At 34.1% G+C, this 140171-nt stretch overlaps 17 protein-coding genes, 1 long non-coding RNA gene and 1 pseudogene across 67 annotated transcripts; 7 read left to right on the forward strand and 12 right to left on the reverse strand.

Annotated features, from left to right (window-relative positions):
* Positions 1-1085: 1085 nt before the first annotated feature.
* Positions 1086-6993, reverse strand: LOC107408947 (metal transporter Nramp1). Of its 7 annotated transcripts, XM_060818170.1 has the most exons (15): positions 6698-6993; positions 6493-6616; positions 5932-6080; positions 4475-4553; positions 4300-4340; positions 3996-4074; positions 3807-3911; positions 3474-3583; positions 3157-3338; positions 2984-3053; positions 2536-2709; positions 2313-2417; positions 2049-2180; positions 1769-1864; positions 1086-1581 (listed from the first exon to the last, which is right to left on the reverse strand). In XM_060818170.1, exons 3-15 carry the CDS (start codon positions 6055-6057, stop codon positions 1243-1245), a joined length of 1638 nt encoding a protein of 545 aa, XP_060674153.1. In that variant the 5' UTR covers positions 6058-6080; positions 6493-6616; positions 6698-6993; the 3' UTR covers positions 1086-1242. The 7 variants fall into 7 exon arrangements, with proteins under 7 accessions (XP_060674153.1, XP_048332302.2, XP_060674142.1 ...); XM_048476345.2 differs by lacking the exon at positions 6493-6616; XM_060818159.1 differs by having other exon boundaries at positions 5932-6616; positions 6698-6992.
* An 8023-nt stretch (positions 6994-15016) lies between these two features.
* On the reverse strand, positions 15017-17293 carry LOC107408981 (CBL-interacting serine/threonine-protein kinase 25). Its single transcript, XM_016016421.4, has one exon. It carries the CDS (start codon positions 16602-16604, stop codon positions 15264-15266), a length of 1341 nt encoding a protein of 446 aa, XP_015871907.2. The 5' UTR covers positions 16605-17293; the 3' UTR covers positions 15017-15263.
* Positions 17294-20163: 2870 nt separating this feature from the next.
* LOC112493140 (dehydrogenase/reductase SDR family member FEY-like) lies at positions 20164-21646 on the reverse strand (annotated as a pseudogene).
* Positions 21647-21760: 114 nt separating this feature from the next.
* On the reverse strand, positions 21761-28960 carry LOC107409030 (uncharacterized). Its single transcript, XM_016016466.4, has 9 exons — positions 28679-28960; positions 28493-28551; positions 28301-28394; positions 26571-27916; positions 24362-25767; positions 23955-24085; positions 23030-23841; positions 22594-22706; positions 21761-22305 (listed from the first exon to the last, which is right to left on the reverse strand). Exons 2-9 carry the CDS (start codon positions 28541-28543, stop codon positions 21999-22001), a joined length of 4260 nt encoding a protein of 1419 aa, XP_015871952.3. The 5' UTR covers positions 28544-28551; positions 28679-28960; the 3' UTR covers positions 21761-21998.
* Positions 28961-38267: 9307 nt separating this feature from the next.
* LOC107407304 (probable WRKY transcription factor 40) lies at positions 38268-40799 on the forward strand. Its single transcript, XM_016014566.4, has 5 exons — positions 38268-38748; positions 38878-38937; positions 39271-39606; positions 39735-39851; positions 40000-40799. The coding sequence occupies exons 1-5, from the start codon at positions 38674-38676 to the stop codon at positions 40360-40362; spliced, it is 951 nt and encodes a 316-aa protein (XP_015870052.1). The 5' UTR covers positions 38268-38673; the 3' UTR covers positions 40363-40799.
* A 392-nt stretch (positions 40800-41191) lies between these two features.
* Positions 41192-44700, reverse strand: LOC107407231 (uncharacterized). Its single transcript, XM_016014489.4, has 5 exons — positions 43779-44700; positions 42520-42577; positions 42343-42426; positions 42036-42177; positions 41192-41751 (listed from the first exon to the last, which is right to left on the reverse strand). Exons 1-5 carry the CDS (start codon positions 44308-44310, stop codon positions 41413-41415), a joined length of 1155 nt encoding a protein of 384 aa, XP_015869975.2. The 5' UTR covers positions 44311-44700; the 3' UTR covers positions 41192-41412.
* A 139-nt stretch (positions 44701-44839) lies between these two features.
* On the forward strand, positions 44840-47108 carry LOC107408844 (photosynthetic NDH subunit of subcomplex B 1, chloroplastic). Its single transcript, XM_016016268.4, has 6 exons — positions 44840-45548; positions 45669-45859; positions 45984-46241; positions 46442-46547; positions 46683-46768; positions 46879-47108. Exons 1-6 carry the CDS (start codon positions 44961-44963, stop codon positions 47042-47044), a joined length of 1395 nt encoding a protein of 464 aa, XP_015871754.2. The 5' UTR covers positions 44840-44960; the 3' UTR covers positions 47045-47108.
* Positions 47109-47663: 555 nt separating this feature from the next.
* Positions 47664-51236, reverse strand: LOC107407229 (phosphatidyl-N-methylethanolamine N-methyltransferase). Its single transcript, XM_016014487.4, has 2 exons — positions 50872-51236; positions 47664-48137 (listed from the first exon to the last, which is right to left on the reverse strand). The coding sequence occupies exons 1-2, from the start codon at positions 51114-51116 to the stop codon at positions 47888-47890; spliced, it is 495 nt and encodes a 164-aa protein (XP_015869973.1). The 5' UTR covers positions 51117-51236; the 3' UTR covers positions 47664-47887.
* A 4328-nt stretch (positions 51237-55564) lies between these two features.
* On the forward strand, positions 55565-58210 carry LOC125419072 (probable N-acetyltransferase HLS1-like). Its single transcript, XM_048464148.2, has 3 exons — positions 55565-55933; positions 56211-56341; positions 57218-58210. The coding sequence occupies exons 1-3, from the start codon at positions 55730-55732 to the stop codon at positions 58092-58094; spliced, it is 1212 nt and encodes a 403-aa protein (XP_048320105.2). The 5' UTR covers positions 55565-55729; the 3' UTR covers positions 58095-58210.
* Positions 58211-61152: 2942 nt separating this feature from the next.
* Positions 61153-72270, reverse strand: LOC107406596 (ABC transporter C family member 13). 5 transcript variants are annotated; one of them, XM_016013740.4, is made up of 36 exons: positions 72117-72269; positions 71477-71517; positions 71288-71375; positions 70967-71122; positions 70743-70871; positions 70299-70399; positions 70113-70176; positions 69602-69853; positions 69261-69330; positions 69110-69170; positions 68356-68443; positions 68143-68261; positions 67715-67812; positions 67527-67593; positions 67237-67354; positions 67021-67137; positions 66792-66872; positions 66463-66699; positions 66239-66340; positions 66082-66149; positions 65794-65925; positions 65554-65701; positions 65180-65463; positions 64927-65083; positions 64606-64781; positions 64402-64513; positions 64271-64324; positions 63963-64085; positions 63297-63395; positions 63129-63221; positions 62918-63028; positions 62676-62837; positions 62412-62599; positions 62070-62259; positions 61817-61984; positions 61153-61441 (listed from the first exon to the last, which is right to left on the reverse strand). In XM_016013740.4, exons 1-36 carry the CDS (start codon positions 72156-72158, stop codon positions 61361-61363), a joined length of 4377 nt encoding a protein of 1458 aa, XP_015869226.3. In that variant the 5' UTR covers positions 72159-72269; the 3' UTR covers positions 61153-61360. The 5 variants fall into 5 exon arrangements, 3 of the variants coding, with proteins under 3 accessions (XP_015869226.3, XP_060667308.1, XP_060667309.1); XM_060811325.1 differs by lacking the exon at positions 62676-62837; XM_060811326.1 differs by lacking the exons at positions 61153-61441; positions 61817-61984 and having other exon boundaries at positions 62116-62296.
* A 902-nt stretch (positions 72271-73172) lies between these two features.
* Positions 73173-77342, forward strand: LOC107406109 (protein LPA3). Of its 3 annotated transcripts, XM_048466782.2 has the most exons (13): positions 73177-73464; positions 73630-74071; positions 74438-74468; positions 74786-74878; positions 74963-75025; positions 75290-75401; positions 75595-75680; positions 75815-75873; positions 75969-76071; positions 76163-76223; positions 76500-76582; positions 76687-76767; positions 76854-77342. In XM_048466782.2, the coding sequence occupies exons 2-13, from the start codon at positions 74022-74024 to the stop codon at positions 76911-76913; spliced, it is 882 nt and encodes a 293-aa protein (XP_048322739.2). In that variant the 5' UTR covers positions 73177-73464; positions 73630-74021; the 3' UTR covers positions 76914-77342. The 3 variants fall into 3 exon arrangements, 2 of the variants coding, with proteins under 2 accessions (XP_048322739.2, XP_048322736.2); XR_007238746.2 differs by having other exon boundaries at positions 73173-73807; positions 76675-76767; positions 76854-76899; XM_048466779.2 differs by having other exon boundaries at positions 73184-73807.
* LOC107405533 (putative cyclic nucleotide-gated ion channel 8) lies at positions 76961-81813 on the reverse strand. The gene is made up of 8 exons (XM_048466777.2): positions 81581-81813; positions 80792-80910; positions 80038-80623; positions 79717-79929; positions 79267-79571; positions 78989-79100; positions 78323-78559; positions 76961-78206 (listed from the first exon to the last, which is right to left on the reverse strand). Exons 2-8 carry the CDS (start codon positions 80848-80850, stop codon positions 77487-77489), a joined length of 2232 nt encoding a protein of 743 aa, XP_048322734.2. The 5' UTR covers positions 80851-80910; positions 81581-81813; the 3' UTR covers positions 76961-77486.
* Positions 81814-87151: 5338 nt separating this feature from the next.
* LOC125422990 (putative receptor-like protein kinase At1g80870) lies at positions 87152-89919 on the forward strand. The gene has a single exon (XM_048475824.2). The coding sequence runs from the start codon at positions 87413-87415 to the stop codon at positions 89558-89560; it is 2148 nt and encodes a 715-aa protein (XP_048331781.2). The 5' UTR covers positions 87152-87412; the 3' UTR covers positions 89561-89919.
* A 5093-nt stretch (positions 89920-95012) lies between these two features.
* On the reverse strand, positions 95013-100359 carry LOC125419127 (wall-associated receptor kinase-like 2). The gene is made up of 3 exons (XM_060813929.1): positions 99333-100359; positions 97281-97436; positions 95013-96354 (listed from the first exon to the last, which is right to left on the reverse strand). Exon 3 carries the CDS (start codon positions 96242-96244, stop codon positions 95324-95326), a length of 921 nt encoding a protein of 306 aa, XP_060669912.1. The 5' UTR covers positions 96245-96354; positions 97281-97436; positions 99333-100359; the 3' UTR covers positions 95013-95323.
* A 137-nt stretch (positions 100360-100496) lies between these two features.
* On the reverse strand, positions 100497-101497 carry LOC125423003 (early nodulin-like protein 19). Its single transcript, XM_016013230.4, has 2 exons — positions 101248-101497; positions 100497-100954 (listed from the first exon to the last, which is right to left on the reverse strand). The coding sequence occupies exons 1-2, from the start codon at positions 101417-101419 to the stop codon at positions 100617-100619; spliced, it is 510 nt and encodes a 169-aa protein (XP_015868716.3). The 5' UTR covers positions 101420-101497; the 3' UTR covers positions 100497-100616.
* Positions 101498-102195: 698 nt separating this feature from the next.
* Positions 102196-104819, reverse strand: LOC125422994 (pentatricopeptide repeat-containing protein At1g80880, mitochondrial). The gene is made up of 2 exons (XM_048475842.2): positions 104062-104819; positions 102196-103813 (listed from the first exon to the last, which is right to left on the reverse strand). Exons 1-2 carry the CDS (start codon positions 104667-104669, stop codon positions 102745-102747), a joined length of 1677 nt encoding a protein of 558 aa, XP_048331799.2. The 5' UTR covers positions 104670-104819; the 3' UTR covers positions 102196-102744.
* A 64-nt stretch (positions 104820-104883) lies between these two features.
* On the forward strand, positions 104884-106271 carry LOC107405511 (uncharacterized). Its single transcript, XM_016012582.4, has 2 exons — positions 104884-105190; positions 106028-106271. The coding sequence occupies exons 1-2, from the start codon at positions 105013-105015 to the stop codon at positions 106117-106119; spliced, it is 270 nt and encodes an 89-aa protein (XP_015868068.2). The 5' UTR covers positions 104884-105012; the 3' UTR covers positions 106120-106271.
* Positions 106272-107016: 745 nt separating this feature from the next.
* On the reverse strand, positions 107017-110563 carry LOC107406606 (magnesium transporter MRS2-1). Of its 2 annotated transcripts, XM_016014154.4 has the most exons (6): positions 110125-110562; positions 108730-109335; positions 108403-108531; positions 107952-108284; positions 107796-107843; positions 107017-107464 (listed from the first exon to the last, which is right to left on the reverse strand). In XM_016014154.4, the coding sequence occupies exons 2-6, from the start codon at positions 109321-109323 to the stop codon at positions 107234-107236; spliced, it is 1335 nt and encodes a 444-aa protein (XP_015869640.2). In that variant the 5' UTR covers positions 109324-109335; positions 110125-110562; the 3' UTR covers positions 107017-107233. The 2 variants fall into 2 exon arrangements, with proteins under 2 accessions (XP_015869640.2, XP_048329226.1); XM_048473269.2 differs by having other exon boundaries at positions 108730-110563.
* A 13737-nt stretch (positions 110564-124300) lies between these two features.
* LOC107406209 (uncharacterized) lies at positions 124301-139807 on the forward strand. 37 transcript variants are annotated; one of them, XR_009640320.1, is made up of 7 exons: positions 124301-124519; positions 125273-125326; positions 126320-126976; positions 127937-131294; positions 131438-131562; positions 131723-138148; positions 138411-138742. It is a non-coding gene; the product is annotated as an uncharacterized LOC107406209 (long non-coding RNA). The 37 variants fall into 37 exon arrangements; XR_009640316.1 differs by having other exon boundaries at positions 127937-130835; positions 131212-131294; positions 131438-138148; XR_009640328.1 differs by lacking the exon at positions 131438-131562 and having other exon boundaries at positions 127937-130835; positions 131212-131294.
* Positions 139808-140171: the final 364 nt, after the last annotated feature.

The raw sequence follows: 140171 nt of genomic DNA on the forward strand, positions 1-140171 counted from the left end.
CCACAACATATATATATATATATATATATATATATATATGATAATTTCAGAGAATTAAACAACCAAGTACAATTCAAAATTTTCATTTTCACTTACCATAATACCTACCATTAAGAATTAAGATCCAATCTTTGAATGTGGGTTCGTGCACACGTGATATTTAGAGGGCTCTTTCATTTGACTCGACGTAAACCATACAAATATTCACCATAAGAAAGTAAACCATACAAAAAAAAAAATAAATAAATATAAGGCTTTAAATTTCAAATGAGGGTCCCAAACACTGAGAAAGGATTAAATACAGATGTAAACTGAGAAATAATTAACCTGCCATTCAAGGAATAAACTACTTCTATTAACCCAAGAAGGAATAATGAATAAACTATATCAGGTTTCCGAGAAATAAATTTTAAAAAAGTAAATAAAAAATTATATGTTTTCCACTTGGTTCCAGACGGAAAAAAAGAAAAAGACTATGAGTCACTTTTTTATCTTTTTTTATTTTCTAAGTTTATGATACAGAGTTGGTAGTTGAGACTAGGACTTATCTTGAATGAAAAGCCGACTTTTCAAAGCAAATAAACCACATATTCATTGAGAGACTCAGTGAGTTCACAAGGACCAATGAGCATCAACCCAGTTAAGTTGCTTGAGGAAATTCATAGGTAAACTATATTATTCTTCAGATTGACTTGTTTGGCGTGTTGGGGTAGGTATTAGGTAAGATATGTTGTGTACACTGCGTGTCTGTGTGTCAAGGTTAATTAGCCAAGGCCTCACGGAAGATGCACAACTTTTTCCTCATATAATCATCTTTTAATTAACTTCCCACTTTTGGCAAAATAAATAAACTAAACTGAATATATGGTATTAATATTGCTACAATCCTACAACTAGTTCATTTTAATAACTTTGAAAAGAGTATACAATGTCCTTTTATCTTATCATAGTTACTTGTGAGTATCAATTGACGTTACCTAAATAATATTTCATGATAAAGTACCATAATATTAAAGCAACCAATAACAAGCTTTCATATTATATTTTCTTCACTAAATGGAAAATAAGGAAACTGCAAAAGTTGCTCATGAAAAAGACTAAAACGCTAAACACCAATTACCAGAATATTGGAATTAACTTAATTTATTCTGAGTTAATTAGCAGAGCATAATTTATTCTGAGTTAATTAGCAGAGCATCTACTTTCTACCTAAAAAGTTATTTGTCTCATCTTATCTAATTATCAGTCAACATCTTCAGTAGACCTTTGGGGCAACTGCATGCTAACAATATCCTCTCTTGGGAGAGAATACACGGATGCATTACCTTGCTCGCTGGCCATTTGTGTGTTTTCAGATGTAGTTAATGCCAGAAGGTGGGTTACCTCCTTGTTTTTGCGGAAAACCAGATATGCGATCCCAGCCAAATACACAGCCATAGCTGAGAATCCAGCTATTCCAAGAAACACAACAGCCACAATCTTTAAGTGGTTATGCAGAAGCAAGTCGATAAATCCAGTCATCAAGTAGTATATATTTATGGCCATTATTAGGGAACCGATGATCCATGTGATGGCTGAAATCTGCAGATGATTATGAACATATTATAATAACTCAGTGCCTAACAAACACAGAAACATAGGATTCAAAGGAATAATTCATTAATTTTTTACCCACATAATTACACCTATTTGTAAGTTATGGAACAAATTAAAGAGCTGGAGATTCAAATTTAGGATTAAAAACGGCATAAGTCAAAATAAGTTTTACCGTAATAGAGTTGGCATAGATTCCCATCTTGGTTTTACAACTGGTAAACTTGAGAAGTGGAATGAGAGCAAAAGGGAGCTCGAATGATAAGATCATCTGCAAGACAATAACTGACCATGTAAAGATACTACAATTGCTGATCTTGGAGACTCCTTTCATGTTTTGACATGGATATATTATATATTAAACATCTTAGGCATGTTTTTCAAAAGTTCGAAAAACAAGTGTTAAAAAACAAACTCCGCAAGCAAAGTAGAAAATGCAGGCAAGTATATCTTACCGATGCAACAATGATTAGCCTTCCAGCCCCAGCAGAGCCACCGATGACTGCTACAATTAAACTAGGGACTATTGCCAAGCATCGAGTTAACAAGTTCCTAAGCCATGGTTTCAACCTTAAATCAAGAAAGCCCTTAAAAAGAGAAATTCAGTGACAAACATGTTAAAAGAACTTATTCCCGAGAACAAAATACATAATTAACTTCATAGTTATTCTATTTTATCAGAAAGAGAGGGAAATAACAATATAAGTCTGGAACAGTACATGCATAACATATTGGCCTGCATATGTCCCTGTAATTGTAGAACTCTGACCTGATGCTAGCAAAGCAATTGCAAAAAGTTTTGAACTCCAACTCCCCAAAACATTCTGCAGAAATAGATGCAAACCATCATAGTAGACCATCAAGATTGTGAAACCACACGATAGACCAAAAACCAAGTAAAAAATGCTTAAAAGTACTAGTAAATTTTGCGGTTGAACATACTCTTAGTAAAAAGGAAGCCTTATTCAAGTCCAAGTCCTGGCAGCTCTTTTGATCTTCTGCATTAATATTTGGAGAACCGCAGACAGCACCACTTACAGAAATAACGGAAACATTGATTATGAAGGCAAACATGAGGGCAAAGGCACTCTCAATCATATAAAATCTGCAAGCCTCCTGCAAGCAATATATTTCTTCATATTTAGATACCCTTAAAAGAGAGCTAAAACAACAGAAATTATTTATGCTCATTAATGGATATTTAACTCATCACAATGAATTTCCTCCAAGAAGGGACATTCTCTTGCTGCTATACTCTTTGTAAAGGTGAACTCCAAAAAGCAAACTCAGAACCATGGACAAGGCAAAATTTCCAAAACATTTTTAGTTCTTTACATAAAGTGAAATTTTGAAAGAAGTTCAAAACTAGTCTACTTAAGATAAACCTTACTTTGATACCACCAACAGATCGTGGTATTTTCCTAGAAAGCACCAGTGCAGAGTGGAGGAAAAGGTTATGCCTGTAGCAAGTATTGATTGCTAACAACAATGAGAAAAGAAAAAATTAATAATTATTACTAAAGTAGGAACCATGAAGGTTATGAGAAGACATTAGGAACCTACGGCATAACCATGGCACCGAGAAGTGAAATTGCAAGACCAGTAGCTCCACTTCCTTTGAGTTGAGGAACGAAAAGCCCATGGAGAACTTCTTTGGGATCAGGCTTTGCATAGCCAAGCTCCACAAAGAAGCATGCAGCAATTGTAAACACCAGAAATGCAATAAAGAATTCAAGTTTCCGAACCTATCAAAAGGAAATATCTTAAACAAAATCAATAAATATTTACAGGCATGTATCCATGAAGAGCAGAAAAAAGAAAAAATCAAACATGTTAACTCATAAAACGAAAACCAAAGATCAAGCAGAATTCTTGGATACCCCATATTGCTGCAATGCAAGCAGAACCAATGTACTGAAACCTGTCAGAAGAACGCCACACCATATAGGAATCTTGAAGAGCATGTTCAAAGCAAATGCAGTTCCAATTACTGTAAACAAAGAAGCAATAATGGTCAACACATAACACTGAAACGAAGCTATAGTTATAATACCTATTACCCTGCCCATCTCTGCTTACAGATACAAATAAATGTACATATTATTCCACCCATAACCAATATAAAAGAAGAAGTAAAAGCTCTTAACCATTATATTCTTCTGTCTGCATTGAACAGTGCTCTAGATTGACATCATATTGATTAATAAGCTTACCTTCAGGAATGTCACATGCAACAATAGCAATCTCAGCGAGAACCCACAGGATGAAGTTTGGAATCCTAGGATATTCCTTTCTACAGTGCTCTGCTAAATGTTTTCCTACAATTTAGAACAAATTTGATAAGGATCAAGATAATCTCAGAAGAATCTCTAGTAACCAGTAGTTGATGACACATCAAATACCTGTGACAACCCCGAGATTGGCAGCCAGAGATTGAATTATCAGAGCAGCACATGAAGCCACTAATATTATCCAAAGTAGCTGCACAATGAAAGATTGATTTCTCAGGAAGTGTGACAAACCAAAGAATCTAGCTAATCCCTAACAATGTTGAACCTTTAAAGTAATGCAAATGTATAACCTCCTAGATTCTATTCGATAACCTATTTTTCTCACTTCAGTTTAGTAAAGAAAACATAGAGACCAATAAGCCGATGACATGATGACTTTTATGAAATACTAATGTAGTTATTGGATATTACGCACCCCATACTTGTATTTTGCTCCTGACTGCAAATCCGTTTCAACTGTTAAGTCAACCATAATTTATAAAGAGGTTATGTATTGAATTGATGAAACATTATCTGAAGCAAAAAAAGAAAAGAAAAAAAAAAAAAAGGAAAAAGAGAAAAGAAAAGAAAAAGAGAGATTGTCATCTTACAATTTCCAGGATCAATATATGCAATGGAAACAAGAAATCCAGGGCCCATGTAAGCAAATAAGTTTTTCCAGCTCTTCTTCTGCATAAACAAAATGTAAATCGCCATCAATCAAGAAATCAGTACTCAATATTTAACATCTAATTAAGAGAATTGTGGCCCTATATCCTACCCATAAAGAATCAGCAGAGGTATTTAGTCTAACTTATTACTCAACTTTATAGCCAATGGATTAGTGAACTCTCTCATAATAATATATATGTAGATATATATCAAATATTTGGAGGTGGTTTCAGTTAAGAGGTCTAACTTTTATTCAACTTCATAGCAAATATAAAGTTACAAATCCATATTCAACTCTTAACTCAGTTAATTTATGCAAATGTTTCATCTTCTAAGCTAAACGTTTTTCTTATATTTCTTTATTTGATTCAGCAAAATATAAATGTTTTTTTTTTTTTAATATTGACCAAATAGACGAAACAAATAAGTAGAATATACATATATATATATATATATATATAAATACACACACGGTTTTGCTATGGAGGGAACCAGGTTCACTCCATAAAGTAAGAACCTAATAACGAATATCATTTCGGAAGGATTAATTTTGCTCTAGAGCAAACATCTATCATGTAATATGTCTTTTAGCAAAAAGTTGCCTTCCAAAATGATATTTGGCATTATGAAGTGAATTCGATCCTCTCTATAACAAAACTATATATATATATATATATATATATACATACACTCTTTTCTTGTCTCGAACACACGAAAAGATATCACATTCTGAAGATATCATTGGATTGCCTATGTGGCCACATACAACATGCAAAATAAGTGTCCCAAATACACGACACCGCGCTCATTAAAAAGGAAGCTTTTTTCTTCAGTTTTTTTTTTTTTTTTTTTTTTTTTTTCACGTTGACAGGCACCAGATTAGGTATTAACATCATAGTCTCTCTGCTGATGCAATCAATCTAATACCGTCTTACAAAAGACAGCCACCGATTTTGACAAAGATTTTCTTAAGATTAGTTTTTACGGTCATGACCAATTCTTTTTTATAAGTTAGGACTCATTTTCATGCCACCAATCACGCTTTTGCACGCTCTTGCTTTATGGAACTTTTCGTTCCACCAAGCTAGATACAGATTAGTTCTAACTACTTTCACAACACGACTTTTTCAACTTAAACAAATTCCCAAAAACACTAGTACCAAGATCATCTTGCTCTCTAGAATTTTGTCGACCATTGCCAATTAATCATCCATTCGCATAATTTGACAACAGACAACATATGTTCAATCACCATTAAATTCGAAGATGCACAAACTACACACACACACACACACACACATGAAAAAAAAAAAAAAAAAAAGACAGTAACATGGCTTTCACGGCAATTCAGAATGAATTAACTTTATAATTGGAAAATGAGAAATCCAAAACTTACATCCGGCACGACAATCTGATTGGCATCAGTATCAGAGTTCTCTATCAATGGAGCATTTGAATAACTCCGGTTTCCAGTGCTTGCAATGAACTGAGGCTGCGCAGAAGTTGAACCAATCGCAGACATCTTTTTTGTCCCTTCACTTTCCTCTGCCGTAACAAATAAGGCGGAGGCTTCAATTAATGACACTTAATCCCACGTTTCAGTTCGACCACTCTTATCTCTACTCTCTATAAAACTTCATCTACCTTCCAACGTAAATCACCGAGGACAAAGAAAAAAAAAAAAAAATTGCAAACAATAAACTACGCGAAAAGCTGGATAGTTAACCTCTCTATTTGATCACAAGAAAAAAACAGGGAAATATTTTCTAGTCCAGAAACTTATTGCAATTCAAAACCAAAAACACAGATACAAAAAAATAAAATAAAAAAGCTTCACTTCTGGAGAATGGGAACAAGAAATCTTGAAGTTTGCCACGCAGTCTCAGTGAAGAATGAGAACACCCCAGCGATTAGCTCAGAGAGACTCTCTTCCTCCCTCTCTCACTCACTGTTTTACATTTCTGGGTACCGCTAAACAGGGTCTCTCTGCTTGTTTAAATATTGAAAGAAACAAACACAACTGCTTGGAGAAAAACTTGTATACAACGCTGGTGTACCAGGTCAGCTGTTGCTAGTGCCACCTTTCGAAAAACATTTTGCCAACTTAATTTATTTTATTTTTTATTTAAAAAAAAAAAAAGTAAACCTGCAAATTGCAATACCTGTTTTTTTTTTCAAGCCGCCTTTTTTTTTTTTTTCTTTCCCTTTATTTTCATTTTTATCCAAGTCATGGTGGCTACAGCTTCAGCCAAAGATGCGTCCCAACGTTCGGTCATCTTTGCGGGCGAGATAACCGAAGAAAATCCAAATCACCGCCAAACAGATCCTCCAGAGCCTGAGCGAATCAGGAGGAGGCCCGAACCCGACCTGTTAGAGAAAAAGAATAAACAAAATGATGGAGCCCCATCTCATCCCTGCCTCAGGCAGCGGTATGGGTCTGCAAAAGAAGTCGTCTTTTTTTTGGAAATAAATAAATAAATAAAAACATTAATTGAAAGACGCGTCAAATTTGTTACACGTAGCACTAAATTACTTGGAGTAATACCAGCTAGGCTGGTGCTACAGTCTCATAAAGATGATTCCTTTTAACTTTCTCTTTGGAAATCCAAAAAGTCAAATGAGAGAGAAAGTATATTTAAAATGAGAGAAATTTACTTTTCCATCATCATGCCATTACCACATTTTTATACTATCATTGGTGGAATTATACTGATGTTGTTAATTATTACTAAGTTTATACTGAGTGTTCATTTTTCCATATACAATTTTTGTTTATTAAAATGTCAAAAAAAATAAAAAATAAAAAATAAATTAAATGCTTCTAGTTAGATATGAATATGTGAGCGTACATAATGAATGAATGCAATTGCCAAATATATATACCATCGTTTAAGAGCATGGGACCCACGATTTCAACAGTCGAGATCTGGTAGGGACGGCAGCAAGTGGCACGTGTAGTCAGTAGAGTAGGATATATAACCCCAAGCACGGATGAGAAGGAGGCCGAACTTATGGACGTCGTGAGTGTTACGCACAGCAAATATGCTGCCACGTCATAAAAAGATTGTGGATGGGCCCCACCGAAGCGAAAACGACACCTACGTTGTACGTGCTGGTTCCTGTCTCTTTCGCCATGGATTCGCTCCCACAAAGCCAAAAAGGGAATAGACTCACTTTGTATCAGTCTGACTGGTTGGTTACGATAGCTTTAAAGCTTTGCGGGGTCTATTTAGAGTTTAGCATTGCACTTTGATGAGTGGCTTGGATTCTACGAAAAGACCACTCGCACGATTCTGCCATATAACGGATGGTTTCTAACTTATGGATGCTATTTCATCGTACGGCTGGTGTTATTTCTGTTATAATATTGTTCTAATGCACTACAAGCTCAATCTATTTGTTTTGACTCAATATGTTAATTTAACTAATATTTCGGTCTATCAATTTATGATTAAGATTAATTATTGAATATTTGTAATTTAATTAGATGTATGGGCTCGTGCATAGGAATTCCAAAGTTTTTTTAAGTTTTCAAAAAGAAAGAATTAATTCTAAAAACTATCTTCTTATATTCTACACAACATGAAAATTAAGAAATAATATTATTAAAGACATTTGCATCGCTTAGATGAAGCTTTAATTGTTTATATACCATACTCTTCAAATTTAAGTCCAGGGTGTTGAGGGTCACTGTGGCTAGATCTCATATGACATCGCATACTTTGGCTTTCGCTTTGGAAAGTTGCAAGAGGTGGTTGGTAAAGAGTAAGTAGAGATTTCATTTGAGTCTCTAAAAAAGGCTATAAAGAAGAGAATGGAGGATTGAGATTTGAGAATTAGCAACCAAATTCAAAAACTTTAGGCTGATGGCTCACACCTTTTTTGTCCCCCAACTTTTTCTTTTTTTTTATTATTATTTTTTTCTATCTTTTGGTTGCTTTACAGTAACAAACTCCCACCTCATCCTCATCCTCAAGTATTTGTATGGTAACCAGTAGTTAAAAGTAGAACAGGATTACTATTGTTAATTTTGATTGCTCTCCACTTTAAACATTTACAGCCCCATTTATGAATCATCCAACCAAACTCAACCAACACAACAGTACACTTCCCAGTTGAAAGTCACAAATTTTTTTTTTCCCTCCTTTTATAGGTCTTTGCACTCAACCTACTGATGTGATTCTGTCCGTCCCCACACATCCATTCATGTCTCAGATGACATTCATACCTCGGAGGGCAACCATACCTCGGTTACCTCGAAGGGCATCCATACGTCGGAGGACATCCACACCTCGGGGAGCATTTTACCTTGAACAACATCAGTCCATCCATGTCTCGGACAACACTGGTGTCATCCATGTCTCAGACAACATCAGTTCCTTTAGACATCAACAGCACATTCATACCTCGGATAACATTCTAACTCGGCTATCAACTATCTCGGACATCTGACTCTTGTTCAACTATTTCGGACATCTTACTCTTGTCCAACTATCTCAAACATCTAACTCTTAGACAACATCAGCTATCTCAGCCAGTTGACACTATATAGTTCGGACACAAGCTAACTCGGATGAAAGGCATGTTCGGACACAAGCTAACTTGGATGGAAGACAAGCTCGATCATGCATTAGCTTGGTTGAAGACATAATTCAGCCTAGATGTCAAAGTCAACTCGTTACCTAATTTGCGATTGACTTTCTTTTTTTTTTCTTTCTTTTTTGGGTTTTTATTTATTTATTTGCTGGACAAATAAGTTTAGGAAAGTTTTTATTTTATTATTTTGTTTGTAAATTAATTAATTCCTAATTGAAAATAAGGAAATTAATTAATTAGATTAGGAAAAGGAAAGATTCGATCAAGTTAGAACTCTTCATTGTGTGGCCGGTTTTTCCTAAGGTTTTTAGGGTTTATTTTGTTTCTTTCACAGTCTATTTAAAGGCTTATTTTTCAATAATAATACAATTTTAATTTAATTGAGAAAATACTTGTGAGATTAATTATCTATTTATTCTTTAAGAACACCTAAAATACCATTAGAGAATTGGTTGTTTTAGCTTGACTTATCAATAGGTTTTCCATCCCCTATTGCGGCGTCTACATTATACCAAGGTTTCTAACCATAGGTTAGTTAGGGTTTGAGGTCATTTCCATTAGAACTTGAACTTAATTAAAATTCAGGCTAACATAATACCGATTTAGGAGCAGATCGTCCTAGGTTCGTATCATTTGGTATCAGAGCTAAATTTTGTTCAGGTTTGATCTATCTTTATTTGCTTTATTTATTTTTGTGTTGATCTGCAATTTTAGCATTAGGCTAAGGTTGCTTCTATCATCATACACGTTCTGCATCATTAAAAAAAAAAAAAATTCATTCCTAGTTGAATTAGGATTTCTTAGTTTTATCGTATTTTTATTTTCTAGTTTGTTGGTTGTTTTTCATCATTGTTCTTGATAATTTTGATTTTTGTTGATTTTCCTTTGCTATTTTAGTCTTAAATATTTGCATTCATATATTCAAAAAAAAAAAAAAAGAAGGGTTTGCAGCAACATATAATAATAATAAAAAAAAATCACACAATTTAAATTTTTGATTGGGAGGTCATGGGTTTGGTGTTTGTTTTGGAGTTGCAATTGCAATTTTGGTAATTATTCTTGCTACTGCAGTTGTTTATGTTTTATGAGTGAAAAAAAAAAAGAAAAAAAGAAGAGGTAAAGCTGAATAAAAAAAAAAAATTTCGGGTTTGTTGAATTTGGTGTTGAAATTTGAGTTTGGGAACTTGTTTGATTTGGAGATTTGATTTGTGGTATTTTGAGTTTCTGGAGAATTATTTTGTTGGATATTTGAATTTTGGGTGCTTAAATTATTTGGATTAAAATTAGTTAAAGGATTTGATACAAAAACCTGAATTACAAAGAACAACAACCAACAACTATTCTATATTTTTGTTCAATTTGATTCTTGTTCGTATTTGAATTTCTTTTTCTAGAATTTTATTCTTGAACTCATAATCTATTACCATCTAGTCCAGTTCTTCAAAATTCCAAAGTCTTCTTATTAATTTGCTTTATTTTGCCTAAAAAAGCCGAAACTAGGTTTTGTTGAATTCTTTCGGTAATGCCTACTTTTAGCTACTGTTTTATTGATAAGTTTAATTAAAACATATTTGTGATCTAATTGTTGTGTTGAGAGTGTTTTAATTAGAACTTTGAGATAATTCTTTGAGTGAAAAAAGGCAAGAGAGTGTGAGCTTAAAAGAGGGTAAAAGCCGAAACTAATGTGCAAACACGAGTGTTGAGACCTTATTTGAGTGAAACACGTGAGGGAGTGAATATTGTGAGAATTTATTTTATTTTTGCAGTATTTTACCAACATGGCAAATTCTAGAATAAGAAGAGGAGACACAGTACTGAGAATTAATGAAGAGGAGTTCGTAGGATTTCATGATGATCCACGAGCTACCAGGAGTGGTGAGCTAATGGAATTGAAAGCTATTTTGGAACAATTATAGCGGGTGAGTGCTCAAGTTGAGCACATGAATCAAAGGATGGGAAGGCTAGAAGTTTCCCAAGGAATGCCGAACATAAGAAATAGGCAAGAATTCCATGAAGGTCGAGGTCGAAGACGAGGAGGCCATGAGAGATTCGAGAGAGGAATTTGAGGAGGAGAATTTCGGTGGAGACTTTGAGGAAGACATGGACGAAACCTTTGCTGTCCGAGAGAAAGCTGGCCGTGGAAGTTATAGGAAGGAAGAAACAGATGACAATCTTAGCAATATGAAGATCAACATCCCACCAGTCATGGGAAAAAGTGATCCCGAGACATATTTAGAGTGGGAAGAAAAGATGGAGATGATATTCGACTGCCATAATTATTCGAAGAGTAAGAAGGTGAAGTTGGCAGCAATGGAGTTTGGCCATTATGCACTCCAATGGTGGACAAATGAGCCAGACACCCGGAGGAGAGTTGGTGATAACTTGATCACAACATGGCGACAAATGAAGGGAGCCATGAGAAAAAGATTTGTGCCGAGCCATTACCGTAGATTGCTACATCAAAGGTTACAATCTTTATCTCAATGAAATAGGTCCGTGGAGGATTACTACAAGGAGATGGAGATGCTCATGATGAGATTGAGCATGAATGAGGATCGTGAGTCAACCATGGCAAGGTTTTTGGGTGGATTGAATCGTGATATAGCCAACCAAGTGGAACTTCAACAATATCTCAAATTGGAGGAGATGCTTCATGTGGCAATAAAAATTGAAAACCAATTCAAGAGGAGGGGTACAAGTTCACTGTTTGAAAGGGTTTCATACAGCGAGTGGACGAATCCAACTAATTAGAGGAACAATCCAATGTTCAAGCCAAAGATAAAACCGAATCAAGATGAAGGAAGTGTTACTCAGCCAAAGAAAGATAATCAAGCCGACCTTGTTCAAGCACACAAATCTGAAGGTAAATTTTATCTTAAGCCTTCAAGGGCTAGAGATATTGCTTGCTTTAAGTGCCAGAGTCGAGGACATATTGCCAACCAATGCCCAAATCATAGAATCATGGTGTTGAAGGATAATAGAGAGTTGGAATCCGATAGTGATGAAGCTGAACTTGAGGCCGAGCATGAAAAAGAAGAACTTGAAGAAGAAGCCGAGACACTACATGCAACCAATGCCGAATTAAACTTGGTTTCTAAGAGAATGCTGGATACATACGAAGATAAGGATGAAATTCAAAGAGACAACATCTTCCACACCCAATGTGAAATTCAAGGTAACATATGTAGTATGATCATAGATAGTGGGAGTTGTGCAAATGTAACTAGTAGCATGGTAGTTGAAAAATTAGACTTAAAAACTATTATACATCCAGAGCCTTATAGATTACAATAGCTTAATGATAGTGGTGAGATGAAAGTTAATAAACAAGCCAAAGTAAAATTCAGTATAGATAAATATGTGGATGATGTGTTATGTGATGTTGTGTCTATGCATGCTGGTCATATATTGTTGGGGAGGTCATGGCAATTTGATAAAGATGCCATACATTATGGGAGAGAGAACTCTATTGTTTTTAAGATTAATGGCAAGTAGGTTAAGCTGGAGCCATTGACCCCGAAGGAGGTTTTTAGAGACCAATTACAATTACAACAAATGAGGGAAGAGGAGAAGTTCAAGGAGAAGGCAAGTATGGTACCAACGGTTCCACCATCCAATCAAGAGGGAAAAGATGAGCTTGCTGTCCAAGGTAAGTCTTCTAATACCCAGGTTGTGTGGAAAAATTTTAATAAAACCAAGAGTGAGAAATTTGGTGCAAAAGCCGAAAGTGCGGAAGGTGAGATGGCCGTAAGTGAAAAAGGAAAATGAAGAAAAGAAAAGAAAAGAAAAATTAAAATTTTTATCTTAGCTTTGGTGATGTTAATAAAGTAATTATGAATACGAAATCATTGCTGGCCATGAATTTTAAAGATACTTATTTAAATATGTCTTTATTACATAGAACTTTATCTGTATTGTTGAAAGCTTTACTTAGTGGAAATTCGAAAATTTGGAAAAGATTATTTGCTAACTTTAAAGAAAGTAATTTTTGTTATAATGAGCATGTATTTTTAGTTGTTGTTGTGATAGTGTTTGATCCAAGAGATTTGCACCTAAGAAAGGAAAGGTTTCCCGAGTAAAGGAAGTCCAAGCTTATGCTGCATCGAGATGAAAATTTGATTTGGTTTGCTGGGTGAGTATAATGTTCGTACTACATTTAATGTTGGTGACTTATCTCTTTTTGCTATAGATGATGCTCTTGATTTGAGGACAAATCCTTTTCAAAAGGAGAGGAATGATGTGATTCTACCCATGCCCACACATCCATTCATATCTCGGAGGACATCCATACTTCGGAAGGCAACCATACCTCGGATACCTCAGAGGGCATCCATACGTCGGAGGACATCCACACCTCGGGAAGCATTTTACCCGGACAACATCAGTCCATCCATGTCTCTGACAACACTGGTGTCATCCATGTCTCAGACAACATCAGTTCCTTTGGACATCAACTGCACATTCATACCTCGGACAACATTCCAACTCGGCTATCAACTATCTCGGACATCTGACTCTTGTTCAACTATTTCGGACATCTTACTCTTGTCCAACTATCTCGAACATCTGACTCTATTGGACAACATCAGCTATCTCGGCCAGTTGACACTATATAGTTCGGACACAAGCTAACTCGAATGAAAGGCATGTTCGGACACAAGCTCACTTGGATGGAAAACAAGCTCGATCATGCGTTAGCTCGGTTGAAGACATAATTCAGTCTAGAGGTCAAAGTCAACTCGTTATCTAATTTGCGATTGACTTTCTTTTTTTTTCTTTTTTGGGTTTTTATTTATTTATTTGCTGGACAAATAAGTTTAGGAAAGTTTTTATTTTATTATTCTGTTCGTAAATTAATTAATTCCTAATTGAAAATAAGAAAATTAATTAATTAGATTAGGAAAAGGAAAGATTCGATCAAGCTAGAACTCTTCATTGTGTGATCGGTTTTTCCTAAGATTTTTAGGGTTTATTTTGTTTCTTTCAAAATCTATTTAAAGACTTATTTTTCAATAAGAATACAACTTTGATTTGATTGAGAAAATACTTGTGAGATTAATTATCTCTTTGTTCTTTGAGAACAACTAAAACATCATTAGAGAATTGGTTGTTTTAGCTTGACTTATCAATAGGTTTTCCATCCCCTATTGTGGCGTCTACATTATACCAAGGTTTCTAACCACAGGTTGGTTAGGGGTTGAGATCAATTCTATTAGAACTTGAACTTAATTAAGATCCGGACTAATATAATATAGGTTTAAAAACAGATCGTCCTAGGTTCGTATCACTCAACCTATCTTCCTTCAATCAAAATCAAATCCCTAGCCACTAGCTTCTGTAGCCTCCCCTTGCAGATTCGTCATTAATTTATCACCAAATTTTAATCTCATTTCTCATATCTACAATTTCGGTTCCTACCAAAACTGAACGATTCTCTTTAGAACTTACATATTGTATTTGTATCTATACCATCTTGGGATCAACATGTGTTTTTCTGTAGATGAGCCCAACCCATTTTATTTCTTCTAATCAATTACTGGCTTCTGGGTTGACTCCCAAACTAAAACCAATTTAGGGTAGTCATGGCCTCAGGCCCACTCCTACAAGGCTTTCATTTCATGTAGTAGAGTCCACCTAATACCAATTCAAGATGGTCACGGACGATGGACTCACGACTAGCTATCCCATTTTCCATAATTTTTTTAAGCCCGCAAGAAACAAACAGAAGACGTGGTTGACACTCAACAGATGGGTCGGTGTCTGAGTCTGACATAAGGCCCCTCATTCTGGGACCGGCTAACCACTGCCTGACACTGCCAACACCGCACAAGTTGGATGACATGCCCTTTCATAGTCACAAATATGGAAAAGAAACAAGCAGACACTAGCCAAATTGTCTCACCCCCTATCAATCATGAAGTAATATTGTACAAGAAAAAAATCCCTAGATTTCATCCTTCCAGTCTACTTTCACCAATTGCTTCATTCCACATCCATTCTACACATACATTCCACATTACCCAAATGTCAAATGTTTGCAAATACTAGCAAGCAATCCAATAAACTACAGTAAAAATAAAAATCGGACTACTAACAACTAAAGTACTCAAGGCCTTTGTTTGCCATTTAGCATCACTGACAATTGTTCTCACCTTGCCAGCTCCAAACAATGTCTTTAAGGGCAGCCCTCACGTCCTGTTCACAAAACTTAGTATACTCGAGCGTGTCTCCAGCAGACTTGGCCAACTCCACCACTACCAATTCTGGAGCCACCTCAAAAACCTCCATGGTCACCCCCAGTTTCCCTTTCCTTCCTTCTGATTTCCCCTGCAACTTCACCTTGAATTCCTTCTCACAGAACACTCTAAAATTCAGACTCTTAGCCACGGATCCAAGCTTAGCCATGATGGCTGAGGCTGAGCACTTGGAAGTGAATATAGAACCACGCCTCCTCTTGGTCTCAAACAAGTTGGACAAGTCGAAACCAGAAGACATGGAGGAAATGAACTCGAAGGCATTGAAAAATGGTGGTGATGACTGTGTCCTTCTCTGCTCCAATTCTACATCGTGATTACTCTCATCTTTCTCATTGATTTCTTCAACTGAAAACGCAACTGGTCTGGTGAATCCCAATTGAAACCAAGGATTTTCCAGTATATCAGCAATCGAGATCCTCTTATGTGGGTCAACAACCAAGAGCTTGGATATCAACGTCTTTGCGTTCCCAGAAAACCATGGAGGGAATTCATACTCACACTTGAAAACCTTCCTATACATCTTCATAACATTCTCATCTTGAAATGGTAAAGACCCAGCAAGCAAAACAAACAGAACAACACCACAGGACCAAATATCAGCCTTAGCTCCATCATACCCTTTCTTTCTCAAAACCTCTGGTGCCACATAAGCCGGAGTCCCACACCGCGTGTGCAGCAGACCGTCGTTCCAGACCTGCTCCGGCAACGCCGACAAGCCAAAGTCGGAAACTTTTAGATCCCCATTTTCGTCCAGAAGAAGGTTTTCGGGTTTTAGGTCTCGGTGAGAGACTCCTCGGCTGTGACAAAAATCGACGGCGCTAACCAGCTGCCGAAAATATTTTCTAGCAATATCCTCCTTGAGCTTCCCTTTGACAACTTTGGCGAACAATTCTCCACCTTTAACGTACTCCATTACGAAGAAGATCTTGGCTTTGTTTGCCATGACTTCTTTCAGCGCAACGATATTTGGGTGGTGAACCAACCGCATGACCGAGATTTCTCGCTTTATCTGCTCCATAAACCCGTCTTTCTTCAGCTTGTCTTTGTTCAGAACTTTAATGGCTACGCTCTCACCGGTGATTAGATTTTTGCCATAATAGACCTTAGCGAAAGTACCTTTACCCAGCAGCCGACCCGTCTCGTATTTTCCGAACAGAATGTTTCTCGGCGTGATGGAACTGTTGTTCTGCGGCGGCTCTACTACTAGCTCATCCATGACTCAAAATATTTTTGAAAGTCTGGATTAAGAGAAACCAGTTGTTGTTGGGATTCAATTCAGGCCGAGAAACATATTGAATATGTAGAGATTGGCAAATGACCCAGATGGGAAAAACTGGAAATTTTCCCGAGAAAAGGTGGGCATTGACATCTAGAAATGAAAACAAATTTTGATGAAAAATCGTTTTTTTACCAGAAGAGGGTGGTGACCCAGATGAGAAAAATATGTGACTTTGAACAGAAGACTGTCTTAAAAGGCTGGCAAGTCTGACATAATAGTAACCAAAATAATAGACAGAGAGAGAGAGAGAGAGAGAGAGAGAGTTCAGGGGCTAATAGTAAAGATGGAGTTTTTCGCTTTTCAGGACAATTTTGCAAGATGGACTAAAACGCTTTCTATGAGTGGCGCTTCGATGAAAACAAAGATGTAAAGTGGGAATTTGGAGTTAAAAAAATGGAAATAGGTGGGGAAGAAGAAAACAGAGTAAGGCAGTAGCAGCGGGGAGTGTCGTGGGATTTGTCCTACTAACCACTGGAGGACATGGTTTTGGCTTTAAGGAATCTGGAAGAAGCACATAGAATAGAATTGAACTGTTTTACTAGAAATATCTAAGTTATCTAATAATTGTAGAAACTGTGCTAATTGGAGTGGCGAGACGTGGAAAGGTGGTGGGTCTAATCCATTTATAACATTTTGGATTTTTTTTTTTTTTTTGGGGGTTTTTGTTAGATAAGGTGAAGCTTTGTTTCAAATGCAGTACTATTTCTGAGGAGAAAATATTGCAATGAGTCGATGACACGGTGGTACCAGCTCAGCTGGTATCTGCTTTGGCACATCCTCTACACAAAACTAAAAACCTTATCCATCTTTTTACAATCAGGCGTGACAAAAAATTATTTTGAAAAATAAAATCCTGGTGTTATATTCAATGTAAAGTCCACTGATTTTAAACAAGTTTAAAAATTAAAAAGTGTTTGATTCAAATTTAAAATGAATCTTAAGAATATTTCATTTAGATTTTAACGAATTCTATAAAAATTTATTAAAAATTTTTTGTACTCAATTAGAATTTTAAAAAAAATGAATTATAATTTATTTAAAGAGATTTTTAGAATAAAATTATGAAAAACAGATTAATGTGAAATTCTACTTCTATTTTAGAAACTTATTGAATTTTACAAAATACATAATAATTTATTAAAATTTTTAAAAATTATATTTTCTTTTAAACCTATTCAATTCCAAATTAAACACTAGCATTTGAATTTCAAATTTAAAGCAATCTATTTCAATTTTAAGCGTCTAATTAAATACAAGTTACATGTAACTTCCAAAGCATCTTCATGTATATACACACACACATGTTCAAATTGATACAAAATTTAGCTGTTTTGTATGCTTTCAATCATCCATCTTTTCATATTTACCAAAAAAAAATCATCCATCTTGTCATTAAATACACAGAAGAAATAAAGCTTGGAGATAATTTACATTCCAGCCAACAGGACCCCCAGAAGGCACAATTGAATACATAGAAGAAATAAAGCTCGGAGATAATTTACATGGAATATTCCAGCCACCAGGCCACCCAGAGAGCACAATTGGATTTTTATATTATTATCATCTTTCTTGAAAAAAAGTATTTTCTTTTTAAATAATATCTATATATATATATATATATATTTTTGAAAAATATGTGTATTCTTGAATGATGTGATCCAGTCCAGATAATGCTGACAATTAGTTTGTTGACTGTTTTGTTTTGGTTTAATCCTTTACGCTTTCTTTGGCAACACTTCAACCAGTTGAAAAACTTAGCCATTTTTAAATTATGGAGTGTTTGGTAAAAAAAAATATATATTAAAAAATTCTTAAAAATTAGTTTTTTGGAATTCACGGTATGTTTGGATAGAGATAAAGTTAGTAGAAATCTAATTTTTTTAGAAAAGTGATAATTTTTTTTTGTTTGAATGTTTATTGTAAGATGAAAAAATATGGATCCAGAAAATTAGATTTTCACTAATGTAGAAAAATATGTGAGAAAATTGTTCCCACATATATAAGTATCATTTTGAGAATTTCAGAAAAATTAGTTTTAAAATTTTTTTAAAATACATATTTACCTTTAATTTATTATATAATCTTAAATTTAATTATTTTTAAATCCCAATTTTCCTATTACTTACCAAACAAACCAAGAGAAAAATTAATTTTCATGAAACTGAATCCCAGACAACTAAATTCCGAGACTCATTTTCCCTATCAACTTTGACATTTTCCAAACGGACCCTCAGTTTCTTGAAAATAAGTTTTTTTGGAATTCTTTTTATAGTGTTTAATTAATTATAGAGGAAAATATGACTTATAAATAATTTAAAAAAATTATATATTAAAATTAAAAGATAAAATTGTATTTAAAAAATACGTAATTTTAGAATGATATGTGGATCCACTTTCCCTGTCAATTTTCTATATTAAGAGATTTATTTTCCATTGGGACCCATAAATTTCTTCTCTTAAAAATTATCCAAACAGGAAAAAATTTTACTTTCCTAAGGAATTTTAAATTTCCACTAACTTTACAACTATCTAAACACCCCATTAGTATTAATCATATTATATCATTATGAGATGTTGCGTAATAATAAAATTAGTGGAAATCTAAATTTTTTTTTAAAAATAAAATTTTTTCTTATTTAGATAATTTTTAAAAAGAAGAATTTGTAGCTCAGTAGAAAATAAATATCATAATATGGAAAACTGAAATAGAAAGTGAATTCTCCTAAAAAGATATCATTTTAAAATTTTCTGAAAAATTAATTTTACATATTTTTTCAAATATAATTTTACTATTTAATTTTAATATACAAATTTATTTAAAATTACTTTTAAGTTCTATTTTCTTTTATAATCAACTATACTATAAAAAAAATATCTATAAGAAAATTCATTCTTGCTAAACTGAATTTGAAAACTAATTAAAATTAATTTCCTTTAATACTTTTTATTTTACCAAATAGATCATTAATGTTTTTTTAATCCTATTACCCAAAGATCAACATTTACTCCAAAAACTGTTAAAAAAGAAAAAGAAAAAAAAACACACACACACACACACACACACACAAAAAGAAAAATGAAAAACTAACCAGGAAAATCAACATTCATACTTGATCCTGATCCTATCATGAGGCAAAAAAAAAAAATAATAATAATAATAATAATAATTCAGCCTCAAAGTGGACCCCTTTACAAAAGTTATGTGAGGTAGATGGAGTGGCAAATTGAAATGGTGGTTACGTTCTAGTCTAAAATTCTAATGCTTTAAGATAAAGCTAAGACGACAAATTAGGACCAAACATTTATCACCACTACTCTGGAAACACACGGGCAAAGAAAAGAAAAAATAATCAACACTACTAATCAATCATGTAAAATTTGGATAAGCACCAAGAAAATAATATCTTTTGCTTCATTGATCATTCTTCATTCATTTGAATTCGGTGTCATTTTTTCTCCTAAAAAGGAAAAAAAAAAAAAATCCGGGGTCAAGGTGTCATTGATTGTTACTTTTATTAACATTTGAGGTAGACTAACAGCGTATATAGAAGACTGGGAATGTAAAACATATATAATGTCCTTTCTGTGCATTTCTTTGAAATTTATAAGCATCTTTGCGACTGAATTTCTTCAACATTTGAGACATTTCTCCAAGCATCAAGAGGGAGGCCAGCAAAATCTAATGTCTTATTCCACGGCAGTACTCAATTTGTATGCTTGTTTTGAAGCACTCATGGGACGGCAAGCATGTGATATGTAAGCACAAACAGGCTTCAAACTTCAAACTTCTGCAGTGGTCTGGAATTTGAAGGTCAGTGGCTGCAAATAGTGCACTACTTGAACCTTCTTGTAGAGTAAACAGAAATGGTATCAAATTGAAAGCAAGTCGAACAATTTTCAGAAAATCTCTTGCCACATTCGTCCGAACACTTCCAGGCGATACACAAATTACGCTAATTCCTGCTTCAGCGGGCAATTTCTTATGGAGGATGCTGCAAAACATGACTTGTGCTAGCTTGCTAACAGAGTAAGCTTTTGAACTTGTAAATTCTTCTTCTTTCCGAGAAACGAAATTCATGTTGCTTGTGTCGATGGAGAAAAGAAATGCATGGTTGAATTCACATCGACGATTCTTCTTGGAGAGCCTTTAACAAGGGAAGGAAGAAGCAATGCAGGAGCAAGATGGTCAACCTGGAGGTGTGTTTCATATCCATATTAGGAAAACATAAGCGGCTCTCCGATTGAGAATATCCCTGCATTGTTGGTAAGGACTTGCAGTGGTCTTGAACTTGAATTCCAGGCTTCAGCAAATTCAAAAACAGAGTTTAGGGAGAGAAGATGGAGCTCCATGACCTCGATATCGAGCAGGGCTGTTCCGGTCCATTCGTTCTGCCATTTCTTGATTAAAGTATGAGCTGCAGATTGGTTTCTTATAGCCATTACAACATTTGCTCCTGACTCTGCTAGCTGCTTTGCTATTTCAAGTCCAATTCTACTGGTCTATGCAGGTGAAACAGTTCAGTGGAGGCAAAGGCAATGGATTTTTCAGATGCATTGCTGTGAGCTTTTGAGAAAGTATTTCGTAAACCAGAAAAAACCACCCTTTCAACCATTCTGTCCAGCCCAGTTGTTGTTGTTTTCTTTCCCCGCATGAAGAAGATGATGGAGAAGAAATCATTACTAAAGTAGGATTGAAAAGTCAGCTTTTTATCCCTTGTGTTTTGAAAATTTTCATGGCCGCTGATAAGATCTCTTTTAACTACTTGCCAAACCTATCGCCCAAATGCAACATCATTTTTGAACGAGTCTTTGTGTTTGTGTAAAAATCTATCTCATTTATCCTATCATTTTGCTATCCATTTAACACGTAGCATTAAGTTTATTAAAAGGAAAAACCTTTTGGAGTTGCATTAGAAATTACCATATGCGATTTTTTTTTCTTTTTTCCCCTTATCTTGGACTCTTCCATTATTTTTAGTCTTCAAGAGCAATGAAGAAAATAAGATGACATACTAAAAAGTCCTCGGCTGTTTTATGCTTTCAGAAGAAAAAAGAAATTATATAATAAATAAAATTTTGAAATAAAACTAAAGTAAACAAAATACAATTTTCAATAATCAATATTGTTTGGTGTTGGATCCTCCTCTTTATGGGGCCTAGCTCGTAGGCCTTCTGCAGCAGCCGTCTCTACATCCTCAAGTTCTTCCATGTCTAACATTCCTAGAAAAGGGGAAAAGGATGACCAAAATTTCCTACAATTTACACAATAACTTCCATCCAAAGCACCGTTGCAGATCTACTACATCCAATTTTTCAACAACGAAAAGTATCTCAGTTCCTATTTACACCACCGGTTTGTAAAAGGTTAAGCGACAAGTCTTGTTGCTTTCCACTCAGCGAAGAAAACCATTTCTTTATCGAATCAGCAGCAAAAGATTGACTTGAATTTGCCAAAAACTTCACGGTATCCTGTATTATTGTCTCAAAATCAAGAGAAAGGAGGCCTAGCAAAGCAGTAACCGTCGCAATTTGCACAAGCAGACCTTTCTTGGTACAACCACCACAAAGGAATGTAACAAGTTTACACCTCAATTGTTGAACACCTTTATCTTCATATCCAAATGCATCAACTCCGAGCCTGAAAATTAAAACACATTGTTTAGTAATTTTCTCATAATAAATTATTGAAGACATGGTATAAAAGAAATCCGTATGCCGGGAGAATGCATGAACAATAATGTAACATGTCGCCTGCATCTCGTTCTCCTTCTCTTGTAAACAGTATTGAATAAACAGTATAATATACCTCATAGGTTAACTTATTGTAAACTATTTTGGTAAGACGAAATGATAGATAACAAACAAACAAAATCACACAATTAAATTTGAAAATCAACTCAGGCAAAAAAATTAAACATGGATATACCTTCCAAGTTGACCGAGGAGAATAATAATACCAGAAGTAAAGTTTTCAATTGCACATGATTCCAACAGTTTCAGCAATGAAGGAACAACTTCAACATATGCCCACTCCCAGCCCTGCATTTGAGGACAACAGTCAGAAATTAAGTGACCCAAAAATTTGGTACGATAAAGTTGTAAACAAAATAAGAAAGATAAGGAAAGACCAAATTTCCAATAATTTTATGCAGAAAATTAAACGAGAAGTAAATGCATTCTCGGTGTTATATTCTGAATGTAATTTCAACGTAGAAATGATATTTCAATCCTAAGAAGTGTCAATAAGTCAAGTCTCATTTCAGGGCTTAGCATCATCAATTACCCATTAACCATTAGCACAAAAGAGCAAAAATTTCCTTAAAAAGAGTATGAATAAAAAGGTAAAATGTAGTTGCACATACCATGAGGCATGCAACCAGCTCCACCAATGACAGGAGATCATTAAAGTCATTTAAAGTCACACTGGTGATTGCATCTGATTGATTAGCAGATACATCAGCTTTATTTTCAATGTCAAAATGATTCCTTTCATCACTTAAACTCTCTTCAGCCTTATATTTGTCCAACAGTACCATGGACTTTAACAAATGAACAGGTTTTATCGCATCTTCATGCCCTAAGAGAGCATTAATCTTGAGCTTCTCTAAAAGCAACGACGTAACAGCATCCACAGAAATGTAATCCTTCGAAAATGGGCATTCGTCCGAAAGGCAGAACTTGGTATGAGCATCGCTTATAGATGGAATACAACAAGCAGTATCTGATGAATTTTTTCCCTCAAGATATCTAACTATAGATTTCAAGACAGTCATCATTAAATCATAGTTGCTCAAGCTGAAAAACTTTTCTCCACCCAAATGAGCGAAGATATGAAGAATAGTCAGCACCAATGAATTATTGAATCTGCAAATCCTTAAAATGTTGTAGGATGTCTCACAGATAAAACCAACGCGATCAATTGCTGCACATATTGATGCCAATATAACACTCCCTGCCACCAACTGTTCTGTCGATGCTGGTAGAGAGGACAATCTTATATTTGAGCCATCAAGAGGCATGTGAACTCTTGAATCGCACTCCATCAACGAGTTAGGAGAAACATCTTCATAGACCATTACACTTCCATCTACGAGAAAATCCTCAACTAGACTTAGCAAGTCATCCAAACAACACAGTTTTACAAACTTGCTACTTATCTCCATATCAGACATCACTGTAAAATGAAAAGAATTCATTCAATGAACAAAACTATTGGTTAAAAACCAGATCATGCAAGAATCACATAGAAACATATAAAATAATAAGCCAATCAAGAAATGAACAGACCTGAATGCACATGGCCAGCAAAAGAGTCCAAGCAGGGGATAGACGCCCAATTTATAGAGTTACCAAATTTGGCAAAAGCAGCTGAAGAGAAGTTGAGCAGCAACAGCGAAAAAAATACAGAGACCTTCTCCCTGAAATAAGTCAACCAAACTAATTAATCAACCTCAAATTCAATCATTGACCCCAAAAAACATAATTCCATCATCTGCAGATGGAAAAATAATACAAAAAGTATAAAAACAAAAACTTTATATGATGTCTAATTTCAGGCTAGTAGAAAAATACAAAAAATGATGACTAAGTAATACTTTCAACAGGAAAAACAAAGTGAGAGAGAGAGAGAGAGAGAGAGAGCTAAACAATAAAAAAATTTCAATTCCAAATACCTATGCAATTAATTCACTTACTTTGCTAAAAGTTGTTCTTCTCTCTCAAGAGCAAGCAGAATCTCTCGTACAATCCACTCTGGTTGAGCAACCAAAGCGCAATGTGCCATACAAGTCCTAATTGCAAAATATATCCTAGAAATGCTGCTTCTATCCTCAATATTCTTAGAAATAACAGAGTGTACTAGAATACTCTCACTTGCAGATCTAAGTCCATTTTGAAATGGAAACTTACCCTCCTTATCTCCTGAAATAGGTGCATTAGACATGTCCAATTCCCCACCCAGGCAATCGGATGCTCTCTCCACTTTAGTGGTGTTTCCATTGTGCCCTGGTATGTCTAAAGAACTACTGCAGCATACATACTCATGCATTAATGAACATGATGCTCCAGAGCCACTATAGTTTGATTTATTGGAACCAATTTCCATATTGATCACATCAAGTCCGCACAAGGGTAACACTTTTCCTTCTTTATTTGACAACACTTCACAGAAGGTTTCATTAACTAAAGGTCTACTATTATCCACATTGAACATTTCAACATGCTGAACATCAATCTCAGGAAGCGTAGGGGACAGGGGCATTTCTATTGCTGCCCTGTAAGATTCCTCATCAGCATCGTTATCCAAGCTTAGCAGTTTCATGTAATCACCATCTGCTAGTTCCTTAAAACCTGTCATAGTTTCAAAGTCGCTTGTAACAGAATCACTCATGCCTTCTCTGTTTGCTTCAGCAGTCCCTATCAGATCAATGCCAGTTGGAGAATCCGCATATCCACATATTTCGGTTTCTACTTTATCTCTCCTCTTCTGCCCATTACTGTCACAATCATTCTGCATTAGTAGTTTCTTGGGAAGAGATGCCTTGCCCTTCTTATAAAGCATATCATGCTCAATAGATTCCACTGCATCAAGCATCCTTTTCCTCTTTCTGCCATGCTCAGAGACTCTTCCAACATCACCAGTGCTAACAGGACTTCTAACACTACTTTCATCAACAACAGCCAGATTTTCAGAGCACCTCACTTTGGTATCCTCACCAGACAAGTTGGAAATTGCTGGTTGGAAATTCTCTCCAACCAATTTTGCTGATGTCGTAACAGAAAAGGCACCCTTGTCCTGTGAGCCCACCAACTGTCCATCAGAAAAAGATGCCATACTGGAATTTATTGCATTACTCGTTAACATTGTTCTGGTAGAGCCTCCAAGTAGAGACTCCAATTTAGAATCAATACCTGTAATAGATTCAATACAATTTTCTCCAGACACTTGACTCATTGGTGCAGCATGTTGAAAGGTTTGCCTCAAGTTATCAGAGGGATCAATAGTTGGATGCATAAGCATTAGAAGTTCGTCACGACTTTGTAGGTGCATCAGTAAAGATTCTGAACCATATAGATTATTCATTCTGAACCTTGATAGAGGCTGCAAAGTGCATTACAGAATTCAGTAAACAAACAGGGATGAGTATCAATAATGTTAAATAAATCAGACTGTATAAACAAACCATTCACTTAAAATAAACAAGACAAATTATACTACTGATAAATAATAGGAGTTCCTCATCTTTTACGATTAAAAGGTTGTGCATCTAAACCGATATTATGGAAACATGGGTAACTAAGCAAGTAACAGCAGGCAATAAAAGGTAAAGAAGCAACTCCCAACCCAATATGGCAACCACACTCAGCAGCATTGACGTAATCAAAAAGATAAGATGCTTGCTCTGTGATCCAGAAGATATAATTCAATATAAACAGACCAGGTTATCAAGACAACTAAAGAGAGGGATAAAGGACTTCTTTCTCCCTTATGTGATTGTTTCCTTTTTTGATTGATGAGAAGAAATGTAAATGGGAACTTCAAGCAACTGATTATGGGAACTTCAAACAACTGATTAACAAATATAATACAACTGGTTAACATAAACCTGTTGATGTTTTTCTGCTAATTATTTTAAGACATTCCACGCTTTCAAAATCATATTAAGAGCAGCACAGTGCTCTAGCCACCAGAGTATTATATTAAAATTTATCCAACCAATAAGGTTCAACTTTCATTCACCAAACGTGAGATAAATCAACCAGAAGCACAGTAACCAAATGCCAAAACCTGCATGCCATTTTTAAAGACTAAATTTATAACCGCATAATCAAAACACAAGTAACATTTTTCAAACTGCACATTTAAATAAGGCACTTAAAAAGATTACGAGTGAGGAAACCAACCTTCTCCAGGCCATATGTACCTTCTGTGCTAGGAGATAGAGATTTCTTTAGCATCTCCAGTTGATGAAGAAATTGATCAAATTCGAGCTTCAAGCAACCTAAATTATGTTGTAGGATACTGTTTCTACTTTTTTCCAGCTTTATTACTTGTTTTGCAATCTTTTTCTGCATTTTCTCGAGCTTAAGTTCTTTCTTCAACAGTTTCACTTTCATACTATCAGCATCCATAGCTTTGTCCAGTGAAAGAGCAGATGACTCGACCAATTTTCTAACGGACAAAAATTCATGCATCTTGTTAGATAATTCATCAATCTTCTGCTTGTTTTCTTCTAACTGCCAGGATAAACTATCAGCACGAGACTTCTCTTCCATTGCTTTCTTCCAATTCATTTCAGCAAGCCTTTTCTGTTCTTCTGTTTTCACCATCTCTGCATGTGCTCGTGCTTTTTCCTTAATTGCCTTCTGATTCTCGAGTTGAAACCTTTTGTTTGCTTCCTCCAATTTTGAAGAAAGCTCCAAGACTATCTTTGATTTCTCTGCTTCTCTGCCTACCTCCTTCATAGTTACAGACTTTGCTGTATCATCAGGTTTGGCACCAGAAGCCTCACAGAAACTTCTAGAAGACCTAAGTTTATGTACTTCTTTCTTCAATTCATCAATTTCTTTTTTGTACTCTTCCAATTGAAGAGACAAATTTTCAGCATAGTGTTTTTCTTCGACAGCCTTGTTTTTGTTAGCTTCTGCGAGCTTCCTTTGCTTCTCTGCTTTAGCTTTCTCCGAAGTTGCATGCTTTTTCTCCTTGACTACTTTTAATTTTTCGGCTTCAAGCTTTTTGTTTGCCTCTTCAAGTTTTACTTTTTCAGAACCTAACAACAATTTTGCTTCATCAGCCTCTTTCTTACATATCTCCAACTGATGCCTATATTCCTCAGCTCTCTCTTTTTCAAACTGGACAAGTTTCTTTTCTTCATCAGCCTCACGTTTTTTGTCTTTCATTATTTTTTGTGCTTCAGCGTTTTTTTTCTTCTCCAGTTCAGTCTTTTTCTTTTCTGAATCTGCCCTTTTAGTTTCTTTTTCGATAAGCTTCTTGAGACGGTTGATTTCATTTTCTTTTTCAGAAACACATGCTTGAAGAAGATTCACTTTCCCATTTTGATCCTCAGTATTTGTGTCTTCTTTTGGTTTTATAGACAAAATCTCAGACTTCAAGGAAGATAGTTCTTTCTCCAAAGACACTCTAGCAGACTTCAAGGAAGATAGTTCTTTCTCCAAAGACACTCTAGCAGCCAATTCTTTCTCTTTCTTCTCTTTCTCGATATCTGCCTTTGACCGCTCCTCCTGGCATTCTGCAGTCACAAGATTTTCAGTTGTACAATCACTATTCACACAACACATCAAAAACATAAACACCCATTGGACTCTAATTATACAAGAGACTGAGAAGCACAAAATGTGACTTGTCTTAGAAAATCAAAATTCAAAATATATTCAAAATAAACATATACTGAAACGGACCTTCACAGAACAAAGCAAACTATCTGGTCTACATTCCTGAGAAATCTGGACTAATACAGCAATTAGGATATACTTGAGCTACCAATTGCTATTTCCATCTCTGCCAATGTTTTTAATTCCAAACAATCATTTTGGAAAAAAAATAAATAAATAATTTACAATCTATTAGATTTATTTTTTTATTTTTTTGCAAAAGGAAAAAAAGAAAAAATTACCTTTTTGCTTCTTATCAAGCTGATCTTCGAGGATCCTCACAGCTTCCCGCAGATAATTTCGCTTCTGTTCTAACTTGGAATAGCTGTGCTTCCACTGAAAGCGAAAAAATAGAGATGGTAAATTTGAGACAAAATGCAACTTGAATCAAATAAAATCAAATTTCCAAAAGCACAAAAAAAGAAACAGCGTACCGCTGCACAGCATGGATTGGACGAAGACTGCACTGGTACATCTGCCGCCATTGCTGCGACTTCAGAAAGGAAAAAAGCAAGAGATTTTCGAAATCAGTTTCTCAGCAACCAAACGGATAACACAGAACAGATATACTTAAAACATAAGCAGCTCAGCAAAAGAAAGAGAAAGAGAAAGAGATTTACTAATTTCTATGGGACTTGGAGGAAGTTGTTATAGTTGAAGTGCTTCATCAAAAGAAGCTGAAACTGAAGCTTTAAGATTCCAATCTATAAGACATCAGAAACGAGAAACAGCACGTAAATCACCTCCGTCTACCGCCTAGTTTTTGAATGCTCATGAGAGAGACTGATAAACCCTAGAACTACAAGACTCTCACTGAGTCGACCCGACCCTGATTTTAACCCAAAACTCTTCGTCTTTGGGTTCGCCGGTTAGCCTTTGAAAGCTGATTAGACAGAGAAGAAGAATGCGAGCCAGCCAAATCACCATCCGTTTTGAGTGGGTTGGATTCCAATTTCGTTATGGGCTCAAGGTGACCGAAACTGACTTTGTGGAAGATAGGGCTTGGATCGGTGTACCATATAATGATGTTGTGGAGAACGGTCAAACAACAATGGGCTAGAATATGCCAGGATGCAACTACACTTCCATGAGCCCAAGATGGGCCTAACATAATTGGGCCCTGAACTTGTTAAAATGGGCCTCTGGTACGTTAATTCATCCGATTAAGAAAAAGATGGGCCTATAGTGCATTAATTCAGCCCGCTAGTATAAAATGTATTTCCTAATTCCACTTCCCTTTTTCTCTTTCTCATTTACTACTCATAAAAATATACACGAGAATTAACACAGTATACCCATGATTTTCATATCTCATGTTGGATGGAAATGTCTTAATTATATATTAAACTTTGTGCATGGGCCTTTACGTAATCCACTATTTTATTCTCTTAATTGGGGTCAAAATTTATGAAATGTAATACCCATTCGGTAGTTTTCAAAAAATAAAAAATACCCATTCGGTTAACGTGCAAGTACAGCAAGCACTTCAAACAACATTTCATATTCTTTTTCTTATACATTTGGGTTTGACAAGAAATCTAAAGAAACACATCTCTATGTATAAAGCAAGTTGTATAGTTCCAACAATTAAAAGATGATTTGGATTCAAATTCTAATCATAAATTGATAAAACAAATACTGCATGACAATGAAATTTTAAATGATATATTATCCGAATCTAATCCAAATTCCATTTCTAAGATAAGCGAGCCTACCAATTTGGTCATTCAAATTGAAACTAATCAAGATTGATTATGTTGGAAATGGAGACTGAGTTGAACATAGACTAACTTTGCGATATGGGATTTTAGGTGGTTAGGTCAACCACAAAATTTTGTGAGGTAAGAACTAGTGTGTGTGAGAGACAGAGAGAGAGAGAGAGAGAGAGAATAAGACAAAACACATCCTATTCACTCCTTAAAGCGGACATAACAAGTTGACAAGATCCATTACCCAGTCGTTTCGAAGTCATATTTGGTATTCCATATTCTCTAATTAGTTCACACTTTTGTGTTTACTTTTTCTTTCGGGTAGAAATAGAAGTCCTTGCGTAACCAAACAAGGGAATTTTTGTCGGCTTCAGGATAGATTAGTTCGAGATGGTTAACAAGAAAGAATATCTGATCAAAGTCTCGAATCTCAAAACATGTGGGTAAGAACTTCATTTTTAAATTTGAGAGTTGCTAAATTTGGGTCAGACATTAATTGGATATAGACATAATGGAAAACAGTTCATGTATGAGATCAATAGGGGATAACTTTTTACAGGTTCAATGGATTGACTACTATTTGGACAGTACTTAATTGGTCATGGTCCATACATGTACGGGTTTTGGGTTTGCTCAAGACTTAATTAGGTTTACGTGTGAAAGGTTCATGACCATGCAATTTTGTGGCAAAACCATACTTCTAGAATATATATATATATATATATATATATATATATATATATCTATTTATATGTATATATGAAAGCAATTAATGTCATATATATTCAACATTAATTATTTTGAACAACGCATTCAATATGACTTTTGCAGCAATGAATTCTTCCTTTTTTAAAAAGAAAAAATAAATTTTGGTTTAAAAAGGGGGGAAAAAAAACATTTGGTTTAATTCTTTTAATTTATTTTAGTAAATTAGAATTATTAGTTATTGATACGATTTCAACAACATGACAATTTGTGTGACACAAAAGCCAGTAAAATACATACTGTAATGATTATATATATATATGTAATCTATGTATAAGCTGTGGTATTGGGCTTATTTGGTTGAATTTAGTGTGGTTATAGTTGATTTCTCTTCACCAAGAGAGAAAGGAAGGCTCTATGAGGTGCCTTGTGAAATTGGATTTGATAACGTATACATATGATCTTATAGTAACGTTTACTTGACGTAGAAGGGGTTTTGAAATTTGAATATTGACTAATAATATACATATTTGATGATGGTTCTATTATTTTAAGAAAAAAAAAGACAGTGAGAATTGCGCTTGCTTATCACGGTTAAATTTAATTTATCAATTGTTTTGGTTGGTTTTACATGGATTAAAAAAAAAAATTCTGAATATTATTGAGTTCGTGATAAATTTGGTAAATATATATAAAAATATTACGTTAATAAAATGCATTGCATCTGTCCGTATTTCATATATCTACCTTAATTGATTTTGTCATAAATTGGTTATACTGTCTAAAAAAGAAAGAACTATAAAACTTTGTTTCGAGGAGCAAGAAGGAAAAGAAGATAAAAAGTATGTATATTATAAGACAAAAAGAACGTGAAAAATATATAAAAGGTCTAATTCTGTGCAATTGTTTTTCTTCAGGTTAATAATTAATTAGCTAGGCACTCTGAAAAAACGAGCCGCTGGATAAGAACTACCCCAGTAGTGAAGCAAATTCCAGAGAAGACGTGTAATAAACATGTGATTTAATTTCATGGGGATTTTCAAAACGTGTGACCTGGGGCTCACGTTGCGGTGGAAGTGCGTGTGCATACTGTGTTTGTCACCCCCCCTACAAGACCATAACCATTATTTTTCAAAAAAAAAAATATATATATATATATATATATTATTTTTATTTAAGTAAATTGCAGGCCTTTTCTTTTTCTTTTCTTTTTTTTTTTTTTTTGTTGTTGTAAGTATTCGAACTGTTCCTTTTTCGGCAGTGGATAAAAGAATAGCATACCCACCACATAATTCCCTCAGATATTTGGCAATTCAAATGCTTGGAAATTGGAATTTCTTCTTTCAGAAAAGAATTAAATTGAACGAAAAATATTATTTTTGAGTTAAGAAAGAAGAAAGGCGTTATTTAATATTTTTAATTAGATACAATGAATTAAACTGAAAGAAAAACATTATATTTGGGTTAAGAAAGAAGAAAGGCTTTCTTTAATATTTTTAATTAGATATAATTTATATATATATATATATATAATACAAGTCTGCGCTTGTTGGTTAATTAATCACATTTGCAATTTTCTTATGAATCGCGTGGAATGTGCATATCAGCATATGTCATGCATGGCATCATTTTGTTTGAACTTTTAGTACATGTGTGCTATATACCGACTCATAAAGGTTTTTAATTTTTTATTTATATATATTGGTTCATTTTATCTTTTTCCTGCTAGATTGCAAATGGGATCCACTTAATAAATAAAATAAATCCATGCAAAACAATAAATAAATACCAAGTGGGATCCATTTTTATATACAGTAAAATGTGGTATAAGAATATGTGCAAGAGCCTACCATGGAATCAATAATTTATAGATGAAGAAGGGGGTTAACAATATAAAATGGATTTCTTTTTTTTTCTTTTTTTCTTTTATAATTTTTACGGTAAAGGGAAATGAAGAAAAGAAGAGTTTGTTGAGGGGCCAAATTTTTAGATATTATTTATTCTTTAAATACTTAAGAAATTTATTTTATTTTATTTATTAAATTATTATAGTAAATTAAATAATATTTTAAAACATTAATTATTTTTTAAAAAAACATACTCACGTACGAATTTTATTATGTTTTAGAAAAAAAAATATATGGTAGGGCAAGTCTTACAGCCGAGGTGGTATACTTGTCCAATTAAAAATTGCCAACTCATTAAGATTTAACACATAATTTATATACATCCACTTAATCAATTTAAAATTGATACTTTTTGACTAACAAATCAGTTTGTTTAAGTTTACTATATTTAACATATTCAATTTCCTCATAAAGCATTCTCACCCGAAAAAATATTTTCTTGTAAGGAATACTTTTATTTTGATCTAAACATTTCGTTGTAAAAAAATAATTATAATAAATAAATAAAAACAAACCCTTAACATTTAACAACAAACAATTAAAAAAAAAAAAAAGGAGAGAAGGATTAAAAAAAATATCAAATTGTATTTGACATGCATAAAATACATTTTTTTGTTTTTTTTGTGTATAATACTTGTGCATGATTTTAATACCTACATGTAATACATACATGTATATTATATATAGTGCCCAAGTTAATTTTATTTTGCACAAGCTACAAAAATACATATGTATACTAGTTTTTGTTATGCAGAATAACTTTTCTAATATAATTTTATCTGTTTTTTATTTTTATTTTTGTTTTTAATTTTTTTGACATCTTTCTGCTTTCAATGTAACTGTTTTTTTAAAATATTTAAATTAAGAATATTGGTTAAAAGGAAATTGAATATGGTAAGCATATCAGAATTAAGCAAATTGATTTATTAGTTAAAAAATTATCAATTTTAAGATGATTATATAGATGTATATAGATAATATTTTAAATCCTAATGAGCTAGCAAATTTTAATACGATGGATCTATAGTTGAAGTCGTAGCTTCTTCTATCGAATAATCTTTCTTCTTTTTGTTTTTTACTTTCAATTATAACAAGAATATATTTGTAAATTAATCCAATAATAAAAATAACTGAAAATATATTTTCAAATATTAAATTCAATCAATAGTAAGAAAAATAATTTTTTTTCTTAAAGTATTGTAACCTATCCCCCCCCAAAAAAAAAAAAAAAAAAAAAACAAAATTCGAACGGGAATGGTAAACTCTAGAGTATTCATGAAATATATATATATATATGTGAGTTGATTTTTTGGGTCCACCAAAATAAATGGATTAGGTTTAATTAAAGAGTAGATATAATCGAGTTAGGGTAAAGAATTATTGCAAAGTGGGAATTGTGAGTGAGGATAAAAAGCGGGTCGACTGGACAATTGAAAAGGAATCTCCAGTCAATGCAGAGTCAAATCCCGCGTTTGCTTCTTTTGTCTTTTTGTTCCTACACTTTCTCATTTATTCTACACATTTTTGATAATACTCATTTCTCCTATATTAATATAAAACTTTTTTCTTTTCTTTTTTTTTCTCTTAAGCATGTGTGCAATTAATCCCACAAGGTAAATTATTTAATTAATTAGGCCACACTTTGTTGTCTTTTAGATCCTGTACTTTTATTTATTTATTTATTTATTTACTTTTAATTTGGAACCAAAAGCTTGAAAGTTTTAAATCAAGTTTAACAATTCTCCAACATGTGCTTAGAAGTAAGACCACTTCCCATTTGAATTCTCCTCCAAAAAATATAAAAATATGAAAATAAAACATACTTTTTCGTAATCTTCCTTGACTAAAAAAATTCGTAGTCTACAGAAATATTAATTGGACATGGACATTAAAAACCCGTTTATGATTCATGAATAAGAACGGAGTGGACAATTTTTTAAGGATTCTATTCAATGGACTGACCATTCACAAAATAAATAAATAAATAGAATTGAAAAAAAAAAAAAAAGGTACCATCTAGTGTTCAATTTGGTCAGGGTCTACGGTTGAGTCTTTTGTAGTACCCTTTGTTTTTTTTTTTTTTTTTTTTTAATAAAAAAAGAAAGGATTAGGTATATTGACTTCTGATGCATTTTATTTTGGATCCATGATCTATTCCATGACTTCATTACAGTGACGCACCCACCATCTCATTAAATTTTAACTTTATAATCTAATAATTTATTTATTTTCAAATCTAAAAAACGTGAAAAAAATTTTGTATGTCTATATATATATATATTTTGAAACACTGATATATATAATTAAGGTGTGCTGTGTTTATACAGTATCAAAATTTATTAAAATTATCTCATTCTTTTAACCCATCACTTGACCTAATACCTATATATATATATATATGTGATATAGGTGTACAAAACCATACTTAAAACTTAATAATTTAGTTCCATATTATCTTCATAACTATGAACGACTATTTTCTATGACCACACTTTATACCAAATTTATTATATTCACCTGTATTTACAATTCTAAAAATTACTCATAAAGGTAAAAGAAATTCTGCATAAGTCAATTTTTGCAAAAATAGTAACCAAAATTTTATATTCTTTTACTCTACCAAACACAGTGTCAGCAATTAATTCAAAAACAAAAGTTGTAATGTTTATGTTTTTGTGATTAATTTCCTTCCCGGTCTTCCAATGTGAAAAGACTTTAAATTTTGAATTTTATAATAATATATGTATATATTTATTTTATTTTAAATTTCCACTAGGAAGCGTGCACCGCCAGCTGACTGCTCTATCTTCCTAAGGCACACGTGGGCAACCCCATACATTAATTCCCATTCATTTCGCAATTTGCAAAGTCATTGAAATCTTTAATTTTAATCTGACAGCAATGTTGACAGTGAGAGATGGAACCTGCAGAGAAGGGACCCACATTTTTTTTGTCTCTTGTTTCCAAAAAGTCCAGAATGGCTGACTCTTTCATTTCATGTATCCATTATCTGTTTTTATTTTATTTTGGTAAAATTATGATTAATTAACTGGCCGTTCACTCCGAAGTTAGTTCCTCATAATCAAAATTATAACTATTGTTTTTACTAATTTGATTGAGCAAATGTATAATTCATGGTATCGCTGATTTTTTTAAGCAATTTTATAATTGGAAAATAAATATATTAAATAATGTGATGATTAAAATAAAATTGTAGTACGAAAAGTTAATTTCTGATCAAAGAAGTTGTAATCAGTTTCACAAGGTAGTTGAGTGTAACTTTAGCCAAAAAAAAAAAAAAAAAAGTGGTTGAGCGCAAGAGGAATAGCATAAGGTCAAGTCTTTTAACAAAAGGTGCAAGCGTTTCAACATTCTTAACCTTTTAGAACTTTACAATGGTCACTTGAAACAGCTATTAGAAAACAAAGACCATGACTTTCTAAAATTCCAGGAAACAAAAATTAAAAATTAAAAAAAAAATAAATAAAAAAACAAGTGGATTTGGTTCGTGGATTGAAATAGTCAATTGGCTTCTAGTTCAAGTGTTGGATCAGGTGTGCTTGGCCACATGTAAAGTTGGTGGGTATACACTTCCCTGGCTTGCTTGTTCACATTTCACAAACAAGCCAGCCAATTTTGACATTTAATTTTTATTTATTTATTTGTTCTTTTGGAAGGAGAAGAATTGAAGGACTGTAGAAGATGCATGCATGCTGAAAGAAAAGGATAAAAAATTTGAATTTGCAATGAATTTCTTCACCTTCAATTACCATATTCATTACCCATTTACTTAAAAAAAAAAACTAATATAAAGAAAAATAAAGCTTTTCTTTTTCTTTGTCATTGTCTTTGTGGTACATATTTCATACAAAAAATTATTTTTTTCAGTAAACAGAGAAATAGATAAATTTTGGGCAAAAAGAAAAAGAAAAATAAGTGGATAAGAAAATAACGTCTTTTTTTTTTTTTTTGGGTAAGTGGATTAAAAAATAACTTAGTTAACATGCTCTCGACAGTACATTTTACACTACGCAAAATAGGGTATTAGTCACAATCTTTGCTCTAGCTAAAAATCTACATGTTATAGCTAATGGGTTCTAGCCACAAAAAATGTTATTTTTATGTTATGGCCAGTAACCTGTGATTATAAAATTTTAATCATAATATGTTGTGGCTAAAATTATTTTCAGCTAGAGCTACTTTTGTAGTTGAAATTAATTATTGTATTTGTTGTGGCCAAAGCTGTTTTAGTCATAATAATTCATTGTAGCTAAAAAGTTTTGCCTAATTGATGCTCATTTTTTTCATGGTGTTACTTATGATACAATAGAAATAATAATAATAAACTTTGGCCATAATAATTCATTGTAGCTAAAAAGTTTTGCCTAATTGATGCTCATTTTTTTCATGGTGTTACTGATGATACAATAGAAATAATAATAATAATAATAAAAAAACATCAATTTTTAGAATTACAAATTAACTTACGAATACCTAAAATTTATAATATGTTATACTCAAATTGTCAAATTAATTTTCGTATAAAAGGAGACTATAAAATGAAAAAATATCAATAAATTACCATGAAATTATCTCATTTTTAAAGTTAATAAATTAAAGATAAATATATGCCTTTGATCATTTATAACAAATATTTCCCTTTTCATATCGCATTTTAAAGTGATAATTTTTAAATTATGAATGTGAATGAAATATTAACTGAAACAGTCTAATTTATATAAATTATAAAAAATTATTAAATTTGAATTCATAGTTAATAGTAAAATATAGAAAAAAAATAATATAGAAAGATGCATATGTAGTGTTTATAACTTTAAGAAAAATATTACTTTAAGATCATCTTCAAAGAATTTTTTAAAATAAAAAAATATATTATTTATAATATAGAGTATTTTTTAAAATAACTAATAAAATTTAAAAATGCTTTCTAATAAAATTATTTATTATTTTTATTTTTTCTATAAATATTTATTATTTTGCTTGTAAATTTTATATTTTATATGAGTTATTAATCTCTTAAATATTATAATAGTAGTATAGAAATATATGCTATATTCAATTAAATTTATATAATATTAAAATAAATAATAATTTTACCTTTTTATATTTGGAAAGCCAAACCAATATTTTATATCAAAAAATCAAAATAAAAATTTATTAAAATTATTTTTTAAATATTATTTTTTTAAAATAAAAAATATAACACATTTAAAAAATCCATTGAAATTGTTCTAAATGGATATGCATGGAAATCATTGTTTACTTATGTAGTAACAGGTTTTATATTTGTAATATATATATATATATATATATATAACATAACACCCATTATATAAACTGCCAATGGAAGTTTAAGGATACCCAAAAAAAGAAAAAAGAAAAAATGCCTAAGGGTAATATATAAGAGAAGTGAGAATTGTAAGTTAACGCGTTAGGAACAGCTTGCAATAAAAAAAAAAAAAAAAAAATTATACGGGAAGCTTTTAGGTTATATTTTTTTTTTAAAGAAGTGACAAACTCTTTACCGAATAGAATGGAACGTGGAAAATGCAGGGAAACGTGACAGAAAAGCAAGAACCCCACATACACACAAAGACAACGCCCATTAAATAAAAAGTAGACCATGAAAAAGACACAAGCGGGTCAATATGAAACTTCTTTCTTTCGTTATTCTGATTATACATTATTAATTATAATATTTATTAGGATATTATATTGTTATACTTTTTTATGGTGAGGCGCTTGACTTTGAATTTTGTACCGAGAATTTCAAACCTGACCGACATCACTCACCAATTTGCATTGTTTTTTTATTTTTTATTTTTAAAGTCTTTATAATAACACCTCTACAACGCACACCAAAAAACCGAAATATCAAAAAACAAAAACCAGAGCCAAAAACCATCCACCCGTATACGTAGATTATTAAATTAAATAGGGACCCAAAGTTCATGCCAGCTCGTCTTCTGACGACATTTTCTTTATCTTATTTCTCTCTCTCTTTCGACCAAGTTTCCTAAGTTTCCTACCCTCTTTGGCTGCTGGTGTCTATATATATTATCTTCATCCTTTTTGGTTCACTTGGAAGTAGTGTTTTGCTGGAAAACTTGAACTGGGTTTTCTTTTTTCTTTTAAGAATTATCGATCAAGGACTTGGAAGTTTTCTTTCAGTCAAATTGAGGAAGGTTTTGCTTTGTAGATAAGAAGGAAGAAAACCAAGACAGCTGCCGATCATATATTTATATATATCTCTTTCTAGCTAGCTCGACGGCTATGGATTTTTCTTCATATGTAGATACTTCTTTGGACCTTAATGCCAAGCCTCTTCGACTCCTAGATGATAATCTGGTATGTGGAAGTTAAATTTATGGCTAATATATTTGCCAATGCCCATAAATAAGTTCTTTTTATAAATGACTTTGGTTGACTAAAATATATTTACTGAATTTAGAGGTTTATTTGCCTTTTTCCTTTCAGAATAAAGAGGTTCAGAGCAAATTTATTGATTTTGAGAAGAAGCTCTCAGCAAGAGAAGAGGTTGGTTTAATTTCCCTTCCACATCTCTCTTTTTTCTTTTCCAATGAAGCCTCGAGATATGCTAATTAAACGACTTCAATATCATAAATATACTTCTTTTCCTTCTCTCTTCTATTTTTCCCTTCTTCTATATTAAGATCTGAGAATTCAAGGCTATCCCAATCCCAATTAGAACTCCAAAGAGGCATCAAATTAATATGTTCATATATATATATATATATATATATAGATAGACAAGAAGCATTAATATGTTTATTAGACAAATTAACTAGATCCAAGAGGCATAAAAAGGGAGCTTTACTTTTTCTAAATTGTGGCTTTAAATTTTCTCAGAGTGGAGCTCTAGTAGAGGAGTTGAACCGTGTAAATGCAGAAAACAAGAAGCTAACAGAGACGCTAACGGTGATGTGTGAGAACTACAATGTTTTGAGGAGCCAGCTGATGGAATATATGAGCAAGAACTTAGCTGAAAAGGAGCTAACTCCATCCAGGAAAAGAAAATCTGAGAGCAGCAACAATAACAGCACTGCCAATATCCTTGCAATGAATAATGGGACCTCCGAAAGCAGCTCTACTGATGAGGAATCGTGCAAGAAACCTAAAGAAGAACCCACCAAGGCAAAGATCTCAAGGGCTTATGTCAAGACTGAAGCATCAGATTCAAGCCTTGTAAGTGTACAATATTTATTTATTCATTAATGCATTTCATGTATATATAATATGGTCCAGCTTATGATGATTTAATTAATATTGAATTGAGGATTAATCAATCTCCAATCTTATATGTGTTTGTGTAGATTGTAAAAGATGGATACCAATGGAGGAAATATGGGCAAAAGGTCACAAGGGATAATCCTTGCCCTAGAGCTTACTTCAAATGCTCATTTGCTCCAAGCTGCCCTGTCAAAAAGAAGGTAAATTTTCCTAGCCCAAAATCAAAACCTTCCCTTTCCCTTATCCTATTTGACAATTAGACAAACTTTTTTTCTTTTTTTTTTTTGGGTGTTTTTAAAGTGGCTTTTTAATTAATGTATTTGGTTCCAATTTCCCATTTTTTTTCAGGTGCAAAGAAGTGTTGAGGACCAATCTATACTGGTTGCAACTTATGAAGGAGAACACAACCATCCTCACCCCTCACAAATTGAAGCCACATCTGGCTCAAATCGTTGCATGACCACAACACTAGGCTCCGTCCCCTGCTCGACCACTCTTGGTGCGTCTGGACCCAACATTACTCTTGACTTCACAAAACCCAAGTCCAGTGCTAACGTCATCGATACCAAAAGTGCAAAACCAAGAATGGATTCGCCGGAAGTTCGACATTTCTTGGTAGATCAGATGGCTTCTTCCTTGACAAAAGATCCCAATTTCACAGCAGCACTGGCTGCTGCCATTTCAGGAAAGATTTACCAAAACCGTACGTGATCTGACACCAAAAAAGAAAGGAAAAAAAAAAAAACTCAATACAGAGAAACCATTTCCATGAACCAGACTTGTCTGAAAATTAGGGTGTTATTTTCATTTTGTAAATACAAACTTAGAAGATGAGAAAAAATGAAAAAAGAAAAATTGGTTATATACTTCGCAATTTTGCTCAACTGAGTGACTGCAAATAGGGTATATATACAGCCAATGAAAAAAAAAAAAAAAAAATAGTTCACTTCTTCAGCTTTGGGCACTGGTCTTCGTTAGTAACGATGCAAAAAGCAACAAGGAGGGACTTTGAATATGTATTGATTTCATTGCGTCCTTTTGAGATGCTTTGGGGGTTATAGCTTTCTCCCATTAAGACAAGCTCTAAAGAGAGATATTTTCATGGTTTCAGAATCCACGGTTTCATTAAAGCCAGTTTTCCAGTTCTACATGATTTTCTGTTAAGTTTTCAGTCTTCTTCTATTCTGTGGTCCACATATGGTCAAACGACCAATTATGTATAAGTGTATTAACCAAAGCATTTATATTGTAAATCGCAAACTGTACGTGGAATTCCATACCAAATTTGGGCATAAAAAATTAAAATCCATCTAGAAAGTTGTAGTTTAATGGCCCAAAAGCGAAGAAGATAATGGGATACTGTTAAGGTTGGCGGCCTAATGGTTTGAATCATGGGAGGAGTTGATCCAAGTCAATGATAGGTGAAAGATTCAGAAAAGTCCACTTCTCTGTATAACCTATAAGTTGGCAAATTTGAGTAAATATAAAACAAAGAATTTAGCGGTTGAGGCTAATTTAACCGTGGGCAATTACATCCAAGTCAATCAATAGTAGCTATAATATCCAACTATTCTCTATATGCGAATCTTTTTGTACAAGAAAAAAACTCTCAATTCACAACCACATGCATCATCTCAAGAAAAGCGGCACAAGCCAGGTAGAATCACAAGGAGAAAAAACTTTACATTCATCATCCAAAACCCTTAAAAAGAATATTCTTTGATCCGGCGAAGCCGAATTCATCGTCCTATATAGTTGTTGCTAGTCCAAGTCAACAGAGTCCTCATGTAATAACTCTTCTATTTTGGTCTTAAACAAGCTATCTTTTTCACTTGATTCTTCTCCGCCGGTTGCTAAACACTCTTGAAAACGGAAGCAACTGATAAGATGATCATTCGTCAATCCAGCCACTTGCATGAACGTATAGATGACAGTCGGACCCACACTGCGGAATCCTCTTTTTACCAGATCCTTGCTTATGACCTCGGCTTTTGGGGTCTTGACAGGAACCTGTCGAGGGTACCGGAATTGGCCAATTATTGGTTTATGATTCACGAAATTCCATATATACTTGTCAAATGACCCAAATTCTTCAACTACCTGCAGCATGAAAAGAGTCACAAAAAGAATTTAAAACATGCATAACGTGAACGGTAGGTTTAGGTTCAATCTGTTACACTTAATAGTATACATTCTGGGTATCATGGTTGGTAGTTTTGATATTTAATTACAGTGATAACAGCAGTTCTTATAGCAGTGAATGGTTAATCCAAAGATTTCTTTGGTAAACAAAATTATTAAATGATTCACAGTTCTAATAAACATATTATATATATATATATATATATGAAAGGAGGAAAGAAAGATAAGTTAATGTTTCTTACCTTACAGACTTGACGGGCATTTTCAATAATGGATCGCAGCTTTAGTTCTGACAGTAAAGGAATAGCAACGCTTCCTGGAGCAGCTATTTTTTTCTCGTTTAGTTTTGAAACGGCACTAGGGTCAAAGTCCAAATAAATTTCTCTGCATACAGATTCCTTTTAGACAATTAGCCTACCGCAGAGGTCACAAATTCAAATAGCATTTAATGCATTAGACAATTTTAAGATTGTCAAAAGAGGAGGCATGCACTAGAAGCCAAGATTCACTGCACATAAGATTTAGGCATTTTAGGACCACAGCCATTACCTAAAAATATGCCTTTTGCTTAGAATTGCAGGCCATGGAAGTTCAGCCAAAGCACCTGAAAGGCTGAGCAATTCAAACAATTCCCTGAATTTAACCAGAAACTAAGTTATCACAGTTAAAAAAATCTAGGACGTATAGCTAGATAGATCTTTTGAGCAGCGCCACAAAATTACATACTTGTCGTCATGGACTGGAACTCCCCATTCTTCGTCATGAAAAGCAACATAACATTGATCTTTTCAACAAATGGAAATAAGTCAGAAAAGTACATTTTAAATGAAGAGAGGTTATATTACATTGAAAGCTCAAGAAAATACTAGCGAAAAAAATTATAGTGGTGAATAGGTCACCAACTTAAAAAACAATATCAGTGAAACTGAAAATTACAGAGTCTCATCAGTTATCTGGATCATGTCATATTCTACCAAAATGCTAAAATAACCTCATGTTCTAGCTTTAAGATTTCTGATTATGTTTCAAATACCATGGCCAGAAATTTTCTGGTACAAAAATAATATGTAATATTTATGGGCTTTAAAAATACCACAATGTTCCTAACCCAGGTCGAAATCTAGGAAACGTTTCTTTTTTAACTATTAACAAAACTTTAACCTCTACTATAAAATGTCATACAGAAGAACTGTTTAAAGTGTATAACAATGGCAAGTTCACAAGCCATTTAATCCTGGTAGTTTATTCATAAATGCATGTAAGACGAAGTTTTGACAAATCTTATTGACTTTAAAAACTCGGATTACGCAGTGCTAGATAAAAACCTTGAAAAATTATAGGTATTACAAATTCAAACTGTTAGTCTTTAAGTAATTTACTGTCACATAGTAGTTTTACCAATCCTTCCACACCAGATAACCACTGGCAATTTCTTCAGTCATACAATCTAGAAACAAGATAAATTTGTCTAAAGAATTGAGAAGGAAAAAAAAAAACAACAACCACAACAACAACAAAGAAACAAACTATGGCAAACAATCAAGTCTGATCCTTTTTGAGGTATATCCATGTAGGATGAACAAAACTTGGCTCTAAACAATTACCATATTACTAGGTTGTTAAATGAGTTAAATACCTGCTCAATCTATATCAAAAGAGAAAAAAAATAAGCTGAAATAGTTGTTGTGGTAATATGAAATCATGTAGAGCAGTCCCATTATATTTTACACCTCTAAGTAGAGGCCAAGTTCATGTTGAAAGAGCTCCAAAAACCAAAGGATTGTATAAAGTGACATAAACGAAGTATGCCGATAGGAAACTCGCTCATTTGTTAGCTTAAGTTGTTCACTTCTTATTCCTAACTAAAAAGCTTCTTAAGAAATAGTCATTGGACAAAGATTGAAAGACAACTTTTTTGGTTTCTCAGCAGACAAACACTTTTAATAAATAAACAAATATCAGAGGAACATAAAACAGGAACATACCCGTGTTAGGTGTAATCCAAGCGCACCGTCGTTTGGTATCCACGACTTCAGTCGAATCCTCTGCTACCACCTCATTACCAACTGATTTCTTAACCAGCACACTCCCAGTCCCACTCCCAACTCTCTCAACTTTCTCTGCTTTTGAACCAAAATGCTTCTTCCTAAGCGGTGGAACACTCCGCCGTGAAGCCCTCCAGCTATGCGATGAGTCCGTCGTCGACGATGATGCATCAGAAGAACACGACGCATTCATCGACGAATTCAACAGCATCGTCTGGTACTGGTGGTGCTCTTGCTGCTGCTGCTTCTGTCGCCTCAGAATCATCGGCACCGTGAAGCGTTGCGGCGGCGAATGATGATGAACCCCCGCTTTCTTCTCCGTTTCTTGTGACGGTTTCTCCGCTTTCTTTAGAGGTTTCGATGCCGGTTTACGGTTATCAGTTGGCGTCGCCTTGTTTCCGGCGGGTCCGAGAACAGGTCGCGATTCTGTATCGGCGATATTCTGCGATCGAAGTCTCGGTGGGCCCGACATTATGACAAAGCTGTTTTCCTTTTTTCCAGAAGTGTCCTAGACTTCTCTGATAATCCCGTCCTAGGACCAAGCAACCACCGATTCGAAAATCTTTGATTACAAAAAAGAAGAAAAGGTCTCGGATTTGGTGGAATTTACAGTCCCAGAGGTTGCTTAGTATGATTCTGGAGTGAGGTAAAGCAAAGGTGCTGAACAAAATCTCGAAAAGACAGAGACTGTGAGCTGCATTGCAGAAAATATTTTGATCATCCAAAATGCGGGGAACGTGTTCGAATCTTGAGAAACCAGAGTGGGAAAGTGCGGGAAAATGTGGGAAAATTTTCTGATGGTGGAGAAAATTTTGCCTTTTGATCGTCAAAGGGGTGTGGAGAGAGACAGAGAGTCTGTCATACAGTCACCAGTAAAAGGAGTCCACGTGGCTGTCTTCTGTCGGGATTTGCTTTCATGAGGCAAAAAAATAAAAAAAAAAAAGAGAAAAGAAAATGGCAAAATTGTTTGACAGCAAGGAAAAGTGGATTTGTTTTCTAAAGAAGAGGAGAAGAAAAGCGGACCCCACTTATCCAACCAGCCTCCACACATTCAAAATCCCAACGTTCTCTTTTTTAACACTCCTAACTGAAAGCCTGAAGAAACACCACCATTAAATTCTCATGGCGGCAACTTCTCTGCTTCCCAAATCCCTCTCTCCATTTCTCACAAACCACCAACCTTCATTTCCCGCAACCCATTTCATCAAAGTCTCGTTCTTGAAACCCGCCGATCAAAACCATTGTTCCAAGCGACAAAACATTCATACTGTTCATGCCAAGAAGAAGAACCCCTGGCTCGACCCTTTCGATGATGGAGAGGACCCCAACATGGAATACGGTTCGTTGTTTGCAGATGGAAAACAAGAAGAGGATCCGAGGCCACCCGACAACCCGAAAAATCCGTACGGGTTTCTGAAATTCCCTATGGGATTCAATGTGGAGATTGCTCCATTGGCTTTGAAAGTGAGAGGAGATGTCAGGAGGTGTTGCTGTGTGATTTCTGGAGGTGTTTATGAAAATTTGCTCTTCTTTCCGGTTATCCAGTTGCTCAAGGATCGGTATCCGGGTGTCCAAGTGGATGTGGTTACTTCGGCAAGAGGGAAGCAAACTTACGAGCTGAATAAGAATGTGAGGTGGGCTACTGTCTATGATCCTGATGATTATTTCCCTGAGCCTGCCGAGTATACTGACATGGTTGGACTTCTAAAGGTTCGGTTTTTCCTCTGATTTTCCCTTTTGTTTTTTTCTTTTTTTTGTTCTCCAATGGAAAAATTCTAAATCCTGTTCTGGTTGAAATTTGAAATTTTTTTTGGGTTGTGATAAATACAGAATAGGTACTATGACATGGTGTTATCAACGAAGCTAGCAGGACTTGGCCATGGAGCTTTCTTGTTTATGACAACGGCACGTGACAGAGTTAGCTATGTCTACCCAAATGTAAATGCTGCAGGGGCTGGATTGTTTCTATCTGAAACTTTTGTCCCAGATTCTACGAATCTCTCTGATGGAGGATACAATATGTGAGCAATAAGAAAAGATGGACATGATTCTCCTTTTTTAAATGGCAAAATGTTAATGAAATGAGATATAGGGAATATAACGGTGGGTGATTTTGATACTTGAAATGGGATTTGTTTTATATAGGTATCATCAGATGGCTGATTGGTTGGGAAGACCATTTCGCAGTGTGCCAAGGCATCCTGTTCTACCGCTTAAAGTTTCACTTTCCAGGAAAGTGAAGGAGGCTGTAGAGCTGAAATACAGGAATGCAGGTGCTGAGAAAGGAAAATATATAGTGATTCATGGGATAAAATCGGATTCAAAGGCCTCCATGCAGTCTAGGGGTGATACTGATAGTTTACTACCGATCCATGTGTGGGCTGAGATAGCCTCTGGTTTAAGGTATGGAATATTTAAGGTTCTTCAACAAATACAGATTTAGAATGTAAATCCATTTTAAAGATAATTCCTCAAGGATATGTTCTTTAGGATATGTTCTTTCTTATGTTCAATCTTCTTGCCTTTCTAGATTGACAGGAATTTTAGAACATATATGACATGAAATTGTTTATTTATTTATTTTTTTTCAATGATGGAAATAGGGGAATCAAGCCAGTTTTTGTGATTCCACATGAGAAAGAAAGGGAAGATGTGGAGGATGCAGTTGGAGAATATGCGAGCATCATTTTCATCACGACTCCAGGACAGGTGAGCAGGACTTACATTCATTAACAATCTTATACCAGCTTTTCTAGTACATCTTAAAAATTTTCAGCAGAGAAATGCATGAAAATTTAGAGTTCTCAATTACATACACACTCTGCTTTTTGTGATCTATTCTAGCTGGCTGCTCTTATCAACGACTCAGCAGGGTTAATAGCTACAAACACTGCAGCTATCCAACTTGCAAATGCACGAGAAAAACCCAGGTAAAATGTCTCAAAATGAGAAGTAAATTCACTAGTTTGCAAAGCTTATATCAGTTTGTATCTACATATCAGACTTACCTGGCCTTCTGTTTTTCGATATTCTTCTGCAGCATTGCTTTATTTTCCTCTGAAGAGAAGGGGAAATTATTTATTCCCAATGCAGTAGAGAAGAATTGTGTGGTTGTTTCATCTAAGACGGGAAAGTTAATAGATATCGACGTTCAAGCTGTAAAAAATGCATTTACAATTTTTAGTGCGTCCTTTGCTCTAGTGTAAAACAGGCTTGGGATCACATTCTTTTTATTATTATTTTTTACTTATAGAAAATTTTCTTTGACAATCTGTTTTTGGTTTTTCTCGGTGGTTCTTACACTTGACTACCATAGTTTGTACACTGAATTAAAGAGCTATTATAATGATCCAACAACAATCGAAGTACAAGCAAACCAACTTCATACTGCCTTTGCTGGATAAGACCAAGAAGCTGCTCTCTGTCCCAGTTTCTACTCCCAGAAATGCTCTTTTATGCACTCTATGTCCCTTAGAATGTCAATCTTGCTGCTACAGGAACAAGTAACAACCAAATTTCTACTTTTTCAAGTTTTGTTATCAGAAAAAAAATCCTAAAAACTAGAATTCTGTTTAGACAACCCCTAAAAGCTTATAAAGCCCTCCTGGTTCATTGGTTGTATTCCAGAGCCGGCCTCAAGTAATACCACGACAGCTTGAACCTCGAACATCAGAAGGGAAAAAAAAAAAAAAAAAAAAAAGAGGGACCGAGAGAGGCTGCCTATTCAGGTTGCAAAGGCAAGTGAAAAAACATGGATTTGAGTATGTCCTATGCCAGTGGAATTACTAATTATACTAAATGAAAACGGAAATACAAATATCCATCTAAGAGGAACTACCATACTGGATAAATAACTCAATGTCGTTACAACTAAATCTCTGATAAAGATAACTAAAAACACATTTAGCATAAATGAACAAGACATCAAAACTAAGTGTCATCTAAACAAGAAAATCTTGCATTTTTCATAGAACAAATGTGGTAAAATTGTTCCATGGCTCAATTATTCCATGGTTGCTATTTGTTCTGTCTGTTGGCAACTGCTGCAGTTAAGAAAGTGGCTTGGCACGGGTAGTAGGATCTTCGTTCGATTCTATATGTATCATAAACACATAGCCTAATGTCCACAAGAGAATGTATTGAAAAGGTACCCAAGATAGACATGCAAATAAACTCATAATGCTTCCTACGTACTGAGGATCTTGTATATACCCAAATGGAAATTCTGTCACCCAGGGAATGTTCTTTCCGAAACGTACTCCATAGTAAGTCCCGGACTCACCCAGCAACTGATACACCCTGAAAATTAATATGGGAAATTTCAGATAGAAATATAAGCAACATGGTAGGACAATAATCTAGTTAATATAGCAAAGAATTTAACAGCCAACATTGTAATTACTGAACTGAAAAACACAATTTGACTCATGCATACCTCTAGAAGGAGATAATCACCAAGGCAAATATAAAGTTCCCTAAATAAGCTAGCCTCAGAGAGAAACATTAATTAACCAAGTTATAATAACAAATGGAAACCGTAGGGAATATGTGAGTTTTTAACTCACTTATTTGGCCCTTAATTCTTGATTATTTGCTTGAAAACTCAAATCTTTTTGTCATTTTAATACCTTTTTTTCAGGTTATACAGATAAGCATGAGCTTGGAGATAATTTTTAAGGCAAAGATCTAGTTTTTTTTTTTTTTTTTTTTTTTTTTTTTTTCTGAGAGCTATGGCATGTTTGCATTTTCACATTCAATGTAGCAGCAAGAGTGGCCACACCCCATGCCATTTTGGCGTATCCATGATGCTCCACCCAAGCTCTCTTTCCACACTCTCCTTCGTGCCATGCTCCAGCCCAGTTGAAACATCTCCACGCCAAAAATGAGGTTTACTCCATGCTCCATGCCAATCAGCTATGCTTCACACCAATTTGGAGTAGCCAAGCTCATTTTCCACACCATTTTGGCATATTCATGTTGCTCCAGGCCATAATCACCACAGTACATGCCATTTCAATGCATCTCCACGCTAAGATTGGCGTGTTCAAGCCTTCCACGCTGAAGATCCACCATCCACGCCAAGGTCCATTTGGCATGGATCCACACCAGATTGGCGTATACCTTCTTAGCTCCATGCTATGATCACTTTCAAGCATGAGAAATTTAGCTTCTCGTTGCAGGTCCAGTGGCATAAACCCACACAAGAATGGCTTATTCTCTTGAAGTTCCACACCAACTATAGCTCATCCCCTCTCATGCTCTCCTCACATGACCATAAAAAGTCATGATAAGGTGTCAAATAGGGAATGTTTTTGATGAAAAATGGAGGGTTGATCTTCCATTTTTAGAGGAGTTTAAGAAAGGAGGAGGCTAATTTTGAAAGGGACAAGAAGAAGAGGTGGTACAAAAACCAAGGAGGACTCTAAAGAGAGTAGTAGAAAACTTAGAGAGTGAAAACTTGGATTGAAGGAGATTGAAGATTTTTCAAGACATTGGGGACTCAATATTCTTCATTAAATTAGTTTTTCTCTATCATCTCTTACTCTCTTAGTTGTATTTGGATTAATGAATCCTATATTGAAGGATATGCCTTTCTTTAACGAATTTCCTTTGGTTTTGGATATGGATATTGCTATGAACATGTTTAGCTAGATGTATTGTCTAGGATTTTGATGTACCCTCTACCTTGATAATATTTCATTAATGTGTTGATTATTATTTTTGCTTTTAGCCAATTTTGTGACGTAAATCTTGTAATCATTGCTTAGTACATTCTTGCATTTGGAAAATTACTTGGGTGTTGGGTTAATTTCTAATTTACATTTGGAAAAGTCTAATTTAGTAAATCGGTTGCTAGATTTACACAACCTAGGTCCTAATGAATGGTGGGAAGCTTGATTGGGAATTGTGTAGTCACAAAAGAGAGAGCTTAATGCATGAGGATTTGGGAATTTTAGGAAGGAATTTCTAATTTTTCATCAGGGTCTCATAGTTTCTAGTTCACTTTGGAATAAGGGATTAGATTAAATTGGAAACTCTCTAAGCTAAAATTTGGATAGAATTTGATCCTCTATCAACCTCATTAATCTAATTTTGAAAGGGAGAGGGGAAGTCAAAATTCTAAGTTTCTAAGTCCAGTTTAGTTCCATTTGAAGTTTTTGAATTATGTATTTTTGACTTGAATTTCTTTCTTTTGTATTTGTGACTTGAATTTCTTTCTTTTGTCATTTACTCTTGTTTAGTTTACGATTTTCTTTCTTTAATTTCTTACCTTATTTTTATTTTCATTGCTACATTCCATTAGTGTGCTTAGATAAAAACAATTAGTCAAAATTTTGGTAATTAGTTAAATATTAAAACCAATCTTCGGGGAACTATACTCTCTTATCACTCTGTTACTTGATACGACCCATATACTTGTGGAATTTGTGGAATTTGATCATCAGAGACTAGCATATTGAAGTGGGAAAGTAATCTGCTCTACGTTTATTTATACAATAACTTTGGAATCTTCTAAACAGGTCAACCATCCAACAGAATGTGCCATAAATGTTGCAAGCAGACTTCTTTGTAATCAATGGCAAAACTGAACCAACTACATTCTCATAGTACAAGCCCAATAGGCATGATTATAATTCATATTTCATTCAATTATTTGCACATAAAGATAAGGCTAACGGCTTAAAAAGTTCATAAACTGGTAGTGAAGGATGCAATATAAATTTAATGATTTACAATTTTTGGATTTAAAAAACAAAATTAGAAAAATTTAACATAGCAATTATTCAAGTAGTAAGTTGAACCCCGCACATCCCTCCCACTCCCTAAGTGTGAATATGAGCTACCCACATTTCCTCCAAAAAATTTGAAAAAAAAAAAAATCTAACTTCATTGCATATTGCAAACTACCATTCAAAGCTTATTCAAATTCAGAAATCCTGATTGAAGCTTAATAAAACTGAACAGAAAGTGGCAATTATAAACCCCAAAGCTAGTTCTTTTACAAGCCAAAAGCAAAATGTAGGGAGCTAACCTGAAGTTGAGGAACTGGCCAAAGGCAATGAGGGGCCAGAAGTAGAGAGGAGGAGGCCAAGAGAAAGTGGAGACGGAGAAGAGGGAGAGGAGCTGAATGAGCTTGAGGACATGGGATACATAGGCCATCACTTTCGATGGGTCTCGCACTTTCCCACACAGGTCTACCCATGTCCGTGGATAATGCCATAGCCAATAGTAGAATGGGAAAGGTATGACTACCCCAATCGCTGCTGCTAACCCCATTTTCTCGCTCGTTTTTTCTTTCACTTTCCTGGGAAAATGGTGTTTATTGCGCCTCCGTCCCCTGCCTTCGTCCCCTTCCTTACGCGTCAAATTAGGCCACAAAATGATAAACGGAATCAGAGGTCGGTTGAGGCCGTGTTATTTATTAAACGGGGTGCATAGCCGAATTATTAGCCCTATTCTTTAGCCCAATGTTGAACGGGCTTGTGTAATTGAAGCCCAATTTGAAGAACCATTCAATCCTAAACCACTCAATATGAAGAACCATTAAAATCCCAAAATAATTTAAAGAAAAAAAAAATGCTATAAAGTAAGAAATAAACTTTTTGGTCAATTTAATACAAGAAAATGGTTAAGATATTAAAGTATAGATTTGAGTAAAATATTGCTTTCTTTTAGTTTAAAACATATATTATAATCTCCAACCAAAATAATAATAATAATAATAAGAACTAATCCAAAATCCAATGCTTTGATCTCTTCAAAGCCTACAAAAGTATTTTTTGTAAAACCATTCAAAAATACATGATATATAATTGTCTACGTAGAACTGTAAACAGTTTTACTATATATTGTTGATGGAAACCATATCAAACATATATATATATATATATATATATGTATGTATGTATGTATGTATATATTGAACTGATAAACAAATGGGGTACGTATTAAGAATCTGGAAGATTTTTTTATCCTTCAATAAGTGGGTGGTTTTTATGTTTTTTTCCCCTTCTACTACAGTTAATGCAAAAGATAAGGCCAAGGACAGACATACAGAGATTACAAACAAGAAAGGGGAAAAAAATGGGTCGGCAGAGTATCTCCCAGACACATTACATTCATAATATCACACGGTCCCCAAAAGAAGATGCATGTTATAAGTAAGCACGTAGAAGCAAAGTGTCACGGATAGCGGCCTTGTCAATCCTCCTCAGTACAACTGCTTTATTGGATAAGGATTGACATATAGGAGTAGTAGTTGTATTACACACTCCTAGTTAGATTTGTACTTGGTCTTTTTCTAATATATATATATATATCCCAATTTTTATTTCTCTGTTTTGCATGACAAAACTTAATTGCTTCTCCATCTTTCTATTCACCTACTTTTACAAACTTTTCTAAAATTTTTGTTTTCTTTAAGCTTTGAGATACTAGCTAGAAGCTAAACGAATGTTGAGTGCCTTTTTTGCTCTTAATTAATTATGGTCTAATTGTGTTAGTGTATTAATATGATAGCATGCATGATCTTTCATTTTTAATCTTTTTAATTCTAAAATAATAATAAAAAAGATTGTTAATTAATATTATTAAATTAACTTTTTATTATTCTCTGGCAAATACATAATTGACATAGGGATATATAAAAATAGAAGGGACCACCAAAAATTTCCAGCTGATGGACCACTTTACCCATGTGATGCCAGATGCCAAGAAAAGGCTACTCCTTTTAGAGATGATTATGAAAACTACTAAGCTAAATAAACAAATTAGGGCAAGGCGTGGGTTCTTGTCTATCTCTCTTATGGAATGTTGCTTTTGTAGTTTCCATTGTTATGCCTCATATAAATATATATATATATATATATAAAACAGTGGATAATATTATAACTTATGGATAATTTACATATATAACAAAGCTATGATAGTACTACTAATGCGCAATATTGGAAATCCCATCAAATTGAAGATCGAAAATTTTCCTCTTTTTGGTGTTCTTTTCTTTAGACTTTTATGATTATATCATCATCTTAAATTCTAATAATAAACTTAAGATATGTAGTTAACAACTTGGTATATAAGAAATTTGGAGATTTTCATGGAGGAGGGAAGATTCAGAAGTACATGCCTTAATCAAATTAAAGAAGGGTCGGTATATTAACAAGATGTGGAACCTTTATATATATATAATAGCATTATTAATGCTTTTTAATGCCACATGTCAATAGGAATTAAATAAAAACTATACTTTACCCTAATATTGTTTTCATACATATTAATTAATATATCACTTAGAATTTTCTTTCGTAACCCTACCTTTAAGAAAGAAGGGCTTGAGCTATCCTTGTGAGTATTGTTTATATGTTAGACGAGAATTTGAATAAATTCCTACTCATTTTCCCCCTTTTTCCCATTCATATGGTCCCTCCATGTCAAACTTCATTTCAAGTTGTAAACGATTTGATGCATATACACACATATAATTTGTATATATATCCTTTCACTTTTGTTTATGATTTCCTTAGAATAATAAATTAATTGATGAAGAATATAGTCAATAAAGATTACCATATATTTCTGCTATATATTTGTTAAAAAATTTAATCTCGATTGGATCCGGAAGTATATTTGACAATATTTTGTCAACGTAATCAATAACGTAAGCAGACTAGCTATCAACCACATGAAAACCTGTAAATTGAATTGATGGGTTAATGCTACTGATCTCTTTTTCTTTTCTACATTATATGCTAATTAACTAGATAAATATCCATTTGAAAGCCTGTAATAAAACTCTAAAATTTAATTTCTTCATTTAGGCCGGTTCAATGTATGTGTATGTGAGACCAACAATAGTTATTCACGGGATAGAAAGTAAATAATTATTCACTTAAAACATGGGATAAAAAGTATAATAAAAGTTCCTCAAGAACTATGTCTTTTTCAAACATTTAACCAAAAAGATTTTTTTTTTTTTTGGCTATGCCCCCTGGCATCCCCTTCTCCCCAAGATTCGAACCCAGCGTGCACTGGCCGGGCTGTGGTGTGCTAACCACTGAGCTCCCACGAGTCTCATTTAACAAAAAAGATGGCAAGTTAGAAAGGATATATATGAATGGATTTTTCATTCAACCATAGATTGTTTTCCATATTTGTGATTATGATTATACAATCAGTACACACGCATATATAGTTTGGAGAAAATGTGGCACCATTGTTATGTTGTGCACATAAGAGGTGTCCCTGTTTGACCAAACGGCAAAAGACACTTGTTTTTCATACTCATCACGTTTCAGGACAATGGCAGAAAAGAAAATTGGCAGTATGGACTGTGGTCCTTTTATTTGCATTCAGATTGTTTAGTCAATACAATGTAATAATTTCTGTTTTGGAAACCTTGTCTAGCAATTTTAGTATATGTATAGACATATATATTCTTAATATCATACCCACATATTGCCACCAAATCGGCAAGTTCTAGATGAACTTTTGCTTTCCCACAAATAGGGCTTATTTGGTGAGTCGGTGACTCTTTGCAATCTATCATATGCTTCGAGATGAGAAAGGTGCTTAGTCACTTCCAAACAAGGAATAATATAGATTATATAAAATATATTCTGTAGTCTTTTATTACACAATTGCACCACGCACATTGTTTTCAGGACATGCATATTAGAAAAAGGAGAGAAATCTTTATGCAAATGATATTGGATTCACATTATTCAAAAAGACTATCCACATGATCATCAAAAAACGTGGTATTCTGCGCATGCTTCTCTATCTCTCTCTCTCTCTCTTACCACCTTCACCAATAATTGGTGCAAAGGGAAAATATAGTTTTATATAGCTTTTGCAATCGCACAACGTTTTGGCACTAATAACCATACCAGAAGTTCATCTTATAAGAAAAAATAATGTTCTTTTACGAAGCTTTTTTTTTTTTTGGAGCAATTTTAGAAAACTAATTTGATTTGATGAATTTAGTCATTTTTTTTTTCTCTTTAATTTCCAAGCTAGTGAAGAGCTTTCGATAAATTTAACGACTTACAAACTAATGACTGATTGAAACACTTAATATATTATGCCATGTATATATAATTTTACTAACATATTTTTACTTTAATGTATATTTTTTGGAATTGTAAGGGCATTCGGCTCTTCTAAATGATGTAAAAATTTCTCAATTAATTTGTACTCATATATATATATATATATATATGAAAAACTAATTGAAAGGAGCTGATTTTTGATAAAATTTCGTAAAGCTTAAAAATCGGTGTATTGAACAAGGATGGATGGATGCATGGAAGAAACGGCCTTATAAGGACCATATAAACAAAGCAAAATCCATGTAGGAGTACATTGCTATCAATATCACCATCATATGGTTATCATAATCACCAGTTGACACTGCACATGACAAAGACTATGTACCTTTCATATTTATTTATCTATTTATTTTAAATGGGAAAACAAATTAAAATGAATGAAAAAGTAGAGGGTATTATTTTAATGTATAAATATTATATTATATAGTGCTAAAAAATGCAAGGGGTATGCATGTACCATGGCGATATATATGAAGCAATAATTGAAACAATATCTGGTCAATCATGAGTCATTCACCAAAGAAAATGGTATAAAGATCTTGCGGCTACGCTCAGTATTAAGAAACAAGTGGAGATGCCACGCAGACAGAGGCTTGTAGTTATATATAGAGAGACAGAATGAAACCGAGAAAGTATAGAAACAGCAAAAATTAGATACAAAGCAAATCAAACACAGAGAGAGAGAGAGAGAGAGAGAGAGAGAGAGAGAGAGAGAGAGAGAGAGAGAGAGATAGAGCAAGCAAGCTCGCTAGGAGCTAATTATAATTAATTAACATCAAGATGGTGCTGAAGATAGCAGCTGATGATGATAATGTTAATCAGGTGGTTGTGGTAAGAGAATACGACGAAGAGAGAGATAAGTTGGCGGTGGAGGAGCTAGAGAGCCGCTGTGAAGTTGGCCAAAAGGGTAAACCTTCTCTTGTGGCCGACCTCATGGGTGATCCTATTTGCCGTGTTCGCCATTTCTCGACTCATATCATGCTGGTATGCTATTACTATACACTAAATCTATCTATATACATATATATAGACTTGCTATACAATACATATCAGTTTTGCACTATAAAGGATAATAGATTTGAACATACAGGTTGTTGTCGTTAAAAGATTGATGGCACGTTTAATAGTGTGGGCTGATGTGTTTTTCAGCAAAAAAAAAATATATATATATATATATATATATGTTGCTATTTTGTTTTTGAACTAGATTGTTTTTTATTGTTTATGTTTTGTTTATATGAATATGTTGTTTATGGAACAGGTTGCAGAGTGTGGAGAAGAAAAAGAGATAGTTGGGTTGGTGAGGGGGTGCGTGAAAGATGTAACAAGAGGGAATTCAGTTTATGTAAAGATGGCCTATATTTTGGGACTCAGGGTCTCACCCACGCACAGGTTAATTTAATTTATTGATTTGTTCCTTTTTTCTCATAAATTAATTTTCGTTTTTGTCTTTGTCTTCATTTTCCCCCAAGATAAGAGCCTTCTATATATATATATATATAAAGCTTCTTCATGAGTTTTGTTTGTTTTTCATGCGTTTCCTTGTACATAAGTCTCTCTTGTGCTTTCTTGTTCTAATCCCCCAAGAAGTGAGAGAGAGAGAGAGAGAGAGAGAGAGAGAGAGAGAGAGAATAGAGAAATAGTGAGAAAGAGAGAGATTAGATTCTTCCATAAAGAGAAGGGGCAATGTTCCTCGTATCATGGAAAGAAGCTGAAGCAAGCGGGCTTGCTAGCCTGTCAATGAAAACATGCATCCATCGTCCAACTATAGGTCCCTAATTAATTAAAACTTTACATTAAAAAATAAATTAAAATTATTAATTACAATATTTGTTCTATTAATATAGATAGAATGTCCCATTCTCATCTCTACCATTGTCTGTACCCTGCTACTAAATTGCTTCATTCACACAGTCCCATCCACCACTAGTTCCTTTTCATTAATTTCCTCCTTGTCCCCTTTATGTTTTTTTTCTTGGCTACACAAAATTCCCCTCCCCTCTTCGATGTGACCCCCAATACGAATTGCATCACTTATAATTAATATTCTTTTTCCTCCCTATCTGCTCTCCTTACACACTATCATCCAAATTGTTCCCTTTGCTTTTGTTTCCAATCTTTTTAATTAACACTACTACAACGCCCACCATCCACTAGATTTTTCACTTTATTTTTTTTGTCATCATGCAAACTTATCTCCAACAAGTATGAGACAAAAAACCCCAATAAAAAATATACTCAAAATCTTTTTTCTTTTTCCTTTTGCAGGAGACTTGGAATTGGGACAAAACTTGTTCAAAAACTTGAACAATGGTGCAAATTAATGGGTGCAGAGTACGCTTACATGGCCACTGATTGTACCAACGAGCCCTCCATCAATTTGTTCACTAAAAAATGTGACTACATAAAGTTTAGGACCCCAACCATGTTGGTTCAACCGGTTCATGCCCATTACAAGCCAATTGGTTGGAAGAGAACCGCCATTGTTCGGGTCCCACCACAGCTAGCTGAGGTTATGTATCGTCGGGTCTTTGCAAGTTCAGAATTCTTCCCAAAAGACATAGACGCCATTTTGGGCAGCAAGCTCAATCTGGGTACCTTCATGGCCATACCAAAAATGTACCTCCCTAAGTGGGACCCAAGAGAGAGTCTTTTTCCTCCCAGTTTTGCTATCATGAGCGTGTGGAATACAAAGGAAGTGTTTAAGCTTCAAGTGAAGGGGGTGTCCATGCTAACCTACGCCTGTTGCGTAGGGAGTAGGGTAGTGGATGCATGGTTGCCGTGGCTGAGATTGCCTTCGTTTCCTGATGTTTTTAGGAAGTTTGGGGTTTATTTCATGTACGGTCTACACATGGAAGGTAAGCATGGGTCCTATTTGATGAAATGTCTCTGCAACTTCGCTCATAATATGGGTAGGGACGATGAAGGATGTGGGGCCGTGGTGGCTGAGGTGGGCCAGAGGGATCCTGTTAGAGAGGTGGTCCCACACTGGAGGAAGTTTTCAGTGGCTGAGGATTTGTGGTGCATCAAGAAGTTTAGAGATGCAAAGCAGCTGGGAGAGAGTAGTGAAACAAGTGAGCCGTCGGATTGGATTAGGTCCCGGTCTTCTTCATCTGTTATTTTTGTTGACCCACGTGACTTTTGAGTACAGTTTTTAGATTAATAATCTCATGTGCAAGTATTACCACCCCACTAAAAAAGGAAAAAAAAAAAAAGTATTTATAATAGTAGATCCAACATCAATGAAATTAATTCACCATCCTTTTAATGAGTTGTGACCACTATACAACTGCCCGCTTCATGCTTATAATAATGAAGAAGAAAAATAAAAACTTTCTACCAAAAATTTTAATTAGTTGTTATAAATAAAGCAACCAAATTATAACATCAAATAAAGTTCTTATTAAACTAACGTAATGAATAATAATAATCGGTGATCATTTTTAAATTTTAAATTCAATTAAATTAGATACTAACATATTTCCTCTTTAATCTAGAATCTAAAAATTATTAATATATAGATAGGTCATTATTATTAGGATTAATTCCAAAACGACATAAATTTAACATGCTATTATAATATCAAATTAAAGGTTATCATAATTCCCAAAAAAAGAAGGAAAAAGAAGAAAAGAAGTGACCACGATTTGTAAGGATGCAAAGCTGCCCTCTAAAATTAGGTCCACTGAATAAAGAGACAGAAAAAACAAAAGTATTGGGGCTTAATACCAATTACAAACTCAGATTGTATGATAACGTGTCATTACAGTGACAAATGGAGATCTCCTTTGCTATGGTCCCCTCCAAAACCTCCCATCTAATCTGTACAAGGAAGAAAAAAAAAGTCTCCAACCCTTCCAAGAACCAAATGAACCACCTGTCATCAAATAGAATCATATAAAATAACAATTTTTTTTTTTAAAAATGAAAATCTGTATAAATATTTAGGAAGAAAAATATTTTTAACCTAAGAATCCGGCTATATATATAAATGCTAACTTTTCAGCTCCACTGCCAATGGCTTTCCTTCCAAGTGTCATAGTCCCCTGCTTTTGTTTCACAAAGATACTGAGACCATAATTGCATTAAAATGGACCCCATGAGAAAATGCTAACTCGTTTTCTATTCCTAAATATTTTGAAAAGCTTTATATGCAAGTTGAAATTTGTTAAAATGGGAATTTGCTTTTTCTCAAGGCTTATTCACTAAATGCCATGCAAAAACCATTGTTATTCTTTGCCCTCTATTCTTTACATCTATTGGATATTTGGTTCTTTTGAAATTCATATTATATAAAGTAAAACTACCAGTCTAACTAATGATAAATATATTTTAAAAAAAGGCTTAAATTTTTGGTCATTATACATTTTGGATAGAATTCTGAAAACGTCTTTTTGGGAAGCTTCCAATTAATGTTATTTACTAGCATTTATTGGCCAATTTGATCACTGAAAGAAGAATAATTGTGCCTCTGCCAAAATTGTTATCACAATCCTTGCCTGGTAGCTATGGTACAAAAGCTATTCTAATCTTCTTTACCTAAGATCTCTGATTTTCAATTTCACCCCAAAAAAAAAAAAAAAAAAATCTCTAATTTTCAAGGGAATTTTCTCCATTATAATATTATAGCTAATCTTCCTCACCATGCTTCCCAACTCGTGCAATTATATAATCCCTAAACTATTACCTATCCAAATTAAAGCTAAACTTAATTAATTCCATATCTCCAGTGAATCAAAGAAATTCAGGACCACCCTATAGTTCCAGAATGTTGCCTATAAACCCTTCTGTAATCACAAGTTATGGGCTAAGAGTCAAAAGAGGTGTTGTTATTCATATCCAAAAAGTGTTGGTTTATTCGACATTAAAAGAATGTTAGTATTGGTTTTTGAGAGGATACAGATTCTTAAGATGAGATTTTGTTGATGATGGCCATGATCCTCCTCTATCATCGGTGAATTCCAGAGAGTCAAAAGCAAGCTTTCTAAGAGAATACACAATAACCTATTGTTCTCTGCCTAAATATTCTTCCTTGGGATTTAATCTTTCTTTTTTGGTGATTTTTGTTAGGAGGCCAATGATGTTTTCGAAATCTATTCTGTTGCACTGTTATTTGATTATTTATTCAATTAGGGTACTAAATGCTAGTATAATTATTCGGTATCTGGCATCAAAGATAAATTAAAAAAAAGATCATGAATAATCGCCATATTTGATACGCATTCACCTTTGGCTTACTTCTGTTGAATTGGTTGCATGTACCACCAAATTTATGCCTTTCATAACTGAATTAATTAAACTTTATGATGCATAACATCATTATGTGTAATTTTGATTAATCCCGAAGTTCCGGCCAAGGAAATTTTATAGCCAAACAGGCAAAGAAAAGAAGGCGAGTCACAGCAAGTGATCATGTGGAACATAACAGTGGCATAATTATAATGGGTTCTATGGGGGGTGTTTAGCAAAAACAATTTTTTTTTTTCCTTCTCTGATAAGATGGAAATTTTCAGAAATGTTAAAACGTTTTATTTTGTGGTTAATTAGTTGATTAAGATCTAGTACAAGGGACGTGCGTCAAAACATGTCTTTTTACAAACATGATAGAAGTTGTTTATATGTCTATTCTGTCAACTTGGCTCAAGCACTGTTAGTTTAATTTGCTGGTTAGATTAGTTTAATTTGCTGGTTTGATTGTCTTTGTCTTTCCGTGTCTTCCGCCACGTCCAAACCAAATTAGTTGATGGTTGGATCATCATCATCATCATCATCACGTACCGCATTATCTTATCATCATCATCGTCGTCATTTCATAATTGTCACTATTTGCAACAAGAGAACCATAAAAGAAATTCATAGTCCAACTTAAATATTCAATGTTTTTTCTAGGAAGAGAAAAAGGAAAAAAAAAAAAACTCTTATGCTGCCAGCATTTCATGATTTACCGATTAGAGATTTCTTCTCTTATGATAAGCAATTTATGCAGCATCAGTTTACCAGCTTGATTGCCAAATGCAGTTGGTGGCATCTTATCTGAATAATTCTGATTGATGACTGTTATCCTGTTTTAGTCATTTTATTATTATTATTATTATTATTTCTCTATATACACCAAATGTGATGCTATTGCTAAGAAATTTATGCTACCTAATTTCCCTTAATCGTTATGATAATTCCTACGTTAAATAGCTTTAGTGACCATATGAATGAGTTGCATCTGGTTTTGATCTCCATTTTTGCAATTAGAAGACCTGTTACAATATTGTATCCTAACAAGTTGAGGAAATTGATTAACAGATTCATGAGACGATCATAGGATGACATGATAAGAGAGCTAATAGTGTTAGTTACAAGGAGTGAATGGATTTGTTTGTTCTGTAAAACCAAATTTGCAGAGTGGTTGTTAGGATCTCACATAGTCGAAGCTTTAGCAAAATTTGAAAATCTTGAAAGCCCATTTTGTAGGAGAACCTGCGGGTTTCCTTGTTCAACCTGTACAACAACAATGGGCATGGTGAAAAGAAGAAATACAACATTCTAAATTAAATTAGGTTGATAAATGACTTTAAATTCATACAGTTTTCAACAATTTGGTTGCCTTCTCATGCAATATACTAAATTCCAAAATTTTATGACACAATGAGGATTTTGCTTCCATTGTTCTTGACAAATGCATGACATACTTGTTCTTGTGATGCCTAGGTGTCTGTTATCCTACTATTTATAACCCAGGATCTCAACAGAATCTCCTCTTGGCAAATAGAATTGTGTAAGTAGGTCAATAGTTTAGTGTAAATATATATCAAATATATTATGTTTATATATGTATGCATGATATGCATAAAAACATAGTCAACAATGACATACCAGGATACCATGATCAAGGATCAGAATGTTGTCCATATTCAAAACTGTCAAAATACGATGAGCAATTGTGATCACAGTCATGCCTCTGCATTCACTGGATATGGTATTTTGTAATATCGATGCAGTTTGAGAATCGACACTGGCAGTGCACTCGTCCAAACACAGAACCTAACATTACAAATCTTGACTGTTACTTTTATACGAAGTAATACTTGGTATTATCTCCCTGCCAGAAAGAATTCTGTATCCTTACCTTTGAGGACTTCAGAAGTGCACGTGCAAGGCAAAGAAGCTGACGTTGGCCAACAGAAAATGACATCCCAGATTGCTTTATGTGGATATCTAGCCCTCCTAGTGCTTCAACTTCTTCTTTTACATGGCACTTCTCCAAAGCCTTCCAAATCTTAGAGTCTTGACTCAATTTCAATGGATCAAGATTATCCCTTGGAATTTGGAGGAAAGTACCAACATATGAATTTACTAACCATTTACATGAAACCATTAAATATGGCACCTACTCAGTATTTGATGAAAACACAAAAACAGTTCACAGCAAATGTGTCAGAATCAGTGACAGAACATTCCAATGAAGTACCTTAATGATCCTTCAAATAGAAATGGACTTTGAGGAACAACTGCAAAATGAGCTCGAAGATCCCTAACAGGAACATCAGCTATGTTTATGCCATCCACAGTAATACATCCTCCACATATTGGAGTCAAGCGGAAAAGAGCGTTCAAGACACTAGACTTTCCAGCTCCAGTTCTTCCAATGATTCCAACCTGAACAGGACGCATGTATGAACAGTCTTAACAGCAAAGTTTTTTAACCAAATTTCAGACCAAGTATTGTTACCACCTGCATCCCTCCCTCAATGGTGAAAGTAACATCTTTAAGTGCAGCTGGCAAAGATGGCATATATCTCAAGGTAACATTTTGAAATTCAATCAGTCCTTGAAATGGCCAATTAGGACTTAAGGATCGGTCTCCATGTAGTTCTTCTTCAGGAACGTTCATATACTGGTATCAGTTAAAATACCAAATGTAAACAGCCAGTTATGCAGTTGCATAAGAGGAATTAGAAGGTTTGTCTTTTGTACCTCGAGAGCTCTTTCAACAGAAACCATTTCCTTCTCTGTTTCAGTGAAACTCGTCAAAAAGCTTCCCAATGAAGACACAACCGGAGCTGCATAAGAAAGAGCCAAGCCTACCTATATAGATGCATAAGTTACCTCGAGCTTATATTTCAAAAGGAGAATGTGACTTATAGATGTTGAAAGAAAAATGATGGTTTGAAAGTATGGAGCTTACCAGCCCTGGGGTTCCAAAACTAACTGGTAAATTTCCATGCGATCCAATAACAGCCATGATGGCGATAAATAATATGATAAATGCTGCCAATAACTGAAAGAAGATCATCCATCACTACAATTAGTCACAAAATGTTGTAAATATATCCCTGATCCAGCAAGTGTATACCTGAATGCGCAAAGAAAGCCACAAGCTTGCTATTAACTCTGTGTAAGAAGTTTGCTGATACAATCTCACATGCTCGGTGAATCTAGTGAAGAAACACTCCTGTCCATAACCATTTGTTTGTAGATGTTAATATCTCCTTTAGCAAAATAACATCATGTGAAATAAGTATGAATTTAAAACTGTGGCAGCTCAACGGCTCAAGAAAGCTATAGGGACTCTTTCCTGGTTAATAAGGAGGAAGAAAGTCAAGTACTCATCAACTAACCATACTAAAACTTTTTATCAAACTTTCAAGTTTCAACATAATAAATTGAACTATGATTTCAATAATACTAACCATACTAAAACTTTTTATCAAACTTTCAAGTTTCAACATAATAAACTGAACTATGATTTCAATAATATATAAGTACTATCCCAGATGGTTAGAAGAGGAACATACTATGTTTGTTTAAAGGTTGACTTACAGAAAGGTCTGAGGTAAGCTTATTGGAGCAAGGTTATAGATCCTTCTTCTCATACTGCTAGTGGTAAGGCCGTTACAAGATTTTTTCGACAGAGAAATAAAGTATTCCTCTCTAGAAACATCATTACGACATTTAACTGAACAATGGTGCAATCAAAGATTTGCATTGCTAATTCTATCAATCAGTCACAACAACATACCTCAGATTTGAAGGCCCTTATAGTTGACGAACCATCGAGTGTTTCTGTGAAGGATGCATATATGGGAGATCGAGAAACACTGTCTAGCCTTCGCAGTTCCCTTGATGTTGACCTGTAGAAGAACTAAAGAAATTTTCAGTTAGAATCATGTCAAACTACAATCATATTGTGAAGCACTAAAGCCTTTGAATTAGTGACGAGGATGATTAGAGAATACAAGAATATTTGAGGGTGATAACTAAAAACTAAAATAAAGTCAAATGAAAAAATTAGATATAAATATATATATATATATATATGAAACATACCTGAAGTTTGCTGTAGATATACCAAAATGGCAGCAGCAAAAGCAGAAATAAGACCTAGAAATATAAACGAGATGGTTAAATGGTTAGAATTCTTGAAAGGGTGAGTAGCAAAGTGAACATTTGCTGGATACCTGAACAAAGGACAAAACTACTGCAATCCCCAGTAGACCAACAAAATTTGCTAGGAGAATGTTGAGGATGAATGGAAGAGAATCATCGATTGTATAAAGATCTGAAGACATCCTACATAAAACAAGAAATACATAGGTTATAACAGATTATAATAAACAGAAACTGGTGCAATTTTTTTAATGCATTATGCATTATATTCTAACCTGTTTAATATTCTTCCACCTGGAGTCTGATCAAAGAATTGCACCGGTGCATTGACAAGCTTTTCAAGCAGCGTATTATGCACCTTAACTGCGGCTCTCAAGCCGCCAAATGCAAATGAGAAAGCTCTCACCAATGTAAGGAAGGAATTTATGATACAAAATATGCACAGTATAATCTGCACTAACTCAATGGAAACAGAAAGAACAACTCTCAGTAAGAAGTTTGAGGACTTCTTTTTTATGCCTCTTACCTTTCAATATAAAAAGATGAAGGACAAGGGAAATGAAAGAATTACATGAATCTCTAGGGCAGCTTATTACCAGATAAAAGGACGTGGAGTATTCTTTCTGATGGCTTGCTGTGGTATCAACCCAATATGATAGCCACAAATCATTTCCATGGCGAGAAGCTTGCATTAAAGCTGCTGACATGCATATTACAATTGTGATGACCCAACCAGAAAATGCAGCATAATTCCTGTAACAGATAATAAGAATAAATTGCAAAATACATATAGTTTTAGTTACAAAATTTCCAAAAATGTTATAATTCCTTGCATGTACTTTTACCCACTTGTAGACAGTAAGTTCAACTCTGCCTTCTTTCCGAGCCTCAACTTCGATGATCTCTTGTACTACCTCTGAAGCAGATGCAGTATTTTCCTCTATGAGTGACTTTTGTTCAACTTCAGTACCAGTATCCATGCCATATTCTTGTCCTTGATTATGACCAATTGTATCAAGTTCATTCAGTGGAGAGAACGCTGAATATGAAGACACTGACAAATCAGTTGAGTTTCCTATCCACTTCACTTGTCCTTTATCCATAACAATAATCAAATCAGCTGAAGACATTGCCTGTAAGGTGAAGGAACAGAGAATTTCCTTTCTGCTTATTATCTCAAGTAGAAATCTCTACAAAACAATGTATAGAGATTCAGGGGGTACCTGAATATTATGAGTACAAAGCACACAAGTTTTCTCCTTCATGAGAGGGCCCATAATGGCATTATATAATATCCACCGACCAACTTGTGCATCAACCGCACTAAGGACATCATCAAGCAAAAAAATATCTGACCCATGATAGATAGCCCTGTAATTGCACAGAGTTATGACTATGAGAACGAATTTGATGAGGGAAGCTCGTTCAGAAAATAAAATTTTAAGAAAATATAGAGTTGTAACCTGGCCAAAGCAAGTCGAGCTCGCTGTCCACCAGACAAGTTGAGTCCTTTTTCTCCAATATAAGCCATGTCACCTCCAACCATTGATGAAATATCAACATCCAATGCACATGCCTTTACAGTATCAGAGTATCTGTTAGAAAGAAAAAGAAACAACAGGCTCTGAAAATTTTTGGCACATAACATAAAAAAGAAAGCAAGATTTATAAGGAAACAGAGCTTAAATAATCAAACTTATGAGAAAAGAAAAAGGAAGAATTGAATTTCTTGGTTGTTGACAGAATTTTACCTTTCCAGATCATAATTCTTTCCAAACAGTATATTATCACGAATTGTTCCAGAGAGAATCCAAGGGACCTACATTTTTCAGGAAGTAAAAACTATGAAAATGAAGTCTATTCTAAAAGAATTCAAATATGATAGCCATGTAAAGACAATTTATGAACCTGTGGTACGTATGCTATAGATCCATTTGAATGTATTGATCCACGGACAAGCTGCATTTCTCCCAAAATTGAATTCAACAGTGATGATTTTCCTGATCCAACCTGACCACATGTGTAAATGTGACAGAAGGGTGAATGCAGTGAATTTCAAATTTAGGATCCTCATACCATAATATTTATCTAGACAAACAGAACTGCATGAAAACCCCATGCACAAATCTAACCTCTCCAATTACTGCAATGAATGAACCCCTTGGAAGACTTAGATCCACATGATTCAGCAATGGAATCTGTTCGTCTATGTCACTGGTTGACCAAGAACAACATGCATCATGGAAGACAACTGCCATATCTTCAAAAGAAAATTCAGACTGTGAGGATGAATTTTGTGTCTTTTCCAGCTTGGACTTGCAGTCAGAGCAAGATAAAAACCTGCTCAACCGCCTGGTAGATATAAAGGCCTAGATAACATACAAAACAAATCATTTGTTCATAATTATAGAGTTTTAAAGTCTTAAAATTTAAAAAAAAATTATGGCACAAGGAGACTCACATCAATTAATCCGTTAATAACCCATGGAAATGAGTTTAGAGGAGAAATCAGAGTATTAAACAAAGCAAGACAGGTAAAGACCTGCATTAATGTTTTTCAGAGAAATCAAACTTGCTTAACAATTGCAATATTGTTAATACTGAGAATGAAAAATAAAAAATGAGATGAAATGCACAAACAATTTTAAAAAATTAAAAACTTGCATGAACATGAGGAACAGTTAGTATACCACTGCAGCATCAAGTTGATGTCCTGTCAATGTGAAGAGTCCAAATGTTGAAAGAGAGAAAAGAGTTGGTGTTGTGGCCCAAAAGAATACACACCATGCATCCAAGTATTTCCTTGTCTAATGAAGAATATCAGACATTATAGTTCACAATAAAAATTGAAGAACTCATGCAAAAATTATCAATTGCATTACTCTCTACTAAAATTATAGCCATACAGTTAAGTGCGTGACTTCTAAAGATCTTGTCTCCATCAACCAACAAGAAAAAAGAAGCTCCCAGCCATACATCTTCAAAGTCCGAATATATGTCAAAAGTTCTCCTGTCCTCCTAATCCTATTAACCAACATAATAATAGAGTCTTAGTAAATAAATAAATACTCTTTTCTTTTTGTAATTATAATGATCTTTTCTAGCCCCTGCTTCAGACTAAGCTATTTCACCCTTGCTAAAGGGCAAAGCTTCCCGGTGTCATAGAAAGTGAAATAAAAGAAAATTTGGAATTTACCTCTCATCTTTTTGCTTCATCATTTTCTCAGTAGCTGTTGCGATCATCTGAGATATCCATTTATTCACTGCACATAAGAAGTTTTCTCAATCCTAAGATAAACAAAGAAAATTTCTAAAAAAATAAGCTGTAACAACGTCCAAAAGAGTATTAAACAAACGACTTCAATCGAGGAATGATGCGATTACCTGGTATCAATGAGATTGTAATCACGAGTCCGGAAACAAATGCGAATTTGACTTGTGTATATAGAAGGTACAAAGCCACTCCAATTTGAAAAGGCAAGCTGAGATAGTCATGAAACCATAACAATCAAAATATTGCATACAGCAATCATGAAAAGAAATTTTCTTAGCTTTCTGAATTATGATAGTCTTTACAAATTGCTAATACAACCTAAGATTTACAAAGGTTAAGCATAAAAAGAATGAAATAAAATAAGATTCCAAATTTTAGAACAGCATTATCAGGGGAAATAATCAAAGCTCTGGAAATATAGTAGAGTTTGAAAGTGGTTCAATGTCTTCACCTGAACTTGGTTCCAGATTGAAATTAAACTGACAAAATGATAGACAAAGTTAATTAAGTACAATAAGAAGTTTATTTGGTTCATTACCTCCACAAGTCGTGGATGCTGTTGCACAAGTTGACAGTACGATCAGCATCTACAGACATAAATGTCTGAATTTCACCCTCAGTAAATTTTGACCGCTCTGCTAGATTGATGCATAGACACTAGAAAACAAGTGTGAATATGAAGTTTAAAAAAAAGGAAAATGAATTGGGAGTTCTAGCAAAGCCTGAATAATCCAGGGAAGATGAAGAATACTTTTTGATAAATAACAGTCATAATACTTGATCTTAGCTTTAGCCTCAGCTTGGCAAGATGAAAACTGTATTGTGTATCTAAAAATGATCTGCATAATAGAAGACCAACATTCTCTCAGATTTAGTGTTAGATAAAGTCAGTATAATCAAGAAACAATATTTAACATATAGTATGCACTGCAATCAAATTAGATTTTACCCCAAAATGAATAAGGTTAGGATACGGCTATGCAGGTATATAAATCATAAACACAGTTAGCTTTCCTTCCATCATGGTTTGCAGGAACAGAACTGGGAACAGTAAAAACTATTTTAGATTAAGAGAACACATAATTGCATCATTATCTCAACTTTTATGCCTTGAAAACAGTTCATCACTAATTCAATATTGTTCATTATGATATACCTAATTAAGTAGAAAAGTGAATTGCAAATAATTTAAGATACCAGCAATGACTTTTCTAGAAAATTAACCTGATTTATAACAAGCACAGTCCTCTTAGATACAGTCAAATTCATGTTAATTAAGATAAACTTTTTTTTTAATTGAAAATAAATACCATAACTAATCTTAATGCATGTCCTAAATGCCATTATAGCAGATAAATTGTTTCTTTCTCTTAATATATTACAAAAAAAAAAAAAATGCAAGAGAAAATGTTTGAATCTATGTCAAGTACATGAAGGTGGGGAAAAACCAAATTAAACAAAAGAAGAAGAAAGAAAACATCTTGAGATCCAAGATTAAGAGTTACTTGAAGATAGACGTGAGGCCCAAGAGGACTGCAAGAAGATAACCATCTGGATTTCCTGAACCTGATAGAGAAAACATGACAGTAGTTATGTTGAAATGAATGGTAGGAGAGTAATAAAGAATTAAAAGATTGCCATTGGTGGCTGCAAAACCTTGTTGAAGAAACCGAATCAGCCTATTGAGAAGCAATGGTCCAGCAAAGCCAACACTATCATTAATCACCTGGATTTCGTAAAACATATTCAACAAAAACTCTTGATATGCATCAAGCACTACATGAAATCGTTTAAAAATGCAATAATAAATGAATTTGTTTCATAAAAAGAAAATAATATATTTGCAAAATTTGTAAAATTTCAATACATATATACTTATGTCCCAAATCAGGTAAAATGATAAAATTATAATTAAAATTAATTTTTTAAAACTATCTTCATCGTAAATGGCAATAAGGCATTTTGATTTTTGATGTTTGATTTTTCTTTTTTGTTACCTTTAGGAAACCGATACGAAAATATGGCCATCCATATGCACCACAAATTGCCCTAAAGAGGGATGGACTAGAGCAATTATCAGTATGTTGAGACTGCCAACAGCTTAACAATTGATGATGACAAGAAGTGGGATCCATATCGGTAGGAAGCTGAAGCAAATCTTCAAAGTCAAGCTGCTTTGTTGCACCATGATTCATCACAGAAATGATAGATTTGAATGTAAGAATATCCAAACAACTCCAAATGGTTCCCTTCAACAACACAAATTCAATATAAGTGTTATTTACAAGTTTATTGAACTCAGAAAGAAAGTAAGACTAGTAACCCATAATTCATAGCCCTATTACTATATTTTACATATTGGAGATTAAATTAACAAGGATAACAGTCAGATTTTAAGAAGATAGTGAAAATAGAACATATAGAATAAGTTGTGACTATGCCTATAAACTATTTAATTTAAAAGGCAAAAAATATCTCCTAGAGATAAGATGACAGCATTTTACTTACAAAGTCCCTATGACAACCTTCTTCAAGGTCCACATCACCTGAAAGTAGAGGGTCTTCCACTGAACTGCAATTTTGCCAAGCAGAAGGTGTACAGGTTCAATGAATCTCAATAGTTCTATCAGACTGTACTGAAGCAATGATGTTTGCTAAAATGACAACAGCAGAAAGAAATTTGACCATACATACCTGCCCTTAGGATATCCCCGTTTTAGTCTGATAATGTTAATTGACAATGCAAACATGATATCCAATAAAACAATACAGCTCTCTTTAAGACATCTCAATACCTGCCAAAGGCGTAAATTACAGTGACTTTATGTTTAATTTACCAAGAACAGAAAAAGAGTAGGAAAAATTTAGATTGAAATCTATTCTTCCAAGCTAAAAGGTCTCTATGGTTCATATGTATCTTTGAGAGTACTTTCTTCTCCTGTTTCACTTAATTAGAAAAAACAATCCAGTGCCTACAATGTATATAGTAGAATGTAACTACAATATTTGTTAGACCAACCATTACAAATATATATTCAATCATTCACACACTACAGTAAAAGGTATGTCATGCACTGGAATTATCAACTGAAAAAACCCATTTAGCAGCTCATGGCTATAAAAAAACATCAATTTTACCTCAAATGATGTATATACTGTTAGCAAATGGGGGATCTCCAGAAGCAGTTTTACAATCCACCAGAAGCATAGGATACAGTTGCATAAAATGTGGCAGTTGGCGCACTTTGATAAAAGAATGACAGTGGTCTACATATTGAAAAGCAAAGAGAGTGAATACATCTTCTAAGATATAGCATATTTTCTAACAACATACACAGCAATTACAAGTTATAGAAGCTTACCCACACTGCGAAGCGAGAACATCTGAGAAACCATTCATGATGTGCAATTAACCCTCCCTGAAATGCTCTCTTTAAAAGCAGAACTATGTCCAAAAGGGTCAAACATACTCCAATGGCAGGAAGAAATTGCAAGGAAATCTTTTCTGAAAGTTTTATCTGATTAATTACTAAAAGCCATTAGTATATGCAAAAAAATCTTGGAATTAATATTAGACAATGCATATTTGATCTAATTTAGCATTAGGATAGCAAATGTTATTTATTTTTCCCTTTCTTTTATGAACAAGCAAAAAAGAACATATGCAACATGATAAAACTCACCCTCCAAATTCTTCTGCTATTTCTTTTGGTAATTCCGAGTATAGCAATCATAAAGACTGTTACTACATTTGCCCCAAAACCTAAAACAGTAAGGGATTGTAAAGGAAAAAAGCAATTTATAATTAAAACTAAAATTAGTTTTGTAGGAAAGAGTAAATCACACTGGACCCTCCAAACTCAAAAGGATATATGTTCTCGAAACACAATGAGAGAATATTCTTATCCCATACCTGAAACCCAGAACAAGGAACCATCAGTACTACATGTATCAAAAATCTAATTTCTACTAATTTAATTACTTTCCATTATTCTAATTTGAAATATTATTATAAAAAGAATGAATTAGAAACATCACCAAACTTGTAAACCGTTTATCCATGGACCACAATTTCCTTTACTCGGATGGTCCATCACTATTAATTATTGAAATTAGAACTGAAAGATAACGGACATTCAAAACCTGGCTCTGGTTTCTTAAACTTGTTCTAAATTTTTCAACCCAAAAAAAAAAAAAGAAAAAAAAAATTGCAGAAAATTTTATAATTATTTCATTTTATTTTTGTTTAATTTTAAACAGATAACAGATAAAAAACACAGCAAGGAAAGAAAACTAAGCAAACACTGGATCGGTATTTGGTAGCTGAGAAAAGAAAGGAAAATATATACACCAAAAGCTCCATTCAGCAGAGACTGAAACAAGACCCTCCTCGTTGTGCTAATTAATTAGCAAACCAAAGTTTGTTCATTTCTTGAGACGGAAGGAAAATTTTATTATTTTTTATTTATTTAAAAAAAAAAAGAAGAATAAAGAAAAACAAAGAGAGCGTACGGGTGGAGAATTGGAACACATTAGCTTCATGAAGTCGTCCATGGCTGGCTGCTGTGTGAATCGTTTTGGGTCTAAGACGGTGTTGGGCTAGGCGAGAGCGAGGAGGCACTGTGTGTTCCAGTCCATGCATTTAATATATAGAAAAATCAATGCTTTTTATTTTTTATTTTTTAATTTCAGTTTTATAGCTCACTCACTCACTCACTTGGAGGAAAAGTACACGTGGGGGACACATCATTCATATTCAAGCTTATTTTATTAGTTATTTAACTTTTTCTAAATCATTTATGAATAACTATGTAAATAATTGCACTTTTATCCAAATGTGAAAAATGGACAATAATAGGAGGAATGAAATGCACGAACCAATTAAAAAAAAAAAAAAAAAGGAATAAAAGAGGATGGAGAAAAATAATACAAACAAAACTACTTTAAATAAATGGGATGCAGCTTGTATTACTTTTCTTTTGTTTTCATCTTTTTCTTTTTTTAATTTTGTGCTTGGGATACTGGGGATCGAATAAAACCTTTTTTTTTTTTTTGGGGGGGGTAATGGTAAAAAGTGCTTTTTTAGAAGTGTGGAAACCCAAGACGTCTCAAGCGTGCGCTCCACATCACTCATCTGATGGTGATCCACCTCCTTTCTAGCTAGCTTTTCCCAAAAGCAGCATATACCCTCACACAAACATCCCATAATGGGATTATACATTTTTTAACAAATCAAATTATTACTTTTTCCTTTTTCTTTTTGCTAAATAATCAAATTATTACTATTAAATAATTCATTCATTCATTAATTCTATTCTATACGGCCCAGGTCATAGTATCCTGAGCACGGTCCGGCCTGTGTTTCATATATAAAGCCCTATAATAATGGGCCCAAAAGTTTGAAGCACATTTCGTTTAATTTCCAATGGGATAGGCACAAAAGTCAAAATTCATAATCTTTTGAGTTTACTTTCTTCTTTTTGGATTACTGTTTCTCCTTCAGTTACACTTATTTTTCTTTACTCATACATATATGTATATATACTTGAAAAAGATTGGAAGTTGGTAATTTATAATTCATAAAAGTTTCTAAGCAATATTTATATATTCCAAAAAAAGAAAAAAAAGGGGTTTTGTTAACTATAATTTTATTCATGGTGATGGTGTATAAAGTATACGAAAATTTCGTTTTCTGTTAATAAGCGCCCGGGTCCAATTTTCCTCAAAATCAGGGGCTAAGTTATTTTATTTTATTTTTGTTATTTTATTCTCAGGCTTCAAGTTCGTTATCGTCTAATCCGTTGGCTTTTTTCTCAGTCGTACAAACTGAGACACAGACAGAGAAAAAGAAAGAAGCAAGGTATGGCTATGGCTGTTTTGACATTCTCGTCGCCCACTTGCTTACTCTGTCCTCTTCGCCATTCTAAGTTTTCTAACCACTCGCTTCTCTCTCACAATCGTTCCTTTACTTCACTTCCCACCGCCATTCCCGTTGTTGCTTCGTCTACCTTTCGAGCTTTATCAGAAGACAGCAAAATCCGGTGCGTTAGCAAAGAGCAAGCTTCCCCTGTACCGGGCTTCGATCCAAAGGCTGGAGTTTCAGTCTACAAGCCCAAATCCTATGAAGTTCTCGTCACAGATGCTGCAAAATCCCTTGCTTTTGCTCTCCAGGATGGAAAGACCCGCTTGGAGATTGATTTCCCGTACTTTTTTTTTTCTCTGTTTCTCAAAATGCTTCTTGTACAATTCTGTGTTACATTTTCTAGTGTTCCTTGCCTTCTATTTTTTCCTTATGGTTGAAAGAAATTTTAAATTCACAATAATTTTGATTCCCTTTATACCCATTTCGAAATTCTCAATTTTGAGCTTGTTCTATGAGTTATTTTGGATTTTTCTTCCTGGTTACATGACTTGAAAATGAAAAAGCCACTGGTTTCCGAGCAGTGTCCGGATTTAGATACGTTTATGTAAGTGAAGGGAGCTTTATGGGTTACATATATTGTTTACTAGGTTGTTAGGTAAATTTTTGCATGCTAATCGTTTTGAGGTACTTTGTATTTAGAAATACATTGGGGACATGTATTTAAAACTCTAATGGCTATGGAAATGCACATGTCTGGCAAGACTTAAAAATATTTTCATTAGGGAAATAGAAGAAAAAGAAATGCACTTTGAATTTGGATAGAGAAGCAAACTAACTTACATTACATGTTCTTCCAAGTTATGGTTATATATGTCTTATGTTTTCCACCTCATTGTTCTCTCAACTAATACTTTGTTACTTTTTCTATTTCTTGCTTGTTCCTTGGTTCCTTTATGGATAATGTATCCAGGCCACTGCCTAGCAACATTTCCTCCTATAAGGTACCTCTCTTTGCTTTCAAGTTTCTTAGGTTACGGAATGCTTTGTCATGAGCTATACTTCTCATTATTGTTTCCTGTAATTGATCAAAATGAACCCTGTTGTGACTTTAAGTAGCCACTACCACTATTTGTCATACTTGTTTCCTTTCTGTTTTAGTTCCCCTAAGGTTATTTATTCTGGGATAGTACTAAAGGTCAAACATGTTATTTTTGTTCTTTAATGAAGTCTTATCAATGACAGTGCTATGGCTAGTTGATGATACATATCAATCTGAATACATGATACATGATTTTCTCGAATTCCTAAAAATGTAAAGGGATCTTCAGATGATTTCATAGATGCCAACATCCAACTTGCATTGGCTGTTGTAAGGAAGCTCCAAGAAAGAAAGGAAACCAGAGCTTGCATTGTAAGAAGACTCGTGCTCTCATATATATGGTAGTACCTTCTATTAGAGATATGTTATTGATTTTTCATTTTGTTTTAAATTCAGGTGTTCCCCGATCAGCCAGAAAAACGCAGGGCCACTGAGCTTTTCAAGACAGCTCTGGACTCGGTAACAAAATAACTCAGTCTCCCTGTTGTCTAAACTCTGTGCTCTTTTTTTGGGCTAGGGAAATTTTCCTTGTCTTTGGCTGTTTACTAAAAACCTATTTTCTGTTTCAAAAACAAATTGTTATGAAAATTATTATCAAAACCATTTTATTTAGTTCTGTTTATTTATTATTATTATCTTTCTAACAAACAAGTCCAAATAGCCGGAACACCTTTAAGATTAAATTCCTTGAATGCCTTGTTTTGATTATAATTCTTCTTTCAGATTGATGGTATAACCATTGGTACTCTGGATGATGTTCCCAGTGGTCCTGTCAACACATTCTTCAAGTCCATAAGGAACACACTTGATTTTGATTTTGAAGATGAGTATGAAGGTCTGTTCTTGCCTCCTAGGATTATATTATTTTATTGTTTACTTGAAGGTCTGTTCTTGCCTCCTAGGATTATATTATTTTATTGTTTACTTTCTTAGCTATGCTGCTTGCTATCTTTTTGAATCATGTGAATGTTCCATAATAACGTCTGGAGACTTTTAAGTTAATACTTTGTCATCTCTTACAATTTCAGGTCGTTGGGTTTCCAGTGAACCTCCTTCTCTTTATGTATTTATTAATTGCAGCACACGTGAACTTGCTATAATAGAGAAATATGTGGTATGGAATTTTCACTCATGGAAAGTTCTCACACCCGTCATAAGTCCTTGACTTTGGAACTTGTTCCTAATTAAGCTATGATCATTATTTTATGCTGGTTTATTTTTTCTACTGAATCTGTAAAGAACGTGCAGGAAAAATTTGCTAAGTCAACTCCAACACTTCTGTTTAATCTTGAACTTGATACATTGCGGTAATTTTTATCCTTTCTTGATCTTTAATGAAAAATCATTTTGTTATACTTCCCCATACACTGTTGTTGTCAATTAGAAGCTGTTAACTTTGCAGTGCTGACTTGGGCCTTCTGGGATTTCCAACCAAAGATTTGCAATATCGATTTCTTTCGCAATTCATTCCAGTGTTCTATATTCGAACCAGAGAGTACTCAAAGGTACACCTTACTCATTTATATCATTCATGTGTTGCTAATTCTTTGTATCTAAGTGCAGCTTTCAGTAACCATGTGTTTGTTAATTCCTAAGACAGTAGCAGTAGCACCTTATATTGTGAATTACAGTGGAGCTCTGTTCCGTCAATACCCCGGTAACTAATATGTTGCTTAAAAGCTTACTTTGTAGTATTCTTGTCTTCTCCTTTACTTCCTAAATTATTTCTATCTTTTTTACGTTAATTGAAAATAAAAACTGTAGTAAACTCTGTAATAATGCTTTCTCAAAAGTCAATCTAATGCTTCCCAGGGTTTTAGGCCATGGATTTTGTTTCTGTCCCTGATCTTTTTAACTTGTTTATTTCATATATTAGAATTTGCCCAATCTATGTATTGTCATACTGCATAATTCTCTGTTCAAAATTTTTCAGGGCCATGGCAGGTAATGCTTAAACAAGCAGATGGTTCTTATGCTTGTGTAGCAGAGAGTTCAACTCGCTTCACACTGGGCGAGGTATATTTCTGTTTCAAAATCCAATTTGCATTTGCTCTTTTTTCTTAAACTGTTCCCTAGTAATTTCTTGAACTTTGAGGTTAATTTTTCAGTGTCTTGTGTAGACAAAGGAAGAACTGCTGAGGGTCCTAGGACTACAAGAGGAAGAAGGAAGCTCACTAGAATTTCTTCGTAGAGGCTATAAGGTTTGCTTACTATAAGTAGTTTCGTCTTTTGGTTATGTTAGAATGATTTTAAGATCCATCAATTGGTTGTAAATCTGACATTTCAGGCTGCTACTTGGTGGGAAGAAGACGTTGAATTAGAATTATCTTCTGAATGGCGTAGTTGAGTAGGGCAGTATCAAAACAAAAGTTCTCAACGTGATCGAGATCTCAGTGATAAAGAGATCAATGATAGCTGATCTGATATGCTCGGAAATACTCATGAACTCAGGGAAAGGATTTCAGGAAACAGGAAGATTCAGAAGATTTGCATTGGACTTCCTACAAAAACTACATTCAATAGGAAGAAAATCAAATGAGACAGGAGAGAGCTGGAGGGTTTGGAAAATCATACCTTTATTTTTAAGAATAAAAAAATTAAAAGGAAAAGGATTTCTTTCCAACAGAAAACACTTATATGTATGATATTCCATGAGACTCTAATAATGTCTATGGAATATCTCATTAAACTTGTAATCTATTCGATCTCCTATAATCACCAATCAATATGGATCAACATGTAAGTATTTACTATATAACCAAATCCTTTTGGCATATTTACATGAAACTGCAATGAGAAAATTGCCAACCAGCACATACTAATACAATTTGGACAGTTTCAATGATATGCAATCTGTACAGAAAGAGCTAACAACGTCAACTTAATGGTTTTAATCATTAAAATAAACACAAAATCAAATTCAATTAGCATCATAAATCGAGAAGTCAGGTTCAGAAGGCTTCCTCAGAATTATATTACTGGTGCTACTTGCATCGCGAAGCCTATGACCACGAAGAGCATTTGCTGCAAAACGGGAAGCGAAAAAAGTGGCATGAAGCCTCGATGTGCTACTAACTCTAGCAAGTAAAGCCTTCCTATCTTCTTCCTTACTATAACCAAACTCTTCTTCATCTTCTTCCTCCTCTTCTTTACGCCGTTGCTCTGCCAATTTTCTCCTCGAATGCCGCCGCCACGCAGCTTGGATAAAAATGGCAGCCCACGTTCTCCACTGCTGGGAGTAGAAACGAAATGTATGCTGAACCTGTCTGCTATGAAGACGTCTAAATTGACTGGCAACAAACTTCAACTCCTCTGCCTCCAAGGCAAAAGCCTCCACCTCAGTTAAAGTATTCACAGTTCGTGTAGAAGATGGCAAACTCGAACCAGCTTTCGGGTCCAGGGCCCATGTTAAAAGCTCTTCTCCGCAGAAATCACCTTCTTTTAAAAAACCTCTGTTGAAAAATCCACTCCTTCCACCATCTGTAGTCACACTTTCTAACCTGCCTCGGATGATGAATAGCATCTCATCAACTGGATCACCTTCTCGGACTATATACGTATGTTCAGTGTATAAACTTGGCTTTAAACGCTCGCAAATGGCATCAAGTAACCGCTCATCCATATTGGCAAAAAGAGGAACCTGCATACAAAGCCATTGGCATTGCAGCACATATCTCTTTGGGAAACAAAATACAAACATTTCATTGATGAAGAAGAAACAAATTTGTATAGCAAAAAATGACTACATTTACTTACCCGTCTCACCAAATTCAAACAAAGATGTCGTTTGATGTCCCTCCTGAGATCTTTGGGTAGACTATGGACTATGCTTTCCTCATCTACACCTCGAGTCTCCAACCACTTGTATTGATTATAGCGTCGAACTCTTTCCCTAAGATCTTGTGGAAGCAAGCGGTGATGCATCCACTGCTCAGAGTCGCGCCTTTTGATCCTCATTTCTTCAAGACGAATTGTCATGGACTGAAGGTTTGTCTATGGAAATTGCAAGTAACTTCAAACCTCAAAATTACAACGGAAAGATACAAGCAGTAATATTTGTTCCATGGTAAGGAACTAGATTTGATATATAGATTATTTGACTTTGCAGATGGTTTTGAATTTGTTTAAAATTTCAATGGTTATAGATTTGTTTCGAACTGATTGTTGGATATAATCATTGTCAACTTAAGTTTGAATGGCCTAGACATGAAAACCAAACACAAATTTGAAGAGAAACTTACAATATAATCATAGTAAAGACATCAAACACATACATATATTCTCTACTTATTTTCTGTTAATGATAATTGGTTTGATGTTAAAATAATTGTTGAGATGAGCAATGATCTTCACACTTCCTAGCATCCTCATCTGAAACTAGATATATGAAAAGCACCCACAAAATAAAGTAGTAAAATCTACCTGTATATTTCCAATTAGAAGCGCAAAAAGGGTGAGGCCAGCAATGCCTATAGCTATGGAAAAGAGAACCTCTAAAGGATAGGTACTTGTTTGAAGCCCTTGACCAAGTGTACTGTAGAAAGTAAAATGAGAACATGTTCAAATTAAAGGGAGAATTTGAGAGGAAAAAAAGGAAAATTGCAATTTTTCTGACTAATTTGTGCCCAGAAAATTAGAGAAAATAAAGAGTTCATGTTAAAAACTCGAGGAAAAAAAAAAAAAAGAAGAAGGAAATATACCTCAAATTTTGCACTCCCCACCACAAACAATAAAAAAATTTGGAGAAAAAAGCCCTGGATTCAACAATTCGAGACGATATAGCTTGTGTATAGATGCCGTAATTAAAAGATGAATCATCATCGAACACAGAGCAGTGGCTATTAAGAACATCCTTACTTATTTTTTGCCATTGTCTATAGCCTTCCACATGCTTATTGTCACAGTACAAATATTCTATCTTACATGTTCCTGTTCTAGAACAAGCATCTCTCCAGCATGTGTCATTACGTTCCACAGCTAGTAAGTACCAAATAGCCCCTGTGATCTGCCAAATTTTGTCCATACAAAGCAAAACGCAGTAGATTTAGCAACTCAGGCATATAATATATATATATATATATGTATATTTTGAAAACAAAAAAGAAAAAGAAAGAAAAGACATGAATTTGCCACATGAGAAAGACACTTACTTGACCAGAAAGGAAAAACCATAGCAAATAGTAAGCAGCACCAGCCCAAGCACTTTCAGCAAAAGCACCAGCTGACTTTTTAAGATCTGAAGTTAAAGGAATCAATCGAATAAATCTTGGAAAGAACTGAAAGCACACAATTTTTAGCAATGCCTGTTTTGTAGACAATACATTGGAACCATCTGATTTCGTAATATATCTCCATACCACAAACTGCATATAAACTAACAAAATTACTTAGTAAAAAAGCAAACTTTTGCTCCAATATTCCAATCTTAATGGCATATATGCAAAAGAAAACAAAAAGATGGTTTTCCAAACCTGAGGTAAGGGTAGGACAGCTAACAAATCAACAAAGAAATAACGATGAAGATACCGATTAGCTATCTCTTTAGAATCAATTACAAGTTCACCTCTTCCAAAAACTCTAGAAGATGGTGCTATAAAAGCTGTTCGGAATTGAAAAAACATGCGAACGAGGTAGAATGAATCCATTATTGTCCGCAGAGTAGTTGTTGTGGTTGATAGACTTGTATCCATACCAAGGCAATTTGATTTATGATTGAAGACAGGAAGATAGAAAAACAAAGGATCAATAGAAACTGCAAAAATGCATGAAATGACCAACAGTCTATTCCAAAACAGGAGAGACTTGTCTTGAGGATCAAATATCATTTTCTCAGAAACTTTAAGATCTTCTGGGAAAACCATCTTAGTGACACCAGTCTTTAATGATCTACCTATGGTTTTCAGTCCATCTGACCCTTTCTTCATTTCGAACCTGAAGGATTTTGCTGCATTCTTTCTCGAACGAGAAGTGAAAGGCAAGCCCTCTATATTAAATCTGGTTCTCTTCATCCTAACAGCTGATGCTGACGCTGACAATGTAGAATCTAAATCGTCCAACCTACAAATATTACCAAAATCAGATTCTACATGTTCAGCTTCAAACGCCTATTACTTTTGCTTATATAAAATCACCCCCACCTCTACATTTTTCTCTCGAAAAAATGGGAAGTTTTTAAGTCATTTTATGGGAAGGAATAATATTAGATATCAATGTTCATTTCCATACCTAACGAATTTCTCCCTTTGACCGCCAATATACTGAGACTTGTAACCAGAATCAAACATTTTGAAGAACCGATTGAATAGGTTCAGGATTCAGAAGTAAGTTCCAAATCAAATCATTTACTACCAACCAAACAAAAATCAAATTTAATCAGTAGAAATTGTTGCATGAAAAAAAAAAAAAAATATATATATATATATATAGGTCAGAATTTTCATGGTTTATTTGTATCAAAATATCATGCTTGTATCTCTGTATGCACAACCTGATTTATGTCCTCTTGTTTATATATTATATGGCTATCCAACTAATCAGCCATTAATGCTTTTGCAATCATTATTGAAAGTAAACAAAAAACAACTGGAAAATGGTTGTCAAAGTCACCGTACACTAAACTTAGCCAGACTCTTTTCTGGATTTAATCAATAACCCAAAAATCTCCATTCCTGGAAACATCAATCACTATTCTTCAAAATGCCAAATCCCAGCAAGTCATATCTCAGCATCAAGAACCATATCCCCCATTGCAATTGCTTGACTCTTGTTCATGTCTAACCAGCTAAAAACTTTTGCGCTCAAAAATTTATAAAGCAAAAAAAAAGTCGCTTTGTGACATTTTCATAAATATTTGGCATTCATATAGATTAATTAATATCCAATTTGCACCCAAATTTCAGCATTTACAAATGGAATAATTATATCAAAATAAATAGATAAAGAATTGATCAAGAAAGGTTTAGTAATGCCAAAAATTATAAATGCAGCTCTGGAAAAAAAAAAAAAAAAACTTACTATGATAATTATAATCTTTGATGCTAAAAGGTTTAATCAATAACAAATCATCATCTGCAGGTGCATGATAACTTGCTGAGATTGGGGATGCAGAAGAGGAAAAGGGATGAAATTAAAGGCGTGTAATTGGGAATGTTTGCTCTTCAGGACGTTGGACAGTTGGATAGAGGTTTTACTTTCAACCGTTATAACGGTTTTTGCACACTCCTACTTGTCTCTCTCTAATTGGTTCCTTAAACACCGAGCTACTCCACCGATGGACAATTATTGGGCCAGCCCAATTTCTGGTTACACAGTATTAGCTTCTGGGCACTATCTTGAATAATTTCGGGCCCCATCCATTATTCAGGTACAAAATTGAGCCCACAAAAAATATATATATATTTTCTTTTATCATAATATGTTGTTCTTTTTATTATGCGCAATTTTATTACTAGAGAAGAGAAGTGACTAAATAAATGTCAAAAGTTTTTTGTTTTGGTAAATAACAAACGTCAAAACTTGTTTAAATGCTTTAAGACCAAAAAATCTGTGTCCTCAAACATCCCATCCATGACAACTAAAAAGGAAAAAAAAATAAAAAAGAAAAAGAAAAAAAGGCAATTGGAAAGGATTTTATGCAACTTCGTTTGGGTGAGATTCCATCTGAATAGGAGCTTAATGATGCTTTAAATTGGATTTTTACCATCTAATTGAATGGTACTCAACATTTTTCTTCTGTCATGTTTAATCATTAATCATTATATTTACTTTAAAGTAGACTTTTCAATTATTTTGCAGATATTTCTTTCCATTGAATTGTCAATCAAAATCATAAATATATATATATATATATATATATATATGTAGGAACACATATATATTTTTTCTTTAAATTGACTTTGGCATTGTGTTTTAATCAAATGTCATACAGCCTCGCTTTCTCTAGGAAGAAGTATTTGGTATTTGTCAATTTATTGAATTCAACATGGAATTTATTATTGAGTTTCAAAAGCCAATGTTCCAGTTGATATTAATGTTGGATTTTGTTTTATTTTTAAAACTCAACCCAAATTTCATCAGGAGCCAAAAAAAAAAAAAAAAAAAAAAAAAAACCAATCCAAAAGTAAGGAGCTAAAATAATGTAAATACAGCATTGGCTGTTAGCGGTAGGCTTTAGCCAGCAGAGAGCTGCAAAAAGTGCTACAAGTCAAAGCTTATAATAACATTCATATCAATCCAATTCTAATTTATTCTGATGTCTACGGGATTTCTGGGCCTTAGATCGATCAAATATAAATAAAACACAAAAAGAGAAAGCAATAACAGATTAAAAAAGAAAAAAGAAAAAGGAAGACGATGAAAGAATAAAGTAAAGAACTAAAGACTGTCTATACTTCAACTTTAATTAGCTTACATAAAGTCTGGATAAGATTACATTTGATTAAATTAATTAGAAGCTCCAACTTTTTTTCTACACAAATTTCCTTCACCATAAAAAGAAATACAAAAGAAAATAAAAAGGTTAACCAAAAGAAATAAATAAATAAATATAATAAAGATCATTAAGTTTTAGTGTAATAATAGATATTAAATTTTTAATTTTTGACCAAAGAAACTAATATGCATATAAAATTTGATTAAAAAAAATATATTCCTCTATTATTAATGTTAATTGTAAAATTGTTAGGGGAAATGCAAATAGGATATATATATATATATATATATTTGAATAGATCAGAAAATTCGAAAATTCTTATAGATGAAGCAAGCCAATATCCTAGCTAGTTAGGCATATACTTAATATATCATAATTTTTCCTTTGGCTTCTTTGATTTAAATAAAATCCCAAAAGGCAAATCACACTCACTTACTTGTTTATAACTGAGTTGAGTTGGATCATTTCTCATAGCTTTGACAAAACCTTTTTTTTCCTTTTTTCTTTTTTTAAATAAGGTCGGTAGCATATCCCCACTAGATCCTCTTGTTGGTGTGGGGTTATATAGTTTGTTTATCAATTAAATGTTACACCTTGTGTCAGACATAATATATTTGTTAGAATGCATGGGGGTATTGCCCCATATGGTGGATCCCTATTGATAATAATTTGCAAAACTATTATATCATGGATGCATGATTAGCACATCTTAATAATTAATGTATCCTTAGATCTTTGAGTATATCTGTCATCTATTTTATTTTATATTAATGGATTACTGTTATCTATTTTATTTTGTATAAATGGATTTCTCACTCAAATAATATCCACTTTTTTTTTTTTCCTGAAATACTTTCATCTTTATTTCAAATTTCTTATCTAATAATTTTAAGTGCCATCTATCAATACCTCCACTTTCTCTATTCATTATATTTATTAATTCTTTCAAGGATCCATTTCTCTTTCCCTCTTTTTTTTCCCTTTTTTTTTTCATTTTTTAATAGTTATCGCTTCCAAGATTAAAGAAAACAAAAGAAGACAGAAGAAATTCGGAATATATGGCTTAAGAAGTTGGTATTTCTAGAATATAAATTTATATAATTAACGGTGCCCATTCATCACATGTCATGTTTAATTTGTGATTGAAGAATATATTATAATCATTTGTTTTTTTTTTTTTTTTTTTGGGACACAAAAGAATATTTTACAATCTCAAAAAACCTTTCTATTAGTTGTCGGACATATGGATGATGAACCAATCTCTTAATTCCACCTGTTACCAATCTCTTAATTCCACCTGTTACAAACTTTTTATTCACGAGAGACAAAACTGTTTTTCTTTTTATTCTTCTTTTCTTAGTGCTTTCTTTGACCGTTCAATGAGACTGTATATTCAAATAAACATACTTAACATTCCAATTTTCTTTTTTGAGTGATTCTTTTGAACAAACTAGTATTCCTTCTATCTAGTATATAATGTTGTAAATATATATATATATATATATATATAGGAATGAAAATACAAACGGCAAAGAAACAACCCCCAAAAAACAGAGAAAACCAGAACAATTGGCCAAACGAAAAAAAAAATAAATAAATGAACGAAAAGAATTGCAATGAAATCTCACCTCCCTTCTGGTGGACAGGACCCACAAAGCACCAGCATCCATGTTCTTTTGCTACACTACCTGTTGGGCATACAAAAGCAAACTCTCTGCACTAGACATTGCATTATCACAATAGCAACATTGCACCTGTCACAGCCAAAAAAAACAGAGAGATAAAAAAAAATAAAAAAAATAAAAAGAAAAAAAAACCATCAACCCCCAATTTCTATCTTCTTTTCATCTTCTTTCAAAAAGCACATACCTCGATCACTACGCCCGTAATGCGTATATGTTATATAGCCTTGCATTTTGGCTCCAAGTGTAGCCTCATCATAAGCTCTTATGAGGATTGGGATATGCATGAGGTGCCAATGGTCGATTGTTTAGACACTCAAACTTTGGTACAACTTAAATTATTGGCCCCCCCCCAAAAAAAAAAAAAAAAAAAAAACAGGGTGTTCAAGGACTTTAGTTGAGTCTAAATTAAATTTCCATTATACTTATATTTTTATGTAATGTACATTTATCGACAAATATTGTCAATGGATGTTGAGGGGAGGTTTTTCCAATTAGCTCAACTAAACCATCTTGGTTGACTTACAAATTTTTTTTTTTGCCCTTTTATTGATAGTGGAATGGAGATTTGTCAAGTTTTAACACAAAGTCTCTCTGTTTGAAAATTAGGCAAATTACAACTAGCCAGTAGCTTTTATTTTATTTTATATCGCGTTTTTTATTATTGTTATTATTATTATTTTATTTGTTCTCTTCTCTGAGTTGTTCAATTGCTTTCTTCACTTGTTCTAATTCCAATTGAATACGCTAGCTTGTTATTTGAAGACACACACACATAGCACAAGCAAAACTTTATACAAAGTTTAGGCTTTGGGCTTTATTTATTTTTTTATTTTTTTATGAGCTTTAAAAGAAGAAACAGTTTAACTGTTCTGTTCTTGATCTTATTAGCATCATCCATTTATTACTTTTGTTTGTGACTGAGACATTAAAAAAACTCACTGTTTTGAAGAATCTTTATGCTTTTACTACAACTCATCTCTCTAGCCCTACCCCTTCCACCTACTTTCAGATAGAAATCTTAAATGATGTGTTTCTAACGAGGCCAAATATGAAAAGGAAAACTTTATCAAATGAATTGTCAAAAACCAACTATACTTTCCATGTTATATTAAATATGCAACTTTCATTTTTCCATTATTTTATGAGGAGAGAGAGATATGAAATGGGCCCTCAACAGTTTGAAAAAACACAGAACTATATCAGAATTAACGAGTCTTGTCATTTTCAAACGCGGTTTTTATTGTGGCTGAATTTCTGGTTATATTCAACTGTTGGACTAGCAGCAGTACCACAAAAACCCACTAAATAATTTTTTGTGAATTCTTTGTTTTCTCACTTATAAACCGGTTATCACAAAGGATTTGAATTAGTGCAAAAATGGAGAAGCAATAATTAGGATGACAGTGTTGGAGTCTATAAGAGGACCTACAAGAATTGTGAGCAGTGGAATCTCTATCTTCTTGAAATATGTAGAGCAAACATGTGAACAAACAAGCTCTATTGTATTATTTATTATCCAAAAAAAAAAAAAAAAAGTTTTATAAATTATACCCGAAGACTGAAGTCAGTGTAAAGGAAATAATCCGATTCTTATTTACATAAATATTATAATTGTTTATTTTTTATTTCCCCTATTACTTCCTTCAATTGCGGTAGCATATATCGTGAATATCTCTAGCTACATATATTAAACCTTACAGTAATGAAAATCTTAGCTTTACATTAAAAAGTTGGGTCTACATAAAAGAAAAAAATGTTAGAGACAATATAAATAATATGATAGTTCACATACCATCAATTTAGTATTTAAAAAAATGATAATTCAACTTTGAAAAGAAAATAATCCAATTTCTTATTTTCAATACTTTTTATGGATAAATATTATAATTGTTATATCGTTTATATCCTTTGTTACTTTCTCTCATTGTAGTAGAACATATCAGGAGCATTTCCTGTTGCTGTATATATACATATATATTAAATAATAAATCGTATATATATATATATAGCTACAAAACATATTTACGACACGTCCTACTACCATTAAAGGGAGTAATAAAGGAAATAAAAGATACAACAATTATAATATTTTACACATAAAAAGTATTGTAAACAAGAATCAGATTATTTCCTTCAACAAAGAAAAAACATTATTTTAAAATTACCTCTTAAAATAAAAAAATCTGAACATTATTTTAAAATTACCTCTTAAAATAAAAAAAAAATCTTAGACTTTTCATGTGCATAACATACGCTATCATAGCGTGTAAGACAAATTCCCTGCTCAAAGAACTACCAAACTTTACCGCAACCGTATGCCATTATATTTTTATTTTTTTTCTTTATCTTTTCTTTTTTATTCTTCTTAAGACTCTGTCTGCAAAACTTTCACTTTAGTCAAAAGCACCTTGGGACCCTCCCTCCTCTTCCACCTCTCTACTTTTATATAATCCTCATTTCCTAATCACTAGACTCATTATTCAAGAAAATCAATAAAATCCCAAATCCAATAATTAAACAAACACAAAAAAGAAATAAAAGGAAAAAATTAAGCGAAATCTCTTTAGATTATCCAACTGTAAAGCAAACCCACATTGGATACTGAGAGACAGAGCAAAATGCAACAATGAAAGTCCACAGATCCCATTCCCTTCCTTTGCCTCTTTCTTCTTCACTCTGCCAGACCAAACTAACAAACCCCAGAGACCCAGTAACTGAAACCACCCCACCATGCCTTCAAGAACCTTCCCACCATACCCCAACTCTCCAACTCCAAGGTCTCCTAGTTTTTTAACCAAGACCAGGGTCTTGTTCTTGTTCCTCACAATCTCTGCCTCTCTAGTTATACTTGCCTCTATCCTCTACTTTCTTTACCACCTCTGGCACTCACTTGTGCACAGAGCTAGAACTATTCCATTTGATTCCAGTGCACCTCTCAAGCTCCAAAGGTTCTCACACAAAGAGCTCAAGAATGCTACCAATGATTTTGATGCTGCCAATGTCATTGGCAAAGGCGGTTCTGGTACTGTCTTTAGAGGTATGCTAGGGACTGGTAAGCTTATTGCCATTAAGAGACTGGATGCTCTGTCTTTGCAGACAGAGAGAGAGTTTCAGAACGAGTTGCAGATTTTGGGTGGCTTAAGATCACCATTTCTGGTGACCCTTTTGGGTTATTGTGTGGAAAAGAACTACAGAATCCTTGTTTACGAGTACATGCCCAATAGGAGTCTCCAAGAGTCGCTTTTTGAAGATGGTATTTTGAGTTTGAGTTGGGAAAGGAGGTTTGAGATCATATTGGACGTTGCTAGAGCTCTTGAATTTCTGCACTTGGGATGTGACCCTCCCGTGATTCACGGAGATGTTAAACCAAGCAACGTTCTGCTCGATTTTGATTACCGGGCTAAGATTTCGGATTTCGGGTTGTCCAGGATTAAGGTGGAGGGCGACTTCGGAGTGGATATGTTTAGTCAGGACTTGGGGAAGAGTCAGGAGCTATGGAAAAGCCAAGACCTTTCAGGGAACCTGCCAACGGAGACGCCAGCTATTGGTACACCAGTGGAGAGTGCTCAAGAGGTAGATTTTGCTCTTGCTTTACAGGCTTCTTCCTCATCAAAAAATAGTAGAACATGCTATAATGTTAAAGCCTTGAACTTGAATTCTATGAATTATAATGCCAACATTGCAAATGAGAGTGACAGCAAATGTAATAATGCTAAAGGGAAAGAGGTTTCAACTATAGATTTTGGTGGGGATGATTGGAATACTAGGTTTGTTCCTTATTATGATGAGCCGTACAGCATTGATCATAGTAAGGAGTTGAATAGTACAAATTCACCGGTTGATGAAGCTCTGGATACACAACAGTGGGGAAAGGATTGGTGGTGGAGGCAGGATGGGAGTGGTGAACTTTGTAGTAAAGATTATGTTATGGAATGGATTGGAAGTCAAATTTGCCCATCCACAAATCCTGATTGGGATGAAGAAAAGAAGAGCATTCCTGAGAAGACTGACATGGATCAATCAAGTCCAGTGGATAAACTAGAAGATGCAAAAGAACCTCGGTTACAGGATTTCCGGTTCGAAAATCCAGATAAGAAGAAAGAACCAAAGGGCAGGAAAAACCGTAAGAAGAAACCGAGGAAGATGCAAGAGTGGTGGAAAGAAGAGCACCTAGCTGAGATTAGCAAGAAGAGTAGCAAGCTGAAAAATCTTGAGACAAAGTGGAAGAAAGGCTTCAGAATGCCACATTTTGATCTTGGTAGACGGTTTTACTTTCATAGACGAAAGAACTTTGGGGAACAAAGTCAGAATGAGTGTGATCAAAATGGGGAATTCAGCTTTAGAAGGGGGTGGAAGAAGAAGAACACTCATTCTGTTGGCAGTGACATGTGGAGTGGAGATCTATTCAGTAGAGAGCTCAGCAGCACAACTAGCATGAGAGGAACATTGTGTTATGTTGCACCAGAATATGGAGGGTGTGGATATTTGATGGAGAAAGCTGACATCTACAGTTTAGGGGTTCTAATCCTCGTCATTGTTTCTGGTAGAAGACCATTACATGTTCTTGCTTCACCCATGAAGCTGGAAAAGGCGAATTTAATAAGCTGGTGCCGACACTTAGCTCAAGCTGGGAATATTCTAGACCTTGTAGATGAGAAATTGAAAGATGACTATAATAAAGACCAAGCAAGCTTATGTATCAACTTGGCTCTCACTTGCTTACAGAAAATGCCGGAGTTGCGACCAGATATCGGCGAGATTGTAAAGATTTTGAAAGGGGAAATGGATCTCCCGCTGCTCCCATTTGAGTTCTCTCCCTCTCCACCTTCCAAATTGTACAGCAGGTCCAGGAGAAAACACAAGTTTAATGCAGAGTAGGTCTTGTAACATTTTTCTTCATTTATCAATTTCACATTGGGGTTTATGGCGAATGTAATATAGTAGAGATGATTTGGAAACTGTTAATTGACAGCAAATTTGGGGATTCAATGGTGTGTACAATGTGGGTTATGTTATATGTATATTAGATAAAGTGTTACTGCTTTTCTTTGCTATTTACTTGGCTCATTTTCATGTCTTCTTAATTTCTTGTATCTGGTATGCTTTCTTGTTTAGGATGATGTAAATTGGATTCTGCACCTCTATAAGAATACACCATCCACATATGTATCAATATTTACCTTTTTAGCAGATGAAGGAACTTCTGTCAAGCAATACAAGTCTTTTTCTTTTCTTTCTTTCTTTCTATTTTTAATTTTTTTAATTTTTATTTTTAATGTGCAAACCATTAATGATTCAAAATTATACAAGCTCTGTAGCCATCACCTTTAGAAAAGTTTATTGGGGTTTTTGTTTGATATGAATGAAAAAAGCAGGTGTCATTATAGATTTTACAATTCCTACAGTGAAAATACTGTGTAATTCTTCATCATTCATATGATAAGGTGCTTTAATAAAACATTGTTTCTGTTTCCTACTTTAACTCCAGCATGCATCAGCCAACAAACAATGCAAAAGATACATCTCCCTATCCCATTTCTCTTCACTCCCTATTCTCTTCCAAGCCATGGGTTCAGATTAGATGTTTGAGGAGGGAAATAGATGTTCAAATTTGTTTGTTTTTTTGGCCTCTTGCGCAAATACAATTAGATCCTTTTGGGTGTAGAACTAATAAATGAAGGGTTGGTCCATCCTAGAAACAGCCCTAGTAAATAAGGCATTTTTGGTGCACCAGCCAATCTGACTTGTATGATGGTTTTGTCCTTTAATGTTGGCTGGAATTATTTGTTGACCGGTCATTGGCCCGGAGCCACTGGAGTCATTATCATGGTCCAAAATTAAATCACTCCTGAAGTATGCATCATTAAGTCACGAGAGGCTATGACTAAAATTACACTTGGTTAAAGGGATACAACCTTAAGTCATGCTCTGTTTTGGACATCATTTTTCCGGCTTAATTATTGCCATCCTTTATCTTTTGTTAAGGGAAGAAAAAGGAACGCTTTGCTTTCAGCCAGGGAAATCATATATTCTATTTCCAGTAAAAAGAAAAAGAAGAAAATAGAAGAAAACCATATATGCTTCTTTTTACATATTTTCAGTTTTGGCTGCAGAGATTATTTAGAAACGGTGGATCATCAAGGCACAGGGAAAGAATAAATAATATCTAGCTCACTGATTACCAGTTCAACCAACAACAGTGGGATCCCATCTGGCCATTCATAGGTTCTACTTGTCCTTGGAGGGTTAGACTGTATCAGAGCCTTCTTCTTCTTTTTTTATTTTTATTTTTATTTTTTGAATTATACTAAGAAGACTCATATAGCAGGAGGGTAAATTCTTTGCTTTTTAGAACTGATTTTGGCACAAATGTAAACCCGAACTCAGTTTCTGCAATGGTGTTCAAGAAAGTTTTCAACAAAAAAAAAAATAATTCTGATGGTTCAACACTTCATTAATGAAATTAAATAAAAGTAATAATAAAGAACAAGTAAGCGAAAAGGTTAAACCAAATGAAACAACTAGCCACTTGATGCTTCTGATCAATCTTCAACAATTCCATCCCAGTTCATGATTTGGACCTGACCTTGTTTACTACTTGATGCTCTTGATCAATCTAAGAGCTTTTGCCACTTCGATCATATCTGGTCTGTCATCAGGATTTATTTTGAGGCACCTTTCTAAAAGATTCCCACATTCCATTACTTGAATTTTGTTCCCTTGTTCCAAGATGTTGTCCTTCAAGTTCAACTGAGCGTCACAAAAATTTTTCTACATCTTCATGATCCAAAGCATCATCCTCTGAATTTGCTGAGTTTCTGCTTTTAGAAATACTTGGAAAATCACTTCTTCTCTTTGCTGTTCATGTCTCAAACAGCACAATCCCAAAGCTATATACATCACTCTTCCCTGTGATCCGCCTTGTTGCTGCTTCAGGGGCAACACTTCTGGGGCAACATACTCTACTCTCTCCCACCAAATATTTTGGCATCCACATGAGTTTGACCTAAAGGAATTAGTATAGAGAGTCGGAATTTGAACAGTTTGGCTACATAGTTTCTGTCCAAGAATATATATCTTGGCAGCGTGCGACTATGGTGATCACGTTGGACAAACCATAGTGGAGTTAATAAGCAAGGGCATTTGCTATTTCCACGGCTATCCTTAATCTTACGTCCCAAGCAAGTTGTTCATTCTTCCAATAGATATGAAGGGAGAGATTTCCCTTTCCAGGGAATTCATATACCAATATTGGCGACAAAGTTTCTAGACACCAGCCTAAGAGCTTCAGAAAATTCTTATGCTTGCTGGTCTGCCAAGCAATCGCAACTTCATTTGTAATCATTTCTAAACAATCCTCGTTTGGTCTTGAGGTTGCATCGAACTTCTTCACTCAAATCTCACGGCCTTCATGAACTCCTTTGTACATTATGTAAAACAAATCGGAGTGCAACATTCTGTCCCAGTCGAAGTCGTTTGTGGCCTTGTTGAGATCCTCTATGGAGTAGACGCGAATGGGATTGCAATTTCCATTGAATGGAACTAACTATAAGCCGTTCTAGCACGGCAGCTCCATTCTCTAGGAATAATGCCTCTTCGTTTGTTTTGGGTTGGTAATTGGATTCAAAATCCTTTTTGTTGGGACAGATTCTGAAGCATGACAACATATTTGGATGACTTATTTTTTCCCAAGCATTACAAAAGCCAGAAAGGTATGGAAATTGGAAACGCAGCCCAAACTAGCTAGGTTGATTTATAATCTCTCTAGAACAGGAACTCGCTTAACAAGTTTACTCGGTCTTACCCTGGCTATGTTTAAAATCAAGTCTCACAATACTATTATTATTCAAAGTCTTTTGTAGCCGGTGGAAAATTTTTAATCACCACAAGACAAATCAATATGTAATTTCAATCGCTATCAATCTTAATCTTCATTTATTAATATATATATGTATCGGTGAGAAATACCGAGGAAATTAGGAAGATGGTGAAATGGGAAGGCCCAAATTCACTTACAAGAGCGTTGGGTAATGCCAAGCTAAGGCATGATGCATATCATTTGGACCTTAACCCTCCTCTTTCATGGACATATCTTTACTAAACTTTCTTTTTGCCTTTAAGACATCACTTGAAGTGTCTTTCTTGAGCCAATCCAATTGGCAATGACCATTGATGATCATCCCACATCTTGGATTTAACACTAGTGATGTAATCCTATTATCCAGTTTGGAAAAAAAAAAAAAAAAAAAAAAGACACTTAGAGTTGGTTATTTAACAACTTGTGTGGTCAACTATGCATTTACAATTACTTTGAAAAAGAAAAGAAAAGAAAAAGCTACACACTTACAGAGATTTTATTTTCTCCTCTTTCATGTGGATTATCCCTTTTGTATTGTTTAGATAATGTTATTTATTAATATATTTATATAATTTAAATATGAATGAATAAATTTTTAAATGAAAAAATATATTAAAAAAATAAATCACATTATCTACCAGATTATTTTATCTTTAATAAATTTAGTAAATATTTTAATAAGTTTAGCATTATTAATATTTTACTCATGACTAATAATGGTAATAATTATTCGTGACATGGGGCTTACAAAAATCAAAACAAGAAGTCTTAAATGGTAATTCAGCAATCCATAGTATAAAAATTTATTGCAAAAACAGATAATAATAAATAAGAAGAAAGCCTCTGCCATATTTATTTATTTATTTATTTTGCTTCCAAAAAAGTCTTACTTGCTACGTCGATGACATTTACACTACAAATGGGAGTAGAGAAAAATACGATTATAATCGTACAAACACTGCAACCCAAATTTCAAACGTACTTGGACCATTTTTTTGGGTTCAATGTGGGAGCCAGCTTGGATAATGCGGTGCCTATCAATATCATTAGGATTTGTTTGCAGATCCTCTACCCAAGTCTGGGACATTCCATTTACTCTTGCATTCTATTTCATCATGATCCAAGATACCGTCCTTCAACTGACTATATAACAAACATTTGCTAAATCTCTTCCCCAAACAAAATAAAAGGTAGAAAAACATAATCTTCTATATATTTTTTACCCACTAATTCAACTAGTAAGCAGGAAGATGCGACCAAATAAACTAATTAGCCACACTAAATATCCAGTTCTACTGGTATAATATTAAAAAAAAAAAAAAAAAGCACCCCAGAAATTAGCTACTTGCCTATATATTCAACCAAAACTACATTAATTAAACCAACTGATTTTTAAGAAAAGGTTCATAGGATTTGAAGATTTTACTGTTGAATATTTTTGATGAATCTGCCACTTGCATCTTATGGGGCTTGCCATGTAGTTTCATTTTGAGACACCTCTCTATCAGCTGCCACATTCCATCGCATGCACTTCATTTCCTTCTTGCAAGACATTGGCCTTCCAAGCAATTTTCACACACCCCTGCTAGATATTACCTTTTAGTACTGTCTGAATCCTCTCAACTTAACTTACTAATATTTCCATAAGAATCTGAAATGCTCACCAACTTCTCTCTGAATTTCCGCTATTAATGTTGTCACAACGATCTAAACAGCTCATCAAGTACTTGTCTTGATCTGAATTTGAGCTGTTGTTGCAATTAGTAACTGAACCGCCACCCATCAAATCACGGTATGATTTTGACGTTAAGAGTTGCATTATAGTATCCAAAAGCTATTAAATATCATTCTTTTCCGCAAAATGCCCTTTAATATTAACCTCTGGACCTATACCAACACGAATTGGCCTGTGTAGAATATAAATATCAACATGGTTTTTACCCTCAGGAATTGGTATGGTACATAATGAGGGTTGGAACTCGAACAACTTGTCAACATATATAATCTTGTTCTAAGTAAATATTTGAAGGCCACTTGTAATTTACATAGCACCACAACGTGTTACTATGTTAGATCATTTCTCTGCAGAGAAACAATAATATTAAAAAAATATATATTATTTATCATTATTAATTATCTCAAATTATAATTTTGATGATGAGATATTAAAATTTTAAAATAAAAAATAATAAAATAAAATATTTCAACTAAAATTTATTCTTGTGATGACAAATAGGTCAGATATTATCGAGATGTCATGTTGATGTTGACTGCGAAAGAAATTTCTAGTCGCAACGACGTACTTGACTAACTTGTTTATGTTGAAATTTTTGATTGCTTCGTTCACATGTGACACGTCTGTCATTACCGAAAGCATGTGTACACGTGGCATTATAAAGAATTTCTATTTTAAAATAAAAGAAAACTTAAAACGGTATCCAAATAAATTATTCGATAATTAGCAATCAAATAAGCCGTCCACAAGAAAAAGAACTAAAATCTCTAAACTTTGTCCAGTAAACTTGTTAAAGAACAAACGAAATTAATAGAGAGCAGATTATTTCTTCGACTACTCCACAAAATTACAATAAGAGCCATGACTCTTACACTTACTGTTTAATACATGTAACACAATTAATAAGTGAAAGTTAATTAACAATGAAGAAAAAGAGAGGCATGAGAAATACCTTGGAAATGAACATATTGTAAAGAGAAGTCCCAGAACTACCAGAATTGGAAGCAAGTTTATTAATTTTGACACAAGCAATTAATCTAGGACTATGCTAATGTTGGATGTTTTTGTTGAATCTGAGAGCTTTTGCAACCTGGATCATGTCGGGCCTTTCATTAGGATTTGTTTGGAGACACCTCTCTACAAGCTCGGCACATTCCATTACTTGCACTCTGTTTTCTTCATCCCAGATATTCGATTTGGTCTTCAAGTGAATTGCACAAACATTTGCTAGATCTCTTCCCCAAGCATCATTTGATTCAACCACCGAGTTTGAGCTGTTTCTTCTATAAATGTCCGAAAATTCTGAACCCCACCTCAAGGCATCATATCTCTTCCCTGTTAGGATCTCACAAAGTAGAATCCCAAATCCATAAACATCACTCTTTTCTGTATGCCATCCGTACTTTTCAACGTCCGGCGCAGCGAACCCATGAGTCCCGAATACTCCAGCAACCACATGAGTTTCCCCTGCAGGAATTGGAACTGAGGTTTGGAACTCTGACAGCTTAGCTACGTTGTCATGGTCTAAGAATACATGTCCATACACTATGTCTCTATGGATGATCGTCTTGGATAAGCCGTGGTGGAGATAAGCAACTGCACTTGCTATTCCACTAGCAATCTTCAACTTGGTCTCCCACGGCAGTGGCCAACCATTCTTCTCTATATGATCTGAGAGATTCCCATTTGCTGGGAACTCATAGACCAACATGGGCAACTCAGTTTGGATGCAGCAGCCTAAGAGCTTTAAAGCATTCTTTTGCTTGCTCATTTGCGAAGCAACTGCAACTTCGTTGGTAATAAGTCCTAGAGAATCACAGTTTAGGCCTAACAAAGGTTTGAACTTTTTGACTGAGATATAACGGCCTTGGTGAATTCCTTTGTACAATGTATAGTTAAAATCCCGGTGGGTCACTCTGTCATGGTGAAAGTTGTTTGTTGCTTTTTTGAGGTTTTCTTCGGAGTACATCCGAATTGGATTGCAATTTCCATTGAACGAAATTATGAGTTGTTCTAATACTGCAGCTCCATTCTTCAAGAAGTTCTTCTCTCTTGTCTTGCGCTTGTGGTTTCTGAAGCCTGAAAACATATTTGGAAGATAACTGTTCAGAAAATTAATATTACAGGACACCACTCAAGCCTTGGAACTATTTAAGTTGCGTGTATGGCTTAAATACCACAAATAATTGTTTAGAGGGCAAGCAAGACCACGTGACATACTTGTAACAGTGCAAACCGTGTCAATGAAACAAAAATATCCTATGGTATTTTTTACCTACCACCCAATACCCCGAAAGTATTCGAGTTTTTTCCCTCTTATTAGTCGCATGTATAACTTTGATATACAAATTTTTCTTTTTTTTTCGTGTTTGTTTTTGTTTTGTCTTTCTTCTCTTCAAGTAGACACCCTCTCTCATAATCAACAAAATTAATAGGTAAGATAATAATGTCTAATAAACATTAAGCTGAAAATTAAACATATGATACAGAAGGCGGGGTCTCGAACAGGTGGGTTAACAAGCCTGTTACCATCACCCAAACTAGTTCATGATTAACCTTAATACTGCATCTTATTGAGAAATCAGAGTACTTGTGCCACGTCCTTCAAGGAAGGTCTTTCGTACGGATTCAATATTACACACCTAAGTGCCACCTCAGCACATTCCGTTAACTGTCCTCTGTTTCCATCTTCCAATATGTTAGCCTTCAGGCAAGTATCATGCAGTTCATCAAAGCTGCAATCTCCTTTAACTTGAAACACTATTTTTTAGGACCCCCAAATACGTAGTCATCCATACAATTCAACAAAGTTCTTGATTTTTTTCCTGCCAATATGTCAACCAATACAATACTACAGCTATATACATCGCTCTTTTATGTAATTCGACCGCTTACCACTTCTGGGGCAAGGTATCCTATAGTCCCTCCCATTTTATCAAGGAATTGGTACAGAGATTTGGAACTCAGCGAGCTAAGGAACATAATCTTGGTCTAAGAATGTATACCTTGGCATTATATCCTCATGGATGATCACACTGGAAGCACCTTCTAGGGGCTAGATGCGAAAGCATTTGCTAATTGGGTAGCAATCCTCCACTTGATCTCCCATGGTACCACTTTTTCAACGTTGATGTAGATTTAATCTGACAAATTTCCATTTCCTGCAAATTCATACACCAACATGGGGATTTCAGTCTCTGGGCACTAACCCAAAAGTTTTTCAGTACAATAGCTCAATCTTCATGAGTTCCTTTTATAGAATATGTAATTCCAATCCCTTCGAAGTATTCCATCTATGTGAAAGTTATTTGTTGCCTTGTTGAGCTCCTTTCTGGTGAACATCCTAATTGTATTTCTATACATTATCTCATCAAATCAAAACATAAAAATAACAAAAGCATGTTTATTAAGTCACGAGAGGCTATGGCCGTAATCACTTGGTAAAAAGGACACATTGTTCTGATTTGGACATAATTTTTGTGAAACAGATTTTTAAAAAAAGAATATATGCATATGTATATATATATATATATTGAGAGCTGCTTTTACTAATTTGATTCCCATTTGCAGGGAATTCATACACCAACATGGGTAAATCTGTCTCCGGGCAGCAACACAACAGCTTCAAAACATTCTTGTGCTTGCTCATCTGTAATGCAATTGCTGCTTCCTCTGCAATAAGTTGAAGAGAATTGTAACTGAATGGAACTGCGATTGGTTTGAACTTTTTCACCAAAAACTGACCATTTCCGTGATCATCTTTGTACAGATTATAGTTCCAATCTCGGTGAAGCTCTCTATTATCATGAAAGTCAATTGTTGCATCTTTGAGATAATTTTCAGAGTAGATTCGAATGGGATTGCATTTTCCATTAAAACAAATTATCATCTGTTCTAACAGGGCAGCCCCATTCTTTAGATAGAAGCTCTCCTTCGTTTTGCATTCAGAATTTTTGAAGCGCCTCAACATGTTCGAAAACTATTTGCAGAAAAATTGTAAAGGAGACTTACCAAAACCAAAACCAAAATGTAACTGAATGTTCTTGTTGGTTCGAGGACATCACTCAAAGATTAGATATATTAGCAAGTTGTGTAGTCAACTACGGCGTAAATAATTGTTAAATGTTCAATTATGAATAATTCTGAAAAGAGTGAAAGTCACAAATAATCTTATGATCATCCGCAGTAGTTGAATGTTTCACTTCGAGACACCTCTCTATGACCTGGTCTGACCTCATTCCAACACCTTCGCAGCTAAAGTCTCTAAAGTTTGAGACATTAATGTTGCTATAAGAATCTGAATTTGAGCTATCAATGTTGTCTTTCGTCTAATTCAGAACCTGGAGTGGTACAAAATGGAGATGTGGGGAGATCCGAAATAAGATTGCTTTATCACACAAGTCAATAACATTGGGATTGTGCTTCCATTCATCTAACGAGATATGATTGACATGGAGAAGACAAGACACATAATTGGACATAGACCCAACAAAAAAGGTGAAAGATGCTTCTAAGTCATCTGAATAAGCCTGTTACCATCAACTATACTAGTTCATGATTTAAACATTAATCCATTTTAATACGGCAATTATTGAGATATCTGAGTGCTTGTGCCACTTCTTTCATTGAGGGTCTTCCATCAGGATTCATTCTTACACACCTTAGTGCCACCTCAGCACATTCCATTACTTGTCCGCTGTTTCCGTATTCCAATATGCTAGCGTTCAAGCAGGCTTCCTTCTAATACCATTTCCTCAACACTCCAATCACTACTATCCAACTCATGCAGTTCATCAAAGCTGCAATATCTTGGAACTTGAAACACTATTTTCAGGACTCCCAAATGCGTTATCATCCAACAATTGAACAAGTCCCTAATTTTCTTTCCTGTCAATATCTCAAGCAGTATAATGCTAAAATTATGGAAATCACTACAGAACAAGGTACCCTATAGTCCCTCCCATTTTTGCATCTACATGAGTTTTTCCTAAAGGAATTGGTATAAGATTTGGAACTCACAGAGTTTAGGAACATAGTCTTGGTCTAAGAATTTGTACCTTGGCATTATATCTCTATGGATGACCACCCTGGAAGCACCTTCATGGAGATATGCAAGAGCATTTGCTACTCGGGTAGAAATCCTCAACTTGATCTCCCATGATAGCACTTTTTCACCATTCTGACAGATTTCCATTTCCTGCAAATTCATACACCAACACGGGAACTTCAGTCTCTAGCCAGCAAGCCAAAAGCTTCAAAACATTTTTGTGTTTGTTCAGCTGGGAGACTATTGCAACTTCATATTTTTTGAACTCTACAGGCTAGATCTTCCAAACTTTTTCACTAAAATAAATATCTTGATCTCCATGAGTCACTTTGTAGAGTATGTAATTCCAATCTCTTTGAAGGACTCCATCTATGTGATAGCTGTTTGTTGCCTTGTCGAGCTCGTTTTTGGTGAACATCCTAATGGAATTGCAATAGCCATTGGAAGTAGTAATAAGCTTTTGTAACACTCTACCTCCATTTTTTATGAAGAAGCTGTCCTCTTTTTCTGTGGTATTGTATTTGCAAATATCATATTCCTCATCTTTGGTTTTTTTTTGATTTTTTTTTGGTGGGTTGTTTTTTCTTTGTGATTCCTGAAAGAGCATCATCTTATTCAGAACTAGATTGATGATTTTTACTTGAAAGTGGTAACATGGTAAGAAAAAGGCTATAGAGATGCATCTAAAACGGCTCAAGCGCTAAGGTATTTTGACTGTAATCTAAATTCGATGCATCTAAAACGGCTCAAGCACTATGGTATTTTGATTGTAATCTTAATTCGATGAATCTAAAATGGCTCAAGCACTATGGTATTTTGACTGTAACCCTAATCCATAACCCACGAATTTTGACTTCAAAGCTTGGAGGTGTACAAAAATGGAGATGTGGGTAGATCCAAATAAGACTTCAAAGTCACATATTCAAAACATAGAGATTGTTATCTCATTTGTCCAAGGAGATATGGCCATGCAGGACAGAACTTGATCCCAAAAAATTTTCTCAGGAAAGAACGTTGGAAACTTGCATTATATAATACCATGATTTTGTTATTCCCCTCGCCTAAAGTATTAAATTTAGGGAAGCAATGCAGCCAAGAAAAATGGGAAAGAAAAAGTAAAAGAAAAGATTCACTTGGGCAGGATTATCCCCTGAAAAAGGGAGGAGGGGGGAAATCAAATAAAAGTACTCCAATTAACATTCAAAACGAGAAAGTAATTAAAAATTAAGAGGCAAGAACAAATTATACACTTCCCAGAGGCTAGAGCTACAATAACCAAAACAAACAAGCACCACTAGAAACACGCAGATCCAAACCAGGTCAATGCAAAAGACACCACCAGAGCCCTAAATCCCAGCCTCGGCACCACTGCAGCAGAGGAATGATTGGAGGAGAGCTCCCTTGAGGAAGGTGAAGTTGGTGGAGGAGGCAGTGGATGGACAAGAACAGAGACCTTCATGCCATTGAAGCACTGGCCATTGCCACAAATAAAGTAATACCTTTTGGCCTTGTTGAGGGGTACGAAATCTTTACCATTGCTCCAGTTTCCCAATGCACCTTCAGTTGTGCAATTATCATATCCAGTTTGGTTCACCTCAAACACATTGTACTGATTTTTTTGGTACCTAAATGCTGTAACAAAGCATATATTTTGTGGAAAAAAAAAAATGAAAAACCCAGGCAAAGTTTGGAGGAAAAGAATCGGGGAAAAGAAACCCACAAAGCTAAAAAGCCAAGAAAGGAAGTGAATTTATGAAATAGAGATATATAAGCTTGGTCTTTGAAGAAAAAAAAGTAAAAAAAAAAAAAAAAAAAAGTGGATTTGAAGATCCTTTATATATAATTTACGTATTCGATACAGATCCAACATATAAAGACAGTGATTCATTTACTGTGTGTGAGAGAGAGAGAGAGAGAGGGCTTACAAATAAGGTCGCCAACATAGAAGGTCTGGTTGTTGGCCCAAAGTGTGTAGTTGATGCCGGGATTCCAGCCCTTGTTAGCTCCAACAATGTGGTCGGTCGCAAAGATTGGAGAAATGGTCGCAACGACGAAGATGAGGAAGACGGAGAAGATGAGGTGGAGTGAGCTGGACATGTTCACTTCTGTAGTTGGTTGGTTTGCTTTTGCTTTCTTTCGCTCTCTCTCTTTCTTGAGAAATATCCTGATTAGTAGGAGTAAGTGGGAGATGGAAACCTTTTGACTAGACACTCGCTAAAGTCCAAAATAGGTATACAGAGTATACAGCATACGGCCAAAGAAAGTTTTCATGAGAGACAAGAGACACAGTGGTCCACTGGACAGTTGCAGTATAAATTATATTAATCATAAAGAATACAGTATGGTTCCATTTCAAATTGCTAGATTTGAATTAAAGCATGAAATTGAATTACATTACAGCCGGAGTTTTCCCATAGGGAAGTGAACCACCTTTTCTACTTTAATCTTTATGCTTCTGGGATAACATTTTATCGATAGGTTTAATAAATAGCAGGTTTTTGATCAATCTAAATGGTACAAGAATCAGTAAAAAAGAGGAGTTGCAACTTGCAAGCATAGGTAAGTCATAAGCATTAAGCTTAAACTTGTTTTGTTAGGAAATTGACGTAAATGCCGCCAGTAAAAAGAGATTTGAAGATGAAGAAATACCTAAAATTCGAGTGTTCTTATGAAAATGAAAATCACATCTACAAAACATATCATGACAAGTCCAATTTGAGTGAGCAAGCCACCCCGACAAAAGGTATCGAATCCTTTCAATTTGAATCTGCACCAACCAAAGCTTGTACATCTAGACATTATCAGCTCCTTGAATATGACATTTTTTCTTTTTTTGGGGGTGAATTCCGTTGAATATGATTGCACATGCAAGAGAACGAATTATTGTTAAAATTCTTTCGGTTTCGATATACATAACTTTTTGGTTTACAAATAGGACTGTCATTAAAATATCTCCACTCGACAACGAAAATAACAAATAAGCAGCCAAGGGAGAAAATCTCCAAGTTTACTCGACTGAATACATTCCAAACTTATGTCACTGCGCCAACTGATAGACAAGTAAGACAGTAGACGATAATGCATCACGTAATGCAGAGAACCGAAACATAAGAGGGAGCACCGCTATAGAGAGTGATGTTTCTTATCGGAAATGCTTTTTCGTGAGAGAATTTCATTGACATGGATGTTTTATGTGTAATAAAGTGAACCACTGTCGGCACACTGCAATTCAAGAGCGGCCCTGATTTATACAGAGATACTGACTTATCAATTTATTTACTTGGAACAGTTTATTGTCAATTTATCTAGCTTGCTTTCTTATAAGAACCTCCTTTTGTGACTCCTTCAATAGTGAGCATCTCTCTACACCATTAGTGTAATTCTGCTAACAGGGACGAAGAATCTTTCTGAACTGTATCAGACTATTGAAGAGACGTCTTCTTCTCTGTTTGGTGATGATTTTCTCCTTTCATCGTGTTGCCTTTCTTGTGACTCACCCTTTTTTCTCCTTTCAATTGTCTCAATTGCCGTTTTCTCTTATCAATCCTGTTGCTCTTTGGTTCTTTCAACAACTTCTTAAGCTTTGGATCTTCTACAAATCCATCTGACCTCATCTCAGAAAGAAAAGTGTTAGCCTTGTTTAACAACCCAAAGGTGGCCAGCCCTTGTATCATTACTGTGTAATGAGTAGAATCAGGCACTACTTCATACTGCCTCATTTCTTCCCAGATCTTCACTGCATTCTCAGGTTGCTCTAATTTGAAGAACTTTCTAAGAATTATAAGAAAAGTTTCGCTGCTAGGACCTAAGTTAGCTTTCTTCATCCGGTTAACAACTTCAAGAGTTCCCTCAAAACCTACAGTCCCAAGAAACGCATGGTAGGTCTCAGAAGTCGGGCAGATATTCTCCTCTATCATAGTGGTTAATATCTTTCTTGCCACCTCTAGCTTTTGTGCTTCACATAAAGGACGTATCATTGAGTTATAGGTGGTAGAATCTGGACGCAAACCCAATTCTTTCACCTTGTCCAACATTTTGAGAGCTTCTCCCAAGCAATTTTCATGAGTTAGCACATAAATTAATGAATTGTAAACCTCGAGTCCTGGAACCCAACCCCTTTTCTTCATTTCATCATAGAGTCTGAGTGAGTCGAAAAGATTCCCTACTTTTGAGAAGCAAGATACCATGTAAGTATACGAAGTTGCATCTGGCAGTATACAGCATTTCGACATTTCTCTCCAAACTCGCTTTGCTTCAAATACATCAACAGACATGTTACACCACCCATTAAGAATAATGTTAAAGCTCTCAGTCTCCAATGGGAAGGGCTTCTTATTTACAAGCATAAATTCTTCAGCCTCTTCGATGTATCCATGTGCACAAAGAGCATTCAAGAGGAAGCGGTATGCTTCATGATCATGAGCCAAACTGAACTTTTCCATAATGTCGAATGTCCAAATGGCCTTGGATGGATCATCTGCAAATGCATATCTGATCAACAGCAGAGTGCATACAAGAAAAGGCAATATTTTGAAATAAGATTAGTGAAGCTCTGAAATGATTTAACAAGGTACAAAATCAGGGCTCTTCAACACTAATAATCAATAGAAATACGAAAGCTAATAATCTTATATAATATCTGAAAGATATGCAAGAAAAAATTATAACCATCTCTACAGCTAAATTAGCAACCAACCAAATTTTAAAAAGTAATGGGAAACGGAATACTCCAATCTCACCTATCAATCATGATAAGCATTGCACGCCTGGTATCCATCGAAGATCGATGCAGGTCTCGTATCAAACACCAAGCAGTATTAAACTTTCTATGATTACCCAAAACCCATATTAACAAATTACAAGTTTCTTCATCACTACAGCCGCATTTTTCACCCCATTTGAAAGCCAAAAATGCCAGCTTCCACTCTTCCCTCAATCCCCAAATAGCAGAACAGACCAAATCTCGGGTGGCCTCGATGCCCGACTCTTGAATAGACAACATGGCCTCTGTTTCCGTAGGAAGATCAGCGGCCCGTTTGAGTATTTCCACAGACTCGAGAACACCAGGGTCGTGGAGATCATATATCCGGAATCCAAGGCCATGGAAGTCAAATGGGTAGTTGAGATTCTGTGCAGAGAAAAGTTGCAGAGAAGAGAAGTGGGGGGTTTGTAGAGAAGAGCTTCGAAAAGGAACGAGAATTGTCTGACGAAATGCTTGAGAGAAAAGGCGATGAAGCGGGTTCACAAAAGAACAAGACGACGAGTGAGTAATGGGACGAAGAAGTTGTGGAAGAAAAAGCTGCGATTGTATCTTCCATATACTCCTCCCAAGCGTCGAAATCGCCATCAGCTAGAGCCTTTGGAATACTCCTACCATTGCTAAAAAGTGCTTTTCCAAACAGCCAGAAGGTAATTTTACAAGAAAAAGACCATGCAAAAACTCAACCAAACAGCCAAATATTAAAAACTGTTTAACACGTGTGCAGCACAATTAAGAGCCAGGACACGAGACGGAATTGGTGTCAAAAGTTTACACCTGGCTCGAATAGTATAACCCAGCAGCCAAACAGAATGCTCCAGAAACAGTAGCCCCAAATTCTTCTTCTGCTTATTCATAAGCAAAAAAATAAATGACGGAGAGAAAGTCGGCGAGAAAGTGAGGGAAAGTTGCAGACTTGGCAGCAGTGGAGATGAGCAGCGAGGCTAAAACCAATGGGAGAACTGGTGGAGGAGCAGGAGGAGGAAAAGTGGGGGGTTTTAGGGCGAGAATGGATCACTACCTCTACAGTGGGGACAAAAAGCACGTCTTGGCGGGCATCGCTGTTATCAGCCTCGTCTTCGGCATCCCTTGGGTTCTCATGAACCGAGGTTCGCTTGCCCTTTCTCATCCTCAGTTGCTATTTCTTCTTCTTCTTTTTTATTTTTTTTATTTTTTTCCTTGTTCTGCTTAAATTCAATAAAAGATTTGAGCTTTTTTTCCAAGCTACACTCGATCTTAATTAGCAGAGAACAGAAAAATATTATAACTTGATTGATTTTTTCATTCCAGTAATCGCGGAGGATCGATAAAAATAAAATAAAATAAATCCCTTTAGAGCCATTGACATAGTTTTTATTTTAGTCAATTATATCGTTTCTTAATTTTTTTTAATTTTTTTTTTATTTTTTGGGTACATTTTTGTACTCTGTAGGTTTAAAATAGGAAAATTGTGATTAAAATTCTAGATGTAAGTGAAGTCTCTGCAACTGCAAATAACGCCCTTTGAGTTATATAAAACATTATGGTTTTGAAGAGATTATGGTTTCCTTCGACTACTTAAATTGACCTGCATTCAGTTCAGTTGGTTTCTATGTCTCTTTGCACAGCAATTTTTCTTTCTTTGCGTTGCAAGTTTTTCTTGTTTCTTCATATTATTTAGAATTCTACATCTGTTTTTAAAAAGATTTATGGACTTAAATCTGACTATGCATATGGTTCAAGTGGTTTGATTTTGCCACCCAAAAAAAAAAAAAAAAAAAGGGCGTCCATCGGAGCTTACTCCTAGGCTCTTGAAATAATAGAAATACCATTGACTGTAAATTAACCTTTATGGGTGTGTTCGTATCCAATTGGACTGGTTTTAGCTATATATGAACTAAATGTCATCTTTTTATGTATTAGATATGTATTAAATCTTATACACTTGGAGTTCTTTTCTCTTGTAGGATCAAAGCATCAGTCTCATCAAGATTACTTGGAAAAGGCTGATAAAGCTAGGAGTGAAAGACTTTCTTCAGGTTCACCACCTGCTAAATGATTAGAAAGCTTTTTTTGAAGGCTGTAGTTTTGATGTGAGCATTTTGAGAAAGTTATTATACTTTTGGTGAACATAATACTTCTTTTGTTGCTTGGAACTTTTTTTCCACCCTCTTGCAATATTTTTTGCAGAAGAATGTCTTCTTAATCTTATGAGCCGTGAGGAGTGAACGTAATGCTTTTCATGTTCGGCTGCAACATAAAATAGTAGTTGATAAGTCTGCAGTTTAGATGGTGTTGAAATAAAAAAAATAAAAGAAAAGAAAAAAAAATGCCCCTTTTACTCTTAGAAATTGTCTTGCAATGATTTGGCTACGAGGAGATTATGTTTCTGACATTTTGACGGCTCTCTGTTCTTCTAGCATCTTAAATTGTTTAATGCTTGTTGGTGCTATCGTTAGATTTTTGGTGGTCTAACTGTTAGGAAGTGTTTGGAAGTTACTTTTTTCATAATTAGGCTGCTATCAACTAGAAAGAGCTGTTAAGATTGGCTTGCTAGGAGCATTTAATTATCCTAAATTTAAATTAACTATTTGTAATTGTCATCACTAAATACCTAGCATAATATTGGTGAGATTCTCAAAAGCCAGAGACCAAAATTGCTAACTTTCTAATCCGTAACAGATGCTCCTACAATAATATGCTAGATAGAAAATCAATCAATAAATAAAGAGATGGCTGAATGGAAAAGATTCAGCATCTCACGTTTTTTGGCCGATTTCAGACTCAAAAGGAACCCATCATTCCAAGTACTGGTGTTGATACGACCATATTAAGATAATTAGCACACCAATGCGAACAGCATCATATGATTTTTTGTTTTTTGGAGCTTGCCGTGCTAACATTAAGTCCTCGCAATATGCCCTTAACTCGCCTATTGAAGATGACCAAACAAGTATGCATATAATTGATTTCCATTTAACATTATATAAAAGTATGCATATAATTGATTTCCATTTAACATTATATAAAAAGTATCTTACAGATGCTTCTCAATTGAGGTGAAAGAATTGGACCAAATTACCCGGATTTTCATTTTCCTATTTGCCATATATCTAGACAAAATACAAAAGTGAAATAATGAATCCTACTTTATGCAGTTTTCATTGTACAATCTATAGTGGCATGAGTCTTCTGTACTTGAAGAACCACACGAAAGCACAAAATATGGAGACGCCACACACCCCTGTAATTACAAGGACCCACTTAAAGGCACCTTCATCATCAAACAACCCTATTGGAAAGTTCATGCCAAAGATTCCTGCCACCACCCCAAATATCGCAACCACAAATGTCGCAGTTGTAAGTAATAGCTCAAATTGAATAAGCTGGTTTCGGACATTATCCTGCAGGCATAAGTATTTCAAAGTTAGATAATTCTTCCATTTTTAATGAAATTTAAAAAGATTTCTAACACAATATCCTATTCTCTTCAGTCTAATAATAAGATATGGAGGATAACGGAAACCCATAGAATACTGAAAAATGCACCATATGGAACATATTCAAGTTGATCATCATTAAAATATGTCCTCCCGAATGCAAACCATTTTCTTTGCATCACTATTGAGTAGAGTAACCCAGCTATACAATCAGCATAATTATATTTCATATCCGCTAGAACAAGGGAAAGCAATGGTTTTATGGAGAGGGAGAGGGAGAGGGTAGGACATATACCAGTTGAATGTTGATAAAATCCTCAGTGTCATCAATGTACTCCTTCAACTGAATCATTGAAATTTGAATGAAACAAAACAAAAATAAGCAAAAAATTTCTAGCTAACTCAAGAAAAGGTATGATGGGAAATAATTAAAGCAACGTATTGTGGTTACCGATGTTAACTTGTTAAGAGTGCTGTCAATAACGACAAAGTATGCTTCTAGCAACATTTCAAGCTCTTCTATACTATCTGTAGTACTTTCTGAACTCCTCATGCTATCATGTCGACTCCTAGCAATGCTCAGGCTCTTCTCAAGCTTCCGAGAATCAGGCGGAGAAGAGACAGGAGAAACAGGAGCTGAAATGGATGCACCATCAGTAGATCTAAATCCTGCCAAAGACTGATCACCATAAAAAGATGCCTCCATCCTTCTTTTCTTCTCTGTAAGATACATCTCAGCCATATCTCCATCATCATCCATGAGTTGCTCAATTTCATCCCTAACCTAAAAGTGACATGTATGATAAAAGGAATATGAATAAGAAATGGAGTCGTCGGTTACATTTTGCTAACATAAAATGGGAATAAAATATTAAAATAAGATATGAATGAATATGCAATACCTTCTGAACTCTCCGAGTCAAGGCAACAAGTCTGCTTTTCAACCTACGCACACGTTCCAAGTTTAATGTACTTATCTTTGACGTAAGTTCATCTAGCAATGGATATGCTTCAATCTCTAACTCTGCTGCCTTCAGAAATATTACCGAATTTTAATTGAGTTACTAGCTAGAAAAAAAAAGTAGATTGCTGTGGACCAACAAGACCATACTAAAGCACAATATAGCATAACATTATATCATTAGGAGTCTAATGTTCCTAATTTGATTTAAATTTACATAGAACAAAAAAAGGGGAGAGAGAGAGAGAGAGAAGCTAGTCCTATGCACCTGAGAATCAAGAAATGTACAAGCAGCCTCCAGGGCAACTTCTAAAGCCCTAAACTCAAAGGGCAAATAATCAGGAGATGTGTTTCCAAAGACATTGTCTAAATTTCTAGTTCCCCTCCTCCAACTCAAATCAGCACTATCTGACTGCCAAACCTCACCTACTCCTGTTGTTGTCAAACGCCGTTGTAGCTCCACCACATATTGTAATACATAGCTATCTAAGGAATTAAGAAGCAACACCTCATCAGCTGTGATAATACACCGTATCTGCTCTAGGTTTACGACAATAGCCTTCTCTCTACCAAGTATGGTTGAAGGATAAACAAATAGAGGATCTAGTAGACGTAGATCACGTGCAGGTAGATCACAACGACGCATCATTGTGAACTTATCAACCTCGATGATCTGGGAGTTCCCACAAGTATCAACTCGAATCCAAGACCTAAGGCCTTGGCCACGCTTCTTCAGTCCTAAGACATCCACACCTTGAAATGGTGGCCTTCCAGATGCCGATGGCCGATAAGATGCCTCCCTAAGGTTTACAGCTGATGCAGGCTTCGGCGGAAGTAACCGCTCTTTGAGGTCAGCCGCCATTATTGACGAGCTCTAAATGTTGAGACACATAAAAGCAACGATTAATAAACTTAATTCTCTAATTAAAATTGTTCCATTTACAACCATATAAAAAGGTTCCAAAAATTGGGTAAACAACAATTTAACTCGGCAGCATTCCATACTCAAAGCAGAAGAGGAAAATACTAGCGGGTAAAAACTAAAATCACAGGTTTCTAAGTCAAAGCAATCTTGGTCCTCATATCCCACAACCATTTTTCTTTTTTATAAAAAAAGAAGGGGCATTGAACACGTTAGCAATATTTAATTTACTCCTACACAGCATAGCTACGCAAATAAAAACAGAAAAAAAAAAAATGCAGCGGATGTTCCTTTCAATATTTGACTATAAGAGAAAAAATTATTTAGTATCAGGGTTCCACCGCTCCTTTTTATTTAAAAATATACATTTTGTGGAAGACTGGGTGACGAGGAGGATTGTTCTTGCAGTAATGTAATTAAGTTGCAATTTTCGGATATCCTTATTAACCCAAAAAAAAAAAAAAGAAAAAAAAAAAGAACAAAGAATTAAAGATTTCTAATTTCATTAGGTTCTGTAGCATGAAAAGAGTAGCAGAGGCTCCCCAATGATTAGCAATAAAATCCTAAATCAATAACTGATGCAAGGGACTAAACAAAGAAGTAATATGTTTCGCAAAATAACATATAAAAAAACTTGCAGAGAGCCTATGGAAGGCACAATATCGGCAATTCTGCCATTGCCAGCCAGAAGCAACTTCTATAATACAAACACCGATAGCAAACGAAGAGAGAAGAATCCACCTCCAACGAGAAAAAGAGAAGCCCCTTTGATGCGGTATGCTAGAGAAGCTGAGCAAAAAAACCTGATCTGCCGCCGTCTTGATTATGAAAAATTCAGCGGCTAAAATTGAAATTGAAAAATGTAAAACTTTATTACAGATCGAACCCTAGATTGAGAAACACAGGGGAAAAAAAGAAAAAAAGAAAGAAGTATGGGGCAGCACAGAGAGAATTCGGCGGGCGGGTCTGTGAGGAGGAAAAGCATCCGCCGAAGGCTCCAACCGATTTTGTAAAATTGAAAAACGAAATCAATAATAATAATAAAACTTTGTCAGAGAGAGTGCGCAGTGTGCACCCGGCGGTTAACTTGCTTTTCCCAAAAACCAAACTAGGAAGTAGGAATTCTTCTTCACACAGACCCCTCCCTCGCACAGTTATTGTTATTATAATATATTACTCAACTATTTCTTTTTCTTTTTTTTATTATTTTTCCTATAAAAAGTGCAATCGAGTGACTTATGATTTTCCCAACATTTTTATTTTTTTTTAATTTATTTGGTCGGCCAGCCTAACCCGAACGTGAACCTATCTGAGTAAATTTAATATAAAAAAAAAAAAAGTTTTTCTTCGGTTCTTATTCGTGGATAGAATTTTTTATCCCCTTTTTTTTTTTTATTCATTTATTGATTTTATTTGTTTTTATTACATTTCATTCTATTATTGGAACAAATATATAAACATTTGTGCATAACTTACAGGATAAATGAAAACAGCAGTGACTTACATGTTACAGGATAAATAAAATGATAAATGAGAAGAGTCTTATTTTATAATTAGGTGTCTATCGAGACCAGAGTGCTGTTACCTCTCATTATCAAGACAAAAATACAGTCCTGTCATCTTAACTAAATAATTTTTACTCAATTAAAACTAAATTCACTTTTAAAATCAATTATATATCCAGTTCCGAACTGGCTTTAATTCTTCACGACTTTTTTTTTTTTTAGGCAAAACAGCAATTTCTTTTTCTTTTTTTATTGGATTAATTTTGTCAATAAGATAATTAATTTGTTTTAATTTATGCAATAAATGGTTTTGCTGAGTCGGTCTTCGGTAATATTTACCATTTTGATTTTGTATAATAAATGAGCAGCATTTTTTATCATTAGTACGGCCAAGTCGGTGCATTTATTAGGACCTATCCGAATGAGGACCATAATTAACAAGAAACCAACGGTGGAAGACGAGAATGGGTAGAAACCTGGAAGGGCAAGGAAAGTAGTGGAAAAAGAATTAGAAAACGTAGAAGCCTAAAACTAGAAGTGTTGATTTGGTATACTTTACGAAATTAATTTTTTTTTTTTTTTTATCCCCGAGTTGATCATAATATATCTTTCAAAAAATATTTATTAAAAAATTAGTATATGTTTGATAATAAGTAAAAAAGTTACATTAAATATTTATTAAAATTTTCACTTAAATTAAAAAAAAATAAAAAAAATTAAAAATTTAATTTCTTTAAAATAATTTAAAAATTATTTTTTGATTAATAAGTTTATTGATTATTGTTAAATATTTTAACTTGTCGAAGAAAAATTGACCATTAAAAAGCAAATATATATCTACATATATATTTACATAGCAGACTGACTCGAAGCTAGAACAAGTGCGCAGAAAATATATTCTGGTTGAAGGTAATTGGGCTATGGACCACACATTGATAACACTAGTATCGGTTGTTGTGGTTTCTTAAAGCATCTTAAACGGGCCACTTTTGGCCCAACAGTTGAAGATAGTGAGCCATAGACAAGAAAATGTCCTGGAAGCTTTCCACTTTCTTTCCTTTCGGGACATACACGTACTGCAATAGTCCAATTCTGTCACCACTAATCTCAATCAGAATCTTATACAAGCAAAATTGCATTTGGAAAACCCTCATGCACAAAGAATTAAATTACTTACGTAAAAAATGTCCCCCCCCCCCCCCCCCCCCCCCCCCCCCCCCGCCCTCCAACCTGTTGTAATAAAAGGAAAAACTTACTAATGTACTTCAAGACAAATTAAACCGGTGCTATTTAATTTCAAATTTCAATTTTTATGTACTGTAGGTTTCCCTAAATTTCCAACAAAATCATACTAATCTAATATAGGAAATTGAAGAGAATTTAATTCACTAAAACCAAGTTGGGACATTTTCATTACTCCTGCATGGTGGAATCTCTCCGTTTTCTTCAATGGTATTTTTCTGTGAATATTCTTTCCTTTTAGTAGTTTTGTCTAATACAATTGGCATCTGGAAAGTCATACATCAACTATGTTATTCAAAATAAAAATAGTTACAGTACTAATTACTATATTTTAAAATTTTCATTCACTTTTTTCCCAATAATAATTTTTAAAAAAATTGAAAAATTTTGTTACATTATAAGAATTTAAATATATTTTCTTATAAGTTTTATCTTTTTTAAAAAAAATTACCTTTTTAAGTTCATAAAAAAATATAAATATTTTTTTATTTATTGTTTAAAAAATACTGTTATTTGCTAATTAACACAATTATGAAAGAATTTCTGTTATATAATATGACTGAAGTTTTACAGTATATATAAAAAAATACAAGTGTATCTACAAGGAAACAAATAAACAAAATATCCTATGATTCCTATGATTATGGGATAGATCTTATCATATCCTAAATTTAAGATTTGATAATATCTCTTTCCACAATTAACTCCTATAATTCCTAACACTCCCCCTCAAGTTGGAGCATGAATATCACACATGCCTAACTTGCATAAGGACTTATTGAATACTTTGCCTCATATAGCCTTTGTAAGTATATCAGCAAGTTGATCTTCAGACTTGACAAAAGGCAATGCAATAATTCCTACTTCGAGTTTTTCTTTAATAAAATGTCTATCAACTTCTATGTGTTTTGTTCGATCATGTTGAACTGGATTGCGAGCAATTGTAATAGCTGAAGCGTTATCACAATATATGTTCAACGACCCTTGAGAATCAACACCTAACTCTTCCAATAGCTTCCTTAGCCACAACAGTTCACATACTCCAAATGCCATGCCTTTATATTCTGCCTCTGCACTAGACCTTGCAACAACTAGTTGCTTTTTACTTTTCCAAGTCACAAGGTTTCCTCCAACAAAGGTGAAGTAGCCTGAAGTCGACCTTTTGTTACCAGCTGACCCTGCCCAATCTGCATCACTGTAACTTTCTATTTTCGAATGGCTATATTTCTTGAAGAGCAACCCTTTTCCTGGAGCAGATTTTAAATACTTTAAAATGCGTTCAATTGCCTCCATATGTGATTCTCGAGGGTCATGCATAAATTGACTCACCACACTTACTGCATAAGCAATATCGAGTCTAGTGTGAGACAAGTAAATCAATTTCCCCACAAGTTTTTGATACCTTGCTTTGTCGGTCAATGCTTCATTCAAGCAATGATACAACTTATGGTTTTGCTCAATAGGAGTAGTTACAGGTTTGCATCCAAGCATTCTTGTTTCTGTTAACAAATCAAGAACATACTTTCGCTAAGATAAGAAAATACCATTCTTTGATCGGGCTACTTCAATACCAAGAAAATACTTTAAATCACCAACCTTCTTCATTTCAAATTCAGAAGCTAAGTGTTTAACAGCAAACATCCATCTACATCCCACAATCTTTTTTCCATCTGGAAGAGGCACCAAGTCCCAAGTCGCATTTTTTTCAAGAGCTGTCATCTCTTCTGCCACAGCTTGGATCCACTTTGTATCTGCTAAAGCTTCCTGTAATTTACTAGGAATAGAGATAGATGATAATTGTAGTACATAAGATGCATATGACTTTGACAACCTATGATAAGAGACATGGTTACCAATGGGATATCTGGTTTTGGCTTTAAGATTAGGTTCATATCTGGTGGGAGGTATACCACGGTTAGAGCGAGGTGGAAGATGATAGTTATGTATTTCAATATTAACATCATCAATAATAGGTGGAGTAGAATTAGTGGATACCTCAATTGATGGTGCTTTCAAAGAAGATTGGTGTGGTTGATGTGGTGACTCGAGAGAAATTGTACTATCAATGAGAGGATCTTCTTGCAATTCTAACTCAACATTCCCATCATCTAATGCAGTATCTCCTGTAGTATCTCCTTCATTTTTCTATCCAACATTTAATGGAAAAAATGCATGCATTGTACTATCATGATCAATCACTTCTTCACAATTCTCCCCCTGAAGTGATGAATTTGTAGTTGGTGTATAAAAAAGCTCATTTTCATGGGAGACAAAATCCATAGAAACATAAAGTTTCTTAGAAGAAGGATCATAACATTTGTATCCCTTTTGATAACTTCTATATCCCACAAAAATACATTTTACTGCACGTGATTCAAGCTTATTTCTTTGATGTGGATGTAAGTGAACAAAGACAACACAACCAAAAATTTTAGGAGGCAAATGAACAACTGGTGGAAGAGTGCAATGATCAAATAGCACATCTAATAGCTGTCGAGACTCAAGAATGCTGGAAGGAGTTCGATTGATCACATACACTGCAAACCTCAATGCTTCACCCCAAAGGTAAGAGGGAACATTGCCTCCTATTTAGAGAGATCGAGTGACCCCCAAGAGTTGTCTATTCTTCCTTTCAGCGACACGATTTTGTTGCGGTGAGTAGGGACAAGTTGTTTGATGAATCATTCCAACCGAGTTCATAAACTCTGTCAACTCTTTCTTGAGGTATTCCCATCCATTATCAGACCTAAGAACTTTTACCAAATTGGGTGAAAATCATTTGATGAAAGAGACGAATAATGGAACTTACATCACTCTTCGTTTTCATTAGATAAACCCAAGTCATTCGAGTGCAATCATCCACAAAAGTTACATACCATCTCATTCCATTAAGAGTGGAACTAGGTGCTGGTCCCCAAACATCTGAACGTACTAATGCAAAAGGAACAATTTCTTTATTTTCACTTAAATGAAAAATAGCACAATGGCTTTTTGCAAGAACACAAGTTTGACAAACAAAATCTGAAACATTAAATCCAATAAACAAAGAAGGAAATAATCGTTTCAAATAGAAAAAAGACGGATGCCCCAAACGTCTATGCCATAACCAAATTTGTTCCTTTTTCTTATCCATTGAATCATCTTACACCAAATTAGCTTGTCCTTTTCTGGAATGTTGAAATCCATCTTCCAGATAGTACAATTCGCCACTTTCTCTACCACATCCAATCTACCCCTTGATTTGAAGGTCCTGAAGAACACAGTGAGTAGGAAAAAATATACAAGCCAAATTATGAGATTTGGTCAATTTTTGGACACAAATGAGGTTGCAATTTAGTGATGGCACAAATAGTACATCTTTTATGGTTAAAGAAGGGGATAATGAAACTGTACCAGTACCAACAATAGGAGAAGAAACTCCATTAGCATTAGTAACAGCATTCAAAGAACATTTAGAAGACAATTGATTTAATTTGTATCTATCACAAGTCATATGATCTGTTGCACCTGAGTCAATTATCTAGAGGTGGCAATCTAGGTCATGACACGGTGACACAACTCGAAAACGATACGGAATAAATGGGTTTGGGTTTATCATAAATGGTTTTGGGTCATAATTAGGTCAACCCGTTTAACAAGATTATTAATCGTGTCATTTTGGAATTGACCCATTTAACTCGAAATTAACCCGTTATGACCCATTTATTAAATGTATTAATTTCAATCCGACACAATTATATACCTATTACAACCCATTTATATTTAATTTTAAATTATAATTTTATCTATAATATAATATTTAATAACTAAAACATATTATAAATTAAAAACTTTATAAAATCAATTTTCTATTATTAATTTTTTAAAGACAAAAAAAATAAATCTTTAATAAAACAAAAATAAATAGGTTAATTTTCTGGTTAATAGGTTAATTTTCAGATTAACGGACCAATTTCAGGTTAACAGGTTAATAGGTCAACACGACCTGTTAAAGTAATCATGTTAAACGGGTCGTGTCGTATTGACCTGTTTATAAACAGGTTAGGTTAGTGTTTTAGGTTCTGACATGATTAATAAATGGGTCGTGTTCGGGTTAGGCATTTTTGACATAATTATTAAACGGGTTGACACAAACACTACCCATGAACACGAATTGCCAGGTCTACAATTATCCAATCACTATTACTAGTAAGAGATGTACGAGACTGAGCAGCAAATCCAGAAGTTGTGGCTACATTGACTTTCAGATTGGTGTCCTCCTCTTTGGCAGTAGAAAAAAACTAAGATGCCTTTTTGCTTTTCGGATGCCAATCTGGATATCCATGCAGTCGAAAACATGTATCCATTATGTGACCTGTGCCACTACAATGAATACATTTTCAATCTTTCTTTAGGGTAGATGTCTTCTTGGTGGCCAGTGCAACACCCTCAGTTGTACTTCCAAGCATGGCTTCCTGTCGATTAGCTTCTGCACAAACTACAGCATAGACACTCTATATATTTGGGAGTGGTATAGTAGCAAGTATACGACCTCTAACCCCATCTAAATGTGAATCCAGCCCAGCCAAAAAAACATACACACGTTGGGCATTAACCTTTGCAGTGTATTTTGTGATATCACTTGTACACTCCATAGTACAATCATCAATATCAACAAGCTGTTGCCATATTTTTTGCAATTTTCCAAAGTAAAAAATAATAGATTCTCCATTCCGGCGGATAGACATTATTTCACAATAAAGTTGATACGCCTTTGAAGCACCTTGATCAACGGAATATGTCCGTTTTACAGCATCTCAAATTTCCATTACTATGCCCAATCGAAGAAACAAAGATCTGATATCCTTTGTCATCGCATCGAGAAGCCATGATTTGACAAGACAATTTTCATCTTGCCATGTTTCATATTCTTCTGAATGCTCATCTTTAGGTGCAGCTTTTGTACCTAAAATAAAACCCCAACATTTTCTTCCATGGATCTTATTTTGACTGTTCAGGGACCACTCAACATAATTTGTTCCATCAAGACGTTCTGGAGTAATCAAAGAATTGTCTTGTACATGGAAACCAATAGCAGGACTATCATTCTTCTTGTGAGAATTATCATTACTACTATTAGGGTCTGACATAGCGATGATGATACAAAGAAAATTTTAAGAAAAGAGTAAATAGAAAAAATTGTGTTTCCAGGATCAAGTTGCAATTCCAAACAAAAGAGATTGAACCAGGATCTGATACCATGCTAATTAACACAATTATGAAAGAATTTCTATTATATAATATGACTGAAGTTTTACAGTGTATATACGAAAATACAAATGCATCTACAAGGAAACAAATAAACAAAATATCCTACGATTCCTATGATTAAGGAATAGATCTTATCATATCCTAAATTTAAGATATGATAATATCTCTTTCCACAATTAACTCCTATAATTCCTCACATTATTATAATAAACATAAATAAATAAATATATATATATATATATATATATATTTTTTTGGGGTAAAAATATTTAAAGATTTTACAATAAGGATATACGCGAAAGCGGAGCGGAGATTCGCAATGCAACGTGCATGAGTGGGCGTGTTTGTTTCACCGGATTGGACAGGATTGTGTCCCAATCCAGTGTTTGGTAGAAGCAAATGAAGAAGTGGATAACTTAACCGCTACGGTAGAATAATCCCCTAGAGGAGGATTAAGCTGACCGGTCCCTCCCCCTGGGTCAAGTTTCTATCCGAAGCTCACCGAAGGCTCTTGCTGGTGTCTCTCCCATGCCTCTGCCCAAATCAAGCTCGTGGGTAGTGTTCTTTTTCTTGAATTCGTGAGTTTACCTTCTTCTTCTTCCTTTTCTCATTGTCCATCTGCTTCTTCTTCTTCATTTTTTAGTTTATTTCTCTTTTAGGGCTTAGATATTCCTCTTCTTCGATCTGGCATAGAAAAAGCTTTTTCTTCTTCTTCTTTTTCATCTACATTCTTCTTCTTCTTCTTCGTTTTTCATTTATTTCCTTCCTGTCATATTCCTCTTCTTCGTTCTTCTTCTTCTTCGATCTAGCAATTTGTTTATTTTTTGCGATTTTATTTTCGATTTGGTAGTACAAATTTGTAGAAACAAATTTCTTCTTCTTCTCCGTTCTTCTTCTTCTCCGTTCTTCTTCTCCTTCGATCTAGCATTGTTTTTTTTTTCTGCCATTTTATTTCTTCTTCTTCTTCGATCTGGTGGTACATATTTGTAGAAAAAAATTTCTTCTTCTTCGTTCTTCTTTTTCGTCATTCTTCTTCTCCTTCGATCTGGCATTGCTTTTTTTTTTCCTGCAATTTTATTTCTTCTTCCATCTGGTATTACATATTTGTAGAAAAAAAGTTCTGCTTCTTCGTCCTTCTTCTTCTTTCGTTCTTCTTCATCTTCGTTCTTCTATAACTTATGCATTGTAGAAGAATTTTTATGTGGGTCATCTATATCTTGACTGAAATTTATTTATTTATTTTTTTGGTTGGGATCTTTTACAGTTAGTGAAAATTTGGCTTTTGTTCATATTGAGGAAGAAGGCTGAACAACGGTGAGAAGGTAAGAGAATCTTCATTTACTTTGGCTAAATGGTTTCAATTGAAATTTGTGGCTGTCAATTTCTTTTTTCGCATACCTGGTAGTAAGAATTAATGTTTTCTGTTTTTATTTTTGGGTTTTGTTCGAATTCTTTGTTCTGAAAGTATGGTTTTCTTGGTTGTGTTGTTGCACTGGTGATGTTATGATGTTTTCTTGTACCTCCAAAAGACACCAATTTTGAAAAATCAATTTCACTTGTGATCTCTCTATTTCTCTCTGCGCCGAGTGATGTTATTTAATACATGAAGCTGATATTCCGGTTTTGAAAAACCAATTTCACTCATGATTTCTCTATATTGCTTGCAGGGTTGGGGTAATTTAGATTTTCGGATGAAAATTTATTTATCAAAGTAGAGGAGAACTGCATCGAGAACACAAACGATAAACATGTCTTTGACATTTATGTCGTGTAATTAACATTCAAAATATATTGGAAGAGTAACTCGGTGATTTTCACTTTTTTCTGGTATCACAGGTCCTTGGTCTATTCTGAGCAAAAAATAAGTTGTGGGAGAAACAATTTAGTTACTGAATGTGGAGTATTAAGAATATCTACTTTGTTCCTTTTTCTAGGGATATAGTCTCTGTTTTAAGTATATGTACATCAAAGATCCAAAAAAAAAAAAAAAAACAACAAAAGTGTAGACCATTCTTGAAATACAATTACTTTGTTAGCTCTGTTTTCTTATGAATATTTGTACAATGCTTGTAAAGCTTTGTCTATATAGGATTTGAGAGTTGGGAGACACTTTTTTTGCTATATAGGAACAAAGTATAACCAACACTAATTGATTATTGAACTTGTAAACAATCTTGACCATCCGATGCTTAATGGACGAGTAGATTGGTTTCCCTCTAGCATACATATCTTGTTTTTCATATTGGTCTTGTGCTTTGGCGTGGTAGGCGTTGGGCCTTTAGGCTGGCTTACTTACTGGGTTTGACTCTAGGGCACGTGATGTGATACATGCCCCATCTCATTAGTTTCATTAGCATCATGAATCATGATTCATCATCATGGAAAATCAGCCCCTTCTCCCTAACAATCTAAAACCTAAACAAATAAAAAGAGGCAACCAAGTTCAATTCTTGTTGATATGTGTACTTCATACCTCTGCTGCTTTTTACTTGCATTTTCAATTAAGGAAAACAAATTTACATGTTATTGCTAGGGGTTATCGATGATTTAAATTTCCTTGGTTTTTTGGTTTACATATTTTGTCAAATGCAATCAAAATTCATCATCTGAAATGAAAAATAAATAAGTAATACAAATGAATGAAGAAACATTTCACCATGTGAATATTAGGTCAAACCAAATATACTCACATTTTTGGCATCTCATCACTTAGACCACCATGTCCGAGACAGCCCAAACAAAGCAAACCCAATATAAAGTTTTATCATTCTCCCTCTAACATGTAATTGGGTGGTTTTATAAATTATATAACACTTGGCATTGAATTGGGGATTTTTTTTTTTAAGCCAAAAATAAATAAAAAAGTATTAGTTGTTTGATTAATGTTCATCTGCCATGTTGATTAATGTAATATATTTATTTGAATATTTAGTTGTAATCGGGATTATTAATTTTACTATAATTATTAGAAGTCTTACTAATTTTCATTCACGAAATATTTTTGTACATTATAATTTTTTTGTACATTAAAATATTATGTTTGTTTTTGTTTTTGTTTTTTCTTTCTTTCTTTTTTTTTTGGTAGTGAATATGGATCGAAGAAAATTAGCTGCATTGTTGATGCTTCCAAATGATAAGGCATTAGAATATTTTTGTACATGCTTTATAGTTGTCGGGTTTATGTCCATATGTAGCAATGTGAGTGAGAAATGATAGAGGTGTTAGGAATCGAATAAAATAGGATTGCAGAGATGTGTTCGTCTTTTGTAACTAGTTTGTTGGACAATGATGTTAATTGTATTAGTCAACTTAGGATGGATAGGAGAACATTTGGTATTTTATGTTAGTTATTTCGCCAGGATGGATATGTTAAAAGAGATGGTATTGTTACATTGGAAGAGCAAGTGTGCATATTTTTGCATATAATTGCTCATCATACAAAGAACCGTACAATTATCACTAGATTCAATAGATCGGGGGAAACAGTTACTAGATATTTCAATTCAGTGTTGAATGAAGTGTTACGTTTACATGGGACTTTGTTGAGGCATCTTGAACCTGTGTCAGATAATTGTTCGGATGATAGATGGAAAATATTTAAGATATGTTGATCGATTAGTTTGGTTACTCTATTTAATTCATAGATATATGTGGCAATATCTGATGTAACTAACTTTGTTTGTGACATAGAATTGTTTGGGAGCATTAGATGGAACTTGTATTAGGACTAATGTACCCGAAATCGATAAGCCGAAATATTAAACCAGGAAATGTGAGATAGCCACAAATATCTTAGGTGTATGTAACCCAAATATGGAATTCATATTTGTATTACCTGGTTGGGAAGGTTCCGTTTTAGACTCAAGAGTACTTCGAAATGTATTAAGTAGGCCAAATGGATTAAAAGTACCTACCGGTAAGATCAATCCTAAAAGTTTATATTGTAGTGGACTAACATTATGTTATCTAATAAGAGCCATTTTTCTGTGTTAGGTTGTTATTATTTAGTAGATGCTGGTTACACTAATGGTGAATTATTTCTTGCACCATATAGGGGAACAAGATATCACCTTTCTGAATGGAGAGATGGTTGTGCACCTACAAATTATGAAGAGTACTTCAATATGAAGTATGCATCTGCTAGAAATATCATAGAAAGATGTTTTGGGGTTCTAAAAATGTGATGGGCAATTTTAAAAAGTCCATCGTTCTATCCAATTTCAACCCAAATTAAGATAATTACTGCATGTTGTTTGATACATAATCTTATTAGGAGAGAAATGACACTTAATCTTGGAGAAGCTGAGTTTGATATGAGGAACGATGCTGACATAAATGGGAAGGAAGATATTATAGGATCAATTGGTTCTTCGGATCAATGGACTAATTGGAGAAATGAGTTAGCTAGGCATATGTTTGATGAGTGGAGAAGTCGTCATGGTCAATAGTTGATTGTTATAATTTATATAATCTTGTAACTGTTTAATTTTATGGTGTTTGTTACATCTTTTGTATGAAGACTAAATTATATTAAATATAACATATGAGATTTTTGTTACCTGTTATTAAATTCATATTTGTTATGGTATTATTGGAATCATGGAATTTTTACATAAATAGTAATGGAAGCTGGAGGTAGCAGCAACGATAATAGGGATGATAACTCTAGGCGTACATGGACTCAAAGTGAGGAAGAAGCTTTGCTGATTATCTTAGATGAAACTATAGCTAGTGGGCAACGTTGTGATACAGGGTCATTTAAGCCTGGCACACTTACTATGATTGAGAGGCAACTATCTGAGATGTGTCCTAATTCGAGACTGCGAGCAAATCCACATATTGAGTCGAAGATGAGAAAGTGAAAGAAGCAATATGGTATAATATATGACATGCTAAACAAAAGTGGATTTGGATGGAATGACTCTCTTAAATATGTGGAGGTTAATAGTGAAGAAGTTTGGCAAGCATATGTGCAGGTTTTGAATATTATTTGAAAATATATGTTAATTTCAATTTTAGTTTGTTATCTAGCATTTTTTTTTCTTAGCTAAACGTTGGCTTTTTGTATTTCAGAGTGCCCCAAGTGCAAAAGGTTGGAGAGGTAAACCTTTTCTTATTTATGAGAAGCTTGCTAATATTTTTTGGAAGGATCGGGCAACCGGACATGGAGCACAAACTCCAATTGATATGATAAATGAAATAAATCTGGACTCTGCAAATGAACCAGTTGATGATGTCGATTCTCCAATGTCTATGAATCGAGGAGGTAGTGAATCATCTACACAAGTCCAAGCAAGAGGTAAACGAAAATCTAGATTGAAGGACGATGACACTGTAGCCAGGTTAGGCAATGCAGCAGAGAAATTATTTGATAAATTGGCTGCAAAGTTGGAAAAATCTGAGGCTTATTATCCACAATATTTAGCTATGGAGCTTGACAGGTTAGGATTTGAGGCTAGTGACAACCTTAAAATTTCTAAGGCAATGAGATCGGATCCATCGAATATAGAGGTTTTTAAGGTTATTAAAATGGATGTGGGGAAGATTGCATTTCTTGTGACTTTTTGAATAACTAATTTAGTAAAGTAGTGGACTACATATTTCTGTTTATGTATGGGAGGATGATAACTATGAACAATTAGGTTTGAAACTTATGAACTTATTGTATAGTAGTGGATGTTTGTTTTTAAATTTGCATGTAAGGGTAATTTTATGATTATGTGTTATATTTTAAAATATTCATATGTGCGTGATTGAGTTGATTTATTGTTTTTTTAATTGTATTATTATATTATATTATAATGTATTCTTATATACAGGAATAGTAAGTGGCAAAGAGAAGAGTTTATGTTGTGTTTAAAGGTAAAGAACCAATAATATATAATTCTTGGCCTGAATGTCATCAACAAGTGCAAGGATTTAGAGATAATTTATATCAAGCATATAATACAACCCAAGAAGCTGAAATTGCATATGTTGAGTATGTAAAACAACTGATGCGGAATCGTAATGATGCAAATCTAATACAAAATACCACCGCACACACACATGCTCAATTGAACAATGAATGGCGTCATGGTTTTATAGTATGTTATTTATTTGGATTGCTATCAATGAGTGTATTTACTTATTTGTTTTATAAGTAGATTATCCTTGTAAAATCCAATATATTTATATTTATGTAGTACTTGTTATTTGAATTGCTAAATGTGAAATCTATATACATATATGTATAAATTGGAGATGGATATTCTTATATTATCAACCAGTTTTTAATTACATATAGTATTAATTATTTCTTTATTTGTGAATAATTGTTATTTATGATTTACCATACTAAAATTTTATTTTAATTGGTTTTGGAAACAATATATTAATATAATTTATGGGTTGAAAAAAATATTCAATTGTCTTATGCATACCATTAAAATATATTTACTTTTAATTAATTGTTATTTATGGCATATTATATTTTAAGTTAATTTTAAGCTATTTCTAAAGTTATATATTAATATAATTTGTGGGTGTACACAATAAATTTTGCATATTTTGCATGTATATATAAATATATAAATGTACAACCTTAATTAGATGTAATAATTTTTTTTTTCATATAAATTTAATTTTTAGAAGTTTTTATTTTTTTAAATTAAAAATATAATTACAAAATAATCCTATCCAGTCCGATTCTGTACCAAATATAATACAATTTATCCATCATTCAATCCAAAATTATACCAAATATAACATTGTACTAATTATTCTACCTCATCCTGTCTAATCCAAATCTGTCCATTGTACCAAATGCACCTTTAGTTTCCTTTTTTGCTTTGGACAGCTGGAGTCCTTAAAAATTTTGGAAATTTCAAATTATTGGAAAGTAACTATAACGGTAAAGCTTCAACGGTAAACTGATAAGCTTCAAGCCTACGCAAAGCACATTCATATACTGACCGGCCAAACCTGAAACTCCTCCATTCTCAACTCCTCTCTCTCTCTCTCTCTCTCTCTCTCTCTCTCTCTCTCTTTCCCTTTCTACATCTTCTTACGTCGCCGATTCCGATAAGCCGGTGGAAGAGAAAGGCGCAGTTTACCAGCGGGCCATGCCGATGCCGGAAATAGGAAGTTCGTGTTGGAAGGTTATATTAATTTTGATCTTTTTAAATGTACTATTTGTCTTAATTTTCTCTTTGCAATTTTATTTCTAATTTTTTTTTTTTTTTTGGGACGAATCGTGTGCTTAAATCTGTTTTAAGTTTTTGTATTTCAACTCGTCTGATCATATGTACCAGGATAATTCCTTACAAGCAGTATGCTCAAACAACAAAATTGATCCAAGACTTATACGCATCTTGTTGTAATAAATGATAACTGCATAACCGTTTTATGCTTGCTCTATGTAAATTTATTTATTTATTTATTTATTTATTTATTTATTTTTATCTCTTGCTTGATATTCTTTCCTGTGATCTTTTTGTTTTCATCTGTATTTAATTTCAGTAAAGTAAAATCAAATGATTTGTTGGGATTCTGAAATATTTTTGCTTGGTGTGTTAATGCTCTGGCTATCGTCCTCTGTTGTTTTTGTAATCGTATTACCTTTGAGAAAATCTATAAGAGTATAATAGAGATTTTATAACTTTACTGATATATGTTAAATTTGGGCTGTATTTTATAGAATTTTTTTTTATTTTTTTATTTTTTTATTTCCTGATGTACCACAACCATGGCTTCCTTCCATGGAATTTACGCACAAAAAGGAGATAAAAAACAAACTTTTTGAAGACATATTCTCTGCTAGTTTAGTGCCTTATGCGCTTCGTCACGTGCTAACTTTCAGTATATGTATAAATTTACATCTATTTGCTTTTCTGTGTCACTACTCATTGCAGAACAAAGTTGTGGTTACAGAGACTGATGCTTGATCCAATTGAACACAATCTAAGGTATGCTACTTTTGATATATGCATATGAGTAGGTGTAAGAATATTATTCTACCTGTGTTTGTGTACTTATTTTGGGTATAGTTGCTGGGTCCGAGGTTCCCTTTTAAAATTTTTCTAAATGATGATCAAATCTTGAGTCCGAGGTTCCCTTTTAAAATTTTTCTAAATGATGGTCAAATCTTATGTTCTTAATCATTCTTCCTCTTCTTTGAAAATTTTTTGTAACACTCCTTCCCTCCCACTCCCTAAAATATGGCTCTTATCAATGGTGGTTTTACTTAGTCGCTGTTTTACTTAGTTTGATGGATGGTACAACTCCACATGCCTGTTTCTGATACAATTCCATGTTGGTAAAGTTTCCCTCTTTGAAATCTTTTCTATGGTCCGAAAATGTCATAAAAGTTGTAGCACTTGCTTGTGCATGGTTATACTAAACACTTGTAGCCTTTTACCGTGTCCCCGAGGAACTTTGCCAATATGCTGTATTAGAAAGAAAAAGGCAATCCTATTCTATTTTGGTAAAGTTTCCCTCTTTGAAATTTTGATGGATGGTACAAGTCCACATGCCTGTTTCTGATACAATTCCATGTTGGTAAAGTTTCCCTCTTTGAAATCTTTAATTTCACTAAAGTAAAATAAAATGATTTGTTGGGATTCTGAAATACTTTTGCTTGGTGTGTTAATGCTCTGGCTACCGTCCTATGGTGTTCTTGTAATCGTATGACCTTTGAGAAAATCTATAATACAGCTTTTATAACTTTACTGATATATGCTCAATTTGGGCTGTATTTTATAGATTTTTTTTTTTTTCTTTCTGATGTACCACAGCCATGGCTTCCTTCCATGGAATTTACGCACAAAAAGGAGATAAAAAGCAAACTTTTTGAAGACATATTCTCTGCTAGTTAAATGCCTTATGTGCTTCGTCACGTGCTAACATTCAGTATATGTATAAGTTTACATCTATTTGCTTTTCCGTGTGACTCATTGCAGAACAATGTTATGGTTACAGAGACTGATGCTAGATCCAATTGAACACAATCTAAGATAAGGTATGCTACTTTTTACATGTACATATGAGTAGGTGTAAGAATATTGTTCTACCTGTGTTTATGTACTTATTTTGGATATAGTTGCTGGGTCCGAGGTTCCCTTTTAAACTTTTTCTAAATGATGATCAAATCTTATGTTCTTAATGTTATTCTTCCTCTTCTTTGAGATTTTTTTGTAACACTCCTTCCCTCCCACTCCATGAAATATGGTTCTTATCAATTGTTTTTTTTCTTAGTTGCTGTTGTACTTAGTTTGAGGGATGGTACAAGTCTACATGCCTGTTTCTGATACAATTACATGTTGGTAAAGTTTCCCTCTTTGAAATCTTTTTCGATGGTCCAAAAATGTGATAAAAGTTGTTGCACTTGCTTGTGCATGGTTATACTAAACATTTGTAGCCTTTTACCATGTCTCTGAGGAAATTTTCCAATAAGCTGTATGAGAAAGGAAAAGGCAATCCTATTCTATTTGGGTAAAGTTTCCCTCTTTGAAATTTTTTCTATGGACCAAGAATGTGATAAAAGTTTTACACTTTCTTGTGCACGATTACCACGGCTCTGAGGAACTTCGGCAATAAGCTGTATGAGAAAGAAAAAGGTAATCCTATTCTATGTTGGTAAAGTTTCCCTCTTTTAAATGTTTTCTATGGCCCAAGAATGTGATAAAAGTTGTTACTTGGTTGCTATACTTAGTTTGATGGATGGTACAATTCCATATGCCTGTTAATGATTGATTAAAATACAATTCCATGTTGGAAAAGTTTCCCTCAAAATCTTTTCTATGGCCAACAACAATTCCATGTTGTTGCACTTGCTTGTGCACGGTTATACTAAACATTTGTAGCCTTTTACCGTGGCTGTGAGGAACTTTGGCAATAAGCTGTATGAGAAAGAAAAAGCCAATCCTATTCTATGTTGGTACAGTTTCCCTCTTTGAAATCTTTTATATGGCCCAAGAATGTGTTAAAAGTTGTTGCACTTGCTTGTGCACGGTATACTAAACAATTTGGCAATAATCTGTATGAGAAAGAAAACAGCAATCCTATTCTATGCATTATAAGCATGGAACCATTAAGTCGACTTTTTACAAATCCTAGTCAAATAATATTACATTGACCAGCGTCAAAATCAGTAGAGATGGCAAGTTGTTTTGACTCCTTTGCAATTAATGAGTATCAGGATTGGATTCTTCAAATGTATGACCGACATGATGAAGAAATTGATTATGTAGAAGATCACCTTCCTGCAAACAAAATTTCTTCTGATGGCATGTACAGAAAGGATTAACAACAATTTTTTGCTTACCAATTTCCTTTTTTTTTTTTTTTTTTTTTTTTTTTGGGGGGGGGTCATTTGCGGTGATTTTGATGCAAATTTCATTTGATTTCTATTCTCACCCTCCATTTTCTTACCTTTATGGCCACTAAACTTAGTAAAATGGAAAATCTTGTTTTGAGTTGAACTCTGTAATACTTTTTAATAGATAATGCTTTTGGTTTTTGTTGTGAATATCTGTCTTTATGTTGTCCTTATTCAAATTGGCTTGTGAGTTCTGTAGGAAAATGTGAAGAAGAGATCTCCGAGTGCAGTATTTGTGATAAACAGGCCTGCTTTGCTATCCTCTGCATTGGATGGTGGACCAAAATTTAGAGGCGCCTATGCCATTTCAAAGGCTAAAGTTATAGTATGATCCTCAGTTTCAGCTTATGTTGTAGGTTTTCTGTATGAAACTGATGATCTCCAAGTGCCAAAACAAATTACGTCCCGTACTCAGCATTATGCTAATGAAGTTGATAATGGCGATTCTCATTTTCCTCCAAACAATTATAAAAAGTAGGCTACATAAACCTTTGTACCCATTCCGGTTGTTAGTATCACTTATCATTATTACCTAATTTTCTAGAAGTTGTACTTACGGCATATGGTCTCTAGTGACCCCACCACCCCTAAAGAGTAAAAGAATAATGAAGTCAATAGATATCTAAGTGAAGGTATGTTTCCCTTCCTAGGCCTTCATTTTCTTCTCCTACAATGGGTGCTAGGTTAAATGATATTTGCAGCACACGTGATTCTCAAGCCCACCACATTATATTATTATTGTTATCTCAGTGTTGCTTTTTGTTTCTATTTTATTGGCCCATTATTGGTTCTACCAGCCCATCTCAAGCTCTCAACATGCGGAATAATAACTTTTTTATTATCTTGATGTTGCCTTGAAATATTCTCTCAGAACTCCTTCTGGTGAGTTTTACATTTTATTTCTTTTTGTTTGTCAAATCAATTTTCAGTATCTATTTATTTTGCTTTATCTTGTGCATATGCACATTCAAAGAATAACAATACACATTTATGGTGAAAGGTAGAATTTGACTCTTCTAGTGGCATGCATGTGTGTTTCATTCTTATATAAAGAGAACTCTATCCTTATATAAATGCCCAGTTAAAATATCAATCTGTCCCTCTATTTCTAGAAAGGAAGTTTTTTATCTTCTAGTGTTTATTTTCATTGAAATTTCTCTTTTAAGAATAGTTTAGCTGTTTTATGTGGTTACACAGCACCTTTTTGGCATTTTTAGATAAGCAGAACCTATTGCATCTATGCATTGAGGAAGGTATGAGTTGTCCCTCCATGTTAGTCTATGGACTGATAAAATATTTCCAAGTAGTTTTAAACTGCCCTGTCAATGCATGCTCTAATTTTTCTCAAGACAAAGGATTCCAAGAAAGTATATATATTACATCTCGAGAGCATTGAAATTATGAATATGAGTAGACTGTTGCATCATTATGCTTGCTGTCAAATTTTAATATAATTATTTTTATGAATAAAACTTTTGTTTGCCTCTGTGTTAGCTGATTAAGATGCCATGTAATCTTACTAGTTATGTTGGCTGATGTAGTTTTCTGTGAATGGAAAATCTTACTGGTTATGTTGGTTGATGAAGTTTTCTTTTGTAATTCTGCTTCCAATATACTCGACAGGTCAAAATTCTTTTGAATTGGAAAATCTACAGTTTATGTGAATTTTAAACAAGTTATACTTGACAGGTCAAAATTTTTTAACCTATAATTAATTTGGACATATTTCAACTTCAGTGCACGCTGAAGGAGATAATATTTTCCTTACATGCAGGTCTGGCTTTATGAAATTAGTTGCTTATGTCATGCTAGCTTGTACTCTTAAATGTTGTAACTTCATGTATGTACAATTTTATGTTAATTTTTCCATGGCAAATCATTTGGTATACCTTGATTCTTGGTAAAATTTTAAAAAAGAACTTTGACAAAGATTTTATGCAGGACATTGAACTTGAATAGCGTTATTATATTACTGGTCTATGTTGTTGCTTTATGTGCTTTCCAATCTGCTTTGCGCTATCATTTGTGGGGTTGGACATCTTGTGGCACTTGGGTTATGTGAAGGTTTTTCCACATTTGGTAGGATTATTCTAAAAAATTTATATAATGCCTAAGGCAACTTCTTGAATACCATATTATAATAGAAGATTTTCTAGTTGAGTATTGGTAGACTTTTTTATGTATTTTTTTTTTATTTTTTTTTAATGATGCTTTTCTAGTATCTGCTAAAATAAGTTAAACCCAGGATCATTTGTTAGTTTTGTTGATGAATAATTTGAGTTTCTGTCTATTAATTGTGGGAATCATTGCATGTATTTGATTAAAAATAAGCTTTAATAAGTTGGTCTACTGAGGTTATTACATCTGTATACCAGGAAGTATTATTAGCTACTGCATAAAAATTCAATGCAGCATTGCAATACATATTCAGGCATATCACATATTAAGGCATATGCATATCACATTTGCCTTTTTGTAAAAAGATACTTTATGTTCTATTTCTTTCTTCCACCCAACTGCATATTTATCTGTATTGTCTTCTCTACCTTTTGAGAAATAGCTTTTTACATTCATTCACAGGAATGTTTCGGTCCTCTTTTTTGGTGGAATAAATTTTTCCATGTATGATATTGTTGTCAAAATGACTTTCTATTATCCTATTTTTTATCTTGTAATGAATTGATTTATTAAGTTCTACTAGAGATTTTTTTTTTTTTTTTTGGGCCAAGTATGAATGGTGCTCTTATTTTTGGTGGTATTTTGCTTTGTTAATGACAAAACTATGTTTCTATCATAATGTTCTTTTATATCTCATGATGTGTGCAATGTGATGAAGCGTCTAACTCAAAGACATTGACAACGATAGAGTTTCAAGTTTATTATAATCAAATTGCTATTTAATGTTTTCTTAATATGTTTGACACTTTCTTGGAGAGATGTTCTCTGACAGTAAGATGCTTTGTGATAGGGGTTCGGTTCATATTAACTTAAATATATATACAAGTGTAGATCTGTTTTGTTTTCTATGTCAGTGCTAATTACAGAACAAGGTTGTGGTTACAGAGACTGATGCTGGAATCACTGTAACCCAATCTAAGGTAAGCAATGCAATTGTTTATATGTGCATATGAGTCGGTGAAAAGTGTATTATCCTATCTATAGTTCTAGTTTCGCTTCTGATATTTTTAATGACGATCATACCTCATGTTCTTAATGTTATTCTTCCTCTTCTTTGAAAATATTTTGTAACACTCCCCCTCCCGTTCTCTAAATTTAGTTCTTACCCATCAAGGTTTTACATAGTCATTGCACTTAGTTTGATTGATTGTACAATCCCACATGCCTGAATATGATTGATACACAATTGCATTAGTCGCTTTAATATAATCTGTAAAGCATGAATATTTCCATGTTTAAAATCTTTTCTATGGATCAAGAATGTGATAAAAGTTGATACACTTTGGGTCATCTCAGTGATCATTGAACCATGGAGAATATTTGTAGCCTTTTCTGCCACTCTGAGAAACTTTGGCAATAATCTGTATTGAAAGAAAAAGGTAAAACCCTATCTTATTTCATTATAAGCATGGAACTACTTTATAGAGTTTTGAAATCGAGCTTTTACTTTTCTTAATCAAGTAATAAAAAATTTGTTGGACCAATATGATGGCAAGTTTTTGACTTTTTTGCAATTAGAAAGAGAGTATCAGGATTGGATTCTTCACATGCATGATCAGTATGAAGAAGAAACTGATCATGGAAAAGATCAACCTGTTCTTGCTGTCAGCCCGACAAACAAAATGACAATTTGCATTTCATATGATTGTGTCTATAAAGTGATCAGCAGTACTATTTTCTGAATCGATAGATCCTTTTGTTTTGTTCTTCCAATTCATTCTTGTCCTTTCTTTTCAAATCTATGGCTTTCATTCTGACCCTATTTCTATCTTGTGTTAGCTAATCTTATAATTGACTATAATTGCAGTTACAAAAGTGCACAAGATTCAAAACAGGAAGGCTGTAACCTGGAAATCTTGGCAAAAAAATCAAGCTGCTTCTGATGGGAGCATGTGCTAGGGTTCATAAAATTAATATCTATATGGTGGACTGTTTTTTTTATTCCTAACAATCTTTGAAGATAAATGTGGCTAAAATGATATATTTTAGTTGATTGCTAAGTTTCTATAAATCCCTTGCATGTTTAGTTGTTTCTTGATAATCTTTATTAGCATAAAGCATCTAGGATTGTATAGTATCCTGTTATATCTTTGTCATGTTGAGATTTTATACTTGGATAGTGACTAAATAAGTAAATGGCATGCTTAACAAAATTTTTGCTCTTTTTCTTCTTCTATGGAACCTTATCTACTGAAGACACCAAGTGGGTTATCCAACGTAGTGGAAGCAATGAAACAAATAGAAAGCATAGGTAACTCCTCTGCTGCTTTTGTTCTCTGTCATCTTCGTAGAGAAGTTCCAGTCCAAGAGCCACATAGTCATTTCATAGGAGGTATAGTTTGGCTTGTGGATCTACTTGGTAGAGTTCATTCCACTGAACTTAGCAAGTACAATTCCTGTGCACTACCATTGGAGCAGGGAAAAGCAAAGAGAGAATGGGTGTTTGAACACTATTACAAATTCCTAAAAGTTGAATTCCCAATTAAAGTACCAATAAGAGTAGAGAAAAGAAAGAAAGGAGAGAGAAGAAAGGAAACAAGAGAGAGTATATCAGTGTGGGAGTTTCCTAAACCATTTATAACTGAGGAAAAAAAAAAAAATTATGAAAACAACGAAAACAGAGGTAATATCCTATTTCCGGCAGGAAAAGAACAGCATCTTTTTTTGTTTGAGCTGACCCTTGAAGGGATGGTAAAATATGTCATTATAGTATGAGTGCTTATGTTACTGGCATAGGGAGGTCAAACACATCAGCAGTCTTTTCCTTGGGTAGCTTGTCTTCTATATCTTATGATGTGTTGTGGACACACTTTGTAAGAGTTTTTTGTGTAGATGCTAAGGTTTGTTGTATATGCTAAGATAAACTATCTATGATGAACTTGCAATAGATATCTAGTTTTTTTTCTCTTTACGTTGCTTCTTCTATTTATATTTTAAAAACAGAAATCCCCTATGGTTTCATTTTAATGTCATTCCAGATTATATTCAATGCTTGGCATTGGACTGCATTTTCATGTGTAATCAATTTCTCTTTCCTTTTACAGGTAGTTGTATGCAAAATCCTATAGATATGTTTGTATTCTGCAGAAGCAAGTCAAATATCTCCTGTGTCTACAAACCAACTCTGTGACTGTGACTGGTAACCTGTAGCCTCATTTTTTTCCTTTTAAGATCATGTTTATTTTCACACAGGTTTCCATCGTGACTTCCATTATTTTGCCTATATTTATGGTATTTGGTGGCCTAATACTCTTTTAACAGTGAGGACAAAAAACAAAGGAAATTATCTTTTACTTTTAGTGTTCTGTGTTCTTAAAGTTTATATTTAGTAGAACTGATAAAATTTGAATATCTTTCAGTTGTTTTATTTCCTTAAACTTCAACAATAACTTTTTCTGTTTCTTCCAAGACCATGAACACAAGACAGTTATTTATCAGAAAATGTGTTTGGAAAGAACTTGCTTTTATTTTCTTACTCTGCTGAAAATTGAATCGCAGTCCCTTTCCCTCAAAGAATGGATGAACAAACCCAATGCTTCATCAAGAATAAACCTGAACCATAAGGCCAAACATGAGGAAAAGTAAAAAGTTCTTTGTAATGTTCTTGTTACTATTCTTCAATACTTTGGCCTCTTTCCTTTGTAATGTTCTTTTTACTGTTCTTCAATACTTTGGTCTCTTCTTTGTTTTAGAATGTCTTCTTCTTCTTCAATATTTCCTTGGTATATGTTCTTTTCTCAATTCTGATTATCTTTTTATATCAGTAAATTGGAATAATATGCATGTATTTAACAAAATTATTAACTGTTCCATTGTTTTTAGAGAGTGAAGCGGTTGAGACATAAAGTACAGAGATAAGCATTCGTTTTAGATTACTTTCCACCGAATATTATAACTACCTTCAAGCATAAGATTTGGTTATTTGGCACTTTTAAAAAGATGATTAGTTGAATTTTTACTGTCCAAAATGTTGTCACCTATTGCCTATTTAATTTTTCCAAAATGTTAAAAGTCCTTTTGAAGAATTATAGGAAAAGCCTTGTAATTTGCACGCATAAACTCCTAGAAAGCCTGAAGGTTTTTATAATATATAATGATTTGTTTTTTAATATTTGTCTGTGATGTATCTTTTAATAAATATTTGTGCAAATTATTAGGTCACTAAGAAAATCTGCCAATACAGATATTATAATATAATTCTAAAAACTTTAAAAAATTAAATTTTGAAAACTTTTTTTTATAATTTAATTTATCTTTAATAATATTTTTTTCAAAAAAATTATTATTTCTCTTAGTAAATTCCCCCCCCCCCCCCCTCTTTCTTGTTTTTTTTGTTATTATTTGCTGTTTTTGTTGCTGCATGTTTTTTCATTGGTTTCATGATTTCAAAGGGGCTCTGATCTTATTGTTTCCTACTGTTCTGTATGATTTTAATGCATAATGAGTTCTTATGTCGATTATTATGTTTGATTTATTTTATAAAAAAAAAAAAATTATGTGCATCTAGTTTAAATAAATAAGTGCTTTTGTCATTTCAAGATTTCTCACGTCCAAAACAATTGAATTGATTGTGAAAAGAAATATAGCATTTGAAACAGAAACACAATAACTAATATAATGTCTTGAAACAGATTAGAAATTATTAGGAAGTTGCAAGTTTCTCAGCTTCCTGATGAGCCTTAATTAAAATAAAGGACTTAAGATCTAGTTGAAACAAAGAAAAGCCAGTACTCCTACTTTTATATAGCTCGATTCCATAAGAGCTTTAAAATTATTGAATCTTTATCTTTCTTACTTACTAGTATAATTCATCAAAAGTTAATTAAAGATCAATAATCACGCACTTTAGTTTGTCCCACCATGCATTCAAATGTGTGCAAAATAGCTTAGACAAAAAATAAAATAATAACTAGTTTCTGTTTACAACATCATTAAAGTAAAAGAAGGAGAAGCATCCAACCTCTTTCTTTTTTTGGTCAGCAACCAACTTTGATTTGATTCCCATTTTCAGCTAGGAGCTTTCATATCATATTTACCTTGGGTGACAAGCCTGCATTAATTGCTAAATGTCTAAACTAGAGATATAAATTAATTGGCCAGTTCAATCCAGGTGCAGTACTTTTTGAGCATTGCTGAACCTCTGGTATCTGCAATCCTAAAGCAGCTAGTTTCCATCACTCGTCAATTGATTGAAGAAGAGGTGAAGCTGATCAATATGTTGCTAAAGATGTTGCAAAGCTCACAAGCAATCTTCAAGCATTCAGGCTGTTCTTGAGTTTGCAGCAAAGAAAGATTGGTTAGAGAAGCTCAAAGAAGTATCCTTTGACATGGATGACATGTTAGATGAGTGAGGCATTTCTATTCTCAAATCAAAATTTGTTCAGGAAGGAGGAGGAGGAGATCATGATCAAAACAAAGCTCTCTATACCATTACCAATAATAAGAAGGTTTGTTTTTCTGTGCCCTGTTCTTGTTTTTAACTGCAAATGAGAAAAATAGATACTCTGTTAACCTTGTAGAGGCCATAGTGCACAAGTACCTGGACGATCAAAAACTACCTCCTTTGTTGATGTACCCAAAATACAAACAAGCTGCTCAGTGAGGGGTCATGGGAAGGGAGGGCTAGGAATCATTCCCATTGTAGGAATGGGAGGAGTAGGTAAACTACTCTCGCCCAACTTGTATATAATGATGATCAAAATCATGGCTTTTGGGTATGTGTCTCTGTTCCTTTTGTCCAGATCAATATTGCTAGAGCAATCATTGAAGCTTTAGATTATAAAGTTGAACTTTCTATTGAATTGGAAACTTGTTTACAACGTGTTCGTCAATATGCTGAAGGAAAGAAGTTCCTTCTTGTCTTAGACATTGTATGGAGACGATGACCAAAAGTGGGAACAATTGAAGCAGCCACTCACATATGGTGGTGTAGGAAGTAATATTTTAGTCACTACATGAAAGGAAGAAGTTGCAATTATGATCAGAGCAACCGACTCTCAAGGTTGCTATTTAAGTGTTGTCTGAAGATGATTGTTGGTTGATATTTAAGCAACTAGCATTTTTGGAGAATGAGGAAGAGCTTGAACACCTAGAGCAAATTGGCAGAAAGATCGTAAGGAAGTGCAAAAGCTTGACCCTTGTTTCAAAGATTTTAGGAAATCTCATGTGCTTTAAGAAAACCATAAGGCAATGGGAAGATATGGGAAATTAGATATGCTAATAGCAGAACTGTCACACCCTTCTTGTTGAGTTATTATGATTTGTCTTCTTGTCTTAGACTATGTACGGACAGACAATGACCAAAATTGGAAACAATTTGAAGCAGCCTCGCACATATGGTGGTGTAGGAAGTAAAATTTTAGTCACTACATGAAAGGAAGAAGTTGCAATCATGATGAGAGCAACCAACTAGCAAGGTTTCTATTCAAGTGTTGTCTGAAGATGATTGTTGGTTGACATTTAAGCAACTAGCATTTTTGGAGAATGAGGGAAAGCTTGAACCACCTAGAGGACCATAGGGAAGTGCAAAGGCCTCCTCTTGTTTCAAAGATTTTAGGAAATCTCATGTGAAATCTCATGTGCTTTTAAAAAAACCATAAGCCAATGGGAAGATATGGATTAACAAAATTTTCACACTCTTCTTGTCGAGTTGTCATGATTTGTCTTCTTTACAAAGACGTTTCTCATACTGTTCCATATTTCCAAAAAGGCTATTATTTAATTAAGAGAGACGACTTAATTCAAATGTGGATGTCCAAAGGTTTCTGAAGCCAGTAGGAACCTTGAAAAAGAAAGTCAAAATTGTTTTGAAAATCTAGTAATGCGGTCTTTCTTTCAAGAATTGGAAAAGACTGATGGAGGTAAAACAGAATGTTCTAGCATGATAGTCGAGGGGTTGAAGAGAAAATGGTTCTAGATGATGGCAAAGCTCGTCCTCGCACATTTGTATTGCCTTCAAAGGCCACGTTTCCTACCGCATCATTGCACAATGAAGAGAATCTGCAGTCACTTTTCATCTTTGGTGGAGACACAAATACTACAAATACCTTGAGTACTCTTGATTATATTTTAAGCCAATAAGAGATTATGGAGCAAGATATTGGGAAGTTGAAGCATTTGGGATATCTTGTTTTGTCTACCAATTATGACTTGAAAGAATTACCTGAAAGTCTTGTCATTTATGTAATTTGTGAACATCTTATTAGACTGCCTGAAGGGATAGGAAAACTAATTAATTTGAGACATTTTCTTGTTGAAGGATGCGATTTACTTGAAGGGTTCCCAAGAGAAGAGTAAGTAGTCTCGGACATTAGACTGTTTGCTTGTGCCTGAGGTAAATAAGGTTGCATATTTCAACATGGGAGATCTGGAGAAGCTAAAAAACCTTGTACTTGAAGGGTCTCTTTGTGTAAATAGGTATGGAAACTTGGAAAAAGTGCAAAAGCTAAAACTCATGAACAGGAAGAATATTGGTATTTTAAAGCTGCATTCTGGACAGATTAAGGAGCAACGGACAATCAAAACTGATGTTCTAATGTTGGAAGCTTTGCAACCAAATTAAAACCTGAAATCTTTAGAGGTTTGCAATTTTATGGGAACCACCTTGTCACCCACATGGATTGCATCGTTAACTAATCTTGGAAGTCTTTCCCTGGAGTGTTGCATTACTGTGAGACGTTAGAAATGCCGTTGGGGAAATTTCCACTTCTTGAGTCAGTGTGCATAAAATATATGCAACGTGTGACAAGGCTGAGTTTATGGGAATATCTAATACAGATACACAAGGTGCAAGCAGCGGTAGCAGCAGCACAGGGCTCAGAACAATATTTCCTTCCCAAAATTGCAACAACTTCTTTTTATCGGATGGATCATTTGTGAGAATTGACAGGCACTGCAAGAAATTTAACAACCATGCCTTGTCTCCATTCCTTAGAAATCGTGGATTGCCTTGGACTTGAAGAACTGCCAGATTTCATTCAAAGAATACCTCTGCAGAAGCTGATCATCAGGGAGTGTGGATTTCTCTCACATGCTCGCCAAAGGAGGGGAACTCAGTGGTTCAAGATTTCTCACGTACCAAACATTCGAATTGATTCCAAGGGTGTGAAAAGCCGGCATTCCGATTCAGAGGAAATGTTTTTCAACCGTGAAGTAAATTGTGCCCGGACATGAGCTTATCTAATGGAAATTACGCTGATAAAGTTTTCAACTCTCGTTTCTATGGATCTGAAAGGTAAAATATATATATATCTCCTCCCTCCAAAATTTGGTTTTACAGGTTTTCAACTTTTGACACTACCATGATTCCAGTTACATTCTATTACAACAAAATTAGAATGAAACACTTAGCACTTGCTTCATCTTGTTTTCAGCATGTACCTGAATACAGGAGGATGAAGAATTATTTTTATTATATGACTTATGTGGGGTATGCAATTATGAATTGAAACTCGTATTTATTATGAACAATTAATATATTGTTTTGACTTTATTAGGTGCATGTCAGAATCAAGAAAGAAACTCTGTTGAAATTATTTCTGGTAGAAGAGCCTCAGTTGCGTTTTCTAAAAGTCAACACCACATCTCACGTAGCTATAGATAACGCTAATGAGTAAATACTACGCATTTTTGTTGTACTGCTGCTATTCAGGTCAAAGGGAAAGATGGCGTTTCCACCCAAAATAAAGAGCATCATGAGGCGCAGTAAGTCTTTTAGCTCATCTATGTCGAATCTTTATCCTTACTGTATGTTCTCCGAATTTCATCCCATCCCTTCTTTTTCTCGACAGAACATATTTGCAAACTTTTAGACAGCTTCTTATTTGCATGCCTACTTGAAAATTAAGTCACAAGATCAATCAAAACATTTAAGTATGATTTTTGTTTGACCAAAATTACGCGGAGCATTAGTACTCAATCAAAACTCAAATAATTCTCCAACACTTGTGAAATCCTCCGATAAACAATTCCTGGCGGTGTAAAACATACATAAAAAGTGTTTTTAAACCATTAATTTATATATGAAAAAAGTCCATCCGTCTCCAAATATTAAAATGTTGCGCACTCCATATCCGGAAATTCCCTTTAAGGCCGGCATTTCTCAAAACAAGAAAACTCATATCTGCAAAAGTTTGCTAAATATGAATGTCATTTTGGATTATCATTATCATTTTCATTGCCAAAAGTTAAATTTTGGCATTCCAGCTTCTTTTTGCAATGGTACTGAATTTTGCATGCAGCATAATGACATAACATAAACCAATTGTAAAAGTTAAAACAATTACAGGAATACATGATGATTCCAATTCATACTGCTTCAGGAACTAACAGATGCAGGGTGACATCAAAAGACATTGTGACGGTGGTTTTCTCGAGTGTTTATTTAATCTCGCACGGTAAAGTAAATCATGAAATTCAAATTGGCATGCACTTAAAAAATGTCTAAACTTCCATGTACTTAGAACTGTCAAAAAGTACAAATTTTCAGGTTTGTTATTGTTCTGTGATTTCTTTTGCCGAAATAACATATTGAAGTACCGAAAATTTGGAAACAGAGGACTTTGACTACAGAAAATAACAAGGCTACATGGATTGTACGTATTCCAACTTCGGGGGATTACAGATAATCAATTTGTTTGCTAGCAAGTCATGTGATTTCTTTTGGTGAAAATAACATAAAGGACTATTTTATTTTATGAGCTTAAAGCATTATCTAGAATCGTCATCGAGGGAACTATTCCTACATATTTTATTTTGGTCCCTTAAATTTGTTAATTTTACCCACTACCTGCTCTCTGTAGTTTTGTTTTTTTATGTTCGCTGAAATCTCTGAATGGAGTTTTAGCCCATGAAGTAATGGCTTTCAATTCAGCCCAATCGTGACAACATATTTTGTTAGACTTGCTCTTTTTACATAATTGATTTCCAGTTCCTCCTCAACATTTCAAAGAAAATAATTATAAAAATGAATATTGAAATAGCACAACAATTATATATATATATATATATATATATAGATATCATTTTTCAGAGGAGTTGTCGAGGGGTATATGCTTTAATTAATATTTGGAACCTTTTTGGTAACTACATACGGAAATTAAAGGTTCTGTGTATGATATATTATGGTTCTTAAGTAATGTGATATGTGTGATATATGTCATCACTATTGAAAGAAATTATTTGAGAGCTTATGTTAATTCGAGACTTCAAGCATCCCGACCGTTTGGATTCATTGTAACTGTTTGTTCAGAAACATA

This window comes from Ziziphus jujuba, chromosome 1 (assembly GCF_031755915.1).
Source record: "Ziziphus jujuba cultivar Dongzao chromosome 1, ASM3175591v1".
NCBI lineage: Eukaryota > Viridiplantae > Streptophyta > Magnoliopsida > Rosales > Rhamnaceae > Ziziphus > Ziziphus jujuba.

Excerpts from the sequence above, each read along its gene's own strand:
- LOC107408947 (XM_048476345.2), bottom strand. The coding sequence starts at position 6,057 with ATGTCTGCGATTGGTTCAACTTCTGCGCAGCCTCAGTTCATTGCAAGC. Across the intron at positions 3,584-3,806 it reads TGCATGTGACATTCCTGAAG|TAATTGGAACTGCATTTGCT; the intron begins GTAAGCTTATTA and ends CTTTGTTTACAG. Across the intron at positions 1,865-2,048 it reads GGCTAATCATTGTTGCATCG|ATGATCTTATCATTCGAGCT; the intron begins GTAAGATATACT and ends ATTGTCTTGCAG.
- LOC107408981 (XM_016016421.4), bottom strand. The coding sequence starts at position 16,604 with ATGGATGAGCTAGTAGTAGAGCCGCCGCAGAACAACAGTTCCATCACG.
- LOC107409030 (XM_016016466.4), bottom strand. The coding sequence starts at position 28,543 with ATGGCGGCAGATGTACCAGTGCAGTCTTCGTCCAATCCATGCTGTGCA. Across the intron at positions 22,707-23,029 it reads AGCTGGTTGCATGCCTCATG|GGCTGGGAGTGGGCATATGT; the intron begins GTATGTGCAACT and ends CCTCAAATGCAG. Across the intron at positions 22,306-22,593 it reads CTCCTCGGTCAACTTGGAAG|GCTCGGAGTTGATGCATTTG; the intron begins GTATATCCATGT and ends TTTAATTTTCAG.
- LOC107407304 (XM_016014566.4), top strand. The coding sequence starts at position 38,674 with ATGGATTTTTCTTCATATGTAGATACTTCTTTGGACCTTAATGCCAAG. Across the intron at positions 38,749-38,877 it reads GACTCCTAGATGATAATCTG|AATAAAGAGGTTCAGAGCAA; the intron begins GTATGTGGAAGT and ends TTTTCCTTTCAG. Across the intron at positions 39,607-39,734 it reads AAGCATCAGATTCAAGCCTT|ATTGTAAAAGATGGATACCA; the intron begins GTAAGTGTACAA and ends GTGTTTGTGTAG.
- LOC107407231 (XM_016014489.4), bottom strand. The coding sequence starts at position 44,310 with ATGTCGGGCCCACCGAGACTTCGATCGCAGAATATCGCCGATACAGAA. Across the intron at positions 42,578-43,778 it reads TTGGATTACACCTAACACGG|ATCAATGTTATGTTGCTTTT; the intron begins GTATGTTCCTGT and ends TTTGTTGAAAAG. Across the intron at positions 42,178-42,342 it reads AGCAAAAGGCATATTTTTAG|AGAAATTTATTTGGACTTTG; the intron begins GTAATGGCTGTG and ends ATCTGTATGCAG.
- LOC107408844 (XM_016016268.4), top strand. The coding sequence starts at position 44,961 with ATGGCGGCAACTTCTCTGCTTCCCAAATCCCTCTCTCCATTTCTCACA. Across the intron at positions 45,860-45,983 it reads TCTGATGGAGGATACAATAT|GTATCATCAGATGGCTGATT; the intron begins GTGAGCAATAAG and ends TGTTTTATATAG. Across the intron at positions 46,548-46,682 it reads TCATCACGACTCCAGGACAG|CTGGCTGCTCTTATCAACGA; the intron begins GTGAGCAGGACT and ends GATCTATTCTAG.
- LOC107407229 (XM_016014487.4), bottom strand. The coding sequence starts at position 51,116 with ATGGGGTTAGCAGCAGCGATTGGGGTAGTCATACCTTTCCCATTCTAC. Across the intron at positions 48,138-50,871 it reads GGCCAGTTCCTCAACTTCAG|GGTGTATCAGTTGCTGGGTG; the intron begins GTTAGCTCCCTA and ends ATTAATTTTCAG.
- LOC125419072 (XM_048464148.2), top strand. The coding sequence starts at position 55,730 with ATGGTGCTGAAGATAGCAGCTGATGATGATAATGTTAATCAGGTGGTT. Across the intron at positions 55,934-56,210 it reads TCTCGACTCATATCATGCTG|GTTGCAGAGTGTGGAGAAGA; the intron begins GTATGCTATTAC and ends TTTATGGAACAG. Across the intron at positions 56,342-57,217 it reads AGGGTCTCACCCACGCACAG|GAGACTTGGAATTGGGACAA; the intron begins GTTAATTTAATT and ends TTCCTTTTGCAG.
- LOC107406596 (XM_016013740.4), bottom strand. The coding sequence starts at position 72,158 with ATGGACGACTTCATGAAGCTAATGTGTTCCAATTCTCCACCC. Across the intron at positions 70,872-70,966 it reads GTTCTCGCTTCGCAGTGTGG|ACCACTGTCATTCTTTTATC; the intron begins GTAAGCTTCTAT and ends TTCAATATGTAG. Across the intron at positions 70,177-70,298 it reads CGGGGATATCCTAAGGGCAG|TTCAGTGGAAGACCCTCTAC; the intron begins GTATGTATGGTC and ends GCAAAATTGCAG.
- LOC107406109 (XM_048466779.2), top strand. The coding sequence starts at position 73,467 with ATGGCTATGGCTGTTTTGACATTCTCGTCGCCCACTTGCTTACTCTGT. Across the intron at positions 75,874-75,968 it reads CTTGAACTTGATACATTGCG|TGCTGACTTGGGCCTTCTGG; the intron begins GTAATTTTTATC and ends TTAACTTTGCAG. Across the intron at positions 76,072-76,162 it reads GAACCAGAGAGTACTCAAAG|ACAGTAGCAGTAGCACCTTA; the intron begins GTACACCTTACT and ends TTAATTCCTAAG.
- LOC107405533 (XM_048466777.2), bottom strand. The coding sequence starts at position 80,850 with ATGTTTGATTCTGGTTACAAGTCTCAGTATATTGGCGGTCAAAGGGAG. Across the intron at positions 79,101-79,266 it reads TGGGGAGTGCAAAATTTGAG|TACACTTGGTCAAGGGCTTC; the intron begins GTATATTTCCTT and ends TACTTTCTACAG. Across the intron at positions 78,560-78,988 it reads TTCTAATTGGAAATATACAG|ACAAACCTTCAGTCCATGAC; the intron begins GTAGATTTTACT and ends CAATTTCCATAG.
- LOC125422990 (XM_048475824.2), top strand. The coding sequence starts at position 87,413 with ATGCCTTCAAGAACCTTCCCACCATACCCCAACTCTCCAACTCCAAGG.
- LOC125419127 (XM_060813929.1), bottom strand. The coding sequence starts at position 96,244 with ATGTACTCCGAAGAAAACCTCAAAAAAGCAACAAACAACTTTCACCAT.
- LOC125423003 (XM_016013230.4), bottom strand. The coding sequence starts at position 101,419 with ATGTCCAGCTCACTCCACCTCATCTTCTCCGTCTTCCTCATCTTCGTC. Across the intron at positions 100,955-101,247 it reads CTATGTTGGCGACCTTATTT|CATTTAGGTACCAAAAAAAT; the intron begins GTAAGCCCTCTC and ends GCTTTGTTACAG.
- LOC125422994 (XM_048475842.2), bottom strand. The coding sequence starts at position 104,669 with ATGGCGATTTCGACGCTTGGGAGGAGTATATGGAAGATACAATCGCAG. Across the intron at positions 103,814-104,061 it reads ATGCTTATCATGATTGATAG|ATATGCATTTGCAGATGATC; the intron begins GTGAGATTGGAG and ends GCTGTTGATCAG.
- LOC107405511 (XM_016012582.4), top strand. The coding sequence starts at position 105,013 with ATGAGCAGCGAGGCTAAAACCAATGGGAGAACTGGTGGAGGAGCAGGA. Across the intron at positions 105,191-106,027 it reads TTGGGTTCTCATGAACCGAG|GATCAAAGCATCAGTCTCAT; the intron begins GTTCGCTTGCCC and ends TTTCTCTTGTAG.
- LOC107406606 (XM_048473269.2), bottom strand. The coding sequence starts at position 109,323 with ATGGCGGCTGACCTCAAAGAGCGGTTACTTCCGCCGAAGCCTGCATCA. Across the intron at positions 108,532-108,729 it reads GTACATTTCTTGATTCTCAG|GCAGCAGAGTTAGAGATTGA; the intron begins GTGCATAGGACT and ends ATATTTCTGAAG. Across the intron at positions 108,285-108,402 it reads TGACTCGGAGAGTTCAGAAG|GTTAGGGATGAAATTGAGCA; the intron begins GTATTGCATATT and ends TGTCACTTTTAG.